At 32.8% G+C, this 122,934-nt stretch overlaps 2 protein-coding genes across 3 annotated transcripts; one reads left to right on the top strand and one right to left on the bottom strand.

The window, feature by feature from the left end:
- The first annotated feature begins 6,578 nt into the window (after window positions 1–6,578).
- Window positions 6,579–97,594, top strand: LOC126881925 (THO complex subunit 5 homolog). 2 transcript variants are annotated; one of them, XM_050646661.1, is made up of 12 exons: window positions 6,579–6,843; window positions 17,066–17,194; window positions 31,234–31,451; window positions 37,655–37,739; window positions 43,702–43,831; window positions 57,847–58,178; window positions 63,294–63,722; window positions 70,470–70,575; window positions 78,909–79,097; window positions 86,476–86,591; window positions 93,379–93,536; window positions 97,441–97,594. In XM_050646661.1, the coding sequence occupies exons 1-12, from the start codon at window positions 6,760–6,762 to the stop codon at window positions 97,505–97,507; spliced, it is 2,043 nt and encodes a 680-aa protein (XP_050502618.1). In that variant the 5' UTR covers window positions 6,579–6,759; the 3' UTR covers window positions 97,508–97,594. The 2 variants fall into 2 exon arrangements, with proteins under 2 accessions (XP_050502618.1, XP_050502619.1); XM_050646662.1 differs by having other exon boundaries at window positions 6,601–6,843; window positions 31,237–31,451.
- LOC126881927 (uncharacterized) lies at window positions 97,582–122,618 on the bottom strand. The gene is made up of 4 exons (XM_050646665.1): window positions 121,856–122,618; window positions 115,156–115,588; window positions 110,908–111,283; window positions 97,582–97,757 (listed from the first exon to the last, which is right to left on the bottom strand). The coding sequence occupies exons 1-4, from the start codon at window positions 122,236–122,238 to the stop codon at window positions 97,639–97,641; spliced, it is 1,311 nt and encodes a 436-aa protein (XP_050502622.1). The 5' UTR covers window positions 122,239–122,618; the 3' UTR covers window positions 97,582–97,638.
- Window positions 122,619–122,934: the final 316 nt, after the last annotated feature.

The following is a 122,934-nucleotide window of genomic DNA, read 5'->3' as shown; positions in this document are numbered from 1 at the left end:
GTCTATTGTTGACCTTCCCTCTCTAAATCCGTACTGGTAGTCTCCTATTTTAGTTTCAATGTATTTTGAGAGTTTTTGTCTGATTAATGATGTAAATATTTTGTAGCAGTTGTTTAACAGTGTTACTCCTCTATAGTTGTTATATTTTTGGTATCCCCTTTCTTAAGAATCGGAAAATCCATCCAGTTTTTCATTCTTCGGGCATTCTTTCTTCTTCCCAAATCCTTACTATTAGGTCGTATATTTTCCGTTATAGTTCTTCTCCGCCTCGTTTTATTAGCTCATTTGGGATTTCATCTGGGCCTGCTACTTTCTTTTGTTTTAGATTTCTTATCACACCCAAAAAGTCCTCACTTCCAACTCTTCTATAACTTCATCAATCCATAGATTTAACTATATGTACATAAAAAGACCATGTTTTACCGTTCATGATTATTCTTAGAGACGACGCAACATTTATGCATGATAATGTCCGACCTCATACTGCTTAAATAGTTACCGAGTATCTTAACGAGGTTCAAATCAATAGATGTATTTGATCTACTTTTTTTGGCCTAACACGTTCCTTGTTCCTTTAGATGTTGCCTTCATTGTGGAATAGTACCATTTAGTTTAGTTATTTTAGAATCTGCATAGTGCACCTGTGTCGTTATTACCATTTCCGGTTTTGACTCTCAGCAGCAAGACATAGTCGTCCTCCTATACCTACGCCCTTGGGGGGCGTGCCCCTCCTGGCTTTTCGGGCGCTTTAAACTATATATTTTCATAAAATGTATACAAAATGTAATGTCAAACATCTTCAATCTTCACGTCTGCTCCCCCTAAAAACGTTTAAAAAAATGTTTATATGGGCGCCCATGAGAAATTGACGCCTGGACGTCAATCAAGATATATATGCGTGTTTTATTGACTATAATAAAGCATTCGACAAAGTCCGACATGAACAATTAATGCATGTCCTGGAATCAAAGAAGCTGGACTACAATGACCTCAGGATTATATCGAATTTATACTATAAGCAACGAGCAAAAGTACGTGTTAACGACCAGCTGTCAGAGGAAATTGAAATCAGACGTGGAGTGAGACAGGGATGCGTGTTGTCGCCAATTCTTTTTAATGCCTACTCGGAAGAGATCTTGAAAAAAGCTCTTGAGGGTGAAACAGCTGGAATAAAGGTAAATGGAGTTCCCATTAACAACATTAGATATGCGGATGACACTGTCATCTTAACTGAAAATATTGGGGATCTTCATAGGCTGGTGACAAGAATATCAGAGTTTGGACAATAATACGGGCTAACAATGAATGTCAAGAAGACAAAGTTTATGAGAATATCGAAAACTCAAAGAAATAACGAAAATCTCTTCATAAACGATCCAGTATCGAACGAGTCGACCAATATGCATACCTTGGAACAATGATCAACTCCACAGGAGATTACTTAGAGGAAATCAAAATCAGAATAGAAAAGGCTAGAGCAAATTTTAACAGCATGAGAAAAGTGCTCTGCACAAGAGATTTGAAGTTGGAGCTAAGAGTTAGGTTGGCTAGGTGCTACGTTTTCTCGACTTTGTTTTATGGAATGGAAGCTTGGACCTTGAATGCTGCATCAATGAAAAAACTAGAATCGTTCGAGCTGTGGGTGTACAGAAGAATTCTGAAAATATCGTGGACAGAACACGTCACAAACAAAGAGGTTCTGAGAAAGATGAATAAAGAAATGGAAATCCTAAATACCATCAAAACAAGTAGTGATGTTGATTAAAGTTACTTTCGAGTATTCGTTACAAATCGTTACTTTTGTATAAAGTAATCATTTACAGTATTCGTTACTTTGATTACTATGATTACTTTTGTTACTTTTGTATTTGAGTACCGGTAATCATATCTAAAATCGTATTTATCAGTAGGTAGGTATTTTGTATAAAGTAATCATTTACAGTATTCATTACTTTGATAACTATGATTACTTTTGTATTTGAGTACTGGTAATCATATCGATAATCGTATTTCTCAGTAGCTAGGTATTTTGTATAGGTATTCCGATATAACAACGACTTTCACCGATCTGATTAAGGGATAAAAATGATTTGATTGGTATGATTACTTTTGTTACTTTTTTATTTGAGTACCGCTAATCATAACGAGAATCGTATTTCTCAGTAGGTAGGTCTGTATAGGTATTCCGATATAACAACGACATTCACCAATCTGTTTAAGAGATAAAAATGATTTGATTATTATGATTACTTTTGTATTTGAGTACCGGTAATCATATCGAGAATCGTATTTCTCAGTAGGTAGGTATTTTGTATAGGTAGGTATTCCGATATAAAAACGACATTCACGAAGTACGAAGTAATCAGAGTAATCAAAGTAGATACAATAGTCGTTACTCGCTCTGATACGATTGGTACGAAGTAATCAGAGTAATCAAAGCAGATACAATAGTAGTTACTCGTTCTAATATGATTGGTATGAAGTAACGAAGTAATCAGAGTAATCAAAGTAACGATTTGCCTCTCTGTATACTAATCGTTACTTTCGGTATTCGTAAGTAACGAGTACTTTGTAACGAATAGTTACTTTTTCAACATCACTAAAAACAAGAAAATTGGAATATCTCAGACATTACACGTGGAGAGAGATACATCTTGCTCCAATTGATTATGCAGGGAAAGATTCAAGGAAAGAGAAGCATAGGGAGACGCAGAATATCGTGGCTGCGCAACCTGAGAGAGTGGTACGGATGTACATCAAATGAACTTTTCAGGGCAGCCGTTCTCTAAAATACGAATAGATATCAATTACTTTTAATGGGAAATAAGCCACAATTTTACCAAAAAAATGATTTTATTAAGGGCACCCAAAGTCCGAAAATTTAACTTTTTAACTTTTTTGAGTTATGATTGAAAATTTTTCTCTGAAATCTTCTCTTTCCAACGATATAGAACACATTATAGTATAAAATATCCATGGTTACAAAACTATTTTTTTTTTCTGAACGTCTGCACTCAACTTACCGTGTACCGGTAGCTTTATAGCCTATTAGAGTGTTTTATGTTTTTGGGATTTCCCGAATACTAGGTTTTTAACTTTTGATGTCAGATATCTTTGTTTCCTGAGATGATAAAAGGTCCAAATTTTTACAGTAATTGTAGATAGATAATATCTAGTCCCGCGTAAATTTTTATTGAAAAATGTACAAAAACAAGTAAAATAAAAAATAAAATCTAAACTTTTTTGGGTTTTTTTTGTAAGAGTATTTTAAAAAAATTTAAAATAAATGTTTCTTTCACTCTAACTTTACAAAAATCTACGCGGGACTAAACAATACATGTAGTTTCAAAATAAAATAAAAATTAGGTCTCTAAGTGCTTTGGTTACAGAGCTATATGACATAATGTTAACATTGTCGTTAAATGGGACTTTGGGTGCCCTTAACGTTTCTAAGCCCAAATCGGGTTTCGTTGTCAAAATACAAAATATGTACCTACTAAAATAAACAAAAATGTTGTTGCTAAGTAAAAGAATTCTTCTAATAATTTAGAATTCTCATTTATATTGGCAATTTAAATTGTATTTTGACAACGAAACCCGATTTGGGCTTCGAAACGTTAATAAAATCATTTTTTTGGTAAAATTGTGGCTTAATTTAGTCTAATTAGACGTATATTATACATTTTAAAGTAGAAGGCTTTAAAATGATATCGCCAATATTTATGAGTTGCGTTCCTGGAACGACTTTACTAAAAGATAGTTCATTCGATTACATGAAATCAATCCCAACTCAAGAATATCCGTCACAAAAAAATCATAGCATGTGATCTGTCTTTAAAAAGACAACCAAATGTAACGATGACAGTAAAATTCTCGCCTAGAGATTCCATAGTAAATCGCGAGGGAAAACCAGGAAAAAACCTCGTGATACTATCCCGACATCGTAAGTATTTGGTCTTACATTTAATTTACTTTCAAAAAACTAATACCAATAAATTCTGACTTTAATATGTTTAAATTATAAATAATAATAATATATAGATATACAATGAGTAATACTAAAATATAAAATTTGTATTAACTCGGTATGTTATTGACATACTAATCGTGGTATTTTCTTTCTATTGACTTCCTCTTTCAGTATGGGTAACCACATCTTACTGCATTCTACCGAGGAATTTGCGACACAATTGGTTTCATTTAGCATAATTAGAGCCGCTTCTTTCTTTGATTTTTCTCTTTTTACTATCTGATTCTTTCAGGACTATGCTTGAATCTCTCCACTGAACTCTATGTTCATTATCCCATGCATGTTGACATATTTGAGATCTATCAAATTCTCTATTTTTAATATAAGACTGATGTTCACTTATTCTAACGTTTAATGGTCTTGATGTTTCACCTAAATAAAATAATTGTTCCCATTCACAAGGTATTTTATAAATACAATTCTTTGTTCTTTCTTGTTCACTGTTAGGTTTAGTTTTAGATAGAATAGATCTCAATGTGTTTGTTGTTTTGAATGTTGTTGCAATGTTGAATTTATTTCCTATTGTTTTAAGTTTCTCGGATAGTCCTTTTATATATGGTATTGATATTTTCCTCGTATTATTTATTGTGGATGTTATATAGGATCCCGTTCTACGTTGTTCTGTTCTATTCGATCCAGTCTTGACAATTCCTTACTTATAAACGATAATGGATAATCATTTTTCAATAAAACAGATGTTAACAATTGTTTTTCTTCTAACAATGAATTTTCGTTAGAACAAGTAATTTTGGCTCTATCATACATATAAGGATTTAATGATTCCCTTCTTAACGTTGATGTTGTGATTTGATTTGTAATTGAGATATCTGTTGGTCTGTGTTGGTTTTCTATACACTTGAGTCTCATATCCAGTATCCTTCTTTGATACTAAAACATCGAGGAAAGGTAGAGTGTTATTATATTCCTTTTCCATTGTAAATTTTATTGTGTCTTCTTGATCGTTTATATTATTTAGGAATGTATCCAACAATTCTGATCTATGAGGCCATATTGAAAACACATCATCTACATATCTCCACCATACTGTGGGTTTTAAATCTTGTTTAGAAATGATATTAGTTGCGAAACCCTCCACAAATATATTAGCCAATAATGGAGATAAAGAAGAGCCCATTGCTAGACCAAAATTTTGTTTATAGAATTCATTATTTAGTTGACAATAGGTATTATTTAATTAGTACATAATGTCAATAACTCCATTAATTATAGCTGATACATTTAGTTTTGCCCTAGTTGTCAATGTATTATCATTTTCTAATTTCGTTTTGATTATGTTTAAAGTTTTATCTAATGGCATATTTGTAAATAAACTGTTTATGTCAAAACTTACTATAATATTATTTGGATTAAATTCAATATTTGATAATTTGTTTAAAAAATGTTGTGTATTTTTTATAAATGTGTCATTATTATTTGTAAACGGTTTTATAAAATTTAATAAAAATTTTGATAGTTCACTACAAGGAGAATTGATGGTACTACAAATGGGTCTAAGTGGAATATATTCGCTTTATGAATTTTCGGTACTCCATAAAAATGTGGTGTCTTTTTTTTAAATGTTTTTTCCTGTTTTCCCTCGTGATTTACTATGGAATCTCTAACGCGAGAACTTTACTGTCATCGTTGCATTGGTTGTTTTTTTAAAGACAGATCACATGGATCACATTCTATGATTTTTTTGTGACGGATATTCTTGAGTTGGGATTGATTTCATGTAATCGAATGAACTATCTTTTAGTAAAGTCGTCCCAGGAATGCAACTCATAAATATTGGCGATATCATTTTAACGTCTTCTACTTTAAAATGTATATGTTTTTTTTTACTTACAACAACATTTTTGTTTATTTTAGTAGTATTTTGTATTTTGACAACGAAACCCGATTTGGGCTTCGAAACGTTAATAAAATCTTTTTTTGTAAAATTGTTGCTTATTTCCCATTAAAAGTAATTGATTATAAAAATGCCACAAGAAAATAGCTTCAGAACAACACGAATAGCTATGATGATTGCCGACATCCGCCGCGGAGATGGCACTTAAAGAAGATGAGCAAGACCACCACAAGACAGTATATGCGTCACGGTGAAAAGTCCCGTTCATTTTTAAATATTGCCCTAACATGTGATAATGCATTTGTTAGCCAAGAAAAATTACTCGAGTATAAAACTACTTAAGTGCTGGCACTAGAGAACCTAAGTGTGTAAGTTTGAATATGGGTGCCTTAATAACGCCTTATCATATGATGAATTTCAGTGTAAAGCAATGTCAATAATTAAAAATGAATACTATATAACGACGTATTAGTATAATATAATATTTATGGATTAGCGTCGAAGGCCCACATGATCAACCAAAAAAGAAGATGTACTTGGTGATTTTTCTAGTGATTTTCGTGGGTGTGAATCTGTCTTTTCAGTTTACTCCTCCTGGTTTAAAAACAAAGCATAGTAGCATTCAAATTTTAATTGACATTGGCAACACTGTTCAAAATCTAACACATCAACATCAATCAAATGACGTATGACATCAACACAACCTAACCACAATTTCTTAATCTGAATTTGTTTTGTTTTGAAATTATTTATCTATGGTGAAAGCACATTTAAAATTATTCCTTTATCAAATAAATATAATTTAAGCATTGCCCGAATTAATAATTTTTGGAAATCGGAATCACAGTATAACTAACAGTGTGGATTATAAGTAAAAATGGTAAAAGAAACAACAACATCTATAAAGAAAAAACGCAAAGTTTCCAACCCAGAACATGAAGGCGATAATGATATATATAAGGTACAAATTTGGCATTTATTACTTTTATCATCCTACAGCTTTCCTTCTTTTAATATACTATACTGTGCCTTCTGTATTCTGATGGTAACCTAACTTTGAGCTAGAATCTATATTCGTTGAGTGTACATAAATCATTGTGTTCTCTCAAACCATATTCACCAACATTTTCCTATCTTGGCTATAACATTTCTTTTAACACTATAGTTAGCTTATTTTTCCTAGTGTATTCTAGGTCTTTTCATCCTTTATGTTGTCTACAGTTTTACCTTAGCCACAGTATATAGATGTTCCACAGTAAAATCACTCTTCTGTCGGCGCTTTGATCTCAGGAAGTAATATCGGCAGTACACAATTGGTAATTCACCAGTGGTGGATGCGGGTTTTCCCTGTTAAAAGCTGTACGTTTCTATGCAAGAGTGGGGCAAAAGCGACTGCCAACATTGTGCAGTTGCCATGCGCAACTACAGATTTTACTTCCAATTTTTCGGAGAGTGGTTCTACTGCCCCTCTTTATACTGTGCCCTAGCAGTGTATTATATGGATATATAACTAAGAGAACTAGGTACATATACTCCATCTAATTTACTTACTGTTGTACGTCATCCGCGTCATAGCCAGTGACATCACATGACACCAACACGAAATATTTAGGCGGTAGGTGTGTTCTTTTTTAGAATCCTTTTGCCAAGTGCACTGGAATTACAGACACTAGACATATTTTATTATATACACGTAGAAATAATATTTGAAGATTTCTATTAATGTTAACTTAAAGAAATACACAATAATAATATAGTATAGTATAGTTGATCCAAAAGATGGCATAACCCAGATATCCAAAGTGAAAGTTATCCTTCAACACCAAATTGTTCTATATGGTCCACACAATGTCCAGAAAAAAGTCACACCATTTTGAGCGTCGGGTTTGGGGGGGAGAGGGGGGAGAAATCGGTAAATTCATAGTTTTTTAAGTTTTTCGCCAATATTTCTAAAACTATACGGTTTAGCATGAACAACCCTCTATACAAAATTGTTCTACATTAAATTTGAAATAAAAAAGGCCCTATGCATAATCTTTCTAAAATGAATGGTTCCAAAGTTACGGAGGTAGTATAGTATAACTGGTCCAAAAAAAGGCCTTACCCAAACATCCCAAGTAAAAGTTTTCCTCCAACAGCAAAATGTTCTATATGGTCCACATATTGTTCAGTAAACAGTTACACCATTTTGAGCGTCCGGTTTGGGAGGGAGATGGGAGACAAACCGGTAAATTAGTAGTTTTTTTACGTTTTTTGTCAATATTTCTAAAACTATGCTTTAGCGTAAACAATGTTATATACAAAAATGTTCTACATGAAATTTAAAACAAAAAATGTCTATACATAATTGTTATAAAATGAACGGTTCCAGAGTTACGGAGGGTGAAAAGTCGAGTTTTTCGATACTTTTTATATTTTTTGGGCATTATTTATGATACAACTATACCAAAAACACAGACATCCAAAGTGAAAGTTATCCTCCAACACCAAATTGTTCTATATGGTCCACATAATGTTCAGAAAAAAGTCACACCATTTTGAGCGTCGGGTTTGGGGGGGAGAGGGGGGAGAAATCGGTAAATATAAAAAGTATCGAAAACCTCCACTTTTCACCCTCCGTAACTCTGGAACCGTTGATTTTATAACAATTATGGATAGAACCTTTTTTGTTTTAAATTTTATGTTGAACATTTTTCTATAGAACATTCCTTACGCTAAAGCATAGTTTTAGAAATATTGACAAAAACTTAAAAAAACTACTAATTTACCGACTTTTCCCCCATCTCCCCCCCAAACCCGACGCTCAAAATGGGGTAACTTTTTACTGAACAATATGTGGACCATATAGAACAATTTGGTGTTGAAGGAAAACTTTTACTTTGGATGTCTGGGTTAGGCCTTTTTTTGGACCAATTATACTATACTACCTCCGTAACTTTGGAACCGTTCATTTTAGAAGGGTTATGCATAGGGCCTTTTTTATTTCAAATTTAATGTAGAACAATTTTGTGTAGAGGGTTGTTTATGCTAAACCACTTAGTTTTAGAAATATTGACGGAAAACCTAAAAAACTACGAATTTGCAGATTTCTCCCCCCTCTCCCCCCCAAACCCGACGCTCAAAATGGTGTGACTTTTTTCTGAACATTATGTGGACCATATAGAACAATTTGGTGTTGGAGGATAACTTTCACTTTGGATGTCTGGGTTTGGGTCTAACTATACCATACTAATGTGATTCGTTTATTTGTATAAATGTATTATAAAGCTTTTTTATAAAGCACATTTGTTCAGAACACACTGTAACTATAATCGAACAAAGGTGACATTTTGGCATAAATTGGTAACATTTATTTGACAGTTGCGATATTGACACTTCAGATTTGTTTTTATTCTTTATTCTAAGTATTTGTTTTATTATATATATTGTTTTTATTATTTACTTTAAGGTTAGATTATAACTTAATTCTAGTTTTCTATTTCTAATTTTTTTATTTATTTACATTGAATATTAATTTGCTTTGTTGTATAATCCAAGTTTGCAATAATTATGTGATCTATTTGATTTAAAATGGATTCAGGATTTTTTTTGTACTTTGGCAACAATGTCAACTTAGATCTCTGACATAGATAATGACTTGCAAGGGTAAGTAAATTAGACAAACTGTATACATATCTGATTTTTAGATGCAATTAGTCACATGTACACACTATGGACATTTCATGTACCTAATATACGCTATGAGCTTGTAGGTAGAGGGGATAATTAAAAATTCGCGAGCGCCAGTAGTGACAAGTCTGTAAGCTTTTACTGGAAATTTGACATAAATGTCAAAGTGATTAATTTAAAACATTGAAATTAAAAACATTAATAGGAAATAATATTAGTTGGTCAAAGCTGTGGTGTATATTTTTACCTTAAATATACTTATGTTTTAAATACAGAATTTAAGTTTTTTTTAACACTTCGTAATATATAATCATATACGGTCTTGAAGAAACAGAAAATGAAGATACCCAAATGTTGTCAAACAAAGTGCAGGAAGTCATGAACAAAATGGAAGTACATTGCAGAGCAGACCAAGAGACAACAGAAATTAGAAGATTAGGCGGTAAAACTAACAACTCGGAAAGACCGGTCCTTGTTGAGCTAACAAGTGGAAGTAAAAAAATGGAAATCCTAAAGGCAAGCGGGAAATTAAAAGGAACAAAATGGTTCGTGAATGAGGATTACCCAAAAACCATCTTGGAACAAAGAAAAATACTTTTAAAGCACATGAAAGAAGCAAGAACAAAAGGATATAATGCGAAGATTAAATATGACAAGCTAATAATAAACGGAGATGAATACGGAATAGAAGAAGTCAAAACATGGCGAACGGATGAACAAAGAAAGGAAAATATTGCAGAAACTCCCATAGATAAAACTAGAGCCAGAACAATGAGTGATAGATCTCCACACAGCGAAAATGACCAAAGAGAAAAAATGATGAAAGTAACCCATCCAGCAAAAAACTAAGATTAAAACCAGAACAACAAACGGAGACAACATCGCGCGAAATGGATATGAGTATGGTTTTGCAAACAGACAAGGTGGGGAGAAATAGGGTAAATAGCAAGAAAAAAAGAAATAGAAACAAAACTTGGAAATCAATAGAAGGAGAAATGGATACAAGGGAAAACATATTTATAGGTCGTTGGAATGTACGAACAATGGCGGAAATAAGTAAAGCACATCAGATAGCAACAGAAATGGGTAGATACAACATAAGCATACTAGGGATCAGTGAAACTAGATGGAATGGGTCAGGACGAATCCAATTACAGTGTGGAACTACTGTCATCTATTCTGGCAAAGATATAAACTCAGACAAAGAAAAAGGGGTGGCATTAATGTTAAATAAAGCATCGGCCCAAGCATTGGTGGAGTGGGAGAATGTCTCTGAGAGAATTATATGGGGAAGATTTCAAAGCAAATTTAGAAACTTAATAATAATTAATGTGTATGCTCCAACAAATCAACAAGAAGATGAAACAAAGGAAGAGTTCTACGACCAGATGTATATGTTGCTAGCAAAAATACAAATAACATATAAACGGGATATAAAAATCGTTTTGGGGGATTGGAATGCCAAAGTAGGATCTAATAATAATGGAAAGGAACATGTAATGGGGATTCATGGCATGGGAGAAAGGAATGACAATGGCACGAGATTAATAGAACTTTGCTCGATAAACGATATGATGATTGGGGGAACATTATTCCAACATAAAGATATCCATAACACAACATGGACGTCACCAGGAGGAAAATTTAAAAACCAAATTGACCACATTCTCATTGAAAAGAAGTGGAAAAATTCCTTACAAGATGTGAGAGCAATGAGAGGAGCCGACTGTGCATCAGACCACGAATTAGTGAGAGCAAAAATAAAAATTAGCCTCAAGGCAAATTATAAATCAAACAAAAAACATAGAAAATTCAATACAAATAAATTAAGAGACTCTAGCATAACAAACAAATACCAACAAACGTTGGAGAGGCATGTGGGGAACTTGGAACAAGTAGGAAAATCTAACATTGAAGGTATATGGGAAATATATAAAAACGCGTACATGGAAGCAGGGAAAGAGATATTAGGGTGCAAGGAGAAAGCTGATCGACCATGGATAACGCTGGACACTAAAACAAAAATCAAGGAAAGAAGAGCAATCAAAACTGAATTGATCAAAACAACAAACCCGATAAAACAAAAAGAAATGCAGGAAAAATACACAGAAAAAAATAAAGAAGTTAAAAAACAAGCCAGAACAGATAAAAGGCTGTATATGGAACAAATGGCAGAAAAAGCAGAGGAAGCAGCGATAATGCATGACACAAGGACACTTTACGCAATAACCAAAGAAATTAAAGGGGGCAAGAGCCAGCAAAGAACGAAACTAATGGGGAAAGAAGGAGAAACACTCACAAGTCAAAAAGAAATTGCCCAAAGATGGACACAATTCTTCGCAGAACTCTATGAAGAAGGAATTGAATCACAAATAGAGATGGAAGAAACTGAGAGAAACGAAACATTAATCTTAAGAAACGACGAATTTACGAAGGACGAAATAAGGTATGCTATAAACCTTTTAAAAAACGACAAAGCGGCTGGTGTTGATGGAATTCCCGCAGAACTGATAAAATCACACTTAAACTTCTCAGTGGATATGTACTACTTACTATTTAAAAAAATTTGGATCGAGGAAAAGATACCAAAAGATTGGGGTGAAGGAGTTATAATAAAGCTACCAAAGAAAGGAAATCTCACACTATGCGAAAACTGGAGACCAATCACTCTTCTCACTGTAGCTACCAAAATAATGGCCAGAATAATATTGGAGAGAATTAAAGATCCCATAAATGAAAAATTAAGAACTAACCAAATAGGATTCAGACCGAACAGTTCCTGTATTGACCATATAAATACCCTAAGAATCATCCTGGAACAATCAGCAGAAATGAATCAGGAAGTTTATATCAACTTTGTAGACTTCGAAAAAGCGTTTGATTCAATAGATCGTAATATGATGTGGAGGATATTAAAACTCTATGGAATACCAGACAAATATATAAGAGTAATAAGGCTTTTCTATGACGAATGTTTTGCCAGAGTTGAACATGAAGGGGAACTATCCCAACAAATAAGCATAAAGAAAGGAGTAAGACAGGGCTGTGTCTTGTCACCGACATTGTTTATAATAGTCATAGATTGGATAATGAAACAAACTGAAGATAAAAAAACAGGTATACAATGGTCACCATTTACAAAACTAGAGGATCTAGAGTTCGCTGACGACATATGTCTCATAACATCAAACAGACAACACATGCAAAACAAAATCACCAGATTGAACAACATAGCAAAAACAACCGGCTTAAAAATAAATCCGAAAAAAACGAAAATACTATCAAATGGGGAAACGAACGGAAACAATATATATTTGGAAGGGAAACAAATAGAAGAAGTAAAAGATTTCTGTTATTTGGGCAGTCTGCTAAACACAACAGGAGGCACAGAAAAGGACATAACACAAAGAATAAGCTTCGCACAAAACGCTTTCAACTCTTTGCGCAAGATATGGGCCTCGACAAACATCAGCAGAAGAACAAAGTTACGATTATTTGAAACTAATGTAAAGTCTGTCCTGTTATATGGAGCAGAAACATGGAAACACCATAAAAAATTCTTTCAGAAAATACAATCCTTCATTAACAGGTGCCTACGTATTATACTGAGGATATTTTGGCCAAACAAAATTACTAATGACGAATTGTGGAGAATAACAAATGAAGAAAGGATAGAACATACAATAAAAAAACGGAAATGGAAGTGGATAGGACACACCTTAAGAAAACCAGCAACAAATATTGCTAGACAAGCTCTACATTACAATGCTCAAGGCAAAAGAAGAATGGGTAGACCATCTTATACGTGGAAAAGAACAATAGAGAAAGAACTCAAAGAAAATAATTTAACATGGAACGATGCAAAAAAGATAGCAAAAAACAGAAGAGAATGGAGAAAACTAGTAAACAAAATTGGACGGAACTCAACAGATGATGCGTGGGACTAGCAACCTCACCATCATTCCTCATGCTACTTGAAACACCGCAAGGTGCCCGTTGCTCCACTTGGAGATGTATGATATATGATGATGAATATATAATTATAAATTAATCTAAGCGCCATCTACACGATAATAATTGTGAAAGTATCCGAAATAAGAAATTAATATTTCATTAATAGAACGTTAAAATGATTAGCAAAATCTTTAAAAAATCGATTACAATTTAATTACTTTTTTGCGTTGTAAATATTAAGCGATAACAATTAAATAATCAATTTAAAAATTACCAGTGAAAGTTGCATTAGTAATCCGCTAGGAGCAGCACCAGCGAAGCTCAGAGCGTATACATATACAGTCAGAAAAATGAACGATAACATCAATCACTTATTTTGTATTTGCTGTCTTTTTCTATAAATAACAAACGTTTGTTATAGAAAAAGATAGCAAATACAAAATAAGTGATTGATGTGATCGTTCATGGGTATTCTTTCATTTTTCCGACTGTAGATGTTTTTTATTTGGATTTTACAAAGTTTTAAGATTAATGGACCTGATAATGGATATGGATATGAACTACAATGAATTGAAGCTGGTGGCTGGTGGGGCATGTTTTAAGGATGATAGATGAAGCCCTGGTCTGAAAATCAATGTTTGAAAAACCTGTGTGATGTAGGCAACAACAACAAGAAAGCAAAAAAATGCTTCATGGATGATGTGGAAGCAGATCTACATGGAATCTGGATCTCCTGGAATGAAAACATGGACAAGCCTTCTTTCTGAGTAGTGAATGTTGAAAGGATTTTTAGAGCTATAAAAATTACAAAAAAGTGACATGTATACCCAGAAGGTTCCTCAGAGCAACAGTGGCCTGAGCCACAAATTAAGCACTTTTAGAGTAATATATCAATAAAAGCAGCAACATTAAATCTTCAGATTAAAAGGGGCCTACACAACCTACCTCTATATTTGGCTAGATGACGATGATGCTACATAATTTGTAGCACCATCACATAAACATAATGGAAATACTAATGCAAAGATTGCATTTATCTCAAAATTAGCCCACTGTTGCTCTGATTGCCTCAAATCAGGGCGCGAGGATATATATATCCACGGATATATATATTATATATATCATGATATAATATCAGTATTTTATTTCATACTAATTTTTACATAAGAAGGTTAAAAAGCGGCAACGTCGCAACTCCGTTGACTTGCCTGCCTTCTAACAGGAATTCAAATCAATCAAGATCAACCAATTCAAATTAAGAACTTTTATTATAAAAGGAGGAATATGGCTCTAGGTTCTTACTGGCTCTAGGATCTAGGCTCATTTGTTGGCAAACTTACTGGACCATCGCTTTTTGGGAGAATGACTTACTGCCGAACAAAAAGAACAGGCTTATGAATATTTAAATTCAATCAACACAGATTTTTTCCGTTTGTAATGGCCCTAACTTCGAAGTCTAAACCTTTTTCCGTCTTTCATGTATGGTCCAAATTTCAAAAAAACATCTCCATTATTATGGTGGAAGTCTGTTCCAATCGCTGAATCTGCTTGGCCTGAAAAACGCATATTTCTCGAACGAATTAACCAATTACAGCAGTAGCCTCAACGGCAGGCATTGAAAGATGCTTTTCAAGCTTTGGACTTGTGCATTCCAAATTACAAAATAATTTAGGAACCGAAAAGGCTGCTAAACTTGTATTCATGTTTAAATATTTAAACAGTTCTTCATACCAAAAACATGACAATTTGGATTGGATTTGGCCTAAACAAGAAACTGAAAGAAGGGAAAATGAAGAGGCAGAATTAAGTCTTGGGTGCTTTACTGGTTTTGATTCAGACACTTCCGATGTTGAACTATCATCTTATTAATTTTCTAAATTTTGATTTTGTTTTTTAAATGTTCAGAATTTTAAGTTATTTTGGAAAAATAGAAATACCTACATGTTTAAGTTATTGTTTTCAATATTTTTAGTTAATTTAGTTGTTACTTGGATACTCGTATCATTTTGTTTTCTGTTTATGTAACATACTACCGTACGCACGTTTATATTTTTGTATTTTTTATTTAATATATCTTTTATATTGTTACATTCTACATTTAGAGTCTTATTTTGGTCAATTTAGTTTCTCTATTGAAATGTTTTCCAAAATATCATAAATATCATATAAATATCACATTTTGGATATATATCGGATATACAGGGTGTAACAAAAATACAGGTCATAAATTTAATCGCATATTTTGGAACCAAAAATAGTTCGATTGAACCTAACTTACCTTAGTACAAATGTGCACGGAAAAAAAGTTACAGCCCTTTGAAGTTACAAAATGAAAATCGATTTTTTCCAATATATCGAAAACTATTAGATATTTTTTATTGAAAATGGACACGTCGTATTCTTATGGCAGTAGTATTTTAAGAAAAAATTATAATGAAATTTGGACGCCCCATAAAAATTTTATGGGGGTTTGGTTCCTTTAAACCCCCCCAAACTTTTGTGTACGTTCCAATTTAATTATCATTGTAGATCCATTAGTTAAACACAAGTTTTTAAAAACTTTTTTGTCTCTTAGTACTTTTTTCAAAAGTCAGTTTTTATCGAGATATTTGAATATTTGTCAAATCCACCACATATTTGTATATGGTAAAGTACGGTTATGGAGACTTGGTAATAATATTAAAAAATTTTTATGATTTACATTTTTAAGTATATTTTGAACCATATTAAAAAAGAAGCCACATCTCGATAAAAGATGCTTTATCAAAAAAATACAAGGAGGCAAAAAAGTTTTTAAAAACACTGTGTTTAACTAATGGTACCGCAGTAATAGTTTAATTGGAACGTACACAAACATTTGGGGGTTTAAAGGAACAAAACCCTCATAAAATTTTTATGTAAACATATTAAAAAAGAAGCCGCAACTCGATAAGAACTGCCTTATCAAAAAAATACTAAGAGGCAAGAAAGTTTTAAAAATATTGAATTTAACTGATGGCACCACAATAATAATTTATTTGGAACGGACACAAAAGTTTGGGGGGTTTAAGGGAACCAAACCCCCATAAAATTTTTATGGGGTGCACAAATTTCACTATAATTTTTCTTTAAGATGTTCTTTCCATAAGAATGCTACATGTCCATTTTCAACAAAAAACCTCTAATAGTTTTCGATATATTCAAAAAAATCGATTTTCATTTTGTAACTTCAAAGGGCTGTAACTTCTTTTGTGTGCATATTTGTACCAAGGTAAGTTAGGTTCATTCGAACTAATTTTGGTCCCAGAATATGTGGTTTAATTTATGACCTGTATTTTTGTTACACCCTATATATCATATATATCCGATATTTTGATATTTATATAAATATCATGGATATTTTGTGCCCTGCCTTAAATATAGTTCTTTCATTATCCTAATGACCTCTTAAAATTGATGGTAAAGTAATAAGAACCGGAAACAAATCCCGGCTGAGCTGGTTCTTCTCTTTTAATTTCAAATTGGATAATCCGTTGTATAGGTTTATTTTTTATTAATTATAAATATATATTTATTTTCAGAAAGTGGCAAATTTTGAAGAAAAAGAATCATTAAATAGTCAAGCATCTTTGGAAGCAAATGTTTATTTTGAGCTTTGTGAAGATATCAGAAATCTTCTTGCCAAAGCAATGAGTTTAAGACAGAAAGATGTAAGTACAAACCTAATAATTTAAAATTTCACCTAACAAAACCTTCATTTAACCAGCACTAACATACTGATCCAAAGCACATACCGCTAATAAAGCAGATGCACAGCTATTATTTGACTTTTAATGAACGTTTGAGAGGGGAATATTTGGTGGCATCTGTGAAAATGCTATACGGAAGAGGAAATAGCGATTGCCTCTTTTACCATTAGGTGTCGAGGATAGTATAATTATAAAATATATAACAAATATCAGGACGTAATACAGTGATGAGCGCTCTAATAACCAGCACAATAGCGCAAAAGATGGAAAACATATTAAATTGTGAGATAAAAAGAAATAAAACTAGTAGAGGTGTTAAAATTAGTGATAGTAACATATACATTGACATTATATTGATTGTTTCCCACCTTTAGACATATCAGAGGAGTATATCAACTAAAACTGTCACTGTGACAGTGGCATTTCTCAAACTCATCCGATACGTCTAAAGGTGGGAAACAATCAATATAATGTCAATTTTTTAGTTACTATTGCTAAATTTAACACCTCTACTAGGTTGATCCCTTTCTATCTCACAACTTAAAATATGTTTTCCATCTTTTGCTGGTTATTAGTCCGCTCATCACTGTATAGTAATTGGCATCAGTTGTCAATAGGGCTTTTCATCGATTGTCATTTGTTTCGAGCTTCTGTCATATGTTGTATAATCTGTGTATAATGTTAATATACACGGATTATACGACATTTGACAGAAGCTCGAAACAAATGACTGTGAATGAAAAGCCCTATGGATAAACGTTGTCAGAACAAATTTGAATAGGGCTTTTCATTCACAGTCATTTGTTTCGAGCTTCTGTCATATCTCGTATAATCCGTGTATATTAATACCATACACAAATTATTCAACATATGACAGAAGCTCGAAACAAATGACAATCGATGAAAAGCCCTATAGTGGACAAATGAAAACAACCTCTATGAAATATTTTTGGATATTGATTTTAATTATATTACTTATAAAGATGTCGCATGGGCTTAACACCTTGAATATTTGCTTAGAAATATTTGTTAGTTTGATAATACATCACTTGTTTACTGTTTTTATTGAAGTTATCCATAATTTTAGCTTAAAATATGTTTATTTTGACTTTTCTATTTACACTCCAGAAATTGTTCTCAAAATACAAATTGAAAGGTCAAAATAAACATATTTTAAACTAAACTTATGATTAATTCCCAGTAAAAATAGTAAATCACAGGTCCCTTCCAAATAACTAAAGGACTAAAACAGGGAGATGGGCTGGCAGAGACTCTCTTTAATATATGTATGGAATATTTCATAAAAAAATGTCAGTAAACCCAAAAGATTTATTGTTTAATAAGTATGTACATATAACCAGATTGTAATGTATGCAGATGATGTAAACTTGATGGGAAGAACCGTAAGAGACATCACAGAACTTTATGTTGAGCTTGAAGAAAATGCGAAAGAAATAGGGCTAGCCATCAACATAAATAAAACTAAAGCTCTAATATAAACAAGGAACCAACAAAACTTGCAGAATTTAACAGTAGACAACGCTAACATAGAAGGAGTAAAACAGCTCACATACCTGGGTGTACAGATAACTGAGGATGGCAGCGAGGAGGAGGAAATACAGAAACAGATGATGCTTGCTAACAAAGCATACTTCTCTCTATCGCAGGTGTTTGGATCCAAAGGGAAGTAAAATTTAAAATATATAAGACCATCATACAACCAATAGCAACATATGGCTTAGAAACATGGATCATGACTGAAAAGACTTCTTAAGACTTAATCTTATTAATACTTTTGAAAGAAATATATTAAGGAGGACATGGGGACTCATTTGTGATAATGGAGAATAAGGTTCAACCACTAGTTATAGCAATATTACAAAGAACCTTCTATAGAAAATTAAACAAAAATACAAAGACTGCGCTGGGCAGGTCACCTTATAAGAATGGATAACGACAGAACACCTACTAGAACGCTTAGCGGAACTATGGTGGCAAGTTGTCCAGTAGGAAGGCCAAGAAAGAAGTGGATAGACAAAGTGAGAACCGACGCTAAAGAGACATTGAAGGTGGACAACTGGAGGAGAGCAGGCAGGGACAGAGATACTTGAAGGCGGATGCTGGGAGAGACCAGGGCCCGACTTGGGCTGTAGCGTCATAAGAGAGAAAAATAGTAAATTGTATTAAGGTCGTAGATGCAAAATTTCGGCTCTTATGCTTTTTAACCTTTAACTACCCGCGCATCAAGTTATAACATAACTACACGCGTGGCGTACTTTGTACGCCACAAGAAAATACACTTAAAAACAGCGGGTTTGTTTAATTTTTTTTTGAAAAAATACACTTAGTTGTTTGTTATAAACCTTATTCGGCATCAGTGAATACTTGGAGTTCCTTTTCAGTAAGCCAATTGGGATTTATAACTGGAATCATGGAATAACTGGATTCCATGATAAATAAAATTACTAATAAAAATTTTTTTAATGTGATTTTTTACAGGAGAAAAAGTATTGTTTACAAAGAAAAATATATTTTTTGCCATAATGACTAAAAAACAATTAAAATATGTACTTATATTACGACTTATAGTAATATAATCCTGGGGTATATTGTCCACCACAGGAAACAACAAATAATAAAATGTAAATTACGATCTTTCCAGAACGCCGATTATAACGAAACTAAAACCAAATTGTAAAGCACATTCCAGTGATAGGTTAGAGAGATAAGCAAGGTCAAAAATTAAATTTTTAAATATATTTCCAGTAGAATTCTTATATCTGGCGTACAAAGTACGCCAGCGCGTGTAGTTAAAGGTTAAATGGGTAGACCAAAGCTGAGGTGGATGGACGGGGTAACGCAAGATGCCGAGAAGATCGGAGTCGGCAACTGGAAAATGCAAGCAAGGGACAGAACAGAATGGCGTAGAAAGCTTGAGAAGGTCGAGGCCCTCTAAGGGCTGTAACACCAAGATGATGATGATGCTTTTTAAATGCATTCATTTTTTCGAATTCTGAGAAAACTAATAAGTATTTTTGAAAAGTTTAAACGCAGTATGAAAAATTACATTATTACCGAGCGCCGAAAGTCCCTGAAAACTTCTATAATTTTATTTTAAAAGGCCACATTAGTGCGGCATCAATATTAGCTCGGGAGATAGTATCACACCCTTTTTCGAAAGTTCTGCGAAACTTTGGCAACAGTGCGTCGGCGGTATTTGACAGTATCTAAGATGAAGGTTCAATTTTGTGACAATATACTCATAGACGTGCTAAATGGAAGTAATAGAAATCAATTTTATTATTAGTAAATAAATATTTATAAAAATAAACCAAGCTCTACTTATAAGTTTTACTATAAACATATATACAGGGTGATTGATTAGTGGGGTAAAGCTCAATAGATCCGCTATAGTAATATATAGCAATAAAAATTAATAACAAAAATTGTAGCCAACTTTGAGCTTCACATTACAAAATTAGTTAGAATGTTACAGGGTGTTCGATAACACAGTGGCAGACCAAACTTATGTTTTCTTAAATGGAACACCCTATATTTTATTTTATATTCAAAATACTGTTAACTTCTCCATCATAAAAATATAAAGGTTTGTTATGTTATACAGGGTATTTACAAAGTTATAACCAATTTTATATGAAAATCGTAACAAGTTCGACTACCTGTATAAATAAAAATAAGCAAAACAACAATGGTTTACTAATGCCATATTTTTTAACGTATTGTCAAAATTTTCAAGAATGGTCGATATTGCCAATTTTCTTTATATCAAATACAGGGTGAGTAAAAACGCAAGTACATTATTTTCTCAGTAATTTTAAATGGAACACCCTATATTTTATATCACTATTGAAAAGTACCATTACCGTACTTTAATTTTTAGATAACATTCCCTATGGCTAAATTTATTAGTTTTCGAGATATTTTCATTTTTCAATGGACCAGTAGCGTGGCCACCCAAATCACCAGAATTTAATAAACTGGACTGATTTTTTTGGGGTTACGTTAATAATGAAGTTTATAAAATACCTCCAATAACAAGGGATGAGATGAAAAATAGAATACAAAGTGTATTTCGATGTGTTAGATAATAATTCGATGTAATAGATAGCAATAAAAATTAATAACAAAAATTGTAGCCAACTTTGAGCTTCACATTACAAAATTAGTTAGAATGTTACAGGGTGTTCGATAACACAGTGGCAGACCTAACTTATGTTTTTTTAAATGGAACACCCTATATTTTATTTTATATTCGAAATTCTGTTAACTTCTCCATCACAAAAATATAAAGGTTTGTAATGTTATACATGGTATTTACAAAGTTATAACCAATTTTGTATGAAAATCGTAACAAGTTCAACTCCCTGTATAAATAAAAATAAACACAACAGCAATGGTTTATTGATGCCATATTTTTCTGTATATTGTCAAAATTTTCAAAAATGATTGATATTGCTAATTTTCTTTATATCAAATACAGGGTGAGTCAAAACGCAAGTACATTATTTTCTCGGTAATTTTAAATGGAACACCCTGTATTTTATATCACTATTGGAAAGTACCATTAGCGCACTTTAATTTTTAGGTAACATTCCCTATGTCTAAATTTATTAGTTTTCGAGATATTTTCATTTTTTAATGGACCAGTAGCGTGGCCAACCAGATCACCAGAATTTAATAAACTGGACTGATTTTTTTGGGGTTACCTTAGTAATGAAGATTATAAAATACCACCAACAACAAGGGATGAGATGAAAAATAGAATACAAAGTGTATTTCGATGTATTAATTTACAAATGCTTCGTTTTTAGGCGTGCATAAAAAATGTGTTAGGAGGTAATTTTGAACACCTTATGTAATTAAATATTAAAGAAATTTTATTAAAAGTAGCTTTAAATTTTTTCAAACATGTTTTTTTTTTTTTGCAAAATGTATTACTGATAAATTATTTTTTGTTCTTTATTTGTTACATTGTTACATTTACATTCAAAACTAGTGTTTTAATTGTCTTCACAAACTATTGTATTTTGTGTTTGTGTGTGTGTTTTTTAAATTTATTACTATTTATTACTAATAAATTATTTTTCTTTCTTTATTTGTTACATTTACATACAAAAGTGGACTTTAATTGTTTCAAAAATGTTGCATGTTGTGGTTGTGTTTGTTTTAGTAAAATGTATTACTAATAAATTATTTTTCTTTCTTTATTTGCTACATTATTACATTGATTACCGGATTGATAATCAGTAATCATCAATTGTCAATTCAGTCATGGCTTACTTTAAAATTTGAAAAATTTAGACACCTAAAAGAATTTCCTCTGAAAAATGAAAATATCTCGAAAACTGATAAATTTGGATATAGGGAATTTTATATAAAAATTAAAGTACGATAATGGTACCTTTCAATAGTGATATAAAATACAGGGTGTTCCATTTAAAATTACTGAGAAAACAATGTACTTGCGTTTTGACTCACCATGTATTTGATATAAAGAAAATTAGCAATGTCAATAATTTTTGAAAATTTTGACAATAAATTAAAAAATAATGCATTAAAAACCATTGCTATTCTGCTTATTTTTATTAATACAGGGAGTTGAAGTTATTACGATTTTCATATAAAATTGGTTATAACTTTGTAAATACCCTGTATAACATAATAAACCTTTATATTTTTGTGATGGAGAAGGTAGCAGGATTTCGAATATAAAATAAAATATAGGGTATTCTATTAAAAAAAAACATAAGTTTGGTCTGCCACTGTGTTATCGAACACCCTGTAGCATTCTAACGAATTTTGTACAGTCTAGTTTTAGTTCTCGTGTGAGTCGGACGTATCAATAGCCGGTGCTGACGAGTAATCTAAGCGCTTTACTAATACGAATAATAAGTATCGATAATTATTCAAATAATATATAGACTAATAACTCGCGTTTTTGTTTCTATTTTTTAATTAAATGAGTGCGGACACGGGCGGTAAACCGCCCCCTGAACCTGATGGACCTCCCAATACCACCCTTAGTAGTCCAGATGTTGAAATGGAATCCCCTAGCAATTTTAAAGGTTTTAGTAAGGCTGAACTCAACCAAACTGTAAGTACTTCCGATCCTATTAAATCTAACGATGACAAACAAAAAGAAATTTTTAAGTATACCATAAATGACCGTGGACCGTTCCATATATATGTTGAAAATAAAGATAGCGATCTTAAAGGTAAACTTAATGCATTAAAAATTGGTGACATTATTCTTACAAAATTCCCAGAATTAGATAATAAAATAATTAGTATCGATACAATTGGCAGAAATAAATTAAGAATTAAATTTACGGATTCTAAAAACGCTAATTACCTTATCGACAAGAAAGACGATCCGGTTTTTGTTAAAAACAATTTGGATGTTTATATACCTAAATTTATTATTATTAGACAAGGTGTTATACGGGATGTCTCAACAGAATTCTCCGATGAATATCTTAAAAACAAAATTAAAAAATTCGAAATAAATTCTAATTTTGAGGTAGTAAACGTTTCTAGAATAAATAGAAAAACGGTTACCGATGATAAAATAAATTATGTTCCTACTAAATCGTGTGTAGTAAGCTTTAAAACACAAGTACTTCCAAAATACGTTACTATAAATAAGGTGTTGAAAGAAATTGAACCATATCAACAAAAAGTCCTGCTTTGTTTCAACTGTTTGCGATTTGGCCACCAGGGGAAGCATTGTAGGAGTAACCCCCGTTGTAACAATTGCCAGAAAGACCATAATACAAAAGAGTGTCAGGAAACAACATTAACCCCAAAATGTTTTAGTTGTATGGGAGACCACTTCACAACAAATCTTAAGTCATGTCCAGAATTCAAAAGACAGAAATTAATTAAAGAATGCATGACTAATAGTAATATTAATTACCATGATGCCAACAAACAAATTCCCCGCAAATCTTATGCAGACGTAACATCAAATAACATAATTAAAGATTCTCATCAACAAAATTTGCCTTCTTCTAATTACCCTCTTGTTAACCAAAGTTTAAATAGCTCTTCTGTTACTCGTCCATTCACATTTTCGGCCAATAGTAATCATAATAAATATACAGTCGTCAAATCTTCTAAAGGCAGCAAAAGGCAGAGACCAAATAGTCCTGTCTTGACACAGTCAGATCCAGAATACACATTTAACTTTAGACAATCAGGAACTAATATTCCAATTATAAATAGTCCTTCATATAAAAATAATTTAAATTCAAATTCTCACACGCTACAAACAGAGTCAAACTCTGATATTTTAGATATAATTTTTACTATTGTTACCGAACTTTTTAAAAATTTTAGGGAAACTAATAATCCCAATGTTACTAAACAAGACTTACAGCAAATATTAATTAGTAAACAATTATTAAACGTGCACAATATACCAACTACTTCGTCGTCTTCTCAGCTATAAACAAACTCAACATTTTACAGTGGAACTGCAGATCTGCAGTTGGCAATAAAGAAAACTTAGAATATCTCTTAAATACAACAGAAACTACCATAGCAGCTTTGTCAGAGACCTGGTTCAAACAGGAAAGGTTTTATAACTTCCAAGGTTATAATATTGTTCGGTCAGATCGTATGGATGGCTACGGTGGGGTAGCCATACTAGTAAAATCCAATAGATTATTTTCAGAAGTCGTAGTACAGAAACCAGCAAGAATGATGTGTACATGCATCGAAGTGAAACTTCTACCTAATAACAAAGCAGTGTACATATTGTCAATATACATTAAACCAAAGACTCGGATAGAAGTAAGAGAATGGATACAATTTTTCGAAAACTTACCACGACCTTTTATAATTGCTGGAGATTTCAACGCTCATCATCTTTCTTGGGGTTGTGAGTTTAATGATGTCTATGGTGTTTCTTTGCTCAATGCTATTAATCACTGCAATCTTGTGTATCTCAATGATGGTGCACCCACACTTGTTACGTCAGGTAGAAAAAGTGCCATTGATCTGTCTATTTGTACGCAAGACATAGTACATTTAATATCTTGGTCAGTCATACAGGATCCTCATGGATCCAATCACCTTCCTATATATATGAAGTTTAATAACTCTGACTCAGGCTTACAAACCTATGGTCCAGTTCACAACATATGGGTTCTTAAAAGAGCCAACTGGAATCTGTACACGACAACACTAGAGGAAATGAGCACCGCATGTAACTACAACAATTTCATAGACACGATAAACTCAGCTGCAAACATTTGTATCCCGAAAAGAACAATAATAAGAAATAAGTACTGGAAGCACAAACCAAAACAATGGTGGAATGAGACCTGCAACAACATTGCTCATAGGAGAAAAGAAGCTTTCAGATTATGGAAAGAAAACCCAAACATACAAAATTTACTTGAATTCAAACGAGTTGATGCCATCGCAAAAAAAACATTCAAAGAAACAAAAAGAATTCAGTGGAGGAAATATGTTGAGAGCCTAAATCAGACAACTCCCATCACTGAAGTATGGAAAAAGGTAAATAGTTTTAAGAATCGTAAGCAGCAGAATAAGTTACCTATTGATCTGGAAGCGAATTGGATAGAAGAATTCCATGCCACAATCTCACCAGATTGGGCAAAAGAATGCATAGAATACAATCAGTTATCTTTAAAAACTGTTCCCAGAAACAACTTGTACTTACTTGAACGTTTTGAGATGTGGGAATTAGAAAGATCGTTGAAACTATCTAATAATACTTCACCAGGCGAGGACAATATAACTTACTCCATGCTGTTTCACCTCCCATTTAAACATAAAAAGTCTCTGTTAGAAATCTATAATAGTATCTGGACTGGTGCAAGTCCTATTCCGGATAGCTGGAAGAACTATATAATATTACCTATTAAAAAGAAAGACAAACCGCTAGACCTCTCAAGTTCGTACAGACCTATATCCCTGGCATCTTGTATTCTTAAAACTCTGGAAAGAATAATAAAGAATCGATTAGAACAATGGCTAGAATTTGAACACATCTTACCAAACTCACAATATGGTTTCCGGAAATGTAGGTCCACTCTCGAAGCTATTACTGTTCTCGTTACAGATATACTGACAGGATATACAATAAAAAAACATACAGCTGCAGTTTTTATTGACCTTTCCTCGGCTTTTGATAACGTAAATTTAAACATTTTGTACCATAAGCTGGCATCAATAGGAATACCTCATGAAATATGTTCATTTTTAATTTCACTATACTCCGATAGACGACTTTCACTAAAATTAAACCAAAATCTTCAAGGATCCCGAACATCGAATTTAGGACTCCCTCAAGGCAGCATACTCAGCCCGCTACTTTTTATACTATATACAATGGACTTCGAAGTAAATTTGAATAACGTGAATATGATACAGTTTGCTGATGATATAGTTATCTACACCAACGGTACTACTATTTCAAATTGTCAGAACATTTTAAACACAAACCTATGGTCAGTTAAGCACTGGTTAGATTCAAACAACTTAATTCTTTCTGAAAAAAAATCTGAAGTGTGTATTTTTACTAAAAAAAGGGACATAACTCAAGTACAGTTACAACTGGGACCATATCTTCTTCCAGTCAAAAATTGTGTTAAATACCTTGGACTCTATTTAGACAGAAAATTACTGTGGAAAGATACCATCCACCATGCAATAAAAAAAACCGAGAACGCTATGAATATTTTGAGAGCATTCTGCCATACCAAATGGGGAGCAGATCCAAATACCGCTTTACTGTTCTATAAAACAATGGTTAGAAGTATATTAGACTATGGCAGTCACCTATATGGAACAGCAGCACATACTCACCGAAACAAAATAGAGACCCAGAAAAACACAAGTTTGAGAATATGTCTTGGTTATCTTAAATCTACCCCAATAAATATTATAGAAGTCGAATCTGTAGAACCTCCACTATCTTTCAGAAGGCAGCTAATTAGTCATAAATTTATGGCTAAAGCCATATCCAAAGAAGCCAGCTATCTTCGTAACATTCACGACCTCACTGTCCTAGTACTCACCCATCCATATTGGCACTCAAAAGCTACTCCACTCCTAGTAAACAGCTATACCACACTGGCACAAATCTCTAACTCCCTGTCTATCAACAAAACTATACCTATCTACACCGAACCTCCCCATGTTTTCTTTTCAAAACATATAAAAACATACTACCTGGACCCAAAAGAAAACTTTCTAGAAACCATTAATGGAAGATGGCCTGAACACCAATACATATATACTGACGGATCCAAGATGAATGGAAAAGTAGGCTGTGCCTTTTATGACGCAAACTCTTCCCAATATTACAAGTTCAAGCTACCAGATGAGTGTTCCATATATACCGCCGAAACAATTGCCATAGCAAATGCATTTAGATACGTCCAGTCGAGAAACACACAGAATCATGTTATATTCACTGACAGTAAAAGTGCAGTTGACCGAATAACAAACTTGAAATCATCGAAAAACCTTACTAACATAGAGGCAGAAATATTAAAACTGAACTTTGAAGCAACAAAACAAAGGAAAACAATAACTGTAGTGTGGATTAAAGGGCACTCAGGAATAAAAGGTAATGATGCAGTGGATACACTAGCCAAATCAGCCACTGACACAGGCTACCATCTAACCACCAATATTGTTCCATATACAGATCTTACCTCCAAGTTTACTTCACATTTAAAACAATTGTGGCAGCAAGAATATAATTCATCAGTCACAGGGCTTAACTATGTCGGCCACCAAAATAACATACCATTGAAAAGCTGGTTTCATGAATTAACCAAACGAAACTTCATTGTTACAATAAACAGAATAAGATCTAATCATGCTATGACTCCTTTGTACAAATATAAAATAGGACTGGATGAAAACCCATATTGTCCATGTGGAGAAGTTGGTGATATGAACCATGTAATCCTAGAATGTTCAAGAAATAAGAAGAGCATAGAATCATTTTTCGAAGAAATGGTAAATCTCAAATTCTGTTTGCCAACCAGTCTAAATTGTATAATTTTTAGTAATAATATTAACTTATATCAATGTTTGTATAATCATTTAATTCGTTGCAAAATGAAATTGTAAAAAACTAACACCATTGTAAGCAATTCTGCGATACAAAATATTATTGTAAGTGTGTTCACGAAAAAATTAACATAAAAAAAAAAATTATAAAAAAAAAAGTTAAAAAAAAAGTAAAATAATGATAAACAAATAAAAAAAAAAACAAAAAAAACAATGAAAAAAAAAAGGAAATAAAACTAAACAAAATACTACATAAATAAAGCATTAAAAAAAACAAAAATATAATTAAAAAAAAATAAAAAAAAAATATACATATAAAAAATGCACTAAACAGAAACACACATTTTACTAACACAATAACATTTATCCTAGGGTGTGAGAATTTGAAAAATCAATTTATTTATATTGGATCAAAAAAAAATGCTCCCTTTATATTTCATAAATAAAAAATAAGTCTGGCTAATTGGTTCATGCCAAAGCCAATTATAAAAAAATAAAAAAAAAACGAATTTTGTAATGTGATTAAAGTTGGCTACAATAGCAACTTTGCTATCTATTACTATAGCGGATCTATTGAGCTTTACACTACTATAGTGCGGCAGATTCGTGCAAATATTATAAGAATTGTGCATTTAACGATAGAAGCATATAATTTGTATCACATATACTACACATATAAAGGTTCAAATATAGATATGAGGCCATCTCATATTATGCCTTTTACAAGAATGGCGGGGATTCAAAATGGCTACTATACATATGTGACTAATAGCATGATAACTTTTGAACAAGACTTCAGATTTCAACCAAATTTGGAATATAGGTTCTTTTTTTGATGTATAAGATCGAGGTCTTGAACTGGAAGAATCGGTTTACCAGAAGTTGTGTTTTTCCTGGTTTTTATGTAAAAATATGTTGTTTATTTTTCAATTATTTCACCCTGTATGTTTTAATTTTTCAAAGAGTTAATACGGCCATTAAAAAGAGCGTAAAAATATTTTTTAGGAAATATTTTTAATTTTTGAGTTATGTTAATTACCATTTAGTAAGTGCCAAACGTATCTTCACATGTACCTATATGCGGCAGATTCGTGCAAATATTATAAGAATTATTGTGCATTTAATGGTAGAAGCATATAATTTGGACCACATATACTACACATGTAGAGGTTCAAATTTAGATACGAGGCCATCTCAGTTTTGTTGCTTTTACAAAAATGGCGGGCATTCAAAATGGCGACTATACATATGTGACTTATAGCACGATAACTTTTGAACGAGATGTCAGATTTCAACCAAATTTGGTATATAGGTTCTTTTTTTGATGAGTAATATCGAGGTCTTGAACCGGAAGAATCGGTTTACCAGAATTTGTGTTTTTACTGTTTTTTTATGTAAAAATATGTTGTTTCTTTTTCAATTCTTTCACCCTGTATGTATTAATTTTTCAAAAAGGTGATACCGGCGTTGAAAAGAGCGTAAAAATATTTTTTAGGAAATATTTTGAACTCTTTAGTTATATTAATTACCATTTAATACATGCATAACGTATCTTCACATGTAGGTACCTATGTGCGGCAGATTCGTGCAAATAATAATATAAGAATTATTGTGCATTTAATGGTAGAAGCATATAATTTGGACCACACATACTACACATACAAAGATTCAAATTTAGATATGAGGCCATCTCAGATTTAGTCTTACAAAAATGGCGGGCATTCAAAATGAATCTGCCGCCCATAGGTACATGTGAACATACGTTATGCATTTATTAAATGGTAATTAACACAACTGAAAAGCTCAAAATATTTCCTAAAAAATATATTTACGCCCTTTTCAATGGCATTATTACCTTTTTGAAAAGTTTATATATACAGGGTGAAAGAATTGAAAAAGAAACAACATATTTTTACATAAAAAACAGTAAAAACACAAATTCTGGTAAACTGATTCTTCCGGTTCAAGATCTCGATATTGTTCATCAAAAAAATAACCTATATTCCAAATTTGGTTGAAATCTGACGTTTCGTTTAAAAGTTATCGTGCTATAAGTCACATATGTATAGTCGCCATTTTGAATGCCCGCCATTTTTGTAAAAGGAACAAAAACTGAGATGGCCTCGTATCTAAATTTGAACCTTTATATGTGTAGTATATGTGGTCCAAATTATATGCTTCTACCATTAAATGCGCAATAATTCTTATAATATTTGCACGAATCTGCCGCATATAGGTACATGTGAAGATACGTTTTGCATTTATTAAATTGTAATTAACATAACTAAAAAGTTAAAAAAATATTTCCTAAAAACTATTTTTACGCTCTTTTCAATAGCGGTATTAACTTTTTGAAAAATTAATACATACAGGGTGAAAGAATTGAAAAAAAAACAGCATATTTTTACATAAAAACCAGGAAAAGCACAACTTCTGGTAAACCGATTCTTCCGGTTCAAGACCTCGATCTTATACATCAAAAAAAGAACCTGTATCCCAAATTTGGTTGAAATCTGAAGTCTTGTTCAAAAGTTATCGTGCTATTAGTCACCATGTAAAGTCGCCATTTTGAATCCCCGCCATTTTGAATCCCCGCCATTTTTGTAAAAGGCAAAATCTGAGATGGCCTCATATCTAAATTTGAACCTTTATATGTGCAGTATATGTGGTCCCAATTATATACTTCTATCATTAAATGCACAATTGTTTCACATATCGGCTGCACTACTAATAAATCACCCTATATCAAATAGTTTAGTCGTAAGAAATGAACGACAGATCTCAATTGGCTCTAACTTCCAACTTGAAAAGTATTGACTTAGTGAAACAACTCTAAAGAACAAACGTTGCTTAGAATTTACAACAAAAACCGTCAGTAAGTGAACTAATAAATATAATAATTGTTTTTTTTTATTATTTTTCAGAAGAAATCTAATGAAATAAAAGATATTCACGCAGAAATAGTTGTCAAAATGTGTATGGTGAAAAAACTGAACAGAACTGACAAGATTAGGCATGTGCATGGAAAGGAAACCCTAACTACAGAAAAACAGAAATGTGACAGCATCAAGTTGACGTATCAGAACTTGGTGTATGAACGTCACCATTTGGTGACAGAAACTAACAAGTGTTTAGCTTTTAGGTAATTACACAGTTCTTTTTATTTTTAATTATCTCCATTAAGTAAATTCGGCTTCATCGGCTTTGCAGAGTTTCTTTTATATTCGAACGATAGTAATACCTCTAGGCCAGGGTAATAAGGCAAAAATATACCCTGTTCGTGACACAGGGTACTGAAGCGTTTTTTTGACAGGTAATACCTATAAGAACAAATTGTTACTATTTCCTGCGTAGGATCTGGCGGCCATTTTTGTTTATAAATAACTTAGTGTCAAAAACGGCCTTTTTCCTTTTTTATTTTTAAAATGGAAACAGTGAAACATATGGTTTTTTAGTATACACATCTTCAAGAGCATGAAAAAAGCTTTAAAATGGTGTATTACAAAGTTTGATATACTCATTTATGTTAATATAATTGCGAAAAAAGGTCGAAAGTGCAAAAAAATTAATTTCGCAATAGTAAAAATTAGTGCACAGCTTTGAAATTTTCGTCAAATGAGGGTTCTTTGGTGCTTAATATGTGACAAAAATTTCAAAGCGATTCATTCAATGGTCTAAATTTTATTCAAATTGTTTATCCCAGAGAGCTTTTCTTTGCAATAACATAAGCCAGAAGAAAATGATATTAGAATAATTCTACAGGTGTCAAAATGAAAGAGCATGAGCTAAATTTTCAAATTGGTTAAAAACGGTGAATAAAACATGCATTTATTAGTAATAAATAATTATGTAAAAGTATCGTCAATTTTTCTTTATAAACTTTTTGCATAATTTTTTTCAAGAAAATCTATATTTTACCGTGTTTTAGGTGCACAACTATAATACTCACTAGTGTTTAGTGTTGTGTATATAATAATTGATAAAAAGTTGTAATAAATATATATAATTTATTATTAACTATTTAGATAGGGAATAAGCCACTATATTGAAAAAATAATTTTATTAATGTTTCCACGCATAAATCGGGTGTCGTTGTCAAAATACAAAATACTACTAAATTAAACAAAAATGTTGTTGCTAAGTAAAAAAATTCTTCTAATAATTTATTTAATCTGACTCATTTATATTGGCAATTCAGACGTATATTATACATTTTAAAGTAGAAGACGTTAAAATGATATCGCCAATATTTATGAGTTGCGTTCCTGGGACGACTTTACTTTATAATAAACGTTAATAAAATTATTTTTTAAATTTAATTGTGGCTTATTTCCCATCTAAATAGTTAATCATAAAAATGCCACAAGAAAATAGCTTCGGAACAACATATAATTTATTATATAAAAAAATAAAAAGTTTATAAGGAAAAATTGACGATACTTTTGTATAATTATTTATTACTAATAAATGCATTTTTTTTTATTCATTTTTTAAACCAATTTGAAAATTTAGCTCATGCTTTTTACTTGACACCTGTAGAATGGTTCTAACATCATTTTTTTCTGACTTCGTTATTGCAAAAAAAGCTCTCTGGGATAAACAATTTGAATTATATTTAAACAATTGGATGAATCGCTTTAAATTTTTTTTCACATATTAAGAGTAAACAGTAGCGATCTACAGGTAGCAACAAAATATAACTTCGGGAGGTAGTATAATAAACTTTGACAACAGTGGTAATCTTTGACATTATCTAAGATTAATATTTTGACAATATCATAGTCGCGCGAAATGGAAGTAATAGAAAACGATTTTATTATTAATAAATAGATATTTATAAAAATAAACCAAAATGGGTGAAAATTTTATGTTAAGATAGGTATTTAGAAAGGTATTTGCATGAAATATCTAATAATAAAACAATAATAAATAATCATTTTTTGTTGTGAAGCGAAACACATTTCGATTTTCGCATAATTTTGGCACGGTTTTTAATGGACTTTTTCTTGGAAGGTTTCACTTTATTTTTCGTTTGATTTACTTTTTCCATTTTGTTAAACTATTGATAATATTTTTAGAATAAAAAATCCTCCTAAATCTTTATATACTCGCATTAGAATTCGAAATATTTTTACGTAAAATATACTTACCTACCTACATATAACTAAAACTCACAATTAACAACAATCTATTCTTTCAAAGAGGCCAACAACTACAACAACAACAAATATATAATAAATTAACTATCAATAAACACTACTTTCCTATGAAACAACAAAAACGAATTCTTAAATTAACACACTACTGCACTGAACAGATATCGATAAAGATGACAGAACAGATTAGAGAAAATCTGACGCAGGTTTGTCAAAATGACAGTGATAATTTCTCTATGTTGCCTAATTAGTTATTTAGTTATAATATGTTCGATTTCTTGTTAGAAATAAAAAATTTTAGTAGTTCCAATATTACACAAAATCTAGGCATGAGATAAAAAAGTTTATTTGAAGAAAGTTTATTTTTTTTCTTCTTAATGGCGGTACAGGCTCCTTTTTCAATATTTTATCTAGTTATAGAGTAATTTCCACGTACTAACATATTTCTGAAAGTGGGCTCTGTACCGCCATTCTTTATTATATTACGAATATGTGTGCCAAATATCTCGACAAAATATTCAAAATTAGAGCCGCAATCTTGGAGCGCGTTTGTTGCTACCTGTTGATCGCTACTGTATCCTCTTAAGCACCAAAGATCCCTCATTTGACAAAAATTTCAAAGCTGTGTATTAATTTTTACAATAGTTATTGCAAAATTATTTTTTTTGGAATTTAGACCTTTTTTTCGCAATTATATTAACAATAAATGAGTATACCAAACTTTGTAACACGCCATTTTAGCTTTTTCTATGCTATTGAAGATATGTGTTCTAAAAAAACCATAAGTTTCACCATAGGTTTCATTTATTTGAAAAAAAAAAAGGAAAAAAGGCAAAGCAGCTTATTTTTCTTTACTTCATGGTGTTGAGTATTTCTTCTTCATCTTTCTTAATGTTTACGTGTTGTGTCCATGATATATTCCACATTTTTCGATAACTCTTGCTAAATGTTTTTTTATTTGCGTCCGTAAATGTCTCACTCCATATAAATGGACAGCATACGTAGCGTCTTAATACTCTAGTTCTAATTTTTTTTCAGTTTTCCATTGCATAATATTGCTTTTATCTTATTGAAAGCTTCTGGCCATCTCCATGCGTCGTTTTAATTCATTGCAGAGGTCCCATTGTCCATTTAGCTCACATACCAAGTAATTGTAAACTAGAATTCAAACAATTAGGAATGCACGTCATAGACTTAATGACATCATAACCCACTGGTACAAACTTAACGGCAAACAAATTCAACAAATTTTTACTCATATACTAGTTTTTTCGCTACCGTTAAGTTCGGCAGGACAGTGCTGTTTCCAAATAAAAAACATTACCAGAGAACGGCAGTTCTCGTCAGTGGCGCACAATACCCCTACATGCGACACTATATATACACGAAATTTTCGATTTTCTAAATCTGACTGACTTGAAAATCGGACCAAATCCCACCTTAAAGTTTAGGAAAAGACTCGCCCATTCATATGTCAAATCTCCATTTTGGTCCAAGGATGTGGATTCTACGGTCCTTCCTATTTATGGTCTGTTTTTCGTTCTCGTCCCCAAAAATTTCAAAAATTTAAGTCCGACCTTTGAGGCTTCTGATAGTACTGATCATTATGTTTCCAACGCATGTCTAATTTTGAAAATCGATTGTACCATTCAAAAGTTACCGAGCTCAAAAGTATGACTCAATTTTTATTTAAAAAGGGAAAAATATTTGTGGATATGTATGTATGTATGTATGTATGTGTGTGGAAAAGTTACACCGATCTGAATTTTTCTTTTTGTATTTCAAGAGAGCGTCGAGATAAGCTTTCAAATTGTGCATAAGCAGTTAGGATCAGACATACACACGGCTCACTATAGCCGAAAAACTAAACTTTGAAAATTTTGGTTTTTTGATAATTACTCAAAATTTCAACCTACGAATTACGCCAATAACTGAGCGTTTGTAGGAGGACTCTAGACGCGTCTAACGGTGTATACCTCATCTGCGAAAATTCGAATTTTTAAGTTATAGGCTTCATAAGTATGATCAATTCTATTTCTTAAGGGGGAAACGGTTTTTCAGGTTCAATAATTCCTGTAATACCTTCACTTGACAATACGTTTCAAACTCATGTTTAATGATCAAAATCGGTTAACCCGTTCAGAAGTAATCGAGCTCCAAAAGTATAATTCATTTAACCATTATCGCCGAAATTGTTTATGTAGTTGTAGTGGTTACGACGCTAAGATTGATCTTGAAATCCTAGTTCATTTGCCGGCCATAATTATTAGGATGGCTGGGATATGAACTCGGATTGTCTTATCACATGTCTCGTGTCGTAAGTACTAGATTATTTAGGAGAGAAAGCATCAAAGGCGACCATTTATAACGCTTAACGTGTAATCGAGAAATATTACATTAAAAGTTAAATTTTAACTTCATACATTTAATTTATAAAAATCTTTGAAAAACTCCTGATACAAGAATAAAAAACCGCTAAACGCCGTAAAAATGAGTGGCGCATACAATATTCCAGCTACAAAAGAGCTGATATACTGAATTCTGAATTCGCTCTATCGAGATTCACTTTGACACTGACGTTAGTAATTTCTTTTTTGGGAAGTTCAGTTGTCAGAAGTGACTGGAAATTACTACACAACCAACGCACCTGCTCATAGCCAATATTATTAATAGTAAACAGACATAAAAATAACATAAACCTTACGCCAATTAATAATTATTTATTTACACCATTATAATGTATTGATAACAAATGAGAAAATTATTTATTGTACAAAATAAAAATATTTTGTAGAAATAAACTCCACAAAATTTTATGAGATTAGTAGACACTCCCACTATTTCTAATAATTCTTCTTTTTTTAATGAAAGATTAAGTTGATTTTAGCAGTTAATAGTGTGAGGTAGGAATTTTTGTGTTGTATGTTTCCTATTCCGAATGTGTCAAAGTGAATTTCGGTAGAGCGAATTCAGTATATGAGTATTACGTGGCGCGAAAATGTAATTTCATTTCGATGGAAAATAAAATTCTAGTTCTATTTTGAAAGATTTTTTCCATAAATTTTGACAAATTTGAAGTAAAACGCGCGACAAAAGGCCTCAAAATGCAAACTGTATCAAAGTTACTCTTTTGTGGAATTTTAGCATATATTATGGAAAAAATCTTTCAAAATAAATTTCACGTAATACTCATATCGGCTCTTTTGTAGCTGGAATATTGTATGCGCCACTCATTTTTACTGCGTGTAGCGGTTTTTTATTCTTGTATTTATTTACCAAAGCTTCTGCAGCCTACATTGTTTCTCTTTGTCTTTAAGATAATCTTTAAGTGTCAAACTGACATTGTCCGATATAAGTTTATGTAAGATGTTTGTTTGTTAATTTTTTTCTTCTTCTTTTATGACTTTTGTGAGCTGTGCCCATTCAGCCAGCAACATTTCTTAAAATTAACACATAACTAAACCTACCATACAATAAGTATATTACTATAGGGAGGGATAGGGAAGGGAAAGGGTTAAAAAATAAACTGTCATTAAAATAAACTAAATAAATAAAATAAAATTTGAAAACAATAATTTGGCATTATAGTTAACCTCCAATATTATGACAGACGTCAGTTACAATTTTCAATGTCACCAAACCTAATAATGACGTCATATATAATCGTCACCACTTCTAGCCAATAAAATGCTCGCTGTAATAGGAATGGCATGTCAAAAAAATCTTATTATTCCCTATATATTTTTTCAAATTTAGAATATGACAACAAGGGGAAAATTACGTGCATTCTTTATTGTTTGACTTCTAGTTTATCTGGGTACTTTCTCTAAAGCTTTCTCTTTAACATAGATTCTTTCGTCTTCAATCTTGTTCTTACTGAGAATCATGATTTTTGTTTTTATTTGTGTTCAGAGCCATGCCATACCTCTCGCAATATTGCGTAGTGCGATCAACCAAAATTTGCAGACCTTCTATGCTGCCCTGAAGGAGTATTGTATCCTCTGCATATCTGAGATTATTCATTGGTGTTCCATTAATTGATATGTCTTCATTGATGTCTTTTGGTGCCTCTTTAAACATATCTACTGAGCACATATTAAAAAGTAGAGCAGATAGTACACATCCTTGTCTTACTCCTCTTTTTATAGGTTTTATAGATAATTTAATATGTTAGTTACTTATATTTTAGATCTAAAGATGAAGACATAGAACTTGTACCGTTTGAAGAATTTATGAGAGAAGCACCAGAATCATTGTCCTCGAAATTTTCTTCAGTGAGTATAAACATACATATTTTTGTTTAAATGTATTAGTAGTTAATTTAGACAAAGAAGGTAAAATTACTCAAAAGGAGAAACAAGTATAAGCCACGAACTAACCCATTTATATATATACAGTAACCGCCACCCGAGTAGATAGGTATACTCCTTCTCAGAGGCATCTTTCAGTACGTCACTAGTGATAGGTCCATGATACATACACTTTTATAATATTTATTCCAGTTGTTGATAGATGGCGCTATAATCGGAAAAAAGTTTTAGGTATTTACCCATTATTTACCTATTACATATCTATACGACTATAATTTAAACTTCTTCTCAGTCTTTCAGTGTGTCATTAATGAGGTAATATATGATTTTAAGAATTTGGAGAATTTTAGTGGAGCATTTTAGTTAAATCTGACAGTTGTCAGAATCGTAATCGTAATTTAGTATAAACACAAATCAATGGTGTTTATTTCATTTATAAAAAGGAACATTCTTTGATTTGTATAGGTTTATAAATTGTACAGATTTTAGTCGTATAGATAATACATAAATCATTTTTTGTTCGATTATAGCGCCATCTATCAACAACTAGAATAAATGTTTTAATGACTTTAATCACGGACGTACCTTTTTTCTGTCAGTTCCAACTTAATGCGTTAGAAAGAAATCGAAAAACTGTGACGCACTGAAAGAAGGAGCATACATAGAAACATTGAGCTATTACAGTCCTGGGCCCTTCACTTGTTGCAAAGTTTATTTTTATGTCTAGCGACGTTTAGAACGCCGGAAAATGTATAGAAACTGAATATTAACATAGAAAGTTGATAAATAATAGATCAGCTGTATTTGACGTTTATAGTTGTCATTTTTTTAAAGTTGTAAAAGTTTTAAAGTATTCTGATATTCTTGGTGTTTGAATGAAGTTATTTTAAAGCAGAGTAACAATACTATTAATTAATGTATTTTTTGTATGGAGAAACAATTTTGAATAGTTTCTTGACAGTAATATGACAGGGATGAAAGTCGCATCTGAGAACGGATCGGATTAGCCCATAAGCATAGCAATTTGGCATGTATTTAGTAGCATGGCGCTTACTGTATATATATATATATATATATATATATATATATATATATATATATATATATATATATATATATATATATATATATATATATACAGATTCGGCACTTTTTTAACTACCCTATGGGTTATTCAGTGTGTGGAACAAAGATAATACTTAATTGTTTGAATGCGAGTGACACAATCCACTCATGTTGTGGATCGTCTCCCCACTCCAGTCAAGTAACGAGTCTGACAATTCGACAGTGTTGCTATATTTCTATTATATCATTCCTTCTAAAATATTAGTCGGATATTGAATGTAAAATAATATTTAAATCCGTTACAGTTTACTGTCGAATGAAAATTAATATTGTCCCAACAAAACTTAAATGAAGTAGTCATGTAATTGTTATTTTTTAAACGATTCCATCAATTACTTGATTAATTAACACAGAACACTCACTTTACAAATTGATGAGTGACAACAGCGCAACTTTACTAGACAGACAGCAATATTCCCCTCATTTCCCTAAAAGGCTAGGCGGGGCTTATGATTTGCTTCTATTTTTCGTATTTTCGTGTTCAACAGGTCGAATTTCAGATTTCAGGTTCTATTGTTTACATTTACAAGCTGTTGTCACATAAGGTTGAAAATTAAAAAATAATTAACATGCCAAACTTTTATAAACGAGAAGAAAAGATCCAAATGATAAAATGGTATTATGTGGGACATTCTATTCTGACAATAATACATTTATTTATTGGTGATTTTGAAAATCGCCCAATTCCAACAAAAAAAAAAAACAGTTCGGTCAATAATTAAAAATTTCGAAAATTTTGGTTGCATAAATAACTGTAGAAAATGTCGTCCTGCGAATCAACCACGACCGAAAGTAATTTCTGTCGAACGCGAAGCTCGCGAAATGCAAGTCTGCTTAGCTGCTGAAGAAAAGCCTTGTTCGAGCAGACAAATTGCGGACGAAGTTGACCTAAAGGAGAGCACTGTGAGGAACATTTTAAAGCGAAATGGATACAAGTGCTATAAAGTTCAAACCACACAAGAACTTTTCCCAGACCATCATTTTAAACGTATGCAATTTTGTCAAGCTATTATTGAGAAGTCGAATGTCGACAATAACTTTTTAAAAAATATTGTGTTTACCGATGAATCTTCATTCACCATCCACAGACGTCATAATCCATCTGTCGTCCGCTATTGGTCTAGGAAAAATAAACGATTGAGTATTGCTGTGCGAACACAATACCCAAAAAAATTAAATGTGTGGACTGGACTTTATAGCGATCATATAATTGGTCCATTTTTTATTATGGGAAATCTGAATGGACGTAAGTACCTAGAATTATTGCAAAATCAGATTATACACGCAATTCGAAACGTCGCGCCCAACTTCGACGATGTCTGGTTTCAACAGGATGGTTGCCCAGCACACAATTCAGCCGCAGTCAGAAATTATTTGGAACAAACATTCCCGGGACGATTAATTTCTACTCGAGGGACAATAGAATGGCCCCCTAGATCACCAGACTTAGCACCTTTAGATTTTTATTTCTGGGGTATGCTAAAATCCAAAATATATCAGCATGAATTTGAACGAGCGACCACTTTAGCAGAATTACAACAAAAAATTGTTCAGCTCTGCAGTGAGGTAGACCCAGATCAGCTGAATGCAATGAGATCGTCGTTGTATGATCGATTCGGTTTTTGTTCACTGCAAGAGGGTGGTTTGTTCGAACATTTACTTGTTTAGAATTGTTTTTGCCTTTAATTTTAATTTAATTATTTAGAATAAATTTTCCAGTTGGTTTTCTTATAAAAAAATATTTTTTTAAAATGACTAATTTTAATTTCATTATTTAGAATAAATTTTTCAGTTGGTTTTCTTATAAAAAATATTTTTTAAAATAACTTTAATTTTAATTTAATTATTTAGAATTGTTATTGTTATGTTGGCTATATTTTTATAAAAAAAAGTACTTATTTTGTTATTTAGGTTAAAAATTTTTTTTTGGGGATAAAGGGGTAGAATGCGAAAACATGGAGTTGATTCCAGTTTACTCCAATTAGCCTCTTCTACTCAAATCCGACTCTCACCTTCACGTTGGTGTCCCCTCTTAACCGAACAACCCAACCTAGAGATCCGATATCCAAGCCCGGGTGGAAAGTTGGGTCGGGAACTGACGAGAGCGGGTGAAATGGCCCTCCGAAAAGGGGGTTTGGCGTTGGGTTAACTACCCAACCCCGTAAAAATCCATAGTTACGAAATCTAAAGTTGAAAATGCTGGACGGAAATCTCGACGACGACCTATATGCAACGAAATAAGGACAAATATTAAATTGTATGAAGCCATGGATGAATTCCACATCCCTGATAAACTGATAATATTGGTTAAGGCTACAATGCGTAAAGTTGTAAAGTCGAAATACAGGGCGAACAATGGCGTTTGAAACGCATGTTGGGCTGCGACCGGGAGATGCGCTGGTGTGTCTCATTTTCAACATAGCTCTGGAAAAGTCGGTTGAAATGCCCGAATAGACAACAGAGGAAATATTTTTAATAAATCATCTCAAATTTTGGCATATGTAGATGACGTGGACCTAGTTTCCCGACAACACGCAAGCTAGAAGAAATGTCACCTTCTCAAATGCTTCAAAAAATATAGGGCTGCAAGTAAACGAGGAGAAAACTAAGACGATGGCATCAACACCCAACAATAGAGCCAGAAACATCGGTCACCAATTCACTGTTGATAACTCTACCTTTAAAGCGGTGGACAAATTCCCATACTTAGGCACCCTGCTCGCCAAAGAAAACGTCATGACGGAAGAAATCAAGCGAAGGATACCTACAACATTTTTGTTCAATTTATTAGATAATATTTTGTATTTTGACAACGACATTCGAAGTAGGAGTTTTTTAAGTTAAATTGTGGCTTATTTCCCATTTAGAATAATAAATTACATAAGTAAATGCCACAAAAAATAGAAGCTTTTTATTAGATAGAACAATAGAAGAAATAGAACAATGTTTTAGGTGAAATATGTTTTAAATACGTATCCATAAACTTATAAAAATAAGAATCCATTCGTAAATAGGGCTTTTCATCGATTGTCATTTGTTTCGAGCTTCTGTCATGTGTCACATAATATTAATATATCTACGTCATACGTCTTTGGTGTGTATCATGGGTATATGCCAATAACGTATGACGTAGATATATTAATATTATGTGACACATGACAGAAGCTCGAAACAAATGACTGTGAATGAAAAGCCCTATACCGCGTATTGGGACCGTGCAAGTTCGGCAAAGCGACCCCTATTTCTACGCTCTATACTAAAATTCGCACTTTTAATTATATTGGCCAATTATATTAGTCCTGGTTACTGGATAATTGTCAAGGCCATAGTCCAAAAAAATAATAAGAAGAAAAAATAAGATTCAGGTTATGTTATGAAAACGTCAACAATTGTATGTAGTAAATAAAATTAGTTATTAAAATGCAGTACTGCAAGCAAAATAAAATTAATTAAATTTACCTTTATATAATAATTGCATATCATATCAATATTGTGGAGCAATATATAATTTTTCTGCTTCATTGACAGAAGGTATGAAATATACGTCAATTTGGCAATTTCAATTGACAATATGAATTATTTAAGATAGTTGCAATATTTCTCCGCGACTCGCGCAGGGTCGTTTCTCCTTCCAAGTACTTGCACACCGCGAATACTACATTCGCTCTCGCGAGATTTTTTTTGACAATGACGTTAGTAATTTCTTTTTTGAAAAATTCAGTTGTCAGAAGTGACTGGAAATTACTACAAAACCAACGCACCTGCTCATATCCAATATTATTAATAGTAAACAGACATAAAAATAACATAAACCTTACGCCAATCAATATTTATTTATTTAAACCATTATAATGTATTGATAGCAAATGAGAAAATTATTTATTGTACAAAATAAAAATATTTTGTAGAAATAAACTTCACAAAATTTTATGAGATTAGTAGACACTCCCACTATTTCTAATAATTCTTCTTTTTTTAATGAAAGATTAAGTTGATTTTAGCAGTTAACAGTGTGAGGTAGGAATTTTTGTGTTGTAGGTTTCCTATTCCGAATGTCTCAAAAAAAATCTCGCGAGAGCGAATGTAGTATAGATATGCATAGAAAGCTGCAATCGTGCAAGTAGTTAGTTTCATTCGGTTCCCTTGGCGCGATGCAGACCCTTAAGTCACATATCACACCGGCAGAGGATATCGGACTGAACTGAAGCAAACTGAAGTTTAATTTTGGCAGGCGGGCGTGGCTTATTTTGCTACGAATTGAGGGGAATAACGCGTAGTTGCCACGCATCAATTCCTTAAGTCAATGTTCTTTGTTAACTAATTAAGTAATTAATAGAATCGCTTAGAAAATAACTATTACATTGCTACTTTATTTAAGTTTTTTTTGTGACAATATTAATTTTAATGTTACAATGAACTCTAGTGAAATTAAATATTATTTTACTCTTATGTATCTCACTAATATTTTAGAAGGAAAGATGTAACAGAAATGTAGCAACACTGTTTCAAGATCAAACCCACTCATTCGAGATCGTGACTGCATCTCACTTGTATTCACACAATTAAATATTATCTTTATTTCACACACTGAATAACCCATAGGGTAGTTAAAAAAGTGCCGAATCTGTGTATATATATATATATATATATATATATATATATATATATATATATACAGACTGTTTAGTTTTCAATTAGATATACGCACTATAAATGGCAACACTGGTTCCCCGCTGCGCACCTAATGTCGCGCTGATTATTCAGTAATTTATATAATTATATTATTTCCTTATAATTTTAGTATGATCCGGATGACAGAGAACAACAGCACAGTTTACGTCTCGCTAGATTGGAATGGGAATTAACCCAACGTAAGAATTTGGCACAATTGTGTAAAGCTTTTTTGGAACAGAAGAAGAAACTGAGCGAAGGTAAGGAAAATAAAGAAAATAAATTGTCAAATAAGTTTAGAGTTTTAAAGCTAAATTCAGGTCAAATAAAATAAATAAACCAATTATTGAAACTTCACCATTTGTTCAAAGGTCACTGTGGCATATATCTAAAAATATGGGAACATTTTCACGCATATTCGCTCCGAGCGTGACCATGGTGGAGATACACAAAACTATGCCAGCAGCGTTCGTAGCGGCGAAATATGACATGTTTTGGCGATTTTTTTTAATGTCAGTGTCATTCTGTTCGTTCGCGGACCCTGTCAGTAACTTTGAGTCCACGATAACGCATGCGTACTTTATTTAATTCAGTGCCGGTTTAACCTAACTTCGGGCCCTGGGCACTGGAGATTTAGGGGCTCCCTTCATTGCTATTCGTTGTCAGTTTTTTAACAAAAGAACACATGCATTAACTATAAATGTTTAGTGTAAAATCCATACGATAATTTTTTTAAAACAAACAAGAAAAATAGCAAACGTAAAAAATATTCCAAATAATACATTTAAAAATACAAAAAAAAACAGAAAGTTCTACAGAACATCACATGACAAACAAAAAAACATGCTCTAAAAAATACATAAGACAAAAATTAGCTCACTTTATTTCTTGACTTGGCATTAGCAAACTGCCATATTAATACCTACTATCAAAATTCAGTTGCTCCAGTCCTTCATTTTCTATAATACAATAGTGATAATGCTTCTAGGATTTCTTGACCCAAATGTGATCTTTAATATATGTACATATCTTTATTCTTTTTAAAGCCGAAAAAGACCGGTCGCCTGACGCATTAGAAATTGGTATTCATCAAATAAACTTTCAGTAAAGTTCAAAATTGGGAAAAGTTGCCTTTACATCCTGGATGACACCAAATTTTTCAAATGTTAATTAAAATTTTGGCTTAACGTTACAAAATGAGTAGTTTCACTATGCAAAAGTTCTCTTTGGTTTCATCAACATTTTTTATATTTCAAGCATAAAATATTAACTCACGTCTTGACTTCTTTATTTAGCGTAAAAAAACATCTAACAGCAGCTGATGTAACATCTTTGTAGCATTATATTCTCTTTAAAAGATCTTGAGTAATATTCTCGCATATAATATTAAATAGGTACCCTAGGTACCTACTTCAATTCTGAATCTCTCTTGTCCCTTGAAAATTGTTTCACTTTCAACTTCTGCATCGAAAACTGTTTTTCTTTTCTTTGTTCTATATTCTATCTATATAATATATTTGAGATATCCACGCCTTCGCAAAAACATATTTTTGACTTCTAGTTCAATTTCGCTTAGTTTATTTCTCACGTCTCCAAAAAAGCTCAAATGTCATTTTAATTCTACTCCAATTGACACATTCGAGTCCACAGTTTCTAACGTTTGCTTGTTAGTCCATTGAAATGTTCATTTTTTAGGCCATAGCTTGCATTTGTTTTAGAGGAGTCAATTTTATGTTTTTAATGTATAGTGGGGCTTAGTAGAAGCTTTCGTTCAAGTTTTTGGGGTCGCCACCCTTGTCCCCCGGCCGCCATCTTGGAAAATGGTTGCAAAGGGGTTTCGCACTATATCTCGTAAACTATCAACCCTACAGAAAATCTAATAAAACATAAAATGTAGAAAATTAGTTTTTCTACAATTTTGTTTTTATTACCTTTTATCGTAAAGTCACCAACATAAAAGATATAAACAAAAATAAGTGAAATTTTTTTAACAAGTTTCCTCTTGGAGGTTATAACTTTTTTTTAAGTTTATTTTACAATAAAATAGCATTACAGCAATTTTGTAGAGGGTTTTTCAGCGAACAATTTCCACTATAAATTTGTTTAATTTTATTTATTTATCTAGGTTTTACAGCGTTACAAACTTGACCAGATTCTCGAATGCTCATAGGGATACAATAAAAACAAAATATTAGGCTTACTTTTCTATCCATATATTTTTTTATTTATACACTCTATTATGATTTTAACGTATTATGATTTTAAGAGACCTTTATATGTCGACAAATATAACGTCATCAGCTATTGCGAACGGTTCCTGTCCTAATTAAGAGGTTTCTGCTTAGATAATAAGGAATAAGCCAATTTTGTGACTTATTCCCAACTAAAATAATAAATTGGCAAAGTATTCATTTGCAAAATTAAAATTCTTCTGATTTATGCGTTTTATTCACTGTGTAAAGATTTTTATTATTGAGTGCAAACCCTTCTGAGAAAAGGTTATCGTGTTGTTTGGCAGCACAGGTATACAGTACCAACAAAAAAATCTTTACAGAGTAAATAAAATGCATAAAACAGAAAAATTTATATTTTTATTTTAGAAATTAATACTTTGTCATTTCAGTTTACTATTTTAATTGGGAATAAGCCAATTTTGTGTATTATATAATCGCAGTGTAGTAAGGTCAACTGGGCCAATCGACCCCTTTTGCAATCTACAAATCTACAAGCCAATTTTGTGGCTAATTTCCAACTAAAATAGTAAATTGATATCTCTCTCTCTCTCCTGTCGTTTCCCCATTACTGAGGATCGTGATTTCTTCCAATATTTCTAACAATGTTTCTCCATTGGTCTCTAAGAGCTGCTCTATTCAGCTGCTCTAAGAGCTTCGCAAAATGAGTTTCCAGCTGAATGCTTTATTTGGTCAGACCATCTAGTTGGTGATCGTCCAACTTGATATGCCAAAGTATAATAATAATAGTCTCCCGTTTTATACCGCTAACGCGGCTTTGGAATTATAACAGGGTAGTCTGCTATCTCTAGGGCCTACGGTATACAAAGAAGGTAACAGGGCCAGTGCTACGCTTCAACCGCCTATTATTACCCCTGGTTTTACCCAAGCTACTCATTTTATTCAGACTGAGTCGACCTGGGGCCTATAGACGTTTTAAAAAATTTCTAAATGTTTTCTCCGGCACTGGAATTCGACCCCCGGCCTAACTGCGTGGAAGTCAGACATCCTACCCCCTGAGCTATCCGGCCCAGTTATACGACAAAGTATAAATTTGTAAAATAAAAATAATGATTCTTCTGATTTATGCATTTTATTCACTTAAAGACTTTCATTATTGTGTGCAAACCCTTCTGAGAAAAGATTATCGTGTTGTTTAGCAGCACAGATATACAGTGGCCGCAAAAAATCTTTACAACGTAAATAAAACGCATAAATCAGAAGATTTATTATTTTAATATTACAAATTAATACTTTGTCATATAAATTTACTATTTTAGTTGGGTATAAGCCACACAATTGGCTTATTGTACACACTATAATAGACATGCACAGGTAGAGAGCATCCTCGGGGTAGACCGCATACTATAGTAGCACCCATTGGAGTCTGCCGCTTTCAACCACAAACTGTTTATACAAAACCAAACATCTACTCCTAAACGAATACTTTTTTATGGGAAGACTTACAGTATACTTGGGCCAGGAAATAAAGCTGAAAAAATGGCAAAACCTCGCAATTTTTTCGTCCAGCATCGATTTGTACAAAAATTTGGGATTAGGCTCATTTCCATCTATAATAGTTCACCCTGATAGTTAATTTTATATATTGAGCCGTTGTACTCTTTTGGTTTTTTAAGGGTGAAAAATACCTCTAATTGTAAACAATTATTATAAAATAACATTTTAAACTTTAATATGGTCAACATTTGGTTTTTATTAGTTAAATAATTATTGTTTTATGCTTTAGGATATAATATAATATTTCAACCCTTAAAATCACCCTTGTTAAAGCTATATGTAAAAAATTTATTTATCCTAAAAGAATGATTTCGGCTCGCATCGATTTGCATAAAAATTTGGGATTGGATTCTCACTCTGTACTTTATATTCTATATCATGCTCAATGGCGTTGATTATTTTTAGGGGTATAAACTACGCCTTATTGTCAAAAGTTATATAAAAACATTGTAAACCTTAATATGGGTAAACTTAGGTTTTGATTGGTTAAATAATGATTGTTTTATGCTTTAGGGTATAATACCATACTATTTCAACCCTTAAAAATCACCCTTAATAACAATGCAATTTTTATAAGTAATTTAATAGATGTATACAGAAAAAAAAAATAGAATTACGTACAAAAACAATTATTTACACAAAAATACGAATTTACAAATACAAATAGTTTGCTAGTCATCTTCATCGAGATCGATGTCATCTTCGTCTTCTTCTATAACTGGTGGACTATTGTTGCAATCTTCCCCGAGCACCCAGAACAAGTGGGATTGCAGTATAATCCCAATTTCCTGCACCCACATGAAACGCCGCACCCTTTTTGAGTTGGCAAAAAATTATTTTCAAAAGTTCATCGAGCGCAGACGGCTTGTTCATACGCACGGGATGTAAACAGAGCTGGGCCGGGTACTGATAAATTGTACTCGGGTACAGAGTACCGGGTACTTTTCATATTTGAGGAACGAATATAGGGTACCGAGTACATTGCCCAAAAAAAGTACTCAAAGTACAATTACCCGAATTTCTCGGGTACTTATTTCGAGTACATTTGAATATAGAACCCGAACTAAGGTAAGAAGGCAATAATTATCTCTGCATCTCTAAACATATTTATTTATGAGTCATGAAAACATAAAATAACGTACAATTCCAACTTAAATAAAAAAATAAGAATTTTAAAAATTGATCATTGATTAATACAGTAAAACCTGTCAGTAAGGGCCAATAAAAATGAAGGAACTATTGGCCGATATAGAAAGGTGGAGATTATTTCCCGTTTTTGTAGTTCACAAATACATAAAAGATAATTGGAACTTTGTTTATTTTGTTAATAAAAGCAAATATAATTCTATACATAAACGGAAGCTACTAAAACGGTCCGGTCCTGAACATGGTAACACAAACTGTGTTTACATTTCAGTCCCAAAAAATCATCTTCTTTCAAGTAGTTTATATCCAAATAAACTTGAAAATAAGCAAAAAGTAATAGTATATAGTGCAGTTACCTTACGGAATAAACCAGTGAGTTTTTATTATTTATTTATTCAAAACATTACAAAGCATACCGTTTGTAAGGTTAAGTGACGGCCGAAAGGCCAGTTCTCGGAACTAGTTCTGGTTCTGAAACTGGTTTATAATTACTAATGAGTATACCAAATGATACCAGATCCGACCTAACTAATTTGTCAACAATCATGACTGAAGATCATCAACAACCTCAAAACAAAACCTCATATTCAACTGTGCTTAACAATGCTTCTTCAATTCAATTTCCTTCAAAGCTGCAAGCAATTTTATTTAATTCGCTACCTGATACTAAAATAGAAGAGTACTTAATAGCACTTGGTGAAGTTGTTCATCCACGGAATATTTTATTTTCATCAAGGCTATCAAATAACAGAATATGTATTTATCTCTCCAGCGAATCCCTGGTGGAAAAATTTATGTCCGGTCCAGCAGAAATAACAATTAAAGGCGAAAATCTAAAAGCACGAAAATTGATAACTCCAAACGAAAGACTGTTACTATCGGGTGTTTGCCCTTCTATTCCACATATTCTAATAGAGAATGAGTTAACCAAATTTGGTCTTAAATTAATGTCACCTTTAACCTTCCTTAGAATCGGTAGTCAACTTCCAGAATTTCAACACGTCCTCAGTTTTAGAAGACAAACTTATATTCAACCACTTGTAGATATAGACCTTCCCTCTTCTTTCTTAATGACATATGATCAAACTTCGTATCGCATATATTTAAGTTTAGATAAACCTTCATGTTTTATCTGTAAGAACACAGGTCACGTTGCAGCAAATTGTTCAAATCATAATCAACAAAATGATTCCTCTCATATCCAACACCAACCGCAACAACCAATACAACAACAACCAATACAACAACAACCAATACAACAACAACCAATGCAACAACAACCAATACAACAACAACAACCAATACAACAACAACCAATACAACCACAACCAATACAACAACAACCAATACAACAACAACCACAAGAATCCCCCAAGTCTATTCCATCACCCCTAGAAATGGAACCAAATCATCCAGTCAGTAATTCTAGTGCCGAACCTTCACTTAACCAACAAACAGATACTAATTTAATGCCCCCCGTATTAATTATGGAAACTAATTGTATATCTAAGGATCAGTCAACGACCAATAAGAGAACAATTTCGGAAATTAATACTACTCCATCTCCCACTGAAGAATTAAATAAAGAATTTAAAGTACCAACACAAACCAAAAAGAAACAAAAAAAGCAAACTGAATCTACCAGATCAATTCAGGAAATAATGATGCCAACAAAAACAGTATTTCACGATACGTCAAATAATTTTAACTTAACATATGAACAAACACTTGACTTTTTTGAAAATTATACTAGCTCGACTGATCCCATTAGTTTATTACAAACATACACAACGGATATACCCAACTTTATTTACATGTTAACAACAATTAAGCCATATTTTACAGAAAAAAGCATGAAAACTAAATGCACTAAATTAATAAACAAAATCGAAAAAATGCTAGACGATCCCGCTTATCAAGATAGTGATTGTTCGACAAATTCAGCTCCAGAAATAAACTAAAATCTTCGAACCGATACTACAATGGAATGTTAACGGGTTTTATCCCCGTTTAGAAATGCTTAAACATTTATGTTCAATAATCTCACCATCAATAATATGTTTACAAGAAACAAACTTTAAAGGATATCATAGTTATGACATGAAGAATTATTCTTGTTTCCATAAAAACCGAGACAACGCAAATATCGCTAGTGGAGGAGTTGTTACGTATGTTAACAAAAAATATGAATCAGAAGCATTAGTAATCAATAGTAATTTAGAAGTAGTAGGAGTATCAGTGTCCTTTCCACAAAAAATGAATATCTGTAATATTTATATTCCACCTGACTTACCTATCACAGAAGCAGATATTTCAGATGTATTAGATCAGATTCCCACTCCCAGAATAATCGTTGGTGATTTTAACAGCCATAATCCAATATGGGGATCTCTTGGAATAAATTCCAAGGGCAAAATTTTAGAAAACATAATTACCTCAAAAAACCTAAACGTACTAAATGATGGACAATCAACAAGATATAATATTCATACAGGTACTTCATCAGCTATCGACCTGTCATTATGTGATCCTGTACTGTCAGCAAAGTTTTCATGGGATGTAATTCCGTTTTTATTTGGAAGTGATCATTATCCTATTAAAGTCTCTTTTAACAGTAATTATGAAGATACTAATACAACCCCAATTCCAAAATGGAATCTAAAGAAAGCCGATTGGTATTTATTCAAAAAGTATATTCAACAGAACTGCCATAGCTTAAAAGAAGTCACCGAAAATCATCATATAGATGAACTTTTGAATTCGTTTATATCATTAATCCATCTTGCCGGTGAAAATCATATAGGTAAAACACAAACTCTACATAAAAGAAATTCATTACCATGGTGGAACGCAGAGTGTACTGATATAATAAAGAAATATAAAAAATCCTTTAACAAATTGAAACGTCACAAAACACTTGAAAATACTATAGAATATAAGAAGTTACGGGCTCAAGCTAGATATATAACTAAAAAGAACAGAAAAAAATCTTGGCAAGAATTTATGTCCTCTATTAATTCCACTATGCCTATAAGCACCGTATGGGAAAAAGTTAGAAAAATATCTGGAAGTAATACCTATAAAAAGATTCCATTTCTATGCAATAACAAACAGATAGTAACATCTAATAACGAAATAGCAGATTTATTAGCAAAACAATTTGAAATGAACTCCAGCAATAACAACTTTTCTAAAGAATTTATCAATACCAAGATGATTTCGGAAAATAAATTAATAGATTTTAATTGCATTGAAGATAATCCTCTTAATATAACATTTACCATGGAAGAGCTTAATCACTCTTTAAGTACCAGCAAAAAATCGGCGCCAGGACCAGACGATATTCCTGTTAGTTTCTTACAAAATCTACCAGATAATGGAAAACAATATCTTCTTAACCTATACAACAGAATTTGGACTAATAATGAGTTTCCCACAAAATGGACGCAGGCGATAATAGTTCCATTACTAAAACCAAATAAACCACGAACTGATCCCGAATCCTATAGGCCAATTTCGCTTACCAACACAATGTGTAAAATCTTGGAAAAAATGGTGAATAATAGACTAAGGTGGTTTTTGGAAAATAATAAATTAATAATCAATGAACAAAGCGGCTTTCGCAGGAACAGATCCACTATAGATAATTTAATTGACCTAGAATCCGAGATAAATGAATCGTTTGCAATTGGACAGGAATGTCTTGCGGTTTTTTTCGATATAACAAAAGCGTTTGACATGGCTTGGAGATACGACATTCTTAACACACTAAGTCAGTGGGGCGTCAAAGGTAACATGCTATATTTCATTCAAAATTTTCTTAGTAAGAGACAATTTAAGGTTAAGATAAATGGTACACTATCCAGCACTAAAGACCAAACAAATGGAACACCTCAAGGATCTGTTATTAGTTCAACACTATTCTTAGTAGCAATAAACAAAATCTTAGAAAACTTTCCACAACTTGTTAAAGCGAGATTATACGCTGACGATTTAGATATATATTCAAGAGGAAAAAATATTCTTTCTATACAGAAAAATTTACAATGTGCATTAAATCACCTTGAAAACTGGTCGAAAGCTGTAGGATTGCAATTCTCTACAACCAAAACTAAATGTATTTTATTTTCAAAAAAACGGCAGTCTACAACTCCAGATCTTCAGTTATATGGAAACAACTTAACTTATGTGGAACACTTAAAATTTCTAGGAATGATCTTTGATAAAAAACTATCTTGGAAGTACCACATTATGCACATTAAACAATCCTGTCAATCTGGTCTCAATTTAATGCGTACACTGTGTAATCGTAATTGGGCTTCAGATTGTAAAAGTTTGATTCTTATTTACAAATCTCTAGTACGATCCAAACTCGATTATGGATCAATTGTATACTCATCTGCAAAGAAGACACTTCTTGCTCAACTAGAAGTCATACAAAATACAGCATTAAAAATAGCCACAGGAGCATTCTGTACTAGCCCCATTAATAGTTTACAATGTTTAACCGGAGAACCACCTTTATATTTCCGAAGAATGTACTTGTCATTAGCCTACGCATCATCCATATATGCAATAGAATCGCATCCCACTTTCCACCACACTATTGCAGAACGTTTCAAAGAAACTTATGTAAATAAAAAAAGAACTAACCCCCCCTTTTACGAGAGAATCAGAAAATATCTCTCTCTCAATAATATTCAATTCCCAAAATTTTTTAATCAGACAAATACAGTTACTCCTCCGCCCTGGACCTTTCCTCCTGCAATATGTGATCTAACTCTTTCTAAATACAATAAGCTTGATACCCCCCATGCAACAATTAATCAATCTTTTCTCAACATACTTGCTTCTTTCCCAGATCATTGTTATATTTATACAGATTCATCTAAGACTGCTGATGGTGTGGGATCGGCAGTTGTAGATTCAAACACTATATTACAATTTAAATTATCTTCCACTTGCAGTATTTACTCTGGAGAACTATATTCAATTCTGCAAGCCCTCATTCACATTCGTACTCAAAAAATTCCAAAATCTGTCATAATTACCGACTCACTCAGTGCATTACATACGATAGAACAGTTATATACAAGTAATCCTATAAGTATTTTAATAAAAGAACAATTACATTTACTGAAGAACATGATGCAGCAAGTAAGCTTTATATGGGTTCCATCACACATTGGACTTCAAGGAAACGAAAAAGCAGATTTCCATGCCAGAGAAGCAATACACAGTGCGTCTTCAGTGTTAGTGAACTTAGTGCCTGTTTCCGATTACAAACCATTCCTTAAAGAAAAAGTGTTAAACAAATGGGAAAACGAATGGAATCTTTCACAATCATCTCTACACACAATAAAGCCCTCAATTGAACCTTGGTGTGAGATAGACCTAAATCGCCAGCTGTTTGTGAAGCTAAATCGTTTACGCATAGGGCATAGCAGACTTACTCACAGCTACCTAATCTCTAAGTCAAATCGCCCTATTTGTGACCTGTGTAATTGCGACATCAATGTAACACATATATTAATAGAGTGTCCTAAATATCTTAATGAAAGACAAAAACACTCCATACCTCTCAATATAAAAGCAGTCTTAGGATCACACTGTAAGCTTACACATTTGTTTAATTATTTGAAAGACATTAATGTTTTAAGCAAACTATAACCACTGTTAACATTTTATAATTCTTAATTTGTAAATTATATTGTTACCTAAATGTGAACTTATGTAATAGCCAAAATGTTATTAGATTTAAGTAACCATGTATTAATGACAGTACAGCTAATAACCCAAAGTGGTTGATGCTGATAATAAAATAAAAAAGCTACTAAAACTACTTTAATATCCTAATATAAAACAAAACTAGGTAGGTACATACTATACTACGAAAAAAAAAACAGATTGATGTTAAGCTTTTTTTAAAGAACTTTTCAACTCACTTTTATTTTTTTATATCCTTTGATAATTTGAGTTTTTACAACACCATATTTTTCGGCCAACCTTTGTGAATTTAAATCAAAGCTTATAAATAGTGACAAACGTTTCTATTTTACAACGCTTTTACGACATTTTATTATAGGATTTTAAGAACCTTGTGACCACCGACCCGGTGCAGGTTATTTAATCTCCTGTTTAGGTAGATACAATAGGTCCTATTAATAAATAGTACTGGGAATTTCCATCAACAAATAGACAAAATTATTTTAAAAAAATTATGTTGGCCGACATTCACATTCAATTTCTATAAAATGGGTTTTAAAAATATGTGATTATTTGACCGCGTCCGTATTATAGAGGTGAGGTGACCGTAAGTAGCAGGTCATAAATAAGGGAATATAGATATAATTAGTTTGGGGAATTTTGAAACCGGCCGTAAGTACAGGTGGCCGGTAACACAGGTTTTACTTTAATCAGTATAACACCACTCACACTCTCTGATTAATTTTATTGGCTTTTAAGATAACCAATTTTTCAAAGTTTCATCAGTTCTTCAGAGCATTTCTTCGAGGGCTATTAATTATTATGGCATAAGAAAATAGGCGTTTACTTTACTTCGCAAATGTACTGATACTGAAAACGGCGTTTTGCGTGTTGCTTTTAATTTGCTGTCCCGCATGCAACGACAAGTCAGTTTAGACTTACAAAAAGTACTCGGAATACGCTACGGGTACGAGTACCGAGTACTTTATTGAAAATGTACTCGGGTACTGGGTACTGAGTACCCAAAATGTACTTAGAGTATAAAATTCGGGTACTTGTACTCGGGTATTGCCCAGCTCTGGATGTAAATAACCTTCTTTAAAATACCACCCCCAATCTGTTGCTCGGATGTTTTCATTTCCAAGCCAACAGTGGTTAGAAGGGAAGATAGTTTGACTCCACTATTTTTTGTTGTGGCTTTAATGAAATATTTTACTGTCGAAAAACTGGTTCTGTGGTATTATATACATTAAAAATACTCTATTACACTTCCAAGCGGGCTATCCGAATTTTTCGAAAAAAAAATTCGTTTTATAAACATAGCTCCTTCATTTTGGTGATAAAAAGTTTTTTCAAAAATGATTTTGTAGAGTTTTTTGAAGAACTATAAGACTATGTAAATTAAATTCCGTAAGATACCTTAGTTTTTAAGTGGGATGAGTTTAAAGAGCTCGAATAAGGGGGTGTTTGCTAGTAAATAGAGGTTTTGAATAGCTATACCTCGCTAAATATTCACTGTAAAAAATCTATGTACAAGGAAATTTTAGCTACTAAAATAGCTACAATTTTGTACTGTATCATTTTTTTCGTATCTCCCGTATTTTCGGAGATATTTTGAAGAAAAGGATGAAAAATACGAAATTGCAAAAAATCACTTTATCTTTAAACTCCAATTTTTCTAAAATTAGGTCTTTTAAACAGGTCAAACTTCTTGGGTGTATTGATAATACATATATAGGGTGTCCCAAAAGTAGCGGAACGGTCGAATATTTCTCGAAATAAACATAGTATCGAAAAACTGAAAAATATGTGTTCAATAATTTTTAAAAATCTATCGAATGACAAAAAACACGACCCCCGCTCTACCCCTTAGAGGTGAGGTGGGGGATAACTTTGAAATCTTAAATGGTAACCTCTAGTTTTTATTTCAGATTTGGATTCCTTACGTAAAATTAAGCAACTTTTATTCGAGATATTTTTTTGAACTATGGATAGATGGCGCTATAATAAAAAAAACCATTAATCCTGATGTCGTAGATAAATAATAGAAACGGTCTAATATCTTGAGAGATACACTTCCAAATAAAAAATAAAAAAATACGTATTTAATATTTTTCAAAAACCTATCGAATGGCACCAAACACGGCCCCCACTCCACAACCTGGAGGTGGGGTGGGGGTAACTCTAAAATCTTAAATAGCAACTCACATTTTTTATTGCAGATTTGGATTCTTCATGAAAAATTAAGCAACATTTATTCGAAACAATTTTTAGAATCGTTGATAGATGGCGCTAATAAATCGTCTTTTTACATTTATAGCGCCATCTATCAACAATTCTAAAAAATGTTTCAAATAAATGTTACTTAGTTTTTCATGATTAATCCAAATCTGCAATAAAAAATATAGGTCGCCATTTAACATTTTAAAGTTAACCCCCACCCTACCGGTTGGGGGAGGGGTGGAGGCTCATGTTTGGTGTTATTCGATAGGATTTTGAAAAATATTAAGTATGTGGTTTTTCGTTTTTCATTTGAAAATGTATTTCTCGAAATATTAGAGCGTTTCTATAATTTACCTATGGAATCACAATAAATTGTTTTTTACGATTATAGCGCCATCTATCTACAATTCGAAAAATGTCTCAAATAAGACTTGCTTACTTTTACATAAAGAATCCAAATCTGCAATAAAAACTGGGGGTTTCCATTTAAGATTTTTAAGTTACCCCTCACCCCACCTTCAGGGGGTTGAGTGGGGGATCGCGTTTGGTGTCATTATATAGATTTTTAAAAACTATTGAAAACGTGTTTTTCAGTTTTTCGATCCGATGTTTAGTTCGCGAAATATTCGACCGTTCCGCTACTTTTGCGACACGCTGTATAAAAACAATTACAGAAGGGTGAAGATCAATTTTAATTAGTGGGGTAGTTGGGATTGTTTTCACTCATTTTTTTGTAGAAAAAAGTAGGTACCGACCTTATTTTGATCATAAGTTGCTCAATTTTTATGCTAGAAACTATTTTTTAAGGTCTAATTGTATACTACTTGAAAAAAGATTCGGTAACTTTTACTCGAAAAATGCAAAGTTTTCCCGTTATTTGGCTTTGAATATTTCAAATTATGCATTTGACGAAAAAAGCTAACCTTTAACATGCCGTATCTCGATTTGTATTGGTCGTAGAAAAATTATAAAAAAAGAATTTTGTTTGTGTTTCTAAAAGATAAAATTTTGATATCTACAGTTTTTTTTATTAAATCCATATTTTTCGAGTTATTCTCAAAAAAACCTCTAAAGAAGTCGATATTTTCGTCGAAAAATTGATACTTTCAACAGCGAATAATTCGAAATTAGTTTTACGAAGAAAATGTAAAGATCATTTTTTCTTAGAATCTTGGACTTTTTCCATCGATTTCCATGGTTAAAATGTAATGAAAAATCCCCCCAAGATGGGGTGGCAACCACCTCCAAGGTTTTAGCGTACAGCGGCATGATATACAAAATGATCCTTGGTCTATTCCCTACCTTCTGTGAAAATTTCAAGTAAATCCATGCTGGACGAAAATATTGCGAGCCAAAATGCTTCATTTCCTGGCCGAACTTTAACTTAAATTGAACATAATGAACAAATATTAAAAAACGTTGTTTAATATTTCTACAATATTTTTTTCCAGATCTGTTATTAAGAAAAGACAAGCTAACCGCCCTCACACCGCTACTTGTCAATGTAATCAACGCCACCAAGCCGCTTCAAGATCATTTGGAAATGTCTCCGAGCGGCCTGAGGGTTGAACATAAACTAGCTTATCTTCTACCAGACCCCTTATACATATTCTATGTCAACGTCGTCTCTTATAAAGTCGTTTACGATATTAATCTCGATGTGGAAATCATCGGCGACGAAGAGGAAGCTAACCGATGGAAAGATTTAAAAATTGGAATGGGATTCGCTAATGACGATGAGTCTGACACCCCAGAGACTGAACAGGATGCCGCAGAAATAGAGGTATTGCTATTTTTACATATACTCCAAGAAACGAAGCTTTAAATAGGGCAGAACCTCGCAATTTTTACAGAATAGACCGATTTGCTTAAAGATTTGGGATTAAGTTCACCTTACCCACATTTTATTTTGAAATTTTGAAAATAAGTTCATTCATGATTTGTAAAAAAAAATATATACTGTTATGCTCTACTTTATCTCTTATTTAGATTTATTAGCAAATTATTAATTTAATTAATTATTCAATTACTTTAATCACTGCCTATTCTATGTAAAACAAAACTAAACTCAAATTAAATACTCCAATAAAATTTATTCTCAGGGCCAATTTTGTATTTGATACAATACCTGTGATTTGTGGCTTCTAGTGTTCCTAGTTGCTTACTTCTTCCAGGATGGAACAGGGAAATTAAAAACATTCAATATCATATAAATGTAATATATTATTCATTTACTTTCTATCCCCTATTTTCTCCCGGTCATATGCGACCGTCGTCGGTTATGCTATATAGTATTTGTATGTATATATAAATTGTATAGAAGTATTTAAATTTAAAGTAAATGTAAAACCTATTTTAGGATGGGGAAAAAGGATTTATTTCGCGACCGTCATCGCGACTGTCATCTCTTCGGCGAAATAAATTTTGTACGTATTTATATTATTGGGTTTTTCCCATTGATTTTATTTATATTATGTGTATGTATACATAAATTGTATAGACGTATTTAAATTTAAAATAAATGTAAAACCTATTTTTGGATGGGGAAAAATGATTTATTTCGCGACCGTCATCTCTTCGACGAAATAAATTTTGTACGCATATTTATTGAAGTGAAAACTTCTTTAGGACGTTGTGCACTTTTTGGATGGGAAAATGTATTAAATTGGCGACCGTCATCGCGACTCTCATCTCTTCGAAGAAATAAATTTTTGAAGTGAAAACTTCTTTAGGGACGTTGTGCACTTTTTAGATGGGAAAAAAGTATTGAATTAGCGACCGTCATCGCTTCGAAGAAATACATTTTTGAAGTGAAAACTTCTTGAGGGACGTTGTGCACTTTTTGGATGGAGAGAAAGTATTAAATTAGCGACCGTCATCGCTTCGAAGAAATAAATTTTGGAAGTGAAAACTTCTTGAGGGACGTTGTGCACTTTTTGGATGGGGAAAAAGTATTACATTAGCGACCGTCATCGCTCCGACGAAATAAATTTTTGAAGTGAAAATTTCTTTAGGGACGTTGTGCACTTTTTAGATGGGGAAAAAGTATTGAATTAGCGACTGTCATCGCGACCGTCATCGCTTCGACGAAATACATTTTTGAAGTGAAAACTTTAGGGACGTTGTGCACTTTTTGGATGGGAAGAAATTATTAAATTAGCGACCGTCATCACTTCGACAAAATAAATTTTTGAAATGGAAACTTCTTTAGGGACGTTGTGCACTTTTTGGATGGGAAAAAGTAAAAAATTAGCGACCGTCATCTCTTCGACGAAATAAATATTTGAAGTGAAAACTTCTTTAGGGACGTTGTGCACTTTTTGGATGGAAAAAAGTATTAAATTAGCGACCGTCATCGCTTCGATGAAATAAGTTTTTGAAGTGAAAACTTCTTTAGGGACGTTGTGCACTTTTTGGATGGGGAAAAATATTAAATTTGCGACCGTCATCGCTTCGACGAAATAAATATTTGAAATAAAAACTTCTTGAGGTACGTTGTGCAATTTTTGGATGGGGAAAAATTATTAAATTAGCGACCGTCATCGCTTCGACGAAATAAATTTTTGAAGTGAAAACTTCTTTAGGAATGTTGTGCACTTTTTGGATAGAAAAAAGTATTAAATTAGCGACCGTCTTCGCTTCGATGAAATAATAAATTTTGTACGCATATTTATTGAAGTGAAAACTTCTTTAGGGCGTTGTGCACTTTTTGGATGGGAAAATGTATTAAATTGGCGACCGTCATCGCGACTGTCATCTCTTCGAAGAAATCAATTTTTGAAGTGAAAACTTCTTTAGGGACGTTGTGCAACTTTTTGGATGGAGAGAAAGTATTAAATTAGCGACCGTCATCGCTTCGAAGAAATAAATTTTGGAAGTGAAAACTTCTTGAGGGACGTTGTGCACTTTTTGGATGGGGAAAAAGTATTACATTAGCGACCGTCATCGCTCCGACGAAATAAATTTTTGAAGTGAAAATTTCTTTAGGGACGTTGTGCACTTTTTAGATGGGGAAAAAGTATTGAATTAGCGACTGTCATCGCGACCGTCATCGCTTCGACGAAATACATTTTTGAAGTGAAAACTTTAGGGACGTTGTGCACTTTTTGGATGGGAAGAAATTATTAAATTAGCGACCGTCATCACTTCGACAAAATAAATTTTTGAAATGGAAACTTCTTTAGGGACGTTGTGCACTTTTTGGATGGGAAAAAGTAAAAAATTAGCGACCGTCATCTCTTCGACGAAATAAATATTTGAAGTGAAAACTTCTTTAGGGACGTTGTGCACTTTTTGGATGGAAAAAAGTATTAAATTAGCGACCGTCATCGCTTCGATGAAATAAGTTTTTGAAGTGAAAACTTCTTTAGGGACGTTGTGCACTTTTTGGATGGGGAAAAATATTAAATTAGCGACCGTCATCGCTTCGACGAAATAAATTTTTGAAGTAAAAACTTCTTGAGGAACGTTGTGCACTTTTTGGATGGGGAGAAAGTATTAAATTAGCGACCGTCATCGCTTCGAAGAAATAAATTTTTGAAGTGAAAACTTCTTGAGGGACGTTGTGCACTTTTTGGATGGGAAGAAATTATTAAATTAGCGACCGTCATCACTTCGACAAAATAAATTTTTGAAATGGAAACTTCTTTAGGGACGTTGTGCACTTTTTGGATGGGAAAAAGTAAAAAATTAGCGACCGTCATCTCTTCGACGAAATAAATATTTGAAGTAAAAACTTCTTTAGGGACGTTGTGCACTTTTTGGATGGAAAAAAGTATTAAATTAGCGACCGTCATCGCTTCGATAAAATAAGTTTTTGAAGTGAAATCTTCTTTAGGGACGTTGTGCACTTTTTGGATGGGGAAAAATATTAAATTAGCGACCGTCATCGCTTCGACGAAATAAATTTTTGAAGTGATTTCTTTAGGGACGTTGTACACTTTTTGGACGGAGGAAAAATATTGGATTTAGTTACCGTCATCGCTTCGACGAAATAAATATTTGAAATAAAAACTTCTTGAGGTACGTTATGCAATTTTTGGATGGGGAAAAATTATTAAATTAGCGACCGTCATCGCCTCGACGAAATTAATTTTTGAAGTAAAAACTTCTTTAGGAATGTTGTGCACTTTTTGGGTAGAAAAAAGTATTAAATTAGCGACCGTCTTCGCTTCGATGAAATAAATTTTTTAAGTGAAAACTTCTTGAGGGCCGTTGTGTACTTTTTGGATGGGGAAAATTATTAAATTAGCGACCGTCATCGCTTCTACGGAATAAATTTTTGAAGTGAAGATTTCTTTAGGGACGTTGTGAACTTTTTGGATGGGGGAAAAGTATTGAATTAGGGACCGTCATCGCGACCGTCATCCCTTCGACGAAATAAATTTTTGAAGTAAAACTTCTTTAGGGACGTTGTGCACTTTTTGGATGGGAAAAAGTATTAAATTAGCGACCGTCATCGCTTCAACGAAATAAATATTTGAAGTAAAAACTTCTTAAGGGACGTTGTGCACTTTTTGGATGAGAAAACTATTAAATTAGCGACCGTCATCGCTTCGACGAAATAAATTTTTGAATTGAAAATTTCTTTAGGGACGTTTTGCACTTTTTGGATGGAAAAAGGTATTGAATTTGCGACCGTCATCACTTCGCTGAAATAAATTTTGGACGTATATAAATTATGTGTATGTATACATATGTATTGTGTGCTTGATAACATCAAATATAGAAAGATGGCCTATTTTGGACACGTAGTAAGGGGAGACCGGTATAATATTCTTCAACTTATTATGATGGGTAAAATCGAAGGACGCAGAGGAATTGGTAGAAAGCAGGCTTCTTGGTTGAAGAATATCCGGGAGTGGACAGGAATAAAGAAAGCAGAACACCTATTTAGAATAGCTCGAGACAGAGACAGTTTCGCCATGTTAATTGCCAACGTCAAGGGGACTTGATAGGGCACGTTAAGAAGAAGAAGTATGTATACATACATAGCATAGGGCATACGCATCGCGTATATGATATAGGTATAGCACTTATTTTTGGATGGGGAAAAAGCATTGAGCTCGTAATTTATTTACTATAAGAAGTTTTCACTTCTGTCGACACTCCCACGAGTGCCTTCAATTTTTTTTAAACTAATCATTCTAAGCTGGTCAAACTTCTAAAATCTATTAATAATACATAAATAAAGACGACTGAATAAGGTCAACGGCAAATTTTAATTAGAGGGTTGAAAAATATAGGACTGACTTTCACTCAATTTTTTCGCTAGACTTTTTTATTTTTAAAGATAGATCTTTTTAAATAGTTTAAATCAGTTTCTATAAGTTATCCTGGAAAATGCATAGTTTTCTCGTCTTTTGACTTTGAGACTCCAAAATTTAACATTTGACAAAGAAGAGCTAACCTATAATAAAGCGGGTATAGCTCGGTTACTATTAGTCTTAAAGAAAATTAAAAAAAAAACATTTTGTTTATTTTTTCAACAGGTACATTTTTGTTAATTGGAGTTGTTTTGATACAACGAATGTCTATTGAGTTATTAGCAGAAAACTGATTATAAACATTGATTTTTTCGATATAAAACTAACACTTCCGATAGCGAATAAATAGAAAACTATTAATTTTATCAGAAAAATGTATAGAACATTTTTTGCTTAGAATTCATTTTTTCGCCAATTTTTGCGGTCAAAATATAATAACAAAATTCCACCCCCGAGATGGGGCGGCAACTACCCCCATCGTAAAAGCGCATTTCGGCATGATGGAGATTTTGATTCTTGGACTATCTACTACTTCTCAAATTTTCAAGCAAATCGATCTATTCTGTAAAAATTGCGAGGTGAAAACCTTTGATTCCTAAACTAATAACATTTTGATTGCTTTTTTTCTTTAGGAAGTCGTTGAAATTAAAAAACGACGTCACAGGAGGTCGGTGCAACAGATAGATCCGATGGAAGAAAAAAGAAAAAAGCTTTTAGAATCACATCCCTTACAAGTTCAAATAGTGGCAAAGTTAAAGGATGGTCCTTTGCTGACTATCAAGTTTTCCTACCTAATAAAATTAAAAATCATTACAGTCATGTCCAGCACGAACTGCTCAGCATGTAAAATAACTGGCAACTCAGCTAGGGAAGTGTTAACCGGAGAGAACCTTCTGAGTGAGTTGGTAGAAGATGATAATGGCCTAGAAAGTCCAAATCCAATAACGAAATTTCAGATTAAGAAGATCGGACTTACTTCTTTTCAATCGTTAGTGCCACAGATCGGATACGCATACCATTGGGCTCAAAGAGTATGCGGAAGAGATTTTCTTAATAAAAAAGTAAGTATCTAATATTATAAAATCCTAATGCGACAAGTCACGCAGTCTGTCCGGTGCGGTTTCGCTATGTAAACATTGAATGACGTTTAACAAACGTCATTTTATTTTGTTATACCATTTTAATAGCAGCTCCAGAATGACTGAATGGAACTGGCTAATTTCGATTTTAAAACATTTTTAGAAGTACAAAGAAGATTTAAAAGGTGCGAACATGTCGCACCCTCAGTGCAAGACTGCAGTAAGTCAAAATAAGTAAGTTTCGAGATAAAGACGATTTTGTTTATCTTTGTGCCTTTATCGCTGTGCTAATGTCGGTGTGAGAGTTGTGATATTTAGCATTAGGTTGAGCATTCGAAAGTTACTAAAGTTTTACACGGGATAGACATGCATGTTTACAAGCGAATGGCATGATTTCTTCATTTTCATAAAATTTTTGACTTACAACAGTTTTGCACTGAGGGTGCGATGTGATGAAATTGTAAAGAAAATACCAAAAACAATGTTATTGTCATATATGCTTTTTCTCATGAGCATTTTTCAGTGCGTCACAGTTTTTCGATTTCTTTCTAACGCATTAAATTGTGTATGCCAGAAAAAGAGGCATGAGTACTTTGGTAATTATTCTAGTTCGGTGATTATTCTAGTTGTCGATAGATGGCGCTATAATAGAAAAAACATTATTTACTAATTATATAATATATCTACGAATATAATCTGTACAATTTATAAGACTATACAAATCAAAGAAAATACCATTTTATAAATGCAATAAAGACAATTGATTTGTTTTTATGCCCAATTGCAAATAAAATTTGACAACTGTCAGATTTAACTAAAATTTCATGTTAGAATAAATGTTATAAATGTATATTATCACGGACTTACCTTTTTTGCTATCATTTGTGACGCACTGAAAAATCCTCATGAAAAGAACCATACACACAGTTATATTATATTCCTTTAGATTTACGTCACTAAAACTGCGACTAACTTGGGGTCTATGTATTTAATTTTTTTACGTTTCCCGTGAAATCCATAATTTTGGCACTTTGATTGATCTAAATATGGCGTTTAGCATTGTTTCATTTTTATGATTATTAAAATGTATTGCATTAATGCACAAACATGAATTTTCAACTTAATCGCAGAGAAAATGTTGAAAAATAGTTGGAAAATTTTTAGAACTTTGACATTTAAAAATTCTAACTTCTTTCAAACCACAAAACTGTCAAAACTTTTGTTGTAATTTATTGATCACATGTCATTACTATGACAACGCGAAAGTTAAGGATATTTGATTATATGAAAGTGTGCCAAAAAACAATGCGAAAAAGTAAATCCCATTTAAAATACATTGTTACTTCTTCTTCTTCTTATGGTGCCTATCCGTTACGGATGTTGGACACTAACATGGTTATTCTGACTTTGTTGACTGCTGCCCTGAAAAGTCCGGTAGTGGTTAAGTTAAACCATTTTTGCAGGTTATGCAGCCAGGATATTCTTCTTCGTCCTGGACCTCTTTTCCCATGCACTTTACCTTGAAGTATGGTCCGAAGTAGGTCATATCGTTGTTCATTGCGCATTATATGGCCCAGGTATTCCAGTTTGCGACGTTTTATGGTTACGACTAGTTCGCGCTTTTTACCCATTCTATGTAGAACTTCTTCGTTGGTAACTCTGTCTATCCAGGAAATCCTCAACATGCGTCTATATTGTTACTTCACGCACACTTTAAATCCTTCACGCACTGCTATTTATAATGGCAGTTTTCACAAACTAAAAACTTATACATAATATGAGATAGAGCAGATAAAATTATTTTTAATTATAAAAATATTTTCTGTGTATTAATTTTTGATATTGACAAAAATAGAGATATTCTTGAGATATTGTAAAGGTCTTCTTCTTTAGACTTCTACAAATATTTCAAAATAAAAAGTAGCGAAATCAATCCAGTTCTTCTTGAGTTATAAAATAAAAAAAAATATATAAAAAAATAAGAGTCAGAAAAAAATGGAGGGTGTAAGATAAAATTGGAGAGTGTCAGAAAAAAATGAGGGAATCAGTAAAATGGAGGGTGTCAACAAAATTGGAAGGAGATACGATAAAATAGGAGGATGTCACAAAAATTGAGTGCAGTGACTGTAGGTAGACGGCAATTGATTGTATTCCCCGTCGCATGGCGACGGGCAAAATCACTAATATGTAATATACAATGAGGACGTTTGGGTTGGAATAAATTCATTTTTCTATGGATGCTATACAATGTGCAACTTCTCTCACTACTTGCATACATTCAAAACGAACAATTTCTCAGGCTGTGAAAAAAAAAGTCGGCCATTGCAATGAGAAATATTTTTTCTCACGGGTTCCATACGTAGAATCGCGGTTTCCATGGTAACATGCACAATACAAACACAAATAATAATGTCAAATAAAATGTGTCAAATCAAAACTTACCAGGAATTACCTTTCAAAACTGTTCAAATATAACTGGTAACTACAGTTTTAAATAAGTAAAAGTATATAAATATTAAGAATATTAAATACCTACATATGTGTATAATAGGCCGGGCCGAAAAAGGGCAAAAAAAATTTTTTTGGGAAATTTTAAACGGGCTAGTAAAAAAAAGTTGTGTATGGTAGTCCTAATACTGTGTACCAAACATAGGCCGAATTAAACTATTTTTGACCGGGCCCCCGGGGGCCTAAAAAAATTATTTTTTTTTGCTTTATTTTTGGGGCGGGCTAGTGCCCAAAATATTAATATCGATGCTACTATCTCGTTAAGAAATTTTCATCATGATTTAAAAAAATTTAACCAGCCCCCAGGGCTAAAAATAAAAAAGAGGGGTAAACAATTCATATTTATTTACTATTTTTGCGCTGTGAACTGTGCAGCTCTTTGCTTGAATCAATATTCGGCACAAAAGGTTGTTACATTGAACTATTATGGACATATGTAACATTATTTTGTATATTATTATTTATTTAACCCAGAACTCATCACGCTGAGGTAGCTGCATGGCGAGTTCCACCCGCCCACTATGAGATGCATGTAATCTTCTGCATCGAAATTGATTTAGGGATTTGGGATACTATGAAAACGCAATTATTATACCAGCCTTCCTATATTTCAAAATTTTTCCGACAGCAACATCTCTAATACGTTTACGTGAATCTGTTAACATACAAATTTGAAAGACTTCCGGGTGTGCAAATTAAGCATTGTCTTAAATAACTTTATTGATAATTGATGAGATATTACTCGGAAAATCTCTCGAGGCCTGTATTAATTTCCATAGATGCCTGGCTGAGTTTTATCTCAAACCTCATATAAGAATATACTTGTCTTGTAATACAAACTCAGCTAAAATCTTTAAGCTTTCACAAGGATCAGTTGTAGCTACATAAACTCTAAGAATGCGGTTCGCTGTCGTGAACCAACGTGTTTGTGCCATCTGCTCTGGACTTCTCTCTGCCAAACTTTGAGAACATATTACATCTCAAATTATTATTATTGTAATAATCGGAGAAAACTATATAATTATATAGTTTGAATAAATACTGTTGATCTGGACTTAGATCATTTTCGTTTACAAGAGGCAGGATAGCTTCTATGGGTTTAAATTTAATAACAGGCATTTTTTCGCAATGGGGTAGAGGGGATCCAATCAGCTCAGAATATGAATAGGGAACTTTTGTGTGGGCATCTAGTTTTTGTAGCAAATATCGCAAGGCAAGTTCAGTAGCGTGCAACGGGCATACATTCCGTTGTAATGGTTTAGGCACTCGCCTTTCTATAATTCCAGTGATTCCACCTTCCAGCCGTATTGACATTTGTACCATCACATCCCATAACACTTAAACTGCTTAGATCTATATTATAGCTTTGTAAATAATAATAGATATTCCTTCGACAATATCTATGACATGAGACTGGCTAAGAGCTAAGTACCAAAAATATAAATTACCGGGTCCTTCGATTAAAGCTATATGGTCTTCAGTTTTCATATTTCGTCTCGCGTTTCCGAAGACCATGGTTTGATATTTTCTTGCATCACAGTATAGCCCTTTAAACGACTTGTTTAAATTTTTATTCTCGCGCTGGAGTTGCCGCCTGTTTTCCTTAACTCCTCTTCGAATTTTATTTTTGTCGATGATCAGCGTTGTACTATCTTTGAAAATTTAGTTTAGACCTTCTAAAACGGCATTTAAAAGCTTCAGTATTTTTTCCTGTCGACCGTATTATATGTCTTTCGCTTAACAATAGAACATGACAACAGAAGCTGTTTAATAGCCCCTAGCATTTTTTTTTAAGAAAATAAAAATTCTTTAAGGGCCGGGGGGCCCGGTTAATTACTTTTTGAACCGGCCCAAATTTGATCTAGGATTATATAAATAGTAGTTCCAACTTTTAGTCACTAGCCTTGTACAAGAATTTGAAAAAAAATGTTGACCCAAAAAATTTTTTAAGGCCAGGGGGCCCGGTTAATTATTTTTTAAACCAGCCCAAATTTGGTATAGGATTATATAAATACTAGTCACAACTTTTGGAAACTAGCCCTATAGAAAAAATAGAAAAACATTTTTTCGGCCCGGCCTAGTGTATACTATCTATGTATTTTATTTCAATTTTGGCATATAATCTACATAAAAGCACCTAAAGCACAGTGCATTTGAAGTTGAGTATAATATTAGAACTTGAAAATAATGGACATTCGATTTGAGTAAGTACCATAATTTCGATATAAATGAAACTTATTATTTATATATGTTAAATTTGTGTTGATTATACTTCTAACAAAACATATTTTAAATAATTTATATGAACTGATCAATAACTACTTGTCAGTGCCTGTTGTAACCCAGCCGTTGCCTTAAAACAACGCTAGGCGCTTGTACTACCTATATTTTAAATTTTATCATTTTTGTTCTAGAGACAATTATATGTCCGGTGGATGGATAATGATTTCATCATCCTGCGGCACTCAAGAAGTAGGTCAAGTAAGAAGATTTTCTCAGAAACTCAAACGAATCATACTTGTTTCTAGACCGAAATTGATCGCCAAGTATAATACATTTATGGGAGGAACTGACCAAATGGATCAGAATGTAAGTTGCTACCGGATCAGTATTCGTGGCAAAAAATGGTATTGGCCAATGTTTACGTGGATGCTCGATGTTGCGTTACAAAATAGTTGGATATTGTATAATAAAACTGGCAGAGAAAAGGTATCACAACTAGATTTTACAAGAGAGATTGTAAGCACAAATGGAAGACCGTCGTCTTCCTTGACATCATCTGTCGACAGCCGAGTATCGGATGACATTCGTTTTGACACCATCAATCATTTGATACAGTATATTCTAGATGGGAAAAAGAGAAGATGTGCGTCTAAAACATGTAAATCTATCGTTAGAACAATGTGTTTAAAATGTGATATTAGACTATGTACTTCTTGTTTTACACCGTTTCACTCTCAATAGTGTAAATTTGAATAATTAATCACACCGAATTTACATTTTTTTATGAATAAATATCTATTTTTGTTTTATTGCCTTCTTTACTGTATCCCAAATGCTTTAATTTTTTGATTTATTATTTTCAACAAAAACTAAGTAGTGTGAGCGCCTAGCGTTGCTTTAAGGCAACACTTAATATCTCAGAAATGAAATATCTCAGAAAAAATATTTTATGAAGTTTTTTATTATTTAAACACAGTTCATTAATAACATTGCAAAAAATAATAAAAAATCAATAATTTATTAATCTCGGCGCTAATGGGTTAAAAGAAAAAAAAATATAAAGAAATATATACAAAAAATATATAAAAAAATGTAATAATTAAAAATTTAATTTAATAATTTAAATCTAATTTAATAAAAAAAAAATATGTAAATAAAAATGAATGACGAACTTGGACAGTCCATAGTAAAAAGCTTTCGAATTAAGTAGGTAGAGGGCTAAAGAAGAATGTTGCAGTTTTTGCTGTGGAACTCTGAGAACATCATTTAGAGAAAAATATATATATTATAAAAAATTATTAAAAAAAATACAAAAATAATTATTATTAGTAGAATTGTTTATTAGAGATTAATACATATTATTAGTATTAGTTTTAGGATAAGATACGAAAAAATGACTAATAAAAGAAAAAATAGTAAAATTGACGAATGTATTTAGTGTCCGCAGTCATATAAACCCAAATAAACAACAACAATTATGTTAATGTTTGTATTACTGAATAAAGAATTGAATAACCTTTCAAATGAGCTATGGCACGACTCCTAATCTCATTTAAAAAATCATCAATTACGTCATCACGCTCAGATGGATGACGTCACTAGTGTGATATATGTATACGCCAAAAAATAGTAATTTAAAAATTAACCTGTTTCGGGATTTATCTCCAAAATCACCCATTCTCGAGAAAATGAATTTATTCCAACCTAAACGTCCTTACTGAATAAAGTTTATACAAGAAATTTTAAAAGAACCCTTTCGAGCCACACCACAGGACATTTTCCGAATGAAAATTCCATCTTCAGTGCTGCTACAAGGTATACAAATTTAAAGCCACTAAATGCTAGGAGAAAACCATTTAAACCCGTTATAAAATTGGTATTATATTACAATGTTGCTGACAATTTTATAGGATGTTTAAATTTTCTCAAATTTGCTACTGGAAAATATGTGGCTAACGTGGTTTTTGTTTATTAATACAATACTTTGTTTGGTTTTAGATGGATTCGGATGAATTAGGCAGAACTAATGTAGAAATTATAATGAAAATAATATTTAAAAGATTGGAATCTCGCTATCAGTTAGCCACCCAATTACAACAACTAGGTAAGTTAAATAAATTTTATCGCCATCCGTCACTAAAGTGATTCATTATTGTACTCATTTGCCGCCATTTGCGGCAGTAAAGTAACACTTTATTGTACTGAAAGAAGAATTTTTCTTTACCTGCCGCGATTATTAATCAAATTAACTGAGACTTTATATAAGTGGTCGATGGCAGTAATCGATTATTTATTTGAGTGAACTTAAAAGTTATTTACGTTAATTATTAAAAATATTATACATTTACGTTATTGTTAATTAAATTTATGTCAGAAAGTGAAATTCTGTAGTATTTTGCAATTATATTCATGAAACTTAAATAAAAACTTTACAGATTTAGTAATTATTACATACAAAAGCATTCTGTCATTACTGTCACTGTCATACAAAATTCTTAATTCGTCTAAAATTAAAAACATTTTTAAATCTTTTAAGTTATGTATTAATGCAAATATAGAATCTATGAAATGGTGTTTTTGTTAATTCGATTATATATAGGACGGTGATAGATATTTACTGATAATTTGTTGGTAAATATATTTATTTAGATTTTCTACTATTCATCAAGTGAAAAGCAACTCCGGGAGGCTACACTTCATAAACAATAACGTAACTATTAACTTATTTTTAATTTTTGGTATTTTATTTTAAGTAATAAAATTAGTTTAATATTTAAATAAAAATACAATTAAACTTTTTAAAATATATTTATTTCGTTGAAATCATAATAATAGAAGTTTCTTCATCACACTCTTCATTAGAAGAATGTAATTAAGTAAGTGCTAAGTAAGTGTTAATGTTTTTTATGAGTGGCGATAAAATTTTGTATGCACCACGTCAGTAAAAACTCTTTATCGAACTCGTCGGTTACTCGCCTCGCTCGCTTCGCTCCCTCTGCTCGTTCAGACATCAAACCCCGTTTGAGAAAAAGAGACAACTACTAGGTCTTGGGCCCACAATTTAAAAAAAAATATTACCTCTTTTTTTTATTCAGTTATTCATGTCGAACCAGACAACTTTTCTATTTCGGAAAATTTTCGGGGTGGGGGGCATTTCATAAATATAGAGGTTTCTAAACTTTGGTGCGTCCGACAACTGGAGTACTCTTAAAAATTTCTCGGACCATATTACTAGTTAATTGTAAAAAATTTTATCACACAATCCTGCAAAAATTAGCTGTGAGGGTATAAATTTCATGATGCTAAATTATGCTTTTTTTGCAGGATTATTTGACAAAAATTCTTCCAATGTAGTGGTTATATTGTCCGACAAATTTTTAAGGGTACTCTAGGTCGGGCACACCAAAGTTTCGAAACCTCTATAATTACGAAACGCTCCTCCCCAAAATTTTCCGAAATAGAAAAGTTGTCCGACCTCATGAGTGAAGTAATAAATGTTTTTAATAGTGGGCCCAAGCAATTATACAAGGGGGAAAATCCCGAAACCGGTCGAATTTTATTTCTAAATTATGAATTTTTTTAAATGATAATAGGAATCATGTGTCCTCTCATTTGAAAGGTGATTCAATTCTCTATTCAGTAATATAAATATTATCATAATTATTTATACAGGGTTCCCAAAAAAAATTAAATTAATTATTTTACACAAAAAGAAAAATGTATTAGTCCAGAAAGCCACTGCGCATCCGCTAGGAAAAATATTCTAATTCGGATTTTTTGCACAATCTTACTCAAAAAGGACTCCTTTTAACAAATTTGCATGTTGCCAGGACCAAAAGGTGGTCAAAAATTTTTTAAACGTTTTTTTTTTGTTTTTTTCCTAAAATTATTTTTTTTGCATGGAAAAAAGTTTTTTTAGGTTTTTTGGATCATTCAAAACAAAAAAGGTCTTTAGTGACTTTTCTCTAAAAATGATAGTTTTTGACATATAAGCGATTAAAAATTGAAAAATTGCGAAATCGGCCATTTTTAACCCTCAAAAACTATGTGAAAAACTGAAAATTTGAATGTTGCCAAGGTAGGTAGATATTCTTTAAACATCGATTGATGAAACCCCGAAGAGTTTTTTGCAATTCAATATTCAAAACTCCTTTGTTTTTTAATTGCTAATCAAGCGTGCGCGACACTATTTTCCACCGACAGTATGGTGCAAATGAAAGGAATAAATTCGTTATTTCGTAAACCGGCAACTTTAAGGAAAAATCCCGAAACAGGTCGATTTTTATGTTTAAGTTGTGATATTGTGGCATATATGGTATACTAGTGACGTCATCCGTCTGGGCGTGATGACGTAATCGATGATTTTTTTAAATAAGAATAGGGGTCGTGTGGTAGCTCATTTGAAAGGTTTTTTAATTCTCTATTCAGTAATGTAAACATTTACATAATTATTTATACAGCGTGTCCTTCTACTTCTTTTTTTGTCAAATAATTTAATTTAATAAAAATTTTTTGGACACCCTGTATAAATAAATATGTAAATGTTTATATTACTGAATAGAGAATTAAAGAACCTTTCAAATGAGCTAGCACATGACCCCTAGTCTCATTTAAAAAAATCATGGATTGCGTCATCACGTCCAGATGGATGACGTCACTAGTATACCATATATGCCACAATATCGTAACTTAAAAATAAAAATCGACCTGTTTCGGGATTTTTCCTTAAAGTCGCCGGTTTAGGAAATAACGAATTTATTCCTTTCATTTGCACCATACTGTCGGTGGAAAATAGTGTCGCGCACGCTTGATTAGCAATTAAAAAACAAAGGAGTTTTGAATATTGTATTGCAAAATCCTCTTCGGGATTTCATCAATCGATGTTTAAAGAATATCTACCTACCTTGGCAACATTCAAATTTTCAGTTTTTCACATAGTTTTTGAGGGATAAAAATGGCCGATTTCGCAATTTTTCAATTTTTAATCGCTTATATGTCAAAAACTATCATTTTTAGAGAAAAGTCACTAAAGACCTTTTCTGTTTGGAATGATCCAAAAAACCTAAAAAAACTTTTTTCCATGCAAAAAAAATAATTTTAGGAAAAAAACAAAAAAAAAACGTTTAAAAAATTTTTGACCACCTTTTGGTCCTGGCAACATGCAAATTTGTTAAAAGGAGTCCTTTTTGAGTAAGATTGTGCAAAAAATCCGAATTAGAATATTTTTCCTAGCGGATCCGCAGTGGCTTTCTGGACTATATGTAATTTATTTAATTTAAAATACATTTTACTGCTGTCACAAAACAGAAAAAAAATTATTATTTGACAAATAAACATTGCTTTTCGCTTAAATTCAATGTTCAAGCTGTCACCCACCTGCCTCTTGGCAATTTAAAAATTTAATTTAAGCAAAAAACAAAGTTTACTTGTAAAATAAACTTTTTTCTCTGTTTTTTGACAGCATTAAAGTGTATTTTGAATTAAATCAATTACATACATTATTTTTTTGTGTAAAATAATTTAATTAAACATTTTTTTGGACACCGTGTATAAATAATTACATACGTTAATATTTATATTACTGAATAGAAAATTGAATAACCTTTCAAATGAGCTAGCACACGACCCCTATTTTCATTTAAAAAAAATATGGGTTGTGTCATTACGCCTAGATCAGAGGTCGGCAACCTGCGGCTCGCGAGCCGCATGCGGCTCTTTGGATGTGAAGCTGCGGCTCTTTAGTTCCACACGCAAATATTATTTATTTTACCAAAATAAATAAATACCGAAATATCGCGACAAAACCAGTGCAACTGTTGACACAAATTACTTCAGCACAGTTACAAAAAAATTAAAGATGAATTTACAGGCATATTTGAACAATTAAAAACCAACAAAACCACTCTAGCATTCATAGTAAATCCTCTCAACACAACGAAACCACAGTTGCGAAAACACAGTAACGAAATCCACGTTGAGCCATTTGGAATAATTATACTGGATCTTTAGAAATGCAATTGATCGATTAAAAAAGTAAAGTTTTGTGGAGTGGAAAATTTACAGAATTGAAAAGCAAGTTAGAAGAGTTGGAGGTCCAGAAATGTATGTACGTAACGCAACAAAAGTGGACAGCTTTGAAAGAAATGCCGCGAATTGAGGGACTTATATCGACGCATGGAATAGTCTTCCAGATTGCAATTGCTACAGTGAGGTAAAAAAGTTGGCAATTGGAGTGCTAACTATCTTTGGATCGACATATTCTTGCGAGAAAGCTTTCTCTTGCATGAATATAATAATTAAAAGTAAACTAAAATAGTAAACTAACAAATAAAAATTTAGAGTCGTGTTTGAAACTTAAAACAACAAGTTATGAGCCAGATTTATCCAAACTTTCTAAAACCATGCAAAGCCAAGGCTCCCATTCAGATTATTTGCTCAATTGTTTGTTATTGAAGTTAGTGTTGTAAGTGAATATTTGTTTTAATTTTTTACTTGAATAAATGAAATGTAAGAATATATATACATATATAATATATAATATAATATATAATATTATGAATAAATAGATTATTTTTTTTATCAAAGAACTTTATTTGTGTGAGTACTATTTAGTGTTGACCAAAAAAAAATTGTGGCTCTCGAAAAACTTTGAAATTTTGTAAATTGTAATTTTTGGCTCTTCTGGCTCAAAAGGTTGCCGACCCTTGGCCTAGATGGATGACGTCACTAGTATGATATATATGCCAAAAATCATAAATTAAAAATAAAATTCGACCCGTTTCAGGATTTTAAGTCCCTAGTTTACGAAAGAATGAATTTATTCCTTTTGGCTTTGCCACACTGTACACTCAATAATACAATTTGTATATTAAAAAACTATAGAATGTAATTGTGTGGAGTCAGAAGTAAAATAATTGAAGTGCATTTTTTATAGTTCTGATATAATCAGCTTGAAAGTTATTTTTGGTTTATAAATTCTAGGAGCTATTCAATTAAAATATGACGTATACAATTTTACAATATCCTTTATTTATTATAAAGTACGTGGGTGGTCCGATAAGTACTTAGCCTCTCCGCCCGATAGCGCGACTATCACAAGAGAAATTTACCATCGTATAATACATTCTTGTAGACGGCCTATATCAAAATATCAGCCGAATCACACTTATAGTTTTGTTTTGACTGCATGTGTAAGCGGGCGTGTTTGGCGATTTTAGAAAAATGAAAAAAGAGCAATATCAGTCGGCGATTCGACTCTTGTATTTAGAAGGTAGATCCCGCAGCGAGATCAAAAAGCGCTTGAATGCTGTAAACGGTGACTCTTCTCCTTCGACGGAAACCGTCAAAAAATGGTTTAACGAGTTTCAACGTGGTGGCAAGTCGGTTTTTGATAAGTCACTCCCAGGTATCCCAAAAACGGTTACCACTGAGGATAACGTGAAATAAATCCACGATCTTTGGTAGACCGCCGACTAAAGGTGCGTGAAATAGTTGAGACAGTAGCCATCTCAAAAAAATTCTGGGCATAAAATAGCTGTTGGCGCGATGGCTGCCGCATTTTCTAACTTCGAACAATAAACGTAACCATGAGGCCACTTCAGAACAATAGCGCTATTTACACCGCGCTAGTTTGACATAATTGACATTTCTCAGACGTGTCATAAATACAGATATTGCTCAACATTTTGATGGCGGTATTTTTAGATTTAGGTAGAAGCTATCATTTTGGCCAATGCTAATGATGAAGACATCTAGTTTATCATCTTGCATAACATTCTGAAAGATGAACATACACCTATTACATGCTAAAAATAAAGAATTTGATTCAAATGGAATGAAGGTTTGAATTCTCTTCCAAATATCGAGCATGAGAAACAATTGATCTTTGAGTGTTCTTAAAATAAAAAAAAAAATTCTGTTGTACACTTCATGTGCTCCTGAACTAACGTCCAATTTTCTGAATAAGTCAATTGATTTTGACCTAAAACTTATTTTAATAAACACAAATCGTCATCAGATGTAAATCTTTCGTTTGCTACTGTCTGAGTCTGAGGTACTCATTTTAGAAAATTATTACAAGTAAACTTGGTTTAAATGAAAGACAAACAACAAACATAATCTGAAAATAAAATAGCGCAACGAATACCGCACAGCGTAACGACTCTACTGTCAAAATAACGCGTGCTGTAATACAACATACTTACAAACAAATCTACCCAATTAGCAGCATACGCGGATGATATAAACATAATGAGCAGAACAATGAATGCAGCGGAAGAAACCTACGTTGAGTTGAAACAGAGTGCAGAAGCAGTAGGGCTAGCAATAAACACAAATAAAACAAAACTACTCATACAAACCAGATCAAATAGACCGGCGCAACAACACTTTATTGACGATATAGAACATGTGAATAGATTCACGTACCTAGGAATGGATCTGGTTACAAGCAGTGAAGAAGAACCGGAAATAAATAGAAGGCTTGTGCTGGCAAATAAAGCATATTTCGCGATGGGCCACATATTCAAATCGCGAGACGTACACCGGAAAACAAAACTCCGGGTATATAAAACAATAATCAGGCCCATAGTAAGTTATGGCTGCGAAACATGGGTGGTGACACAGAAATCTGCCAATGCATTAGATGTGTTTGAAAGAAAAGTATTACGTAGGATACTGGGCCCAATAAGGGAAAATAACAACTGGCGAATTAGGTATAATAGAGAAATATACGAGCAATACAGCGAACCAACTCTAGCACAACACACTAAACTACAGAGATTACGGTGGGCAGGGCACGTGGTTCGCATGCATGAGAATAGAATCCCCAGAAAATTGCTGAATGCAAGAATGCAGGGAAGAAGACCGGTTGGAAGACCTAAAAAGAGATGGGAAGACGAAGTCGATGAGGATGCCAGGAACTTCCTGGGAACGCGTTCATGGAAAAGAACAGCGGTAAATCGAAACGATTGGAGAAGCTTATTGAAGGAGGCCAAGGCTCGATTTGGGCTGTAGTGCCATTAGATGGATGGTAATACAGCAAGTGCAAAAGTGACTATGCAATATCTCTAATGTCTGATATTGTTTAAGCGTAATCCAAATGAGTTTCTACATTATTTCATAACCGTCGACGAAACATGGTTCCACTGGTAATCACCAGAGTCCAAGGAACAGTAGATATAGGGGACGTCACCCCGCGAACGTGTTCCGACAGGGCGAAGACTGTCCAATCGACCGGAAAGGCGATGACCACCGTTTTCTGGGATTCACAAAGTGTGATCTATATTCACTTCCTGGAAAAGGGCAAAACGATCACAGGACTATACTTAATCCGCATTATTAGCCCGATTAGACGCCGAATTTCAGAAAAATCAGCCCCAATTGGGGAAGAAAAAAATTACTCTTCCACCATGACAACGCTCCGGCTCACACCTCCGCCATCGCCATGACCAAATTGGTCGAATTGGGCTACAACCTGCTGTTCCATCCAACGTATTCTCCAGATTTGGGCCTGCACGACTTCTTTTTGTTTCCAAACTTGAAAAGTCACTCACCGGTAAGAAATTTAAGTCGAATAAAGAGTTCACCACGCCACGGAAGCCTACTTTGCAGACCTCGAGAAAAGGTATGTCTCAGACGGGTTAAAGAAGGTGGGGAATCGTTGGGTCAAGTGTATCGAGCTAAAAGGAGACTGCGTTCAGAAATAAATCACCACTTTTCGAAAATTTTCGTTTTTCTTTTGAAGGCTAAGTGCTTATCGGACCGCCCTAGTATAAACCACTTTAGGATGCACCGGTATGAATATTATACTATATTTATGTACTTATATCGTATTTTTGAAGATATTCTTCTTTAGCGTCGAATCGATTGAGGGTAAAATTGTACATAAATCTGCGCGCCTGCGCACACTGACAGCATGTAGTTCTGACAGTAATTATGTAGTTCATTGCTAATCTTTCAAGATAGGTATGTATGTATCTGTAACCGTGCAAATAAGTCATTAAAAGAATATATTAGTGTTTTTAGGAAATGTATTATTTATTATAATTCTTGTGTTTTTTGATTTGTGTTTCTCTGTAGTAAAATAATAAAATTTTATGTAAGCATAACATTTTTACACTATATGTCGCCGTGTTGTGTAATTATATCCGAAACTTACATGTCAATTCCTAGGGCCTCGCTGGAGTAGTGGGTAATGCGTTAGCTATGAGATTGGAATGACGCGGGTTCAATTCCTGGGCGATTCATATTTTTTTTTATTTTTGGTTGTTTTAATAAAAATTTTTGAAAGTGGTAGATAAGAAAGTTAGTTTGATTTTTAAATAAAATACAAATAACCTTTTAAGTATATTTACTTCGTTTAAATTACCTATTATATAATAGAAGAATATCTTCTTACGTGCGTACAAAGTACACACACATTCTTTTTATTTGTAGAGCAAAATACTATTCCTACAATGCCTAAACCTGCGGACTGTCCAGTCAGCTTTACATGCTCTATTTCCAAATGGATCGCAATATCGTATCAAAAGTATTGTCAGTTGGAATTTACCAAAACATTTCTTGAAGAGGAACTTGTGGCACCTTCCGATTTATTTTACTCTCTTCAGATATCTAGAGGAAGTGGTAAGTAAAGTGTTAATAAATAATTATGGATATTGTCGTGTTGGATCGTAAGGACGGAAAGGACCGGTTCTCTTATGCCTCATAATTCGCGTCATTTTCCCCTAGTTCTTCTTGTAGTGCTTATCCGTTTCGGATATTGGCGACCATCATGGCAATCTGTACTTTGCACACTGCTGCGCTAAAGAGATTTGTGGTTGTTATGTTGAACCACGTACGTAGATTTTTCAGCCAGGAAATCCTTCGCCTTCCTGGTCCTCGCTTTCCTTCTACTTTTCCTTGCAATATTAGTTGCAGCAGTCTATATCTTTCACTCTTCCTCATGATGTGACCGAGGTATTCGATTTTGGCTGTTTTTATTGTGATTAACAGCTCTTTTTCTTTTTGCATTCTCAGCAAAACACCCTGATTAGTAATGTGGTCGCTATCGGATATCTTCAGAATTCGACGATAAAGCCACATTTCAAACGCATTCATTTTTCCCAGGAAAACATAAATATTCTCATTTATACACTACATAAATTCACGTTAAAAGAGAAATGTAAAAAGAAGCGAGACGCCTACATGAAGTATAAAACATCAAACACTCCAGAATCCAGAGAGACCTATAGAAGAATACGAAATGAAACAAAGCAGTTGGTAAGAAGAACAAAAAATGAACACTGAGAGCAGTTTACAAAAAAAGATGGAAAGCGACTTATACGGAACACAAAAACAAATATGGAGACTCATAAGAAACCAACGGAAAGAAATGGCAGAATTGAAGGAATACAATAACATACCAGCAAACGAATGGGAAAGATACTTGACGGAACTGTTTAAAGGAAAAGAAAATAATAATCAAAACAATAACCTACCTAAATTAAGACACGAAATAGAAATCAGTTTTCAGGAAGTAGAGATAGCCATAAATTCACTCAAAAATAGAAAGTCACCAGGACCAGACGGAATAACCAACGAGCTTCTAAAATACGGAGGAGAAAGTATAACCCTAGAGATGACAAAACTTATACAAAAACTAATATTGCAATGCAAGATACCAGACGCATGGAGAAACAGCATAATGATACCAATGTTCAAGAAACGAGACAAAGAAGACCCCAACAATTATAGAGGTATAAATCTACTGAACACCGCACTTTAGCTAAACACAAAAGTCCTAACCAACAAAATCAATAAACTAACAACTTTATCAGATGAACAACAAGGATTCAGATCCGGATGATCCTGCGTAGACGCCGTATTTGTACTGAGACAAATCACAGAATAGGCCATTGAGTACAATAAGCCAGCATATCTATGTTTTATAGACCTGACAAAGGCTTTCGATCGCATCCAAGTCGAAGACGTGTTACATTTACTGTATAGAAGAAACATACCAATCAATATTATACAAACCATCGAAAACATCTACTCTCATAATCGAATACAGGCAAAGATAAATGGAAAACTAACGCAATTTATACCTTTAATAATGGACGAAATATAATAATGGACACTGCTCTTTAATATAATAATGGACGAAAAAATAAAAACAGTACGTAAAAGTCATGGTTACAGAATGGGGAACAAAGAAATCTAAATATTATGTTATGCAGACGACGCCGCATTAATCGCCGAGACAGAAGACCATCTCCAAATATTAACACACATCTTCAATACAACAGCCAAGAAATACAATATGATAATATCAGCAGAAAAAACCAAATGTATGACAACATCTAAATACCCACTACGATGTAAAATCTAAATTGATGGGAAAATAATAAAGCAGGAAGCAAGGTTTAGATATCTGGGAATAGATATAACCAGTTACGGAGATGTTGAAGAGGAAGTACGACAACAAAGCTTAAAAGACAAGACAAACACCTAAGACAAGACACAAAAGCAAGAACTATAAAGCAGCAATTAGACCTGTATTGACACGGTGGAGACAAGACCTGACACATCTAAAACGAGACGACTACTAGAAACAACAGAGATGAAAATACTCCGACGAATATCAGGGAAAACTCTGTTGGATAGGGAGAGAAGCGAAAACATAAGAAGATCATGCAATATAGAAGACAAATGCATGGGTGACAAAACGAAAACAGGAGTGGAACGAACACATTAGTAGAATGGCAGAGGATAGGATAGTACGAATAGCACGAGATAAGCCACCAAATGGACGAAGAAGTATTGGCAGACCAAGAAAAAGATGGTGCGATAACCTAAACAATTTCGGAGGCTAATATTGAACAAGAAACAGGCTTTAAAGCCTACATACAAGAAGGAAGAAGAAGATAAATTCACGTTGTCGTAGGTTCTAACTAATTAAGCACACATTCGCGATTCTCCTTACTAATCAATCGTTTCCTCTTTTTATATCCTCCGTTCGATATATACTTTGGATCATATGTTTTATTTGTACAAGGTCGTGTTTTTGTCTTTATTAAACATTACATTACTAAACTTCACCTTCGTCTTTACATAAACAAACCAACACCTCGCTAGTTCGACCTACTTTTCTTACGGTTTCTTCTTCTTCTTATGCAATCCACTAATGGATGTTCGCGATCACGTTTGACCATTTTTCTCTATCCCTTGCAGTATGTATTAGGCCTCCTATGTTTCTTAGCCCTGTCCATAGTTTGACATTACGGAGCCATGACATTTTCTTCCTGCCCACTCCACTTCTTCCCTTGATCTTTCCTTCAACTAAGGTTTGCAGAAACTGGTAGGTATCTTTCGTTTCTAATTAGGTGCCCCAGGTATGCCGATTTCCTCTGTTTAATTGTGCATAGCAGTTGTCGTTCTGTACCAATTCTTCTCAGGATTTCTTCATTTGTTATTCGTGCGGTCCAGGGAACTTTAGAGGATTCGTCGATAAATCCACATCTCAAATGACTCTAGCTGATTCATTGTATTTATTTTTAAAGTCCATCCTTCCATGCCATATAGGAGCACCAACCATATATAGCATTTCGTGAATCTTAGTCTTAGGTTCAGGTCAAAGTCAGAGTTCGTAAAGACGTTTCTGAATTTCATGAATGCACTTCTGGTTCTTTCTATCCGACATTTAATTTCCATATCCGACATCCAGTCTTCACATAGCCAGGTTCCCAGGTACTTAAATTTTGTTACGCGCTCTACATCTTGATTGTTATATGATAGTCTTGCATTTTGATATTGACATAATTGACTGCTGATTATAAGGAACTTCGTCTTTTTTAATGTTGTTCTGAAGCTATTTCCTTGTGGCATTTTTATAATTAACTATTTAGATGGGATATAAGCCACAATTAAATTGAAAAAAAATAATGTTATTAACGTTTCGACGTCCAAATCGGGTGCCTTTGTCAAAATACAAAATACTATTAAATTAAACAAAAGTGCTGTTGCTTAGTAAAAAATTCTTCTAATAATTTATTTAATCTGATTCATTTATATCGGCAATTCAGACATATAAAATGATAAACTTTAAAATAATATTGCCAATATTTATGAGAATTTTACTGTCACCGTTGCATTTGGTTGTCTTTTTAAAGACAGATCACATGCTATGATTTTTTTGTGTGGCGGATATTCTTGAGTTGGGGTTGATTTCATGTAATCAAATGAACTATCTTTCAGTACAGTGGTCCCAGGAACGCCAATCATAAATATTGGTAATATCATTTTAAAGTCTTCTACTTTAAAATGTATGTCTGAATTGCCGATATAAATGAATCAGATTAAATAAATTATTAGAAGAATTTTTTACTAAGCAACAACATTTTTGTTTAATTTAGTAGTATTTTGTATTTTGACAAAGGCACCCGATTTGGGCGTCGAAACGTTAATAAAATTATTTTTTTCAATTTAATTGTGGCTTATTTCTCATCTAAATAGGTGATTCGTCTTTTTTATGTTGATGCTAAGTCCCATGTTCTCGGTTTAAACATACGGTTTAACTATTACATATTATATTATAATATACAGTGATGAGTGCGCTAAGAACTGGCAAAATAAAGCCAAAGATGGAAAACGTAATACGTTGTGAAATAAAAAGAGATGAAACTGGTAGAGGTGTAAAATTATCGATAGGAACCTATAAATTTACATTACATCACATAGTTTCCCACCTTTAGACGTATCGGAGGAGTATGGCAACTGTCACTGTGACATGAGAATTTTATAAAATTCGACGTCTAGAGTTGGGAAACTATGTAATGTAATGTAAATTTATAGGTTCCTATAGCTAATTTTACACCTCTACTCTTTAATCCCTTTTTATTACACAACGTATTATGTTTCCCATCTTTTGCGTTATTTTGCCGGTTATTAGCGCGCTCATCACTGTATACATAAAAAATAATGGAACACTAATCTAATTAATCTAATTTGCTGTTTTGTAATGTTTTCAATTATTTTATCCAAACATTTTACGTTTATCAAACTATGGATTTTTGTCCCATGCTAAGTTTTAACAAATTTCGTAAAAATATCTATTATTTCTATAAAAATAAAATTATTTTAGATTAACTAGTTGACAAAGGTCAAAACAAAGTAATTTAGTACAAATTAACTAAGTTTAATTTGCATGAAATTCTGACATTGTGTATTTACCATTTAAGGTACTAGTACACTTTAGAAGACCAAAAATGAGCATTTTTTTCAAGAATTTTTTTCTCAGAACCTTTATTAAAAATGAACATAATAGCTATTTGTATAACAAGGGAGGAAAGTGCTACTTTTCCTCCCGACGCGTAGCGGAGGGCAGTAATCATTCAAAGGAGGAAAAGGCACTTTACTCTCATGTTATACATATGGTTTTTCCACCTTCCTCAAATTAATAACAAGTCATTTTTCATTTTTACTTAATTTATTTATGTAACTAACCAACAAAATTTATTAAAACTAAAACTAACAAGTAGGTATACTATAACTGTCAACTGTCAAATATAAGTCAAATTATTAATGTAAACATTGTTAAATCAAAGTAACAATTTACTGTTTTTTACCATTCTGCAAAATACTGGGTGTTTTATAAAAAAACGTTAAAATGTATAGATACTTACGTAATAGAAAATAGATATTGTACAGGGCGTCAATAAGTTATATTTCATGAATGACGTCACTTTTACTTTTCCTCCCTAGGGAAGAAAAGTACAACTTTGCTCCCTACAATCAGGTCCGGAAAAGTATACTTTCGGTAGAGGTAGGTGGAAAAACTTTTTACATAATAATATCTTACGCTTAGAGAGTACAAAAAATATATCTTTTTTCATTTATTAACGTACACTAATATTGTAGAGGACGCAAAAGTCAAGGCCTCGAAAAATAGTATATTACATACCTAGCGGGAAAGTACTCTATTTCAGCCGAGCGGCAAGGTAGTTTACCGAGGTGCGAAGCACCGAGGTAAACTACAGACGCGAGGCTAGAATGAGTTCCCGCGAGGTTTGTATACTATTTTACTCACAATCGGTTAGTAGTTTATGGATTTCTAATACTCACAATCTACCAATAATAATTTCGTTTCAAATATCTGTATCCATTTTCATTATGTGATAAGATGAATTATTTTAAGTAACCTGTGAGATCGTTGCTAGGTAACAAAACAAGTTTGTTGAATCTGACATTTAGGCGATACACGACGCCATTAATTGTACATATAATCAAATTGTGTTTATTTTACAAAAATGTCTGATAGTGAATTTGAATGTACGCCACCAGAACTGCGGGTAGCTGCAGAGAGAGCTACTGAAGGAATAATTCCTGAAAAAAGCAGGGAGAGGTATGAAAACACCTATGAACTATACAGTAAATGGTGCGTGGCTAAAGGTGTGCAGCATACCTCTGAGACGGTACTTCTTGCTTATTTTTGTGAAATGAGCAAACAAAGTAAAGCCTCCACATTATGGTCAAGATATTCGATGTTGCGAGCAGTATTAAACTTTAGGCATAATGTTGATATTAGTAAATACGCAAAATTGCGGGCATTTTTGAAAAGGCAGAATGTGGGATATCAAGCTAAAAAGTCAAGTGTTTTTTCTGAAGCAGACATCGATACATTTTTAAACAATGCCCCGATAGAATATCTTCCTCAAAAGGTAATTTTAATTTATTTAGTGCATATTAAATATATGTTATATTAAATTTTTTTAGGTTGCTTTAATTATTGGCATTTCCGGAGCCTGTAGGTGCGATGAACTTTTAAAAATGAAAATAAGTGACCTGGATATTTTAGAAAATCGAATTATAATAGTGATTCCTGTCACAAAAACCTACTCTTCCCGTACATTTGTAATTACAAAATCGGAATAGATAAAATTAATAAAGCAATACTGTGACCTTCGTAATAACATTGACTCTGATAGATTTTTTTCATCTATTTCTGAAACTCATAATTTTGAGCAACACGGTCTTACTTTAACCGTTAATAGTAATCATAATTCCAATGTAACTATTAATATTTATAATTCCAAATAGTTTTCTCTTTGTTATTGTTGTTGTTGTTTCTTAATTAAATAAATGTTGAGTGGATTCTATTCTTTCTAAACCATCTTTTAATCAAAAATGACATTGACATTTGCAGGTAGAAAAGTGACAGATGCTAGCCGGGAAAGTACTTTCCCGGCTAGCTGGGAAAGTAAAGTAAGTAATAAGTCGCTTCCTGATTACTTCAAAGGTTAGAAATCCATAAATTACTAACCGATTGTGAGTAAAAGTAGCTCCGATGGCGGACAGTTAATCTCAGGATTGGGAACTCTGAAACAAAAAATCCTAAGGCATTTGAAAAAGAAAGCTTTCTTACGTGATAATTTACCACAATTTGACCAAAAAATAAAAAATAAATAAATATTTTTGAACCATGAAAAACTGGTAGAATAGGTAGAAGAAGTATCGGCCGACCGCGCAAAAGATGGAGTGACAACCTTCCATAGAGGTATCAGTCCGTTAATGAACAAGCAGAATTGCTTATAAAGAGGAAGAAGAAGAAGAAAAAGGGGCGATTTTTTCACAACATTTTTTCAAATTCCCGTAAAATTCTTTTTGCGGAATTTTTCACTAACGGTGGTAAATTGTCACGTAAGAAACCTTCCTTTTTCAAATGCCGTGCGATTTTTTTATTTCAGTGATCCCAATCCTGAGATTAACTATCCGCCATCGGAACTACTTTTTTTCGAGGCCTCGACTTTGGCACCCTCTACCTACAATATTAGTGTACGTGCATAAATGAAAAAGATATATTTTTTTTATTCTCTAAGAGTTAGATATTAGTATATGTTCATTTTTAATAAAAGTTCTGAGAAAAAAATTCTTGAAAAATGCTTATTTTTTGTCTTCTAAAGTGTACTAGTACCTTATGTACCTGTATATATAGTAAAAGTAATTAAAAGTTTTTTTGTTTCAGCCTCTCTGGAAGCATTTATCGTGATTAAAAGTAACTACCCAAGTACTTTACCTATCATTTCGGTTTGTGTTAATTATAATGGAGTGCATCATTCGGAAAATGACGATGAAATAAGAGTAAGTAAACGCTTACATATACTTTAAGCTATGTCCATATTAAAATACATTGCAATTTTTTGTAGTATTTTCTTAAAATCAATTTATGGATCGAATTGGCATTCGTTCATTTGTATTACAACGAATTATGGAAGTTTTGATATAATTATTCCGTTTAGTAGCCATCATCATGTATAGCTAAAGTTTTTTTGTGTATCAAATCAAGAAGCTTCCTAAGCCAAACGATTTTGTAATCGCCTCCAAACGTGCGGATTTTCATCGGTGTGAGTTTAATAGAGTCTCTGGTAGCTAATACTCCCTGGTAGCCCGATCAGGCAACGCAAAATTTTACGAAAACCTCCAAAAAAATAAAGGAAGGATGAAAATTTGGAAATAGGTAGTTGAAATTGTCTATTATTATATAAGAAAAAGTTTACAATTCTACATCCCCTCCATTTTACAAAAATTGGAAAATACGGGGTGAAAAATTTTTTCTCGGGGGTGAAAAAATATACGTTCAAAATAAGTCCGGAATTGGATAAAATGACTAATTCTAAGTAACTTTTGTTCTATAGAGTTTTTTTTACTAAGTCAATACTTTTCGAGTTTTTCGAGGACGGTTTTTCGGAGATAACTCAAAAAAAATGGTGTTTACGTGAGGTCTGCAGACCCAGTAGAAGCAGAGTTGCGGCTAATGAAATATAGGTTCTTCTTCGTCAAATTCCAAATCGAATATTTCAATGTGAAATAACCAAAAAACGGAGCACTTTTCGGGGAAAATTCATTACAACTTTTTTAAAATGTTTAAAGGTTTATTTTTGTTTTTTAAAAAAAACTTATAACATTAAAATAAGTGAGTGACGCTCAAAATATTGTTCGTCCCTTTTATTTTTTGGTAGAAAATGGCGAAAATCAACCCTTAATTAGCTTCTCAAATAAAATTAATCGTTACCGCTTTACAAGTTACTTTACTTATGTATTGTTTATATTATCTATAAGTTTCATTGGTTCAAAGTGCTCAGTATTGAAAAAAAATTGGGTTTAAAATAAAACATTTTTTTATTTTGAAAAAAAATCGTAATTGTTTATGGAATTAACTTAAAAACAATTAGGAATACCAAAAATCTCAAAGAGTAGTAAAATGTACGTTTTGCTTTTTTGAATATTTTTGAGTTTTTGTTTTCTTGTTAGACAAAAATTGGTTATGCTATGGCTGTTCAAAATTTGCCCAAACTCGTGATTAGTTACTCGTTCAAGCCATTTTAACTACAGCTTTTTTAAAACGAAGCACTTTGAACCGATGAAACTTACAGATCATATAAATAATACATAGACAAAGTAACTCGTGAAGTGGTAATGTTAAAATGTATATGTGATGCTAATTAGGACCAACAATATTTGGAGCGTAATTCACTTACTTTTAATATTACAAGTTTTTTTTATACAAAAATAAACCTTTTTTTAAACACTTTAAAAAAGTTAAAATGAATTTTCCCCTAAAAGTGCTCCGTTTTTTTTGGTTATTTCACATTGAAATATTCGATTTGGAATTTGACGAAGAAGAAACTACTTTTCATTAGCTGCAACTCTGCTTCTACTGGGTCTACAGACCTCATGTATACACCATTTTTTTCAATTTTAGATGGGCTATACTTTTGCTAATAATATTTTGTTCGCTAAAATACTTACTTTTTGAGTTATCTCCGAAAAACCGTCCAAAAACATGTTTTATTTTGTTAAACATGAACATATTCACTCCAAATAACTCGAAAACTATTGACTTAGTGAAAAAACTCTATAGAAGAAAAGTTGTTTAGAATTAGTCATTTTATCCAATTCCGGTCTTATTTTGAATGTATTTTTTTCATCTTCGAGTGGGGGTATTCCCCTCCATTTTTGTAAAATTGAGGGGCTGTAGAATTGTAAACTTTTCTTATATAATAATAGACAATTTCAACTACCTATTCCCAAATTTTCATCCTTCCTTTTTTTTTGGGGTCAGATTGTTCTTTGATCGGGCTATGGCAAGACGGGGCTCATCCACTCTGCCTGTGGGGTACCATTGGGTTACCATTCAGTACTGGTCGGGGTAATCTCAGGGAGCTTCTTCTGCGGAGGTTCCAGGACTCCTGGGCCAGTTGTTAAAGTTTGAGACAGGCTAGGCTCCACATACTGGGACCATAGAAAATGCTCTTTTGTCGTTATTATGCTTCCCAGTCACTATTGACTCAGGCGGCACCTACATCTGCTTGGATTGGCGGATGATACACGGTACCGTCTATGTGATGAGGAGAAAGAAATCTCCTCACATGTCTCTGGAAGTGACCGGCATTGGCCTATCAGAGATATTATGTAGCTGAGCCAGGTGATGGATTTGCCTTTGAAGAGACTAGTAGATTTCTGTGAGGCCATAAGGTTGCTGAAAGATTAGACGTTCGGGATGGCATCAGCAGGAGGAGCTCAGATTTGCAGCCCCTGCTGATTCTGACAGACATGGGGCCCGGTGCAGTCTGGTCCTCAACAACGCCGAAGACCAGGTTCTTATGGACCTTATCAATAAGATAGGGGTGATACAATGGATCCGCCGTAGGAAGTATAAGTGTCTGAAGGGCTCACAAGTGGGCCCTGCCCCAGTTACCATACCATACCATAATAAATAGGCTGATGGTTCGAGCCACATTCCATCCAGAACTTTTTCAAACGCAGCAATATCAAATTCAAAATAGATTTGCGACTTAAAATTGTCATTCACTGGCAGGGATCGCGGTTGTTGGCAAAACCCCGGTTTTCGGTTACATCGTTTTTTTTTTACTTACGGTTTAACGTGGCGGTTATAACCGATCAAAAAACCGGTTATTTCAAAAACTGGTATTCGTTTTTTTAATCAGTAGTGAATATTCAATAGGTTACAATTTTACATTTACATTGCACGTTAGTTTGCGATATTTCATTCGAATCGATGTCGATACTATTGACGATTCGGATTAAGATTGCAGCGCCAATGCGGTATCAAATTGAACCGAGCTAAGAGCCATTATAATTGTTTACATATTGTATTGTGTTTTTCATTAGTTTTATGTATTTTTGAGTAGTTTTGTTCGTTTATCTATGATTTTGGAAGCAATCAAAAATTCAAGATACACCCTACAAATATATGGAAAATATACAATAAAAGAAATCACAAATATTATGGGCAAATACAGATGGAAATTGCCGTTTTGATTTTATTTGTAGTTTTTGCATCTTTTGACAACAGTCTATTAATAATTGAAATTGATTTTATCTACTCTATGTCATATTATGTATAAATTTTTAGTTTGTGAAAATTGTCTTTAGTGCGTGAAGGGTTTAAAGTGTGCGTGAAGTAAGAATGTATTTTAAATATGATTTACTTTTTCGCACTGTTTTTTGGCACACTTCCATATAATAAAATATCCTTAACTTTCGCGTTGTCATGGTGATGACATGTGAGCAATAAATTACAACAGTTTTGTGGTTTGAAAGAAGTTTGAATTTTTAAATGTCAAAATTCTAAAAATTGTAGAATACAAATGTATTCCAGTGACGAAGAGTTGCAGTTTATTTAATTATTTATCGTAGATAAAATATTCTATGAAACTGTGCGTGAAGTATTTTTTGCGCACGCACGCGATGTATAGCACTCGCTCTGCTTGTGCTCTAAACATCGCGTGCGTGCGCATAAATTATACTTCACGAACTGTTTCATAAATAACTATTGAATTTTGCTTCAATAAAACAATTATTTTTACGTACACTACCTTTGTAAAGAATAAAAGACATGTTAGTATTTTTATTTATTTACCTAACAATTCTACAGTATGTTGACAGTAAAAACATACCTACTTACATAAATTAAAGACTTCGATCGATAGCCCGTTGGAAACATTCCAATAAAGTCTAATTATCTCCCTTACATGTTATTTTTGAAGTTTATAAAGAATAATTGTAAAGTTATGAATACACTTAAACCTTTTTTAACCCTAAATTTGTCAAAACCAATAGGTCTGGATCCCGCGTATGAAAAAAAAGTTGATTAATAGCAAGCTGAAAATTTGTTAATAGCTTAAGGGTGTCTAGTCGGATAAACTTTGATATATGGGAACACTGGAACAGGGGCAGTTTTAATTGTGGAACAGGTTAAAAATTTGGAACGGTCAGACCACGAAAACGGCACATTTATTTTGTCCGACAGAATAGACTTAAACTCTCCGAACTGAGATTAAACTCAAAAATCAGACTGCTATTTATCACCTGTCATAATTCCTTTCATTTGACATATTCTACATGTTCCACTCATTAAAACGCTCATTTGGTGATAAATAGCAGTCTGATTTTTGCATGAGAGTTTAATCTCTGTTCGGAGAGTTTAAGTCTGTTCTGTCGGACAAAATACATGTGCCGTTTTCGTGGTCTGACCGTTCCAAATTTTTAACCTGTTCCACAATTAAAACTTCCCCTATTCCAGTGTTCCCATATATAAAAGTTTGTCCGACTAGACACCCTTAAGCTATTAACAAATTTTCAGCTTGCTATTAATCAACTGTTTTTTCATACGCGGGATCCAGACCTACAAGTTTGGTTAGTAAAAAGTATTTTGCAATTTTTTTGGCCTGTATGTAGCAACAATACTCGAAAATATGAATTTTGTAAAAAAACAAAATGTAACTTTTATATTGACATGTATAAGTAAGTATGTATTGAGTGCACTCTGCTAGTTTACGGAACAAAAACGCCTGTGTATTGATAGATACATTGCCAAATTTCGAAACGAAATGAAACACAGTTAGTACTTACAAATTTTATTTCTTACTAAGATGTGAATAAAACAGTAGAAAATAGAAAAGTCCTCATATCTCTAGTGAACATCCACAAAACACTTTCTGCTACTAACAAAACATAAATGTACATTTGCCACACATGAGTTACGGTACAGTGACCGCTATGATCCAGTATATTCTATCACTCAGCATTGAACATTCTGGACTCTTGCAATACTAATTGCGAAGTACTGGAATATCATTTCAGCATTTGTAATTATTATAAAAAAAGCATGTCAAAACCACCTGAGTTTCAGTCTGATTCGTTTTCGTTGGTTTTGGGGAAGAGATGAAAACTTAATTCTGGGTCCGTTTGACCCAAGTATTACAACAGGAACACAACAATAGTAATTCATTTTTAAAGCTAAAATAAAGTACTAAAAAACTCGAAAAACACAGTATACCTTCAACGTGAAAGAAAATAAATAATGGCTCTTAGCTCGGTTACGGCAATATCCACTAGAGGTCGTATTGCTTAGGACGAAATGCCAATTGAAAGGATATATCGCTACCAAAATAATCAATCGATAGGCGTGTATTATGTAGTGCGTAGTACGATGGTGAAGTGGGAACTGGAAGTTATTGGGATGGTAAATAGATACCAGTCATCAGTGTTCTCTTTTTTTTTCAGAGGTAACTTCCGAATATCCGATTTTTCACCGGTTATTACTTTAAAAAGAAAAAATCGGTTATAACCAGGACAAAAAAATAACCGGAAATCCGATTATTCCGGAGTAAACAAAACCGGGTTTAGATTATAACCGGTAGGTTAAGTCCCATCCAGGGTTGCCATATTACACGAATTATCGTGTAATTACACGACTTGTTCCTATTTTACACGATTACACGAATCAAGTACGAAATCTTACGATTTTTACCATTAAAAATTTTCAGTAGTATTTTTAATACATTTTTATTAAAATTCACTTAAACCTTTCCTGTATTGTTTAAAAATTACTTTGCAAAGAAAGAGAAATCCTCCGATATTTGTAATCTATACTTTCATACCTAATCATAACATACCATAATGATAACATAAACATCATTGGAAGAGTCTCAAGGTAAGTACTCATTTACACTAAAGTAAAATATAGGGGAATCCCCTGAAAATATTAGGAAGGTATAAATATTAGCCAGTCACCAACCGTTCTTGAATGGTTACGCGCATGCGCGATAGCGAATAATTATGCGCAGTAACACAGTTTTCGTTACTGCGCAGACTCACAACCATTCAAGGACGGTTTATTAAGCATTTTCCGACTTTACACGATTTTACACGATTTTCAGTAGTCGAGTTTCACGATTTTTGCTTCACTTCATCTGGCAACCCTGGTCCCATCTCTATTCACTAATAAATTAAGTCGGTCGATGAATGAGCAGTATTGTGTAAGACAGGGTCCGTGGCTCACGGCGCTTATTAATTGATCACTACAGAAGAATGCTAAGGCGTTAGACACCATAATTATGTTTTGATCATGAGTAATACGGCAACATCACAGCTACTAAATTTATGGACGTCACATCTCTGAGAAAATGTAACCCAGTTCTAGTTTTTATAGTTCAGCTTCTCCTGACTTAGTTTTTAACAGTTTATGTACATTATACCGTATCCCGTTAATGTGCATGCTTAATGATTCACAATATAGATATAGAGGAGCTAAAATTGTATATAGCGCCATACGGTTTGTTTAGAATTAAAGCCTAGAATTGAAAAACACGTGCGCCGTAAACACCTTTACCATAAGCGTAGATTGTCATAGTTTTTAGGGGGGTTTACGAGTAAGACTTTGGAAAGAGTAGAAGTAAGGGATTACTGAACTCTGAAGGTTGAACGCAAAAAGTAGTGTTTAAAAAAAGTAAAAGGACATTGTCAATGTTTGTGTCATATCATACTCAGGTATATTGTCATGTGAAGATAGCTGTCCAGCAAAATTACTTGTTCAGTTATTATTAAGTTTTTATCGTTTCAGGATATGGAGCGGTTATTGAATGTGAGTGTCAGAGAAGCACTTTCACCATCAGTATTATCTTTACAAATTGTTCGTTTGTGTTCATATTTCGACGTTTATTTGGAGACAACCAATCCAAAAGAGTTTCCTCAAACTGTTACTTTTGTTAAAAGCGTAAGGTAAGTCCGAAAGCTAGTATATAGTAAACAGTTCAAATAAATCTTCAACGACAAACTTGCAAACATTCTGGGAGTCCAGGTAATTCCAACTAATTCAAAAACTCTGTGGGATAGTTGACATTATGTTGTATCCGATTTGTTATTTTCTGTGCCTCGTTCTGTAGTCGCACATTTGCTTGACAAGTCGTCCCCTTGGCATTGTAAATTTAAAAAGTTCGCACGCACTAACTACTAAACCGTTTCACTACGTGCTGCAAAAAAGGTAAACATAAAGTCATACAGGAAATTGAGATATTTGTTTACTGTCAAATATAAATGGGGTGCGTTCAGAAATTTTCTTAGAAAGATATATCAAGCTACATAAAAAACTATGTCTTGATACTAAACTAAAATCGAAAGAAAAAACAAAAAATTATCTTTGGCGGAGAATCTAGTCAACAGCATGACAGGCTTGGATACTCACCAATACATTGACAATTTCTTCTTTGGCAATCTTCATTTGAAGATCGTGATTGGTATATTCGTTGGGTATGTACCACGGTGCATTTGTGGTAATGCGGAAGGTCTTCAATTGGAATCTCTCCAGGATGTCGATATTACATCTCGACGCAGATCCCCACAGTTGGATCCCATATCAATTGGCTTTATGACTGACTTGTATACTAGAATTTTATTGTACAAATTCTGTTGTGACCTTTTTCCGATTAGCCAGTACATTTTACTGAGTTTCAGACCCAACTGTTTTCTTTTCGTGAATATATGTTTCTTCCACGTTAATTTGCGGTCCAAGTGCATACCTAGGTATTTTATATCATCCTTGTGTTGTAGTACTTGGTTATTTAATGAGACGGTTGGGCATGCACCTTTTCGATTAGTGAACGTTATAGTCGGAGAGATAGAAGCGGATTTTGTGCGTGATAAGTAATATGGAAAAACTATAGGGGGATATGTTGAATTAGTTGTGTATTACATGACTTTCCCCAACGGCCGGAAACCAGAGTGGGGGACGAGGGTAGTTATAAAGGGTCAAATTCGCGGTTTTTATTATTTTTTTTGTGACGCTCATGATTGAGATAGTGCACCAAAATTTGGGAATAAGTAGGTCATGACATAGCTAAGTAAAATCCCCAGAGCCGGAAACCAGAGTAGGGGACGAGGGTAGTTATAAAGGGTCAAAGTCGCAGTGTGTATTATTTTTTTTGTGACGCTCATGATCTAGATAGTGCACAAAAATTTGGCAATAAGTAGGTCATGACGTACCTAAGTAAAATCTCCAGGGGTGGCACGCTGCGTGGCCGACAAAGGGGTGGGGCAGGGGTGAATATAAAAAATATAAGGAGTTTTTTGCGACGTTTGTGATTGAGATAGTGCACCAAAATTTGGGACTAAGTAGACCATAACATAACTAAGTAACATTCCCAGAGCCGGAAACCAGAGTTGGGGACGAGGGTAGTTATAAGAGGTCAAAGTCAAGGTTTTTATTATTTTTTTTGTGACGTTCATGATCGAGATAGTGCACAAAAATTTGGCAATAAGTAGGTCATGACGTACCTAAGTAAAATCTCCAGGGGCGGAACGCTGCGTGGCCGACCGAGGGGTGGGGGCAGGGGTGAATATAAAAATTATAAGAGATTTTTTATGACGTACGTGATCGAGATAGTGAACCAAAATTTGAGAGTAAGTAGATCATGACGTAACTAAACAAAATCTCTAGGGGCGGAAATCAGAGTTGGTGATAAGGGCAGTTTTAAGGGTTCAAAGTCACAGTTTGTGTTATTTTTTTTGTGACGCAGCACAACATTTGTCCCCCACGCAGCGTTTCGCCCCTGGAGATATTACTTAGTAATGTCATGATCTACTTATTCCCAAATTCTGGTGCACTATCTCGATCACGAACGGCAAAAAAACCACTTATATTTTTATACTCACCCCTGCGTACCCCAAGCAGCGTTCCGCCCCTGAAGATTTTACTTAGTTACGTCAGGACTTACTTACTCCAAAATTTTGGTGCACTATCTCGATCATGAGCGTCAAAAAAAAATAATAAAACCGCGACTTTGACCCCTTATAACTACCCTCGGCCCCCATTCTGGTTTCCGCCTCTGGAGATTTTACTTAGTTATGTCATAGTCTACTTATTCCCAAATTTTGGTCCACTATCTCAATCACGAACGTCGCAAAAAACCCTTTATATTTTTTATATTCACCCCTACCCCCACCCCTTTGTCGGCCACGCAGCGTTCCGCCCCTAGAGATTTTACTTAGTTACGTCATGACCTACTTATTCCCAGATTTTGGTGCACTATCTCGATCATAAGTGTCATAAAAAAAATTATAAAATCCTATACTTTGACCCCTTATAACTACCCTCGTCCCAACTCTGGTTTCCGTTCGTTAAGGAAAGTTATGTACACAACTAATTCAACATATCCCCGTATAGTTTTTCCATATTACTTATCACGCACACTAATCCGCTCCCAGCTATTATAATATGACTTGCTTTAGTTTACTTTAATTCGCCATGTTTGTAACCAAATGCTTTATTTTATCGAGATTGGTCTGGAGCAGTTTGGAGCAAACCGCAAGGATTGCTGTGTCGTCTGCAAATGTGGTTGTGCTTGTTTTGACTTGTAGGAAGGCTGTGTAGAATTGAACAGGTCGAAGGACACTACACTGAGGTACTTCAGCTTTAATTGGATATGTTAGCACTGATCCTTTACTTTTACAAGGAAATCGTGGTCGGAAAGATAGATCTTGAGGATTAGGAAGTAGTTGAGAGGAAGGACTTTTCTTATTTTGTATAGCAGGCCAGTGTGCCATACTTTGTCAAAAGCCCGCGAGACATACAAAAAGGCTGCAGAACAGTTTTTTTTCTTCTACAGCTTTGTTTATGGAATTGCAGATTCGGTGAAATTGCTCAGTGGTAGCATGTTGTTGTCTAAGTCTAAACTGGTGGTTAGGTATTAGCTGCTTTTCCACGAGGATTGGCTGTAATCTGTTTAGTAGTAGTTTTTCAAAAACCTTTGATGTCACTTAAAGTAGACTGGGCTTGCCTGGTTTGGGTATTAAGATGATTTGTGCTGCTTTCCACAAAAGGGGATAGTAATCGGTTCTTAAGATTGCGTTAAAAATCTGTGTTAAATATTGCACTCCTTTCTTGGGAAGTTCTTTTAGAATTCTTGCAATAATTAAGTCGAACCCCGGGAACTTTTTCGGATGCAGATCTGTTTGAATTTTGTTGAAAACTTATTTGGCAGTGAATTTCTCCAATGGTGCTTCTAGTTAGTATGGATATTCTAAATATTGAATATTATCTTCTGCATCAGTGTTGTTGTTTTGAGCATGTGGTTGGAACATTTCCTCCAGGTATTTGGTAAAGACTCTGGCTTTTTCTGTGTTACTTTTAGCCCATCATCCGTTACTGACCCGAATAGGCGGATCAGAGAGTTGTGATCAGTTAATCTATCCTGTTGCCTTCCATATTGAGTATTTGGAGGTTTCCATGGCAGATAAATGTTGTACATATCGTTGTTTTTAGTTTTTATTGTTGTTTAACAAAGTTTTTAATTATGCTTTAGCTTGGTTTAATCTATTTTTATCCTGGGGTGCGCGGGTTCTTTGCCATATTTTCCTCAGTCTTCGTTTTTCTGCGATTTTTTCTTTTATTTCGTTGGGTGTCTTTTTTGTGTTATTGCTTTTGTTTGTGTAGGGGTTGACTGCCATCCAGTTTCCTGAATGATCCTATTTAAGTTATCTACTGCTTCGTCAATATCGCCATCAGATTTTAGTGGGATGTTTAGATCCAGTCTATCATCAAGAATAGCTCGGAATTTAATCCAATTGGTGTATTTATTACTTAACATAATTCACTGTGACCAACTCTTACATTTTAATTGTATTTTAGCGCAAGAAACAGAAGGCGACCTTTCATTTACAGAAAAGTTGGAAATGGTATTTTCACCCAATATTGAATAAGACAATTTTTCGTTTTATTAGAAAAAATGGATGCTTGAAACAAGATTTGTCGTTTAATTACAATAAAATATAGAACAAAAAAATTTGTTTTATTTACTAAAAAAATATAAACATTAAATATCTAAAATTAAAGTGTGTCAAAAATCTTGGTAGTACACTCCAGATTCTTCAGGTTAAGAAGTACTGCTTGATGGCTAGCACAAAACTTTGGAATGCTTATTAATCTCACTTTTTGACCTTGACCACCTAAAAAAATAAAGTTCTCTAGAAAAAGATTTGGTTATAATATTTGTTAAGATTCTGATTTAAGTTGATTCTCCTGAATATAATATACCATTGCATTCTTGAATATAATGTAGCATTACAAAGTACCAAACTTTTAATACAAAGCTTTGATGGAAGACACAAGTAATAGGCTCATACTACCGTCCTCAATTAAAACGCGGTATCTGCAAAGAAATTCAAAATCGAGTTTTTGCTATATATGTGGTTTCCTTGTGACCTTATTTATGCTTGTGCAATGTCTGAAAGCCGTATCATTTTATTTACTACCAAAATAAACAAATTGGAATATGCCGTATGTGCGTATAGAGTCCTCAGAAAAAAACTTTGAGAGCCGATTTCTCGGTTTTAAGTTGGCTGCACATACCGCGTTTTATTTGAGGACGGCAGCATAAGACTGTACTAAATTTAAAATCAAGATGCAGTAGAAATAAACAAAACCAAGACACGTTAAATGCTACTAGGAACACTCCCGAATCATAATTTACAATGTATAAACTTAGAAAATCATGATTTGGGTTTAACACTATATATACATTGTAAATTATGAATCGGGAGTGCTCCTAGTAGCATTTAAGGGAGCGTTCAAGTATTACGTAACGCGGTTTTTGAAGATTTTTAACACCCCCCCCCCCCCATGTAACGCACCTTAATGGGGCGTTAACATATTACGTAACGCAATTTTTGAAAATTTTATCCCCCCCTCCCCCAACCTGCGTTACGTAATACTGGAAGGGTCCCTAACGTGTCTTGGTTTGCTTATTTCTACTGCATCTTGATTGTAAATTTAGTATACATTGAACAATATAAGGAATGACAGATTATGTAAACAACTAATTATTGGACTTCGTAGGTCCTTAGGTTTTCACCGAATGTGAAACTACTATGTCAGCGACATTAAAACAGTACTTCCGGTTGCAACTTTAAAACCGGAAGTCTGAAGTCAAATTTCTTACCTCTCATACCATTTCTGGGCCATAAGCTCTATTCAACACCTCTATTACCATTCTATCTGGTTTAATAACGGATGAGTTATATTCGTGGACAGACAGGCATGAAACCCAAAGTATACAGGGTGAGGCAGATAACTGGCCTATTAGAAATATCTCGAGAACTAAAGGCAACAGAATCATGAAAGTTGGTATAAAGGGGTTTTGAAGGATGATCTATTAAATGCAAATATTTTTATCTCTTTTCAACTTCCGGTTATACCGGAAGTTGCTTATAACTTCGTTTTTTTAAATGGGACACCCTGTATATTTTTACATTTCCGGATTCTCTTCGATGTCTTCTTTCTAAAAATATGAGGTTTTGTAATGTTATACAGGGTATTTTAAAAGATAATTACGTTTTTTTATTAATTTCGTAGCAATATTCGTACCCTGTAGAATTGTAGTAGTTTGACATCTAAATCTCTACTTACGTTCAAATGATTTTTAATATAGTCTACTATTGTTAAGAATCATTAGTATAGCCAAATTTTTAATTTTAGTATACAGGGTTGGTCGAAACTCGGAATCAGTATTTTCCGAGTTTTCTTAAATGGAACATCCTCTATTTTAGTATTGTGATGAAATGATATTTTATGGTACTTTTTATTTCTTAAGCATTCCCTATACCTAACTGCTTTAATTTGTGCTTAATTGTTAATCGCACTAATAATCTTAACTACGTAGGTATTTTGATAGCTAAACCATTATTGGTAATTTTAAGGATCAGTCTGGATTAATATGTATTTATTTCTGAAAAATTATTTGTGACTGAATATTTTCACGGCCAACCTAATAACATTTTACGTATTTTTTGTTGAAATTAATGTTTAGCTTGAATCACCAATCACTCACAAATTAAAGCAGTTAGGTATAGGGAATACTTATAAAATAAAAAAGTATCATGAAATATCATTTCATTACAATACTAAAATACAGGGTGTTCCATTTAAGAAAACTCAGAAAATATTCATTCCGAGTTTCGACCAACCCTGTATACTAAAATTTCAAAATTAGCTATACTAATGATCCTTAACAATAGTAGACTATATTAAAAATCACTTGAACGTAAGCAGAGTTTTTAATATCAAACTATTACAATTCTACAGGGTGTGAATTTTGCTACGAAATTAATAAAAAAACGTAAATATCTCTTAAAATACCCTGTATAATATTACAAAATCTCATATTCTAAGAAAGAAGATATTGAGGAGAATCCAAAAATGTAAAAATATACAGGGTGTCCCGTTTAAAAAAACAAAATTATAATCAACTTCCGGTATAACCGGAAGTTGCAAAGAGATGAAAATATTTTCATTTACTAGATCATCCCTCAAAACCCCTTTATTCCAATTTTCATGATTCTGTTGCCTTTATTTCTCGAGATATTTCTAATAGGCCAGTTATCTGCCTCACCCTATATATTTGTTCTCGCCTTGCCAAGGCTCGTACAATAATACAATATCTGACAAAATAAACAGTACCGAATATAAAAACATTATTTATGAATTAGTTTTTATAATACATATGTTTAAAATGTGCACCATGGCGTTGCAAACAAGCTTAATAACGTTTCTGAAGATCATTAAACATATTTAAGAGGATCGGTACGTTTTTTGGTTGCAATGCTATTCAAATGGGGATTCATTTTTGTCGAATCCTGAGAAAACTAATAAGTATTTTTAAAAAATTTAAACGCAGAATGAAAGATTACGTTATTAGCGAGGGCCGAAAATCCCTGAGAACTTCTATAATGTTTATTTTAATAAGTTACAGGGGTGAAAAACTAAGAGAAAATTTAGTGTTATTTTTAATTTCAAATATCTCATTCAAAATAAACTTTTTATTTATTCTAAGGGACTTTCGGCCCTCGGTAATAATATAGTCTTTCATTCTGCGTTTAGATTTTTCAAAAACATTTATTGGCTTTTTCAGGATTCGAAAAAAATTAACACAATGTCCGTGGTAATATTTTCCAAATCTATCTTTGTCATACAACGCACTTAGTCGAATAGAATATTGTCAGTCAGACACTGACAACCAGTGACAATTTTAACGACGTTCTACACTTTCGGCAAAGAATTAATAAACCGGGAGATATTAACAGAAGTTCAACCACGATTTTCTAAGTCCTGCCCTTTGCAATACTGGAAGGTTAGAGAAGGTACTTACAATTTGTGAAAAAATCCACGGGTTTCCTGTGACATTTTTCTGTGAAAATTAGATTTTCCATGAATAAAAAAATTGGGAGTTGCGATGAATTTTTAAGTCCTGCCATATCCATAGAATAACAGGATACTATCTATTTTATGAAGAAAATTTTTTGGGCAGGACGGTCGCAAAAGTACTTAGGGAGTATACATATATACAAATATGTAATGAAAATAATGAAATTTTCATGATTTTCTAAGTCCTGCCAACTTAATAAATTAATTATATTTATTTCAAAATGACCAAAAAAAATATTGGCATGACGTCACCTAATGTTTAACTGCACTTGTTTCTTGGAAAATTTTGTATAAAATTTTCACTCTGGTTCCGTGATTTTCTAAGTCATAAAATAAATTTTGTTACAAAATAAATAATTTCAGTATACATTATGCAAAATGGCAGGATGTTTAGTTACACCTTTTTTACTATATATAGTTAAAAAATTTGTAAGATAATTCGTGGAAAATTACACGATTTTCTAAGTCATGCCATTTCGCACATATCTCAAGAAGGTTAATATAAATCTATTTTCAAAGAGGCAGGATGGTTGTATAGTTATTTCGTATAAAAAAATTAAATTATCTGTCTGTAAAATTATTTCAGGGTGTTATACAAACATATTCATATCACCACATTTTTCTTGAGTCATACCATGTCGAGTATGCTTAAAAAACACTAATCTAAAACCGTTTAAAACTTTACAAATGTCATCAGACCATCTGGTTGGCGGACGACCTCTACTTCGATATGCTTCGTCTAGAAGAAGCATATCGATGTCTTGTAATTAGTTTCTTTAAAATAGCTGCAGAACGCTTTTATTTGGAAAAACGAAAACTGGTACACTTATTTATCTTCCAGAGGTCAATTGTCAAATGTCAATTATCAATTGTCAATTTTTAGTACCGGTCATAGGGGTCCGTTTGGGTACGGAAACGGATATATTATCGAATAACTTTTCTGTCTAACTTTTAAGCATCTCTGACACTGGATTATTGAATTCTGGGATAGTTTTGTACTAAAAGGTACTTTTGCTTTAACTCAGAAGAATACGCAATGCAGTGTTCTAGAAAAATCGATGTGAAAAATTTTTCGCTTTTTGGTTTTTTGAGTTTAAAAGAATTTAGAAAAATTCTATTTAGAAAAACGAAAACTGCTACGTTTATTTCTCTTCCAGAGATGAATCGATTTTATCAATTGTGAATTTCTAGTACTGGTCATAGGCCTCCGTCTATTTAAAAGTACGCCCACCAATAAAACGAGTGTGATTCATGTGCCTGAAACTTTTTTATCTTCGAGAGGCCCCACACCAAAGAAACATAAAACATGACACGTTTCATGAAAATAAAACACAGTTAAACAAATTGAAGTCCGCACACACAAGAAGCGAGTGTGATTCATGCACATAAAACATTTTTATCTTGGTGAAATCTGTTTCAGGAAAGAGATCGTGTTGTATTTTTCGGTTTCAGTTTCATTGTTTTGGACAGTTAATTACGTGCATAATATGAATTCCAACCAAGAATTTAATATTGCATTGGTTTCTGTTGTAAAGTAGAATGAAGAGTTGTACAATTATTATAACCTGGAGAGGTACTCGAATAGGTAATGATAAGAAAATATCAGTTTTCTTTAAACCAGGACCCACAATAAAACAATGTAGATGTTTGAATACTCAGTCTATAAAATTATTTAAATTTGGGAAGATGATTATTTAGTTCGTTTGCAACCAAATACGTACTATGATTATGATGTTGGGCAGTAATAAAAAGTTGCCGCAAGAGTAACAACCTCGTCATCATTACTTTCCATTGTTGGCTATACAAATTTTCATTTTGTTTCTTTGATTAGTATATAATATGAAACGGTTTCGTCCTTCACAATTCATTTTGTTTCATGTTTTACGTTTTATGTTTTACTTCACGTTTCTTTGATCTGCGGCCTCCCTTAGAAAGTAATAAAGGTTTGCCATGACAGCAACGACCTCGTCATAACTTTCCATTGTCGACTATACAAATTTTATTTTTGTTTCTTCGATTAGTATATCACATGAAATCAAATGTTTTTTCACAATTTATTTGTTTCTTATTTCAAGTTTCATGTTTCACGTCTCATCTTTCACGTTTTATGTTATTTTAATCTGCCTTAGGAAGCATTTTCAGATTAGTTGAATTGTGTTAAATTGCCGTAAAATTATTAAATTTATTAATTGCCTTTATTGCAATTATTAATTGCCTTAAAATCAATTTGTTGTTATTAATTTATTTTGTTGCATAGCAATTTTATCCCGCCTTCTTACTTGTTCGAACACAAAATACACACGCATGTAACAGGCGCTGAGTTGCCGCACTCAACTCGTTTTCCTAATATTGTAGGATTGTAGATATTATCCTGATATTGTTTCCTATATTTGATAGCAAAATTTACTAACACTAACAACACCAGAATAACGATTTTTAAATACAGCATCTATCTACTTGCAACTTTTTGCATTGTGTTCAGGATAACATCAGGAAAAGGTGTATAATATAAAAATGGGTAGAAATTGCATTTTAGTGCATAACATGCATCCAAAAGTGCATAAACCTGTCAAAATCGGTGTATGAAGGGCAAAATTTTGTTATTTTTGAGGTTTATGGAGTTACGAATACGCAAGCAGAACCGACCTCTGAATCACCTAGTGCCCAGAGTTGCTGCTAAGGCACGCCATCTGGAGTTTTGTGGGATATCGGCAATAAATTAAAAAAAAAAAAACAGAATATTCGATGGTTTTTGGGATGGCCGAACACGAATATGACATTACAACCGACCCTCGGAGCACCTGGTGCAAAGGGTGACTGATCTCGAATTTAAGAGAGTTTTTGGAGGTCGATTCTGATGGCGTATTCATGTTCAGCAACCACAAAACTCTTCGAGAAATCTACTTGCATCACTTTAGTGTCTGAAAGCCTCGAAATTTAAGAATACGGCGTGTATATCAGTCACCCCGGGCACTAGGTAAAGATCTGTTCTAATGTGACATTCTTGTTCAGAAACCCCAAAAACCACCTGAGTAATCTGTCTGTATCAATTTACTGCCGAAATTAATATATAAATATGGTATAGAAAATGCTTAGCAAATAAAAAGGTACCATAAAATATCATTTTATTATAATACTAAAATACAGGGTGTCCCATTTAAGAAAACTCAAAAAATACTCATTCCGAGTTTCAAGTTTCAACCAACCCCGTATACTAAAATTAAACATTTTGGTATACTATTAATAACTGACAATAGTAGACTATATTAAAAATCGTTTAAACATAAATTAATAGAAGTTTGGATATCAAATCACTAACAATATGTATAGGGTGTGAATGTTCCTACAAAATAAAAAAAAAACGTAATTATATTTTAAACTACCTCGTATAATATTTCAAAACACTATATTTTATTAAAGAGAACATCGAGTAGAATCCAAAAATGTAAAAATATACAGGGTATTCCATTTAAAAAAACATAAATTTTTGTCACCCTGTGAAAACGGGTAGCCCTGTATATTAGAAAATACTGTTAAATTATAGTCCTATCTGTGGCACATGTTTTACCTAAATAACTTTTTTCGTATATCTTACGACAAACGAGTAATTGGACTAGCCCACACTAATGCCCCACCCTGTATACAAAATAACCATAAAACCATCCTGCCTCTTTGTATATAGACTTATATTAAGATTCTTGAAACATGTGCAAAATGGCATGACTTAGAAAATCGTTGACTTTTTCACGAATTTTCTTACAAATCTAGGACTCCTGCCGTCTTACAAGAACTGTTTAACCTTCCTGCCGAGTACCGAAAAGGTATTGATTGTATTTGAGTATTATAACTTTTTAAAGGCAGGACTTAGAAAATCACGGAATCAGGGTGAGAATTTTCCGCAGAATTTTCCAAGGGACAAGTATACTTAAACATTAGGAGACGTCATGCCAATATTTTTTTGATCATTTTGAAATAAATATGTTTAGTTTATTAAGTTGGCAGGACTTAGAAAATCATAAAAATTTCATTATTTTCATTACATATTTGTATATATGTATACTCCCTAAGTACTTTTGCGACCGTCCTGCCCAAAAAATTTTCTTCATAAAATCGATAGTATCCTGTCTATCTACGGATATGGCAGGACTTAGAAATTCATCGCAAAACCCTATTTTTATTTTTTGGGAAAATCTAATTTTTACAGGAAAATGTCACAGGAAATTTGTGGATGTTTCCACAGATTGTAATTACATCGTCTACCCTTCCAGTATTGCAAAAGGCAGGACTTAGAAAATCGTGGCTGAACTTCTGTATAATATCTCCCAGTCTATAAGGATTTGCATGAAATTTTAGTATGTTATAGTTTACTTCAAAAAACTAAGACTTGATTTTTTAAAAATTGTTTTACCGTGCCGTTTAATTACTATTAAGGGTCAAAGTTAAGTTTTAACATGGGCTCTTATGGGAATTCTTAAAAAGTTAATAACTTTTGACCCAAATTTACGATTTTTAATTATTTGTGCTTAAATTAAAGGTTTTTTTGTAACGAATAACATATTAAAAGATGAGGATTGTTTACCGTACCATTTATTTTTAATTTATTTATTATAATTAATTCCGTAAATTCCGTAATTTATTATAATTTATTTTTATAAAGTATTCAATACTGAAACATATGATTTGAGTATTCTGCTATAAATGCGTTGTTACCAACTTTCGCTTGCATATAAGTTTCCCCCCTTTCCTCTGAGAGGCATACCCCGCAACGAAGGTGTAGAACGTCGTTAAATAAATATTTGACATGAATCAGGCATATTTTTAGTTGTTGATTAAATAATATTGATATGTGTATTTGATAAATAATTGATTTAAGAGGTGAACTTTATAAAAAGTTATTTATTGTGTATTATTTATGGAAGATAGAAGCAGAGAATATAGGTCTGGATCCCGCGTATGAAAAAAAAGTTGATTAATAGCAAGCTGAAAATTTGTTAATAGCTTAAGGGTGTCTAGTCGGATAAACATTAATATATGGGAACACTGGAACAGGGGCAGTTTTAATTGTGGAACAGGTTAAAAATTTGGAACGGTCAGACCACGAAAATGGCACATTTATTTTGTCCGACAGAACAGACTTAAACTCTCCGAACAGAGATTAAACTCTCATGCAAAAATCAGACTGCTATTTATCACCTGTCATAATTCCTGTCATTTGACATATTTTACATGTTCCACTCATTAAAACGCCCATTTGGTGATAAATAGCAGTCTGATTTTTGCATGAGAGTTTAATCTCTGTTCGGAGAGTTTAAATCTGTTCTGTCGGACAAAATAAATGTGCCGTTTTCGTGGTCTGACCGTTCCAAATTTTTAACCTGTTCCACAATTAACACTGATCCTGTTCCAGTGTTTCCATATATCAAAGTTTGTCCGACTAGACACCCTTAAGCTATTAACAAATTTTCAGCTTGCTATTAATCAACTTTTTCATACGCAGGATCCAGACCTAATACATCAAGATATATTCTGTGATCCAAGTATTTTGTTGTTAAAGATGTTCAAAATTGTAAGCGTTCCATAGTAACAATATATTATTAAAAATCACTTTAACACTTTTCCTCTTTTCTCGATTGAGTATTAGTTTTTGAAGTTATACTTCTTTAGGCGCGATTTCATTGAGGGTGAAATTTTATTAATCTGCGCGCATGCGCACACAGGCAGTATGGAGTTAGTTACTAAATGTTTTAATTTACGTATCAGTCCAGAAAAGGTGTGGAAAGAATATATTAGTGTTTTTAAATATATTTTTCTACAAACGTGTCAAAAATGCAATTTTTAGCACTCCATAGGAGCGTTAAAAATGCTACTTTAAGACACTAGTACTAGTGCTTTAAAATTTTTAAGGCACTGCAGTTAAAAGTGAATTGTCAAATTGTGAAACGTCAAAATATTTATATTTCATTTATTAACATTAATATTAATAATACAACTTGCGCAATTTGAAAAAAGTGGTTTAATAGTATATTATTCAACGAACATGTAATGATGGCTATTACTCACGATGGTGAAGTTTGCGACACGAGCCGTAGGCGAGTGTCGTAATTCATCAGAGTGAGTAATAGCCATTACATGCGAGTAGAATACTATACTTTTTCTACGACCTTTTTTTATTTTAATTAGTAAAATATATAGTTATCAAAATACCTAAATGCTGTTTGCCCCTAGTACGTGGCAAGTAATTGGTTACGTACTATTACCCAATTCTTATTTATGGTAAAAATACAACAAGAAATAGTCAATCCAAGCTCTATTCGTTTCCGAAAAATTATAAGCATAAATTTGTACCTACTGTCAGTGAATCTAATAAATAGGAAATGGCTATTGTCGGTGGACGTATGTCAAATATAGTTATAATGTATATTTACATTTAACTATATATATATATATATATATATATATATATATATATATATATATAATATAATATAATAATATAACTATATATTATAATATGTTATAACATATTTAACACAATATAGCTTGAAAAATAAACACAATATTAGTTATAAATTCCAATTAACACAAACAAAATGCGCTAATGTCACTGTCACTTAAATAAATGATAAACGTCAAAATTTTTAGTAAACAAGACACAGGCAAACGTAAAAAATATACCGACATTGTTACAGTTAAAATTCCTTTAAAATTTTTTGAAGTTAATTATTGATATAAATTACAATAATTATTGTATTAAATAAACAAGTATAAGTAATTTTATTTGCAGTTTATATAGATACGATTAATATTAAAAGTGGCATGCGCCATTTGAATCTAACTTCAGCCTGTGAGTAATGACCCGCGAGTAACTTCAGCCCGTGAGTAATGAATTATTACTCACGGGTACAGTAATGGGTGTTATTATCTATTAAAAAATAGCGAATAATGAGCATATTATTAAACGGTCGTAGAAAAAAGGGTTTTTATTAAAATTTTGTGTCTTTGGATTTGTCTTCCTTGGGCGTAAAATAATAAAACATCTATTTTTATATTTCACTTGTCCCGTGATATGTAATTATGTATATCTGAAACGTCAGTAGCATGAGCCTTGATGGCCTTGTTGGCAGAGCATTGGACCAGAGATCGAGAAATCGCGAGATTGCGGGTTCAAATCCCGGACGATTCATACTTTCTTTTTTTTTAATATTTGGCATTGTTAATTTTTGGTAATTATTTTTAATTTTTTGTATTGTAACTGTTAAGTATATTTATTTCGTTGAAATTATATAATAGAAGTATAACTTCTTACGTGCGTACAAAGTACACACACATTCTTTTTTGTTATAGGTACATATAAATTATTACAATCACTGAATACATAGCTAGTGAAAAAATTATCACATTTATTAACTGAATTAATAATTTGCAATTAAACAAAAAATAACAGTTATCGAAGAACATTCAAAAGCCATCTCTTTAAGCTAATTATGGCATTGTCACTAGAATGACATTCTATGTAGTAATATGTGCATATCCATACCAGTGCCAATTTTACTACACGTAATTTGCCATATAAAGACAAAAAAGGTAGGGATAGCCGTAAAATATTTGCGAATTATGTACCCATAGCCTTAAGAAAAGTGGTTGCTACAATTATACTGGCGTCAAACAGCGACAGCTTGCATAAATGGTAAATCAACAGAAATATACAAAATGCAAAGAGGTGTCAGACAGGGTTGTATACTGTCCCCACTGTTATTCAATTTATATTCAGATAGAATATTTAAGGAAGCGCTGCATAATTTGGGGGTGTGAAAGTTAATGGAATTCTGATAAATACAATCAGATATGCAGACGATACAGTTATTTTAAGTGATGATATAAATGGATTGCAACGCCTTTTAAATGCCATTGACACAGTGGGAAAAGAGTTTGGCCTAAATATAAACTGTTCAAAAACAAAATACATGGTATGTAGCCATTTGTCCCATCAAGATTCACAGTTATGTGTTGATGGTCATATAATTCAAAGAGTACCCAGTTTTAAATATCTTGGTTGCCATATTACTGGACAACTAGATCCAGATAAAGAGATAAAATGTAGAATCGAGATAGCCCGCACGACATTCTTAAAAATTGACCGAGGTGACCGACATTCTTAAAAAATGACCCGAGGTCATTCTTCTTTAATGATAACTTGCAAATTCAACTTCGAAAGCGCATGATTAAATGCTACATTTGGTCAGTCCTCTTGTATGGTGTCGAAGCATGGATATTAGAAATATCCACCATTAACCGTTTGGAGGCCTTTGAAATGTGGCTGCACAGACGTATACTGAAAATACCATGGACGGCTATGCTGACAAATGTGGCAGTCATTAAGAGAGCAAATACAACCCGCGAGCTGTTTGATAACATCAAATATAGAAAGATGGCCTATTTTGGACACGTAGTAAGGGGATACTGGTATAATATTCTTCAACTTATTATGATGGGTAAAATCGAAGGACGCAGAGGAATTGGTAGAAAGCAGGCCTCTTGGTTGAAGAATATCCGGGAGTGGACAGAATAAAGAAAGCAGAACACCTATTTAGAATAGCTCGAGACAGAGACAGTTTCGGCATGTTAATCGCCAACGTCAAGGGGACTTGATAGGGTAAGTTAAGAAGAAGGTTGCTACAAATGTTGAAAATAAGTTATTATTCCGTGCCGTAGTTCTCCAACAGTTTCTGGCGGATTTTCCGAGCGAAATATGGAATTCCTTATCATACCCCAAATTTAGGCATCAGGTGGTGTTAAATCCGGTGAATGAGGTGGATACTCAAAATCTGTGCGACGAGAAATTATTCCAACGTTGATATCATTCTGACATTTATTTTAAACATGGGCCATTATTCCGTTCAACTCCGTATGAGCGGAAATTTATGTTCTATTAAAAAATCTGTTTCTTCAGTAGAAAGAACCATAATGAAAAAGATTTTAACCATAACGTAATGTCAAATTGACATCTAATGATAAGTATGCCAAATATGATAAATGCAAATTGCGTGCGCAAATTCCCAGCCCTCTTAATTTCGGTACTGTTTATTTTGGCGGATACCGTATCCCACTATAAGTACCATTTCGGAGACTTTATTACAGTACTTCCGGTTGCAACACTAAAGCTGAAAGTCCGAGGTCAAATTTCTCACCTTAAGGGCCGGTTGTTCGAACGCTAATCAACATTGATCACTATCAAATATTTAATTACTGTCACAACTGTCAATGACAACTTTGGTTGGGTTGCTGAAAACATAGTTAATTATAATTATGAGATTAGTTAGTCAATTAACATAACAATTATTAACATAATTGATTAACTAAATTCATAATTGTCATCAATAATTATGTTTTCGGCAACCCAACCAAAGTTGACATTGACAGTTGTGACAGTAATTAAGTATTTGATAGTGATCAATGTTGATTAGCGTTCGAACAACCGGCTCTAAAGCTTTCATTCTACACCTCTTTTGCCATTCTAACTGGTTTAATAATGGAGGAGTTATATTCGCGGACAGACAGGCATGAAACCAGAAGTATATATTTGTTCTCGCCTTGCTAAGGCTAGTCGAATAATATATCACATAAGTACCATTTCGGCGGCTTTGAAACCGTATTTCCGGTTGCAGCTCTAAAACCGGAAGTCCGAGGTCAAATTTCTCACCTTTAAAGCTTTCATTCTACACCTTAATTGTCATTATATCTGGTTTAATGAGAGAGGAGTCTCTGGGACAGACAAACTTAGATAATTCAAAGTTTTCATATGTTTTCAAAATGTGCGAAAACAATATTAAAGCAAGACTTTATAAAATATCAAGAATAATGAGCGGTATATTTATAACACAGCCAATAAATCCTTACCTTCTATTAATTTTGTACTGAATTCATCCTGATTTCCAGCAAAGAAAACATGGGGACACTTTTCAATGACAAATGGATCATTTTTGTAATAAGGATAACATCCTAAAGTATCAGGAGCAGTAGGAGCTAAGTGTCCCCACTCTAAGCATTTTTCTAAAGCTTGAATAGGTGTATTATTTTCTGAATACCACATCACATGTTGCACAGGTTGGCCAGAAGTTCCCAAAATATTTATGTTTTCCAAAGAACAAGCATATGGATTAGGTACTAGGTGTAAGGATTTATATGTGGCTGAATTAGGAAACATACAGTGATGCATTTGTTTTTGTGGTAGGATCTGGTTGGAGGGATCATTTTCTCCAGGCATCACATCAACCTGAAAATTTAAACAAAATTAGATAACCTCCTTTTTTTAATATATTGCAATACAACTCTGGACCTCGGAGGTAAACTACACTACGTCGACATGGTGTTGTTTTGAATAAATTCCTTTAATCCACTTATTTCATTAGTTTTCTGATACAGATTGGTTATATATATATATTATCATTAAAATATCGTCATATTGTCTTTCAACCAATTTTGGAATATATCAGATTTTTATTAACATCGTAAGTGCTCTAAACTTTGTTGCAAACACACACCAAACACAGTTGCTCGAAATGACATGGTGTAGTTTACCGCCGAGATCCAGAACTGGTCATTGCTAATCAGATAAAAAAAATTAAAAGCACAATATATATGAATATGAAAAGTGCAAAAGAAAATGAGAAATTGTTTAGATTGTTATTAACGCTGATTAGTACAAAACTTGACGAGTTTTTAACATCAATATGTGTATTTTTTGTTATATTGAACATTTCCATCTTTTTATCACTGTTAAATATTTTTTACTTATTTTATCACACTTTTTTATACTTTACTTTTGTGCTTATACTTTTGGCCAAGAAACACATAAATACTCAATATTCCACAAGGTGGAATGGAACTATAGAAAGACTCTGACGATAACGAGCTTACAAGGGATGCACTGCAGGCGGGTGCCCCTGTTTGCAGGGGGCACCAAATGAGCTTTTTTCGATAGGTGTTATACAAAATACTAATTTAAAAAACCTAAGGGCCCTTATGCTAGTTTTGCAGGCAGACACTTTATATCCTAGCACTGGGACTGAGAGAGACTACTAACACTTTGATAGACAGAATGTCTACATACATCTAATTTCCATTGATGTAATGTGACATAACATCTATAGACGACATTTTTAAAATAACGAGTTGTGACAAATAATCGGTAGACACAGGCTTTCAGATAGCAACATTATACAAACATGGAACATCGTCATCCACATGTTTACAAAAATGTTATAAAACTCATTGTTTCCATAAATTATAAGCTCTAAAAGAAATTCAGTAATTTCCCCTCTTCTACTTTGCAAAATATATAGTCACAACACTTGCTTATACATTTGACGCACTGTCCATCAACGTGTTAAATATGTCTACTTAGATTTTGACAGAAACATGGGTGGACACATACAGGGTGGGGCATTAGTGTGACAAAGTCCAATTACTCGTTTGTCGTAAGAGATACGAAAAAAAGTTATTTGGGTAAAAGTTATATACACATAGTACCGTAATTTAAAAAATATTTTCAAATATACAGGGGCGTCCGTATTGACAGGGTGACACAAACTTATGTTTTTTTTAAATGGAACATCCTGTATATTTTTACATTTTTGGATTCTCCTCAATGTTTACTTTCTTAAAATCTAGGGTTTTGTAATATTATACAAGGTAGTTTAACAAATAATCACGCTTTTCTGTTAATTTCGTAGCAACATCTACACCCTGTAGAATTGTAGTGATTTGACATCTAATTTTCTATCTATATTCAAACGACTTTTAATACAGTCTACTATTGTTAAACATTAACAGTATAGCGAAATGTTTAATTTTAGTATATAGGCTGGGTCGAAACTCAGAATGAGTATTTTCTGAGTTCTCTTAAATGGAACACCCTGTATTTTAGTATTGTAATGAAATGATATTTTATGGTACTTTTTTACTTCTTAAGCATTCCCTATACCTAAGTGCTTCAATTTGTAAGTTATTCGTGATTCTTTAAGCCAGTGGTTCCCAACCTTTTACGTCTGGCGGCCCACCTTCTGATGTTTTTTCATATTCGCAACCCATCCCTCACCCATGCTGATATATATGTACGTTCTTCAGCTACTGTAAGAGCCACGCCGCAACCGACCTGAAATCCGTCCGCGACCCACCAGTGGGTCGCGACCCATCGGTTGGGAAACGCTGCTTTAAGCCAAACATTAATTACAACAAAAATTACGTGAAATTTTATTAGGTGACCGTGAAAATATCCAATCAAAAATAATTTTTCAAAAAAAAATACATAATAATCTAGCCTGATCCTTAATTTATTCATATTGGATAAGATATCAAATACATTCGTAGTTGTTGGTGGTTAAAATATTAATCAAACATACAAAATTCTCCCTAGTTGGCAATGACACAAAATTTGCCTAAACATTTGACATTATACCATTTATATAGTTCCAGTTAATTTGTTACCATTACTAATATTAATTTTTATAATGAGGAACTGATTCAAATGGCTTTGTGCTAGGAGAGTATGACAAAAATGAACTATTTGCAATAAAAATTTATCATTAGCAATTCCCTGATAGACGACAACCAAGAAGAGAAACTTTTGAAAGAACTGTAGAGCGTCGGTAATCCGAACGAACAATCGCTAATCCGAACGCAAAAAATTATAAAATATGATCACGAACCGAATTTTTGGATTTAATATGACAATATGGGCAAAATATGACCACGGATTTTTGTTTTGTTAATGCAGAATACAATTTATTATGCAGGTGTTTTATTCCTTGTAACTAAAACGTATGTACATATTGTACATACATATGTACTATGTTTATGAGCTTTGTATGTATTTGAACATATGTTCGACAATCCGAACAATTTGATAGTCCGAACTACACCTGTTCCAATTAGTTCGGATTATCGACGCTTTACTGTATACTAAAACGGTTTCAACAGACTAGATACTTACATTGTAAGAACGGTTGTACTAATATGCAGATCCTCAGTGACACTAAGGATTACATTTAATTCCTGTTTTCTTCATTGACAATAGTTTTTGTTCGATCAGATTTATCATAATCAAAGTGTCCAGTCCGTTGAAACCGTTCTAGCATATTTTCAAACATTTCTCTTCTTAGTTGTCTAGCAGGGAATTTCTGATAAAAAATTCTTATTGCTAGTCCCACAGTTTTGTTATACTCCACTAGCACAAAAACCTTATTAATCAGTTCCTCATTAGAAAAATTCATATTAATAATTAATAACAAAGCAACTGGAACTATAAAAATAATATGTCAAGATTTTAAGGAAATTTAGTGTCATCAATTAGCGACTAGGTAGAATATTGTATGTTTTTATTAATATTTTGCGCACCAACAATCTTAACTACGAATTTATTTGGATATCTCATCCAATATTAATACATTATTGATCAGGCTAGATTATGATGTATTTTTTTTCGAAAAATTATTTTTGATTGAATATTTATTTTCACTGCCACCTAATAAAATTTCAAGTAATTTTTCTTCCAATTAATGTTTGGCTTAAAGAATCACGAATAACTTACAAATTATAGCACTTAGGTATAGGGAATGCTTAAGAAATAAAAAAGTACCATAAAATATTTCATTACAATGCTAATCCATTTAAGAAATCTCAGAAAATACTCATTCTGAATTTCGACCAACCCTGTATACTAAAATTTAACATTTCACTATACTGTTAATGTTTAACAACAGTAAACTATATTAAAAATCGTTTGAACATAAAATAAAAATTTTATGCCAAATCACTACAATTCTACAGGATGTAAATATTGCTACGAAATTAACAAAAAAACCTCATAATTATCTTTAAAATACCTCGAAATTATCTTTTAAAATATCTGATATAATATTACAATACCAATCCATTAAGAAAAACATAAGTTTGTGTCACCCTGTTAATACGCACGCCCCTGTATATTTCAAAATATTTTTAAATTATGGTTCTATCAGTGCCACAACGTGTATCTAAATAACTTTTTTTCGTATCTCTTACAAGTAATTGGAATTTGTCACACTAATGCAGTATGCACCCTGTATATTTTAATTATAATTGATAAATCCACAAAATAATTCTCACCTCCACTAATCCACAGATTTGAGACAAGAAGTTATCAAAAGCTTTAACAGCTTCCACACTTTCATCAGTTTCAGGAACTCTACTAATGAGAGATATAGTTGGTTTTCTTTTTTCTGAACTTATTCTGACACTATTTCCAGCAATAATTATTCTAGCAATTTTTGGTACTACACTTTCATCATTTAACATGCCGCTCAACCAAAATGTTAACAATTCCAAGTTCCACATTATTTTTTCACAGTTGATAAGATCTAAGCCACTTAAAAATACTATGTAGTTGTCCTCCTGAAATAAAGGCTTTTCTATTTGTTCTCTTAGTCCTGCAAACACATAATCTTCAGCTATAAATTTCCCTTTACCAGCATCTGACCCTAGAAGAGCAATTGTTATTCCGGTTACTACATCACTTAAAGGAACACCATCTATCTCATACCTAAAACCAGTCAAGTTAATGGAGACAGTAACAGCAATGGTCACAGAAATAATAAATAACGAAGTAGTTGAAGCACGCCAAAAAATAAAGAAAGGAAAAACAGTTGGACCAGATGATATTCCTGGGGAAGTGTGGAGAGCATTAGGAGAGACAGGCAACAGGAGCACTTTGGCTAACAGGTTTATTTAATAAAATAATGGAAGTTGGACAAATGCCAGACAAATGAAGAAGCAGTATATTAGTACCTGTTTATGTAAACAAGGGAGATATACAACAATGCACAAACCACAGGGCCATAAAACTACTTAGTGACACCATGAAAATATTGAAAGATACTCTCTTTCATTGAAATATGAATAAGAAGAGAAACCGAAATATCTGATAATCAATCTGGCTTTATACAGGGCAGATCAACAACAGATGAAAGCACTCATATGGTATTCATTGATTTTGAGAAAGCATATGGAGTTCCTTGAGAGATTTTGTGGTGGGCACTCAATAAGAAAGGAGTCCCCTGTGAATATGTAAAGATTGTGAGATATTTGTATGAGGGAGTAACAACTATACTAAATTTACAATCAAGATACAGTACAAATAACAAACCAAGACACGTTAAATGCTACTAGGAGCACTCCCGAATCATAATTTACAATGTACTCTTAAATAATTTTTATGGAGAGAATTTGAAAAATAATTTCATTTCAAAGACCATGAGACCGCAGATTTTCATGACCCTGTACATGGTCAAATTTTGTAAACAAAATAATTTAGCAGTAAGAAGTGTTTCGCAGAAGAGTATACAGAGTTAGGGGACTGGAGTATATAGAATAATCTTACATTAAATATCGATAAACGCTATTATATCAGTTTTTTTAGGGGGAATAAACAACATACTCAAACTATTTTATGAATAATATTAACTTAAGATATAAAAATCAAGTTACGAGACCTGGGCATCACTTTTAATGAAAGCATTAATTTCAATGACCATATTTCACATGAATGATTTACATTAAGAAACTGTATTGAGTTCCCAATTGATGTAACGAAAGTTGTGTATTGTTCTCTTGTACGCTCTCAATTAGAATATGGCACGCTAGTCTGGTCTACTATGTATGACCAGTATATCAATTCCATTGAAAAAGTTCAGAATAAGTTTCTTAGGTATTGCGGTTAAAAAATGGGAATTCCAGTTGCAAATAAAGACAAAAAAGTAATTTTAGATAGATTAAAAAATCTAACAACACTTTATAACAGACGAATTCAGTTTGATTCTGTATTTATTTATAAATTATTAAATAATTTAATTCAATGTCCGGAACTTTTAAGGCTATGGGTACATAATTCGCAAATATTTTACGGCTATCCCTACTTTTTCTGTCTTTACACGGCAAATTACGTGTAGTAAAATTCTCAATGGTATGGAAACTGCAGATGTAAACATTAGGTTGACAGTGACATTGTCATTAGAAAGGTAGAGATGGCTATTTCGGTTTCGTTCGGTTTTTGAATGTTCTTGGATAACCTTTACTTGTATAAATGAGAGGATTATTTTTTCACTAATTATGTATTCAGTGGTTACCATTATTTATATACTATACAAATAGTCGAAAAAGAAAAAAAGTTACTGTTACCTGTGACGAAAATGTCCTGTTACCATGGAAAGCTTAGATAAGGTTTGAACATGTTAAGAACTGCGTTGTATAAATGTAGTATTATTCAATTAATTTATAAAGACTTTATTTATTTCTTTATTTGCGCAAATTAAAATATAGGACGTTGTTCAAGAAATGTGTTACTGAAAAGCGAAGAAATAGATGGTTAGCTCAATTGAAGTAAGTACTTTTTAACATAAATCAAATTAATTACTTTTGTATTTTTCAAATTAATTTTAAAAGTGAAAATATGATCTATAAAATCTATCGGTAAACCAATAATTTTCGCATTAAATTTTATTCTCGTTTAAAGGAGTAAACTATTTATTACTACACAACAGAAGTACCTACTACTGACCAGAAGTATCTACTACAAAGCGTAGCGCCAGCCGTGTCTGCATTACACCAATCGTGATGGAATTAGTTTTCCATGTGCTTGTGATTTGTGAATTCACATTTTTACGTACCAAATTATGTATTAGAATTGTACATGAGTAAAAATGAGTGACTCAGATCCGAAGCGACAAAAGAGTTACGCGAGGATAAAAATGAACAATTGTTATTTGTTAATCTTCTTCACAATTATTAAATTTTATTTGATAAAAGAATGACCCTAAAAATTAAGAATCTTCTTCTTAGTTTGTAAATTTTTCTATGACACACATTCATAAATGCTGCCATATTGTAACAAAAAAATACCTACGCCGAAGACATCCACCCACCAACTTCACTTAAACTGAAGCAAAATACTACTAAACAAGCACATACTTCAAAAGCGTAGTACATTCTTATATGTAGGCTGGTAAATAGTAGCAAATACTACGGAGAAAAGCAAATGCTTTTTAAGTGTAGTGAAATCTTCAAAAATGTAGTATGTACTTGAAGCATTAGCATTTACTACATTTTATGCCACCATGGGCACTTTACTTTATAGCTAAACTCGTACCTATTTACGGTTATCGGAACAAACTCATATAAAATAATTTTATTTGAACTTTAATGACTTGAAATAGTTGGATTTTCTATAAATAATATATTAGCAATAAATAACTATTTATTAATTGTACGCCTTAAATCAATTATTATTTTTTAAATACACTATCAATAATATTTAATAAACAACTCTGATTGATTTTATTATCATCGTAAAAGCGTTAAAAAGCAGTAGCAGAATGAACTGCTATATCAAAATAGCGGGTCGGACACATCTCTACTTGTCACTGTCTTGAGTCTTGTCATAACATTATATTCGAATGAGTGCGTTGTATGACAAAGATAGCGAATGTTCGATTTCCACGGACATGGTGTCCATTTTTTTCGAATCCTGAAAAAACTAATAAATATTTTTAAAAAATTTAAACACAAAATAAAAGACTAAATTATTATCGAGGGCCGAAAGTCCCTTAGAATATATAAGAAGTGTCTTTCGAATGAGATATTTGAAATTAAAAATCACACTACATTTTCTCTTAGTTTTTCACCCCTGTAACTTATTAAAATAAACATTATAGAAGTTCTCAGGGACTTTCGGCCCTCGCTAATAACGTAATCTTTCATTCTGCGTTTAAATTTTTCAAAAATACTTATTAGTTTTCTCAGGATTCGAAAAAAATAAATCCCCATTTGAATAGCATTGCAGCCGAAAATACGTACCGATCCTCTTAAGTAAAATTAGCTTCAATATTCCACAGCATAGACTAAGATCTTTTGAACTTTTTCATATAAACTTTCATGCTACCAATTATGCCTGCAATAATCCATTTAATAGGGCCTTAAGGTTTTTAAATAGTCACTGTGATATAGATCCTTTTAATTTAAGTTTAAATCAATTTAAAACCATGATTTATAGTAAACTCTAGAATTATCTTTAAGTATTGCATTTTAAAGTGTAGTTATAAGATAAATTAGATTAAAAATATGTTATTATAATTCTGTAATGGGGTAATCCCGTCTATTTAATAAATAAAAATAAAAAGTAAAATTTTAGTGGTAGAGTTTCTACGAACAATTTATAAATTCATGAGAACGGACTAAAACGGTTGTTTAGAAAGTTAATGTATACCGAGGTTGATTTAACAGTAGACAATTATTTCTAAATGGTTTCCTAGAAAGAAATGATAGTAAACATCTTTGTTTAGTTTAGGATATAAGTTTTTTTTAGATTGCAAATAAAAATAATTTTAATATCTAGTAGAAATTGAGAAGAAAGAAACTTTGCATACAATACTATCTTTTGTTAAGAAAATAAAGTAGGGATATGATGTTTGGTGAATGCTGGTGATTGGCTATGAGAGCGATGGAAGGAGAATAGAGTGGTGAGCTTGAAATTGATGAGAGAAAGGGAAATCATTGTGTAATTACCATCCAAAGCAATCAGTCCAGTTTAAAAGTAGTGTATTTATGCAAAGTGTGTTAATTTGGTGACCGTGGAAGCAGATTCGTCTGAGACGAAAACGAGATTAAGTCGAGAAGAAAACAAACTTCTTGTGGCCGAAAAGATTCCAGTTTCTGTCAGTAACGAGTCGCAGTATTATATAAACTTTGTACCAGGATACCTAGCTGAGGGAAAAAATCTTTGGATTATAAAGACTGATATTGTTTTTATCGAGTCAGAGATTTTAATTTGAGGAGAGAATTCGAACAAGTGCTGTTTTTTTGAAACAGTTGAAGGAGAAGTAAGGTTGTGGGAGAACTAAGGACAACACAATCCAGCAGAATAAATAAGGATGTTGGCAAAGGTTAGTTAGATTATTTGTGAAAAGAGAGAGTTGTTTTGTATTACATTCCATATTTGTTTTTTTTAAACCACGTCAACTTACTAGTGTTACAACATAAATTATTGATTCATAAATTCATAGAAGATATAAGTAATCTATTTAAAAAGTGGAAATTCATTTATTTTCTTTTTATAATAATAATAATCTACAGATTCAATTGAAATAATTTGGTTCACAAAGGAGATAATAGAATTAAAGGTTTTTTTATGATTAGATAAGAAATTTTACAACACAATAAAGTTTAGCATAAATTTTGAATTCTTTATATTTATGGTATAGTATATAAGTATTATTAAAGAAGCAGAAAACATTGGCCTAACCTGGAAAGAAGTTAGAGAAAAAGCACAACATCGGCAAAAATGGAGAATGACAGTAGATGCCCTATGTTCCAGAGGGAACGAAGAGGATAAGTAAAATAATATATAAATAAATAGTAATTATAAAATTTATATGAGTTTTTGAGTATACAGTAAAACCTCGATATAACAGACTAATTGGGGGGACAGGGTGCCCGTTAAAGCCTATAGTCTGTTATATAAAAGTAGGTTTAAAATAAATCAGACTATTTAGAAATGTGTCCTCATTATGCTATAATAAAAAGTTTATTGAATTTCTTTGTAAAATATAGCGTTTGGGATCCACGGGGACCCTGTTGTTATACAATATATCTTGGTATGGGCAGAGTTAAGTACATATGTATAATATTAACAGGACGTTTTTAATTTTTTTACATTTGACCGGATTTTTTGTCCGTTATATCTGAAGTCCGTTATATCAAGGTTTTACTGTATTTATTTCCCTGTCTTTCCTGGATAAAGCAAGTAACGAGAAATACCAGAATCCACAAAATAAACATAATACATACAATTAATTAGCCCTGAGAATGTGTTGTATTGAAAAAATTTATTAAATTTTGTTTTGTTTTATGAGTTATGAGATGAGTAACAATTAAATTAATTAATTAATGTAATTAATAAAAGGCATCTTGATCTCAGAACAAGAAGAAAATAGAGAACATAATAACAGTATATACACTGTAAATCCCAAATCATGATTTCAAAAGTTTATACATTGTAAATTATGATACAGGAATGCTCCTAGTAGCATTTAATGTGCTTTTATTTGTTTATTTTGGTTTGTTTATTTCTACTGTATCTTGATTGTAAATATAGTTTAGTGTTAGGGTAGATGTGGGAGAGACTGATAAGTTTCACTTGAAAGTAGGATTGCACCAAGGCTCAGTGTTTAGTCCTCATTTATTGGACTATTTATTACTATAAATAGATGGAGACACATGCAATAGAATTAGGGTTGGATGAATGAAATGGAAGGAAGTGTATGGCATGTTGTGTGACAGAAAAATTCTAATGAAGCTGAAGGGAAAATTGTATAAAACAGCAATAAGACATGATGTAAGCACCTGAATGCTGGGCAGTTGAAAAAAAGAGGAACAACAAATGCATGAAACATAAATAAGAATGCTTAGATGGACGAGTGGAGTGACAAAAAAGGATAAAATTAGGAATGAGTATATTAGGGGAACTCTAGGAATGACACTACTTGACGCCAAAATCAGGCAGCATAGGTTAAGATGGTTCGGTCACATTCAATTTCGAGATGTTAATCACCCAATATGAAAAATTACTAAACTGTGGGTTCCTGGAAGAAGTAGGAAGATCAAAGAAGACCTGGGGGAGACTATTAGGCAGGACATGTAGGTAAAGGGGATTGATGTTAATATGACCCAAGATGGAAACTTATGGAGAAATGCAATTAGGGAAGTCAACCTCATATAAGGACAAATGGCAAAGAGATGATGATGATTTATCTCATACCTTTGAACTTCATCCTCTATAAATAATTTATCAGAATCATCTGTAAAATTATTATTAATAATGGGATTGGTTTCTGCCACGAGTTGATTAGCTTCAGACAACTCCTTGAGAATTGAGGGTTTTAGTTTCTGATCTTTAAAGAGAGTTCCTATTACTATACACTTATCTTTGTCTTCTTCCGTTAATTTATGCAGTTTTATGATTGGATAAGTATCACCCCATTTATGCTTAATTGAGTTTTTAAGTATTATTTCCATTTCATTTAAACGGGCCAAATATATACTACAATACTGTCTGTTGTAGTCTTCTGGTTGTTCACCAAATTTTTCAGAAAAGTTCTGATATTTTAATGTTGGTCTTTCTGTTTCCATTTTTTCTGGCATTATTATGACATTAATTTCTAAATAAATAAATTCGATATTATTTTTGAAATATTTTTGAATATGTTTACATAACCTCAAATGTAGAAATTCCCGCGGCAATTATTTGTCACCTGTCAGCCGTCAGAAATATACGGCTATTCCATGGATTCCATGCCTGTGTTATGTGCTACTGTCAAATAAGCCATTTCCTGTTTCCTGTCATCCTCTGGCCATTTCGTTCGACTTCGACTGTCTTCGATTTTCGACATTCGCCCAGCGAGCGCGAGCGGCTCAGCCCAGTCAGGTGCATTCAGCAGACGCAATCGCTGACTAATCGATTAGTGATTTTCTGCTGAATGCCACATAAATTGTCGATTAGTTATCATTTGATGACTTATCGGTCGCCATTTTAAACATCGGGTTCGGGTTTGAAATATGATTACTTAGCGAAACGAAACAAGATTGACGTATGACGTGTGACTAACAAGTGTATCATGTATTTTACATGTATTTTAAGACTGATTTTAAGTTATCTGCTATCTTAACAAAACAAGAATTGAATGCAAGGAAGGCATATAAATCACGCTGATAAAATAAATCAGCAACAAAACAAAAATGGAAAAATGTGACAGTTGTCATAACCTATTTCGTATGTACATGAAAGTATACCATTCAGAAGAATCGTTAGCGATTATACATCGCTAAGTAACAAGGCTA

Source organism: Diabrotica virgifera, chromosome 3, assembly GCF_917563875.1.
Source record: "Diabrotica virgifera virgifera chromosome 3, PGI_DIABVI_V3a".
NCBI lineage: Eukaryota > Metazoa > Arthropoda > Insecta > Coleoptera > Chrysomelidae > Diabrotica > Diabrotica virgifera.
This window is presented reverse-complemented; position numbering and strand designations above follow the sequence as displayed.

Excerpts from the sequence above, each read along its gene's own strand:
- LOC126881925 (XM_050646661.1), top strand. The coding sequence starts at position 6,760 with ATGGTAAAAGAAACAACAACATCTATAAAGAAAAAACGCAAAGTTTCC. Across the intron at positions 6,844-17,065 it reads GCGATAATGATATATATAAG|AAAGTGGCAAATTTTGAAGA; the intron begins GTACAAATTTGG and ends ATTTATTTTCAG. Across the intron at positions 43,832-57,846 it reads GAAGAAGAAACTGAGCGAAG|ATCTGTTATTAAGAAAAGAC; the intron begins GTAAGGAAAATA and ends ATTTTTTTCCAG.
- LOC126881927 (XM_050646665.1), bottom strand. The coding sequence starts at position 122,238 with ATGCCAGAAAAAATGGAAACAGAAAGACCAACATTAAAATATCAGAAC. Across the intron at positions 111,284-115,155 it reads AAATCTGTGGATTAGTGGAG|GTTGATGTGATGCCTGGAGA; the intron begins GTGAGAATTATT and ends TTAAATTTTCAG. Across the intron at positions 97,758-110,907 it reads CAGTACAAAATTAATAGAAG|GTGGTCAAGGTCAAAAAGTG; the intron begins GTAAGGATTTAT and ends TTATTTTTTTAG.